Source organism: Diadema setosum, chromosome 3 (assembly GCF_964275005.1).
Source record: "Diadema setosum chromosome 3, eeDiaSeto1, whole genome shotgun sequence".
Taxonomy (NCBI): Eukaryota; Metazoa; Echinodermata; class Echinoidea; order Diadematoida; family Diadematidae; genus Diadema; species Diadema setosum.
This window is the reverse complement of record NC_092687.1, coordinates 10,348,560-10,483,008: the sequence shown is the minus strand read 5'-3', so window position 1 is coordinate 10,483,008 and position 134,449 is coordinate 10,348,560. Positions and strand designations below refer to the sequence as shown.

Below are 134,449 nucleotides of genomic sequence, written 5' to 3'. Positions count from 1 at the left end.
CTCATCATTCATTAATCCACCCATTCATTCATCCATACATTCAATTGACATTCATCCTTTCATTTATTCATTCAATGATCCATTCATTCAATTATTCATTCATTATTTCTTCATTCAGTCATTCATTCATTTATTCGTTCATGGATTTATTTCAGTTGGTATATTGTGCGCTATATATTGCGAGTTCACAGTTTCCAGTGGCGCATCCATGCGGGGCGCCCCCTCACCACCCTTTAAGATAACACTTTCAGTGCCAACGAGTCTAATATGCACAAATTTCACAGACAAACCTATGGATAGGAAATACGTGTGGCACACAGAGGATTTTAATTTTTGCTTGAAAAAAAAAGAAATAAAAAAAATGGGGGGCGCGTGTAACTCCAGGTGCCCCCTTTTACGAAATTCCTGCACCCCACCGTCGTTTCCTACTTAACTTTGCCCGATATACTATAGATGCAGCCGAACTACTATCGATAGGGCATACACAACAATTTTATGGTGGTGATGTTTTCAGTCATAGTTTTTATTGGTCTCACTCTCCTCTTTTCAGCCTCCCACTTTGTAATTGAATAGAGTCTTTTCCGTGTATTTTCCTATGATGTTTCCACAAACTAGGTGGAGCATAAAGTGCAACTTTCGAGAGATGACCATAGTACATGTACCTGTAAAACATCCTTTATATTCGCGGCATGTTTCGCGAATTGGAGCCGACGGCCTTTTTTGTGGCATGAAATTTTCGCGAACTGCCACTGGCATTCAATGCATATAGTGTAGACAAAACTTTCGCGTGCATTTTAATTTCGCGAATCTTTGCGCTCGTGAAATTCGCGAAATTAAAATGCACGCGAACATTCCTCGTTTTACAGTATTATAGGCCTATACTCAAGTAACGCGTGTGACTACTAGTATATTCATTATAGCGGCCCTGTTCAATCTTCTGTAAAACCCACTCCCCAGGATCCACTCATTGTCCTTTGTGCACCTAGAAATTCGTAGCATTCTGCAGAAAAGGGTAGGCCGCTTCTCAGATGCATACAACTTGGGCCAGCCTGATTGGCCTATGAGTCTCATGTCTACACTGCTATGGGACATGGCCAGTGAAATAGACCGGGGGCCCAGAAGATTTATTCAGCTGAAAAGGGTCACACTTTTTAATGGTCTCATCATATAGGGATGTGTCCAAGGGTCAATAAAATGCATTGCTGGCAAGTCACATCCTGTACCGTAAGCCTAGGGACCACAAAAAGGGACCCCGAAAAATGGATTTATTCAGCCGAAGGGGGTCACGGACAAAAATTGGTGGATATTGTTCCTTTGGGTGTACTTATCATGAAAACAGCAATGCCAGCTATTTTATCCTGTACGGGGCCCCAGACAGTAGCCCCAAAGGGCCCCAGAAATATGGTGTTATTCAGCTGAAAAGGGTCACGGCTAATTTCTTTCGCAATGGAAGTAGTTCCCATCAGAGATATCCAAAACACCAATGCCAGCTATTTTATCCTGTACGGGGCCCTAGACAGTAGCCCCAAAGGGCCCCACCCCCCATAGGCCTACGTACAAACACACACAAACATTGATTTTATTCAGTTGAAAAGAGTCACGGCTATTTTTTTTTTTTGCAATTGAAGTAGTTCCCATCAGAGATATTCAAAACACCAATACCAGCTATTTCATCCTGTACGGGGCCCTAGACAGTAGCCCCAAAGGGCCCCACCCCCATAGGCCTAAGTAGAAACACACACAAACATTGATTTTATTCAATTAAAAAGAGTCAGGGCTAATTTCTTTTGCAATGGAAGGAGTACCAATCAGAGATATCCAAAACACCAAAGCCAGCTATTTTATCCTGCACGGGGCCCCAGACAGTAGCCCCAAAGTGCCCCACCCCCTATAAGCCCTACGTACAAACACACACACACACATTGACTTTATTCAGCTGAAAAGAGTAACGGCTAATTTCATTTGCAATGGAAGTAGTACCCATCAGAGACATACAAAACACCAAAGCCAGTTATTTTGTCCTGTACGGGGCCCTAGACAGTAGCCCCAAAGTGACCCCCCCCCCCCCAACACACATACTCACACAATAGTTTCATTCACCTGAAAAAGGGTCACGGCTAATTTCTTTTGCAATGGAATTAGTACCCATCAGAGAAATCCAAAATACCAAAGCCAGTTATTTTATCCTGCATGGGGCCCCAGACAGTAGCCCCAGATAGTACCCCAAATTGCCCCCTTACCCCCTCCCCCTCCCCCCCCCCCCCCACACACACACACATTGATTTTATTCAGCTGAAAAGGGTCACGGCTACTTGCTTTTGCAATCGGAAGTAGTACTCATCAGAGATATCCAAAGCACTAAAGCCACTTATTTCATCCTGTACGGGGCCCCAGACAGTAGCCCCAAAGTGCCCCCTACACACACACACACACACACACACACACACACACACACACACACACACACACACATATATTGGTTTCATTTAGCCGAAAAGGGTCACGGCTAATTTCTTTTGCAATGGAAGTAGTATCCATCGGACATCAAAACACCAAAGTCAGATATCTTATCCTGCACAGGGTCCCGTACAGTAGCTCCAAAGTGTTTTGCTTTATTCTCTTTATTGTTTGCATCTCTTCTTCTTAAATATGCGCTCCTTCGTCTTCATTTTCGCGACAACGACAACGCGTCCTCCTCATCATCATCAGTTTTGCTGTTCTGGCAAACATTTTCCAGCGTATCGGCTACGTTCGATTTTAGAGCGGCGAGTGCGGAAGACGTGCATAATTGAGTCTGGGAAAGCGTAGGAACAGCGTAGCTAAAGCGGAATTGTTACGCTCATCCCGCGGTATTTACACTGTCACTGCTCTCTCCCCGTTTGAGCTACGATTCAAAATAGGTCAATCTTGATGGGGAGATGAGGAAGAAATTTTGAACCAGTTCAAAATTTCTTCCCGATCTGTAAAATTACCAGATCCAACCCCATCACCCAAACGCTGCTGCTACGATGCTCCCGGTCCCCGTACACTTTTGCCGCTCTCTCCCGATCTGACAGATTGAATAGATCGGGATGCAGATCTTGATAGTGGAATTACATGTGGGGACACTTTAGGAACACTCCGTGGGGCCCCGTACAGCTATATAACTGGTTTCGGTGTTTTTGATACCTCCTTGAGTACTACTTCCATTGCAAAAGAAATCATAGCAATTCTTTTCACTTAGAATAAAATAATACGGGAGCACTTTCCAGCTACTGGCTGGGGGCCCCTTAACTGGATGGGTTTGTGTTTTACGTATCTCAGCTGTTAATTCCACTGCCAAGGAAAATAGGCATACATGACTGTTTTCACCTAAAAACAATTAATTCATATGGGGTGGGAATACCTTGGGGCTATACCTGTCAAGGGCCCTGCATCCGGGCCAATATCGCACCTCTTTTAATCGAATTCTTTAATGTTGAATTAAATTTAGCAAAAATTTCGCCTAGATGACATGGTAGTTCAATGTCATATTAATCTCTTCATTCAAATTTATTTTGAAACATTCACATTACCTCTAACCTTATTCTAAATAACACTTTTTCAACTGAAATCCATAAGACAAGTACCATTCCACTATCCGTTCATTCACAAATTCATAATGATATAGTCACGTGATTACATGCTGCGCTCGTTCATTCAAATTGATTTCTGGCCATCTAATTTAACATGTTCTGCAGTCAATTAAACAGATATGTTCATGCTTGGCCTCTTTCCTTATTTTCTTTCGTCGTAGTTATTGTTTTGTAAGCATCATAGCATTTCATGTTTTCGTATTCGTTTAAGAGACTTTGACACCATTTTTCAACGTGCTTTTTGAATCCCAAGAAGTAAGAAGCCACAAATTATCTGGCCGTTACGAGCGCTTTATTACGAGCGGTCGGCCAGTTACAAGAAGTCAAGGTTATGATCCTCAAATGTTTTTTTTTTTTTTTATAATTCTTTCTATGTCTTCTAGAGATATACGTCTGTATATATTGTGCTGTCATGACTATAAAAAATGAAGTTAAGCTGCATTACTGGTACACGTATAGGTCTATAATGACATGTATATGAAAGAGAAGGAGCGTTACCAGTCTGGTTACAGAACAACCAAATCCAGTTATACTAGATATGAAATATGACACTTTTACTGCTTTATAACAGTAATTTATAGATGAAACGAAAACACACATAGAAAGACATGTTAAAAAGATCTGAAACAAAGAAATAGCATGATTTGAATTTGAATGAACACGTTTGGAATTTGACTGTCTTTCGCGAAATTTAATGACTGAAATACACTTTTCGGCAAGTCAAGGCGAATTTGAATGAACGTAGGGTACCAGCCAATTTGAATACCCATTTTACGAATTCGAACCTTCTATCAAAATTAATGAACCAACAAAAGTGCGAAATTGGCTGGGAAACTAACTGGCTTTGATGTTTTGGGTATCTATGATGTAAACTAAGGCCTACTTCGATTGTAAAAGAAAAACAACTATGACTCTTTTCAGCTAAATGATGTCATAATAATAAATGTGGGGGAGGGGCACTTTATGGCTACTGTAACCTGGGCCCAGTACAAGATGAAATGACTGGTTTTCGTAATATGGTCATCTTGGTTGTGCACTATACAGAAGTATGCTTCCTTTGCAAATTTCTTGAGTGTTTTGCTACTGTAACCTATGGACCCCGTATACAGGATAAGATGACTTGCTTTAGTGTTTGTGATATCTCTGTTCAGTAGGCCCTGATATTAACGTTACAAAAGAATTTGTAAGACCATTTTCAGCTGATTCACAGTACATGTATAATGGATGGGACACTGTGGAGCTACTGTCTAGGGCTCTGTGCAGGATGAAATAACTAGCCTTGGTGTGTTGAATATCTCTGATAGGTACTTCTTCCAGTGCAAAAGAAATTACCCGTGTTTGGGGCTATACTGTGCGGGGCCCCATACAGGATAAACTAACTGGCTTTGGTATTTTGGATATCTCTGATGGGTACTACTTCCATTGCAAAAGAAATTAGCCGTGACCCTTTTCAGCTGAATGACACTAGTGTGTGTGTGTGTGTGTGTGTGTGTGTGTGTGTGTGTGTGTGTGTGTGTATGTGGAGAGGGGGGGCACTTTGGGGATACTGTCTGGGGCCCCGTTCAGGATAAAATAACTGGCTTTGATGTTTTGGGTATCTATGATGTAAACTAAGGCCTACTTCGATTGTAAAAGAAAAACAACTATGACTCTTTTCAGCTAAATGATGTCATAATATAAATGTGGGGGAGGGGCACTTTATGGCTACTGTAACCTGGGCCCAGTACAAGATGAAATGACTGGTTTTCGTAATATGGTCATCTTGGTTGTGCACTATACAGAAGTATGCTTCCTTTGCAAATTTCTTGAGTGTTTTGCTACTGTAACCTATGGGACCCCGTATACAGGATAAGATGACTTGCTTTAGTGTTTGTGATATCTCTGTTCAGTAGGCCCTGATATTAACGTTACAAAAGAATTTGTAAGACCATTTTCAGCTGATTCACAGTACATGTATAATGGATGGGACACTGTGGAGCTACTGTCTAGGGCTCTGTGCAGGATGAAATAACTAGCCTTGGTGTGTTGAATATCTCTGATAGGTACTTCTTCCAGTGCAAAAGAAATTACCCGTGTTTGGGGCTATACTGTGCGGGGCCCCATACAGGATAAACTAACTGGCTTTGGTATTTTGGATATCTCTGATGGGTACTACTTCCATTGCAAAAGAAATTAGCCGTGACCCTTTTCAGCTGAATGAAACTAGTGTGTGTGTGTGTGTGTGTGTGTGTGTGTGTGTGTGTGTGTGTGTGTGTGTGTGTGTGTATGTGGAGAGGGGGGGCACTTTGGGGATACTGTCTGGGGCCCCGTTCAGGATAAAATAACTGGCTTTGGTGCTTTGGATATCTCTGATGGGTATACTTCCATTGCAAAAGAAATTAGCCGTGACCCATTTTGGCTGAATGAAACTAATGTGTGTGTGTGTGTGTGTGTGTGTGTGTGTGTGTGTGTGTGTGTGTGTGTGTTGGGGGGTGCACTTCGGGGCTACTGTCTGGGACCCCGTACAGGATAAAATAACTGGCTTTAGTGTTTTGGATATCTCTGATGAGTATGCCTACTACCAATTGCAAATGAAAGTAGCCATGACCCTTTCAGCTGAACAAAATCAATGTGTGTGTGTGGGGGGGGGGGGGGGGGGGGAGGGAGCAATTTGGGGCTACTGACTGGGGCCCCGTGCAGGATAAAATAGCTGGCTTTGGTATTTTGGATATCTCTGATGGGTACTACTTCCATTGCAAAAGAAATTAGCCGTGACTCTTTTCAGCTGAATGAAACTAGTGTGGGTGTGTGTGTCGGGGGGGGGGGGGGAGCTCCTTTGGGGGTACTGTCCGGGGCCCCGTACTGGACAAAAGCTGACTTTGGTGTTTTTGATATCTCTGATGGGTACTCCTTCCATTGCAAATGAAATTAGCCGTGACTCTTCTCAGCTGCACGAATGAAATCAATGTTTGTGTGTGTTTGTACGTATGGCCTATGGGGGGTGGGGCACTTTGGGGCTACTGTCTGGGGCCCCGTACAGGATAAAATAGCTGGTATTGGTGTTTTGAATATCTCTGATGGGAACTACTTCAATTGCAAAAGAAATTAGCCGTGACTCTTTTCAACTGAATAAAATAAATGTTTGTGTGTGTTTGTACGTAGGCCTATGGGGGGTGGGGCCCTTTGGGGCTACTGTCTAGGGCCCCGTACAGGATAAAATAGCTGGCATTGGTGTTTTGGATATCTCTGATGGGAACTACTTCCATTGCAAAAGAAATTAGCCGTGACCCTTTTCAGCTGAATAACACCATATTCTGGGGCCCTTTGGGGCTACTGTCTGGGGCCCCGTACAGGATAAAATAGCTGGCATTGCTGTTTTCATGATAAGTACACCCAAAGGAACAATATCCACCAACTTTTGTCCGTGACTCCCTTCGGCTGAATAAATCCATTTTTCGGGGTCCCTTTTTGTGGTCCCTAGGCTTACGGTACAGGATGTGACTTGCCAGCAATTCATTTTATTGACCCTTGGCCACATCCTTACATGATGAGACCATCAAAAAGTGTGACCCTTTTCAGCTGAATAAATGCTCTGGGCCCCCGGTCTAAAATTATATTCTGACCTTTCTGACCCGGTGTGCCCCCGTGTGGATCCACCACTGTGTTGTGCCCTTAACATGCGAGAGTTGTGTCATCGGCAAATCTGAAATTTGTTTTAACATTTCTTAATTTTACCACGATGCAGCCGGAAAAAAAAAAAAAAAAATCTGGATGGAGCGTTCTGACACAGACCTGATAGTCGACCAACACAAGTCGGATCCATCGGACTGCGATCCGATACACTTATTCGGTGGGTAGCTGTTCGAAGCAACAAAATTAACTTCCGACGAGTGACTGATGACAACAAATCTCTGTGGAATGGAGCCACTAGTATCTGTGTTGGTTTCCATCTCCGGCTGCTGTATATAATTATTAGTAACTTCCAATATGAGCCGCATCAAATTAATTAGCACATGTAGGCCTCGTCATCCCCTGATTTGTGACCTAAGGGGCCATGCATTATACTCTTAGGTCTTTGGGGCTATCATTAAAAAAAGATGATATACTGGAAGATATATGATTATGATAATGATAATTATACCCAAGAACTGCCCAATGTACAAACTATTTCTTTTGGGAAGAAGTCTTTCTCGTGAAATTAATCAGGCATTGTATCGCAATACATGCAGCAACGATGATCGTCTATGAAGGGGAATGATATTACTATAGCAGCCAAGTTGTGAACGAGATTTACCTGTTTTCTGTTGTGATCATAACATGCTAAGCAATACAGCAACGATTTTATAAACATGCTGACTTTGTCTTGCTTAAAAGTAAAATTGAACAACAGTTCCACGCGGTGCCGCGAATATTCTCTTTTTCCTGTTTAGGGACCTATGATAATTGTCAGAGGAATAGCATCTCTCATTGTTATTTGTTCTTTTTTTCGTAATCAACTATATTTTACGATCGTTTACTTCGATTTTTTTTTGGGGGTGATCTTAAAGATGTTATCTTTACATAAATGAATATAACTTGATTACGTTTCATTTCACTTGATTTAATCTATTCATGTCATTTCATTAGTTCATTTTACTTCGCTCCATTTCAATTCATTTCGTGTCCTTTCGTTCCTTCTCATTTCATTTCAACTTATTTCACTTTTCTTTCAATTAAACTGACTTACGATAATTATGATACTCGAGACTAAACTTATCTGTCTTCATATAAAAGACATGGTATCATCCTTCCTATAGCATCTATGTATCGTGCTTCTCTGCATCGATGTCATTTCCAACTGTACCATAATAAGCATCACTGGATCATGTGGCTATACATTCAATGTGTGAGATATGTACGTGTTTCCGATCGAGCCTTGAACAACTGCTTTCGCCTGTCGATCAGGAGACTCGATTCAATTCGTGCTAAAAGAAATAAAAGTTAATGAAAAAAAAAGAAGAAAAGAATGACTAACCAGTTTCAAACCCACAGGAAGAAACGTGTTTTTATGTTCCTGACTTTATAGCTCAGAAGATTGACGCATGCGTATTAACAAGGACCGCCTTCACTTCAGGAACTCTTCCAATCGACAGGATTATTTCGTTATGACGACGGGATGACGATGGAGCTTACTGACGCTCGTATCATGTATAAGAACTGCCTAAGTCTACGTATCAAGGCAAAGTCGCCATATATTAGCTCATAATCTGAACCAGTGTGACAGTACCGGCAATTGTCTGCAGGGTGATCAGAAATTGTGCAAGAGTGGACAAACCAGGTTAATTTTCCCCCACCACCACGGAGACAGAGTGTTAGTACAGGAAATTAACGATTTTCAGACTTTCTTTTTATCATCATCTAGAAATTCATGCAACGTAACGCTTTCACATAGAGATAACTCTCTTTCTTTGGAGTGCGTAAAATCGCTGGTTGCCTAAATTAATTTTGTTAAACATAAAGGCATCAACATGCTTCTCGTTTTAGCCATTCTCGGGAGCCTCGCCACCGCGGGCTCGGTTGGGGCATCTCCGTGCAACATTTTCCTGCTGTCGGCCGACTGCACATCTCGGTCTCTGCGGACCGTTCCCGGGAGTATTCCCTGCGACATTTCCCGAATCGCTCTGAAGATGAACAGCCTTCCCGCCGTGGACGCCGACGACTTCGCGTGCTTTTCCTCGTTGCGACATCTCGATCTTTCCGTAAACGAAATTCGCGTTATTCATCCCGCGGCATTCGCGCACTTAAATTTACTCGCCGTTCTAAATCTATCTGATAACTTTCTTACCGAAGTCCCGTCTCTGGTAAATCTGGATAAACTCCTGGTCTTCGACATTGGTATAAACCTGATCAATGAGTGGAACTTCGACGTTTCTCCGAGCGTGTCAAGGATAATAACACTGACGGTAAAAAGAAACAGTATCAGGGAAGTACCACATATTCCTGTCTTGGTAGAAAATATTAGGCTGTCTTACAACTTGCTTACAACTTTTGCTCCATCTCAGTTCTCTAACATACAAGGAATAGTTCACTTGGACCTGAGCTTCAATAGCCTTGCCGTCGTCTCCGATTTTGGACCGATGACTGCTCTGAAGGTCTTGGACCTGACCAGCAATCGAATCGAGTGGATTCATGGCGACGCATTTGTGGGGCTGTCGAGTCTAGATTGGCTAGATATGAGCCATAATAGACTCCAGAGTGTCAACAGCTTGTGTGTCCTGACAACGGTCAAGGACTTGAACCTAAGTTCCAACAGAATCCAACTCGTGCCCCACGAGTGTTTTAAAAAGTTTGATAACCTCAAGGCTTTGATCTTAAACGATAACCATCTGGTTCATTTTGATTGTCCTTCCGGTATATCATTTATTCCAAGTCTACTTCTCAACGAAAACATGATAAGCAAACTTGTCGTATGCGACAATGTCACATTCAATATATCAGTCGTGAACATTTCAAGAAACCCCATTCGGTCAGTTGAAATCAAAGGGCAAACAATGATCGAGGTAGTGTTAATCTCGACAGGAATTCTTGAAGAAGTGGTCTTTGACTCCAAGAGCAAGCGATCGATGCGCTATTTGGTACTGACACAAAATCGACTAGATAACCTCGATTTTATGCAAAACTTTCCCAAGCTCTCAACACTCTTTGTTAGTTACAACCACATCCACGTCTGGAATAGCACACATTTTGAGAATTGCACTGATATGTCCACAGTTCGCATGAGCCACAACAGACTACAAGAGATTTCCGATTTTGCACTGTTCCCTCAAATGGAGGTACTTGACCTGTCCAATAATTTGATCCGCTATATACGTACAGGTGTATTCAACAATATGCCGAAACTCAATTCTCTAGACTTGTCGGGAAACAAACTTCAGATCATGCCAAACCTCGGTTGTCGAGAACTTCAATCCCTGAATCTGAATCACAACGATTTCCGACATCTGCCATCATCAGCCCCACTGGAGGGATTACCGGAGTTAAGAAGTCTGTCTCTGCAACACTGTCATTTAGTGAGGTTTCCTCCTTGTAGCCTGCCGAAACTGAAATTCCTATTTTTGCAACACAACAATATTCTCAGTTAGATTGGGAAATGTTTTCAGTTTATTTCAGCGACGTCACACACCTAATGCTGACAGATAATAGCTTGACGTCACTCCCAGATCGACTGCCGCCTTCTCTCTCTCATCTTCACGTTGACGGAAACCACCTCACCTCAGTAGGATGTGGCTTCGGCGCAGCGCTCGTGCAGATGAATTTTTCTCGCAACCTTATCACAACGACCAAGAACATGACCGTTGCAACAGCATTGAGAGGTCTCTTTTTGGGAGACAATCTGCTGAGGTATATCACGCCAGCGTTATTTTTACGAGCTCATTCTTTGAACTTTCTCGACCTTTCTGCTAACGTGATATCTAGCCTTTCCAGCAATAGCTTCGAAGGCTTATCAAGCCTTCAGCGACTTTCCCTAAGAAAAAATAGGATAACTTATTTGCCACCCTGTCTATTCTTACCTTGTTCCAAATTAGCGAGCCTGGATATATCTGCAAATTCTTTGATGAACTTATCAACCCAAATATTCTACGGCCTTCCTAATCTTCGTTGGCTAGAACTGTCTGGTACAGATCTAACTCTCCGTCAGTTACAGGCATTCGACCGAAGTCCAGCTCCTGGTTACCTTTTTCTTAACAATTGCTCCGGACTGTATGAGCTCTCTGAAGAAATCCAGCTAAACTTTTCCAACCCTACGAACATTTTAAAATTGGAACTGAAATTCAACAGATTATCGAGTCATTTCCCTTTGATACCTTCTTCCAACCTCCAGATCTTGGGATTGTCCCATAATAGATTCGTTCTCGTACCAGCTCAATTACTAACAGAGCGCGTTTATTCTTGGTTGAAGGTGTTAGATCTGTCAAACAACAGAATCAAGTGGCTTCCCGGAGATATGTTTTCATGCATGGCTACCCAATTTAAGATATCTGTATCTCAGTGACAACAAGCTGCAGGTCCTCACTTCGATGTCTTTGCCATCTTTTAGTCGCCTCGCCACACTCAATGTTCGTCGCAACAATCTCACGAGCATCGACGCAAGTTTGTTGCGTCATGCCTCACGTGCTATGCTTTTCGTCGGAGGGGGAAATCCTTGGATCTGCGACTGTCGTCTTTGGTACTTACAGCTGTGGTTGACCCATCGTTCTGAGCCCGTGTCTTGCTCCTCTCCAACGTCCCTTCTGCATCAGATTCTGTTCCTGGTGCGGCCGGAAAGCCTCAGGTGTCGCCCGGAAATCTGCGCTGACCAAGATGTTACGTTGATAGCCTTCGGCGGTAGCACTTCGCTGTTTCTGTCATGCCCAATGAAGTTCGTCAATCCCACGGCTATCACGTGGTCAATCCCGGGAGGAATAAGCCTTAATATCACCCATAACGCCTCCGAATCGTCAAGCAACGTACACATGGGATCGTTCGGAAGCTTGGTGTTCGATGGCATTGGACTTGGCAATGAGGGGAAGTACGCTTGCCGAGTTCTTGACGAGGGGCAAGTATACGAATACCGTTTCCAGCTGACAGTCCGGTCGACGAGTGCGGCAGAAGAGCAGGGCGCCTCCCTCGGCAGCAACATGACCGATCGGAAGGGTGTCCTGGCTTCACTGTGGCAGAAAAGGCTGCAGTGTGGGACGAAGACCGAAGGTGGTCATCTTCGAACACCCATGCCGGGTTTTGGGAGCAATGACCTAAGCAGCAAGAGTGAAACGTTTTGCTCATCCCGTGTCGAAGTAATTGTTACCTCGTTGATCTGTCTCCTCGTCCTACGCTATCCATAGGAAAACTTATGATTATTGAATTTGTTACCTAATGATAATAATAATAATAACTTCGTTTATGGAACCAGAGATGACAAATTAATTGTAATAGACTCTTATAAAGCTGGTCATTAGATACACATGGCGTGGCGGAATTAGATGATGAATTGGTATATTACCTTACAACAGAATTACAATAGGCCCTATCATAGAACATAACAATAGGTAAAAAAAGACATGCAATATGTCTAAACTTATACATAGGCCCACATGTAAGCAATAATTATTGCCAATGATAAATAAAAAAGGTAGATTTTGAGGTTCATTTTGAAAGCATCGATAGTTAGTGCTTGTAAAAATGTTGGAAGGTTGTTCCAAAGTTTTGGTCCCCTGTATGAAAAATCAATTTTGATCCTAGGTAGGTCTACCTGTAAAATTTGTGATTGAAATGAGCAGAGATTTATAGAGTAATACAGTGGGCAGGGAATCAAAAATTTGGCCATTTGGCCTGCTTAGCATTGGAACGAATGGTACCTAGAAAAAAAAAAATCAACTCCTTTCCAAGTTCTGTATATCAAAAGTCCATATGGGTGGAAATTTCAAACGGAATAATATTCAATCCTGTTGAGGCTATATTTCGTAACATTCCAGATAAAAGTTGCAGTATTCAGTTGACATTATGTATTTATTACAGTGCTGATTTGTTGTTGTCGTTTTAAATTTTAGGATATTACACTTTATTATCCATAGAGAAGATTTTTAGAACCCAAATACAAGTGTTATTTTGTCGACGCAACACATAACCTCCGACCCACTTTATAGAAAGTTTGTTGAACTCGACCAACTAAATATTTTTTTTTTTTTTTTGCCGAGGCGACCAATATTTAAAATATTGGACGGAATGAGGGGGGTTCCCCAAAGGTTTTATAAACTGCACCGTGATTGCTTGAGATATACGAGATTACCCGAAATATTAAGTAAAAACGTCTGTGATTGGTCAATCACGAATTAACTAAAATATAATTTTTTTCTAAAGTTATGTGTTTATTAAAACAAATTTCATGTATTAATCAGTTAAAATTGTACATCAAAATACATATATCACTGTTTATCTTGGAATGAAGTGGATTAATACCATACCCCATGTCAGGATCAAGTACAGTAGGAGACCATACAGCACTCAGAGACAGAAAGGGCAAGTGAAGATATTCTTTGCTAAAATCCTCTGTAGGATAATAATGATAATATTGGATGTCCTATTTTCGGTTAATACAAGGAAATATTGGACTCGCTAAGCAAAATATTTCCTTGTATTAACCTCAAGGCCATCCAATATTATATGAATAACAGTACCTATGGGTTGCCTTGCGTTCTTGATGTTTAGCTTGCTGTATTGGAATAAGCAGCGGAATATAAATTTCGTCCAATTTAAGGACCATTTTGGAATATAGTGCACTACAGCCATAGCAAGCTCGCAACACTGCAAAAAGTTTAGTGTGAAACATCGAGCCGGTGTTAATTTTCCGCTGCTCAATTTTGTTGTTAAAGACCTCCAGGTGTTACTTCAATATATACATTCTTCTCTCTCTCTCTCTCTTTTTAAGGGGGTGTAGTTATTTTTCTTTTTGTTGATTTTTAACTTCAACAAGATGAACAAGAGCTTCACGTTAACTGGATTTTTTTTTTTTTTTTTTTTTTTTTTTTTTAAGAAAAAGGTTGTAAACACATTGACCGCACAGCAACACCAGTTGGTGTGGTCTCTTACTGACGCTGGGAGGATCAAATCAGTATAGGATGTGTGTCATTGTTGAATTGGTTACAGCTCGTTATTCCGAAGGTTCGTTATTCCGAAGGCTCTTCAGTCCGAAGATTCGTTATTCCGAAGGTTCGTTTTTCCAAATTTCATTTTCGGATTAACAAATCTTCGGAATAACGAACCTTCGGAGTAGCGCCACAAGTGTTCGGATTAACGAACCCTCTTTCATTTTCGGATTAACGAACCTCTAGGTATAGGGAATTGTGTGTTTCGGATTAACGAACCTTCGGAATAACGAACCTTCGGAATATCGAACCTTCGGAATAACGAACAGCACCCGTTGAAGGAACATCATCGCAGTTTCAAAAGTATCACCAGCTACAGTGTCACCCCGAAGTGCCAGGTAAACATTTTTCAACACCATCACAACACAATTTATACACCTGTCAGTGTGGTCCTCTTTTGACACTTAATCAGTGTTTGTTTTTTTATGTTTTATTGAAAAATTATACAGAATCACACTATTTACAACAATTAATTTGATTAGAATAACACAATCACTGAACAATGTAGAGGAATTGTAAAAAAAAAAAAAAAAAAAAAATCGAAAAAAATCACAACACTCATAAATTTCAATTCCCAAAGATTCAGCCCTTAGATTCTTCCCGTCTAAGCGGGGGGGGGGGGGGGGGGGGGGGGGGGGTCTTGACCTTGCCCCCCCCCCCCCCACACACACACACACACACACACACACGTTCTGCGGCCCCTGTTCTGTAAAGCATCAAGTCACTTTTCCCCGTTTTTTTTTTTTTTTTTTTTTCATTTCAGCAAAACGTGTGTGATATATTACGTGGCGTTAAGATTAAGAGCTTTATGTGTAGGTTTATTGGTATGGATTATTCGTATACATGTACTAGTATTTCACGTCAACCTCAAGTCTGCTGATGATGACGGACCCCTGTGCTGATTTCTCCTTCGTTCACATAATATCATAAAGAGAGTACGCCTTAACATGTTGCTTTGATTCATACTGTTATTAGCAGCCATGTTGGTGTGAAATTGACATTTTTTATATTGATTTGTATGTTATACTCGCCTTTCTTGCATACTCTGCAGCACTTTGTTTTCATTTGTTATTGTATTTGGTGAAAAAAAAACGCATTAATAAACCAAACCAATCCAACCAAACCAAACTTTCGTAAGTAAAGGAGGTTTAAAATGACAAGTCGACTTCTAGAGAGAGTTATAGGAAAATTGCATGCCTGAATAGCTGTGGACACGAACTTAAAGGACAAGTTACACGTGGACTGAGGGAATGCAACAATATTAGTAGAACACATCAGTGAAAGTTTGGGGAAAATCGGACAATCCGTCCAAAAGTTATGACTTTTTAAAATATCTGCGCAGTCACTGTTGGATGGGAAGACTACTATAAAACAATGTTTGATGTCACATGCGTACAACGATATAAGGAAAATAAAAAGAGAATTTCACAAAACTTTACTTTTGGAATAAAGTGCACACTTGTCACTGATGTACACTTATTGTATGTTAAGGGTAACAATATTCCCCTTGCCTTCTGAAAGAGAGAAGGCGAGTATTCTTTTGTTATGTGAGAAAAGTGAAAATGCAATGTATGTTGAATTTTCTTTATTCTTCCTTTATATCGTTGTATACACATGTGACATTACAAGGTATATAGTAGTCTTTTCATCCAGCCGTGACTGAGCAGAACCTTCAAAAATTCATAACTTTGGAACGGATTGTCCGATTTCCCTCAAACTCTCACTGATGCATGTTCTACTACTATTGCTGCATTCACTCAACCCACATGTCTCTAAAGGTGAAGTTGCCCTTTAACTCTATCGTTACATACACTTCTATACGGCACTCACCGCACCTCACCCCTAAACACGCTATGATCATATAATATAATGGGTTATGGAGAGACGATGAAGTTTTGGTTGAGATGGGGTTTGATATTTTAATTTTTTGCGAGATAATTAGAAAGCACTTATTAAGGTGAAATATTGAATAGCATACAATTCTAATAAAGAAGATTTAAAAGTTCTCTTGAAGAAAATCAGTTTTGAAATGGCCGAGATATCCAAAGCAAAGCAAAACAAAGTAGTCCTATACGATATGGGGGGGGGGGACACACAATATCTTAGGGGTTCTATGTTTTCAATACCTCAGCCATTTCCAAACCAATCTTCACCAAAATAACTTTTGATTCTTCTAGAATTATATGCCCTGTGATATATTTCATGGTTAAAGATTCAAAATATAAATTTATTTTCATTTTTTTCAAATGAACAGAGAAGTTATACATATTGTATAAGCTGAACATAATATCATTTGTAATATGTAGGAAAACTATAAAGAGAATTTCACAAAATTTTATTTTCCGAAAAAAAAGTGAAGATTTCCTCGACTTGTCACTGGCGAATGTTAAGGGTCTTATTATTTTCCCCTACCTTGTGAAAGAGGCAAATCCAGCGATCTCTTATTATGCGAGAAAAGTGAAAATATGTTGAATTTACTTTATTCTTTCTTTTTAAATATCGTTGTACACAATATGTGACATCACAAGCTATAGCAGTCTTCTCATCCAGCAGTGACCGAGCAAAAACTTCAAAAATTCATAACTTTTGAACGGACTGTCCGATTTTCCTCAAACTCTCACTGATGTGTGCTACTAATATTGCTGCATTCACTCAATCCACATTTCTATGAAGGTGGACTTGTCCTTTCATGAGCTCGTTCAACTCGTATCTCTTGGCAGAAAAAGAAAAAAAAAAAGAAAATCCTACGACAGTGGGCGGAACTTTATGCAAAGTTTTATTTCATAGATATAAAGCCCTGAAGCTGAAAAAGTCGTATAAATATAAATGAAAAGAACAAAATATGATATCATTACATTCATCTACGCTCTCATTAGACAGTGATATTGACTATAATCAATACCTATAAAAACAAGGGGAGGTGAAAATGCGTATAACCCCACACTACAGCTGTCCAATTGATTTGCATTATCATAGCGTACTTATCACAAGAGATTAAAAGCAGTCCAAAGACCTTACTCTTGCAATAGACACCTCGACAGCTAACATCCGTCCTCTTTACGAAGCAATCAGCGAGGCGTCACTACAACGTCTGATTAATTAGATGAGGACGATTTCTACCTTCGAATTTTTTTCAATGTTATATCATAATATATACATTATCTATTTTCTTGGTTATTTTCTTCCAAAGGCAGGTGATGTAGGCAGCTAATACATTTCAATTCAATTTAGTTTTTCTTTTTTTTTTTTCTTCAGCAGATCACGACATGATATACGTGTCGCCTTAGGACATAATTATGATAGCTTGGACAATGAGGCCCAAACGACACACCTTATTAATTTGATTCCAAGTATTTTCCCTCTGAAAATCGTTTACAGCCGGAGATTGAATACGACGTCCTATTAGCGAGCTTTATACTGCAGCGCGAACGCTACTTAAAAGACGACGCAAGCTCCCGGGTCAGACAATGGAAACACAGCTGTCTCGCGCATGTGTAGAACACCATTAATTTTGCCTAATTAGCGCTGTCTTTAATAACGTTCGCGTGTATCAGATCTATAAGTTCGCTCTTGTGAAGGTGGCTGGACTCCTGGTGAAGCGCTGGAAACATTTCGACTTCTTTCTCATTGTGAGTAGGCGTTTGTACGTATAATGATACCAAATTGTAAAAAAAAAAAAAAAAAAAAAAAGTGGGGAAGGAAGCTTCACACAATAAAGGTACTGTACAGTTGTACAGTACTGGTTGAGGTGAAGATTCAGGTTTATAACATTCCTAAGTGAGATAATGAGAAACCTCTTTTGAAATATAATCATTATGAAAGAGCATGTAACTTTAAGAAGGTTCAACGTTTATTTGATGAAAATTGGTTTTCAAATGGCTGAGGTATCCAAAAAAGTAATAATAATAAAAGGCGACAGGCCACGCCTTTTATTAGGATCTTTTTGTTTCACCTTGTTTTTGGATATCTCAGTCATTTCAAAACCGATTTTCGTCAAATAAACTTTTGATTCCCCTTAGAATTGCATGCTCTTTGACATCTCATTGAGTGGTTTCTGAATATCTCGCAAAACGTTAAAAGCTAAATCCTTACCTCAACCAGTACTGTACAGTCACTTTAATCTCTGGCAGATTTTCAAGAGCAGGTTCAGCCTAGTATAATGTTGCTCGGTATGAAAGTAGAAAATTAGGTGAGTAGATCAGTGATCATTGAGAAAAGAGAGCCCACGATACAAATGTTTTGAAACCTGTAAATTGTAAAATCTGAGAGGAAATACTGATACATTGGGAACTCTGTATGATAGTGGTATAGGGTAAGCTCCATTATCTTGTTTTGCAAACAAAAACATCCCTAATTTTCGCTTTCCTTGATTGCGAATGGAGCAGCCGCGAGGTCTTTTCGGTGATAATGCTCTTGTTCTTATTTTCTTTGCCGGCTTCATCGCTTCAACGCGTATACAGTAGATCATGAATTCTGCATAGTTGTGTGGATATATATATATATATATATATATATATATATATATATATATATATATATATATATACATACATATATATGTAATACCATCTGGGCTCAGTCAACCAATCACAACCTATGTCTTCTTTGGCGCTTCGTTCATTCTCGACACAGGCGTTCGCAAATGGCGTGAGAGTTTGGTGGAGTTAAAGAAGTCCTCTTCGCATGGAGAAAAGACAGGAACTCATTGTGAAGGATATCATCTTCTGCGAAATCGTGGCGAGGAACCACTGCTCCTTAGAGATAAGTTAAGAGAAGCTGCATACTCGGGGGCGGATTCAGGAATTCCGTAAAGGGGAGGCGCATTTACAAAATCAACATTTTTTTTTTCTTTCTATTTCTTTAATTGTTCTAACGAAAAATACTAGTAGAGTGGGTGCGCGCCCGGTGCGCCCTCTCTGGATCCATCACTGATACTAAAATTTAATGTAAGGTGACGTCACAGGAACGATAGATTACTGGGGCTTCTAATTCTGTTTGTGTTTTGGATGAGGATCTGTGGTGTGATGTTTCTGACAGTGGATGCAATTAATGTGCTTTGTGCTATTTTGAGTGTATAATAAGTGCTCATTGTGCAAGTAAATAATAATAATAAAACAAAACACTCTGCCATTGCTTAGTTGGCTTCTGTGGCTCTCTTTGAACTGCTCAACTGACTGTGAGACTACTGTAGCTGACATTTTGGTAGAGAATTCGCATCGGAAAATTGTGAAAAAGGAGAAGAAGATGAAGAAGAAGAAGAAGATGAAGAAGAAGAAGAAGAAGAAGATGAAGAAGAAGAAGAAGAAGAAGAAGAAGATGATGATGATGATGATGGTGATGAAGAAAAGCGGCTTTCTGCACTAGAGCTCGATCGCCTGTCAAGCGTTCACCGACTGCAGGACCTCACGATTAGACTCATTTCAGTCGCGCCAAATCTATTGTAAGATATAATCCTCAGCCACGAGGCCTTGGCAAACGGCTGCTCGGCAGCAAGATCAAAAAGAGTAAAATAATCACTGATCAAACAACTCAGTTGCCAACTTGTCTTAGTCTCTAAACTTTACAAAATTTTAACATTTTCTCATGAGTCCGAAATCATTTTTCCCATATTTTCACTAATCTATACCTTTCTTTTCTGTTTTCACACAAAGTAGCATAATGCAGGGTTGACTGGGAAACCCGTTATGTCGAGATTTCTTACGAGGATCGAGGTACCGCTTTTAACGAGGTGAATTTGGCGGTCCTTGTTATAACAAACTTGAAACAGAGATAAAACGGTCTCAAAATATACCTTCGCTGATTCTTTATTATTATATTATCATTTTAGCTGGTGTGATGAGTGCGTGTGTGTGTGTGTGTGTGTGTGTGTGCATGCCGCGGTTTGTTTAAAAAGAGGGACGGATATAACGAGGTGAAATCGGCCTTCCCAGCAACTGTCTTAAAACGCGGTTCCCAGAAATCAGGCCTGACTTTTCCTTTAAAGACACTTGTATGTATAATGTATTTATATCGTGCTTCGTGTTTAAAGGGAAATTCCGTCCAGATAATGTTGGTTTGTATGAAGACAGAACAATGTTTCTGTTTTCATACAAACCAACATAATCTCAGGATGGAAATTTCATAAACGCAAAGCACGATAGAAATACATAGGCCTACGAGTGTCGTCAAAGGGAAAGTCCGGTAATCAGAAACATAGATAAGTGAAATTTCGGGGGAAATTTTGACACACATAAAAATCAGGAATTGTTTTAAGTTACATGTATGAACGTAATTCAGACAAATTGACAACTTTGTGTGACATACGAGTGTACATGTTGAGCAGTTTGCTCTCCATTGGGTTTGTACACAAAAAAGTCTTATATAGATTTTTTTCATTTTTCTCGTGAGATCACAAGAAAAGAAAGATCTTTCGTGTACAAAAGTTTCATGTAGATCTACAAAATTTCGTGTACAAAAGTAAAAGATCAATGATATTCTATGTATATTTTGTTTCACTATGTTTGGGGGGAATGCACCCTACAAGCATTGCTTCTTCAGCATTCCTCCCCATCTCCTGCATTTTCTAAACTTCAAAATGTTTTGTGCTTTTTTTCACCCTATCATTTGTTTATCCATAAATATCATTTTTCATATTTTGTAATTATTGTTGGCATATATATCATGTACATGTACTATGTTTTATGTGAGAAAAAAAAATGTATTTACATGTTCTGTTTGATGAAAAAATAAATGAACGAATGATTGAATGAATGAATCTTCAGATCTGTTCATGGCATATAATGGGGTCTAGGGCAATTGCCCCTCTGGGCAATTACCCAGGGCCATTCCCCTGGCCCTAATCCCAATCCTAAACCTAATCCTAACCCTAACCCAAACTCCTAACCCTAATTTCTACTCTAACCTTACTACTAACCAGTATTTAGCCGGGGGTAATTGCCCTTGGGGTGATTGCCCGGATATGATACAATGAACGTACATGTATTATACCGTATGCCCCCTCCCCCCCCCCCCCAAAAAAAAAAAACACCAAAAAACAAAACAAAACAAAACTTACAACGGGACTCTCCGCAATGACATCTTTAAAAAAGGTGAATCAATCTAAATACATACAATTTCAGGGTATGAAACTATAACTCATTGCCCACATCTTAAAGAAAACCCCATTCGCTTTGCTTCAGTGGTCAAAGAGAAATGAGGAATTTTGTAAAGCATGTCAGGAATCTATTCCCTCCAAGTTCGGTCTATTGTGTTTACACATTGATATGCACTTCCAAGAGCAACCACGTGCTAAACCTGGAAGAATCAGATTCATGACATGCTTTACAACTAAAACTATAATCCACATTTCTCTGTGACCGCTTTATAGGTAACCAAACTGAATGGGGTTTTCTGCAAAATAGAGCTAAGATGTTATATTTTAAGACCCTGCAGTAGCATTTAGACGGTGTAATCATATTGGGTGTTATCAATGCGAAAAGTGGATTGTATTTTTTTTTTTGGGGGGGGGGGGGGCGACATACTGTATATCTATTATGCCTACCAAGTTGCCATAGTATTGTCTTACGCTCTTAGCTCTGTCAGTTCATATTTTTTTTTTTTTTGTCCATCTGATTTTCCCCCCCAAAAAATTCACTTATCTCCTTTTCTGATTTTATTTTTGTTTTCATACAAAGCAACAGGATAGATTTTCCGGGCAAATTCATGAAATTCTTCCGTCGAGATGTTTTCATTGCAACTGATTGACAAATTGCCCCACATCGACGTAAATAAGCACTGAATTGATCAGTGTTTTAGTAGTAGCCATGATAAAAAATCATGGGTGTACATACTCGAGCAGGATTCGAACCTACGACCTCCTGATCACCGGACAGGCGTCATCTCCACTAGACCACCGAGCTTTCGCCCGACAGCAAGTGTTGGTTCTAATCTTTATAGCATGCAGCGGGTACTGCGTCGATGTGGGGCAATTTGTCAATCAGTTGCAAAGGATAGAATTTTTCTGTACTAATTTACTCTCTCCATCCAATTCAACCCGAACATTGGAGGAGTGTTTCATTGAAGAAAGATTACGCAGAAATAAAACACAGGAATGAATGCACAGTTAAAACACACTGAAAACCTTTATTGCAGTGTGAAAATACAGTACAACCACCAAACATGAGAACATCATTTTTGGCGCTTGGCAATAAACAAAATCAATTAAGTTAAAAGAAATTCGGCAAGACACCGACCAAACTCCCTTTTTGCGAAGGAGAGTTTTAACAGCTAATCCATATGCATTCAAACAAACGAAAAATGAAAGAGAGAAAAAAATACATGACTATTAAATGTAACAATATAGATTGGTTAAAGAAGGAACTCTAGAAGATACAACTCACACTGAGTAGGTTAATGTACTAATTAAGCACTCTGTTGACTGTTACCAAATTTTCTAACTACACTACAAATGGTCTAGATCTGATGGCGTTTTCTTTGTACGAATTGACAGCGTTCCACCTTGCATAATGCAACAACCCGACGGTCCAGGTTTAATGTGCTGAGCCGACAGTATCAAGTCTCTTTCTGCTCCAGCACACCTGCCATTCTGTGCAATTACACTCTTCTCCAAAAACCATGTGCAGCGGCGACAGGGCGGTACAACCTCCCATATTATCAGTCGACGTCGTCCACGTCACAAAACCCCCTTGAAGTTGAAGAAACATTATTATGTGTACTCTGAATGGATATAGACAAGTGTTAACTCTACTTTAGAAAGTCACGTATAAAGTCGAAGGACTATCTTCGGTCCCTTTCAGATTAGACCAAGGTGAGGTTGACTGTAGGGAAGTGGTCCTCTAGCCGAGTTGTATTTTTCGATTTGCACTGGAAATGACGTCCCAGCAATTTCACGTGGCGAATATTTATTGTTTACCCAGTTGTACTTTACCCAATTATTCTTTACCCAGCTGATGTTAGACTTGAAGTGGCAAGCCACCACAGTACGAATAATAGAGTGGTAAATCAGGAAGATGTGAAAGACACGAAAGATGACATAAGGAGGGAAACTCTCTTTCAGAAAAGCTGAACATCATAACTGCTTTACCTTGATGAAGGAGACAAAGTGACAAGCGTATCGCTCTCATAACTGATGACAACAATGTTACAATAGTTCACTGGTCTGTCATTTTCAATGACGTCAGTGCGCTTGTGAGGTATCAACTTCTGTCTCTTGGTAGGGGAAGCGTTTCTGCTCCAAACTTGACCAACTGGGTGGAATTATGCTACGTTACATGTGTACGTGTATATCCGAGGTACATTGATAACTCATGCTCAGATGCCTTGTCACTTGTCACCTTTGGCCAGAATTGAGATAGAAATATAATTTGTTCTCATTATTTACTCTGACACGATGTGGTTTTTATGGTACTTTGGGAGTACTGCCTTTGAATATCCCCATTACCTGGTTTTACCTGATTATTAAGTATCGATGCTGAATATTAGATACAATGTATAGGTCAAACAGATGTCAGTGGAGAGAGATTTCAATAGCCCTGGCGACCACTGGCAAGAACATGTCAGAGAATACCAAGTGTAGCCCATGTACTAACCAAACCTACACTAACTGCAATCCTTTGCCAAGGTAGTCTGATTTTGAGCCTACTTGCTGTCGCGTTCAAAGGTTCATTTCACTTCATCGTAGTTCTCCTATCTTAAGATTCTCGGTCAAATGCCACAGTTGGGAAGCTGGACGTGTTTGCCAGAGGCAGGTCAGCACACTCTGGAAAGCATACGTTGCTGATCCGAGTCGGATTCAGAACAACCAGACCATGCCTACTGCACTCAACCCTCTCAAAGGGAACAGAAACATTGTTCTGATGCTCACAGAAAATTTGAATCCCAGAGTGTCACTCAACAACCAGGCATAGACATTGCCTGGTGCTGTTCAGCTATTGAAAATCACGACGCACCCTGCTAAAGCCCTGGAGAAACAATTTTTCTTTGTACACCTTTCTTGTCACATTAGCAGCCACACTGTAGTTTATGCATTCAAGCAGTATGGCCGAGTACCTTGCTTGCTACAATTCTAGCCATGTTTACACTGATTGAAATATATACCGTGTTTGCAGCTATTTTGATTTCCTACCATATGCCTCTGTTTCTACAAATCCTAATCTGTTTGTATTTGACTAAGAGTAGATATAGTACCGAACGAATAATAAATTGTTTGCATATATATTGAAAACACATTTGGAATTTCCATACATTGACCAATGCCTCGTCTTTGTACTCTCTTGGTAAGCTTATAACAAATGATGTATGATAACCATGTTTATTTATGTTTTGTACAGTATATACACAATAAAAAGGTCAGTAATGAATTCACACATCACTAGAAGCGCTACCTACATATAGAAAAGGGCGGAGACGCATGAGCTGCGCCTAGTCTAGAATACTGAGACCCTGTTTTGACAATATTCAAATTTACATAACAGAGAGCAATACTACTACACTGTAAGTATGCACTGAATATCAACAATGCATAGAGGGGTTAGGGAATGCTAGGCTACAAATGAGGCTTACAACTCTTTTCTTGTTTGTTTTGATGACATTTTTTCATGGCTACTGGATGAAAGCACGCAAGATAGTCTGGGAGAGAGACTGTTAAGCATCTCCTACCTCATATCCGTAATATGATCATATTATGTGCTCCACATTGCTAAAGAGGACACACGGCAGTGAAAAATCCACACCACAGCGCTGACATTGGAGCTGCGAGAGCTGAAACAAAAATCAAACGGGACATTGTGGGGAGTGATTTTGTACGCAGCCCCTGTCCACTTCAAAGGTAAATTCAGAATCCACTCATTCACACCATCTTGCCTGGGAAAGAAAAGCGTTAATACAATGTAGTGCTCATCTTCCCATCCTTTCCTTAGCCTATATTGCTTTTTTTTTCATGTATTTTTATACGTCACTCCTACTTCAGACCAAAAAATGATAAACTGCAAGTCAATGCAGGTCAATCAAAAAACTGTCATTAAAAAAACAAAAAACCCAAATCTCGCAATATTCTACCGCAGATACTCCCGTCAAGGCATGGAAGGTGACGTTACGAAGCTTTCGCAGATGGCTGCGATATACTTTCCGCAAATCTGGCAGCAACAACTGCGGCCGAGTTTTCCTGCTGCCTTTGTGTGTGAGGCAGACACAGAAAGGGGTAAACCTACCCTCTCCAGGCAGTGTGAACTCGGTCAGAACGGACCAAAAACTCATTTCCTGAAAGAATTCCGCCATCCCTTCTGGTCACTCCCATGAAGGAAGTACAGTATCAAAGTCTCACCCATAATTTGAAATCCTAAACACTGCTTTCGTCCATTCTTGCATGCTATCTTAAAACTGGTACTAAATTTGATGGTATGCTTACATATTAACTTTCACTAGATTAAACAGTAAATAGGAATTAACAAAACTGTTCTTTGTAGTCGTCATTTTTTTTTCTCAATCAGCACCTACATTGCATGCAATCTATACATCATAGTCATAACTACAGTTTACTAAAAAGTAGAGAACCTTTGAACATTTTTTTTTTCTCTATCCTCTCTCTCGGACTATGTACAACTTGGCATACAGGATTAAATCCACAAGAGTACTTTTAAGATGAACTGTACAATTTGCTATACATAGTAATATAATAGTACGAAGTAAATAGATGAATGAACACACAACAGAGAACCAAATCAAACGATCATGTTATTGCTGTTATTTAACATTTAGACAAGAGAGGGCGGTGTTTATGAGCGGCCGGGAAAAGACCGGAAACCAGAGGAAGGCAAACGTAATTCTACCGACGCTGCGACGATCAACAATAGGAGACAATTTTTAAGCAGATTTCAGGGAACAGTATCTATGTGGGCAGAGTCTAAGCTCCTAGTACCAAAAGCCTCAAGATCGAAATATATCAGACCTTTTACTTGGATCATTACATGAGAGCTATTGCAAGGTCATTCCTAACCCATCCTCTCTAGCTTCCCATGTTAGAAGCTCATGCTCATGGGTAAACATGAAACAATTAACTGAAAAACCCCGCAAATTAACAGGCATAAAATCAGATAATTATACTAACAGTGAACATTACAAAATGTAATTTCATCGTCAAACCAGCCTAGAACATAAATAAATTTCTAAGAAAGAGTACCATCAGCTTGAAAGACAGAAAGAGATAAAGAGAGAGAGAGGGAGAGAGAACATAATGAGAAATCTTATACCTATGTACACAATGACACACACTATGATAAATAAGATATATTGTACAGGTATTTACTTAGCTGTGATATCTACTTTGGGTATGCACACTTCCTCAAACCCAGTGGATTCTTATCAAGCAATGAATCGGGCTTCTAATCCGCATTGGTTATGTCCTGGATCTGAATGCTGAATGGTCAGTCAGAGCCCCTTTGCATAATTTGCAATGAAGATAAGCGCTGGATTGAGTAGACTGCACCAAGTGATGAAACAGACACAATTTGGAACCTATGGGACTACAGCAATTGTTCTCCACTGGGCTGGATGCACAGAACCAGACCTCAAATTCCCTCCCTATGGACAGTTAGAGACATAACAGCCCTCAAAACCACTCCAACCTCTTACAAATGTACATTATGTCCCCTTTCTGAACATTACCTCGATGCATTCACCAGATCCAGGACCTTGCTCAGCCTAAGGGCATCAAGGGACTCAACTCCAAAACAAACCCTAGCAAGCATATAGCTCCTTTCTGCATCTGAGTCATCTTTTATTTTTGTTTTATTTTTTACTTTTACAAGGCAACCAATGTGACCTTGTTGTAATCATAGAGACACATTTCTATTTTTTCATATTTCCCCACATCCACCATCACTGCTGATATCCTGAGTGTACTTCACCAACTCAGCATCAAGCTTAGTACCAGAAGGTCATTACTGCCATAAATGTACCACTGAGAAAGTTACTTATTTTTGGCTCCCACCTGGCAGACATTTCCTAGTTTCATTGCACATGAGACTGTGGGAAAACTCAAAGACAAACTTCACACAAAACTCCTCTGACACAAGTTCCGAGGCCAAATATATGTCAAGAAGTGTTTAATAGAATAAACAAACAAACTCAAGCACTGATGGGTTTGAGGCATTATAGGAAAAAGAAAAAGATTTGGCACGTCTACACACATTATCAGGAATTACACACTTTCAAAGCCTCTATAAGAACTGTGAATATCATATCGTACAGTTAAAAATTCACTCGACAGTTAAAATACACCTGCCTCGACTTTGAGTACATTTTGTCTTCCCTAAGTAATATCGGAGATGTTTGCAGTCATTGGTTATACCAAGACTTACAAAACATATCTGAGCTGAATGATCTTCATGCCTGCAGCTTCTGAGACAAAGCGCACAAGGTTGCATAATACACAAACATCTACATGAACACAATGGATATAGGCCACAGACGGCTTTTCCAGTAATTCTTTAATCATCTCAATAATCATTTTTTTTTTTATTTTTCATTTTATTTCCTCACTCCTCACGCACCCCTTCAATCAATTTTCTACACACTTTCAAAGTTTTTTTTTATATTTTTTTTGTATATTATTTCTTTTGATAATACTTTGGGTGTACAGCACGTGTTGGTTAGATGGATTAAGATTCAGGAGGAGGGTTAGGGTAGGGGGAAGAAAGGGGGCGTGGGATTAGACGTCCGTCTGCTTGAAGGGGAAGTGTTCCTGCGCGTTGACGCTGGCAGCGTACTCCCCGTAGACCTCCTTGCCGATGCCGCGGATCTGGGCCTCCACGGTCGGGTACTGCTCCAGGACCATCTTGAGGTCGCGCACGGACAGGGACTGGACGTCCACGTGGGTGCGGGCGCGGAACGACGTCCGCCGCGGCACGTCGTAGATGAGGTTGATGTCGTCAAAGAAGTCGCCGCTCTCCAGAATGGCTGCCACGCGAGACTGACTGTTCACTTCCAGCTCCTCCACCTGAAAAAAAAAAATGAAACAAAACAAAAAATGGAGAAGATTATCATCATTAATTTCTTCTTTATCCTTTTATTTCTCTCTCTCACTTTGCATTATTTGAGTTCATCTCTCCCACGCCAAGTTGACTTTGACATTTCCAAAACACAATGTACGATCAGTCACTATGAAAGTAAGAGAACGTTGTTAGACTACCCTTCTCTAATCTACGTATTTCTTGGATTCTTAGAACACTTTGCTTCCCAATGATCAGTCGGCACATTTCGTTTCCAAAACTCTACCCCACAAATAGTACTATAAGCCAGTAACAACAGTTTTCAGAAAAGAAAACAAAATGCCTTTAACAACAATCTACACTTGTACATGCAGTGACGTATTACACAAATAACGGAATTGATAGAAGTAACAGTATTTTTAATCAGTCAATCAGAGTTAGCAAAAGTAGTATAAATAGAAGTACAATGTAGCAGCAGTAGTAGTAGAAATAGAAGTAGTACTGGCAGTAGTAATTCTTGCTTTAAAGGGGCATTCCAGACAATTTTCATAATTTCACATGATGGAGTACATAAATCAACAGCTCCATGTGTAGATTTGTGGAATTTATTGTGGTCCTTGAGCAGAGAAACATTACTCTGAAAAACCCAAAACAAATTACTCTGAACAAATATGATGATATAGAAGCCTCACATATTTCAGAAATGAAGCACCATTACAATACCGCATGATTAACAAGTTCACCTGTGTAGAACTTATTAAAGCATGCTGTCTTCTTTTTTTTTTCTTCTTCCGTGAGCCCCTACTCACGCATTCTTCTAGTGAGGCTGCTATGTCATCATCCTTTTTCACGGTGATTTGCACCCAGAGTTAGCAATTTATAGTTGTTCATACGTAAAAGTCTGAAAATCATCTGGAGGTCTCCTTTAACTACTATCATCATCATAGTCATCATCATCATCACCATCATCATCAGCAATCATCATCATCATCATCATCATCATCACCTTCTTCATCATCGTCTTCATAATCATCACCATCATCACAATCAGCAGTCATCATAATCATCATCATCACTGCCTTATTCATCAATCATTATCATCATCAATCATCATCTTCAATCACCAACATCATCATCATCATCACCATCATCATCACCATCATCACCATCATCACCATCATCACCATAATCATTATCATCGATTCTTCGCTAAAATGTCCACAAGGTGACTCACCGTTCCCCGAGTAATGAAGTACATCTCGTCCCCCACGTCCCCCTGCCTGACGATGAAGTCGTTTGGCATAAAGAGGACAGGTTTTAACATGAGGGACAGTGCGCGGTGGAACGCCTCCTCTGCTTCCTTGAACAAGGGCACCTTGAGCGCAGCAAAGGTGACAGGAAAAAAAAAAAGACGAAAATAAAAAGAAGAAAACCCATATAGGCTTGCAGATTACTTTTGTCAATCTCTTTTGCCTCTTTTGCAAGTTTTCTGTTTTAATCGAGTTGACTTTTGAAAATTTGCTCAGCTTTTGATGATCAACATCACCCTCTTCATAATGTACATCGTAAGAAGTCCCTTTTAGCCATCTAAGAGCAAGACTATGTTTTCATAATTATATATTTTAATACTTATCATCCATGGGTGGAGCAGGTACCACTTTTGATTTTCTTATATTCTCATTGTCAGGTATATGTTATTTCCAGTGAAGCTGGAGTGAGAACAAACAACTCTTCTGCACTTACAGTACATGTCACCATGGCCTATCTGTTGGACTGAGGCACACTGCTACACCCGAGTGGGCTTGCTAATTTTACAACTAGGTCAAGTTTGGATGGATTACTTAACGGTGACAAAAAGACTTGGCAGGTTATAAAACAAAGTGCTTGGACACAACGAGGGTTAAGTTTAAATACCTTCTTGACGTGACCATGACACACATCCAGTCCAATGTCCGTCTGAAGGCAGAAAGGGGCATCTCGGAACAGAGTGCTTTGGTCAACACCCCTGTAAAGATGGGAAATGGAAAAAAAAAAATATTAACTTTTATCAAAACGGTGCCTACGTCTTTAAACCAGGCAAAAATAGTACTTGTAGTTAATGGTAAGGCTTGGTCTAAACCAGGCTAAAAACAGTGCCAATGGTCAGGGTAAGGCTTGATCTCGCATTAAACCAGGCTAAAAGTTGTGCCAGTGGTTAGCAGTAGGGCTAGCACTCACTTGTTGCGGACCCACAGGTAGTCAAAGTAGCTGATGACTCGGTTGCGGAGCTTGCTGCTCAACCTCATGTCCTTCATTTGGTCCTGGATACAAAGACACACACAAAGAAATCTTTAATGTTTTTCAAGTTTACTTAATTCTCTCTCCATATCCTCTCCAAACTGATTCTTGATTTTGTGGAGGAGGTGGGCATTGGAAGAGGAGGGGGCTGGGCATGTGGAAGCGGTTGGGCATGGGCTGTATCCGGGCAATTACTCCCCAGCTAAATACTGATTAGTGGTGAGGTTAGAGTAAAGATTAGGGTTAGGGTTAGGTTTAGGGTTAGGAGTTTGGTTTAGGGTTAGGATTAGGTTCAGGATTAGGATTAGGATTAGGGCCATGGGAAGGGTCTGGGGTAATTGCCCAGGGGGTAATTGCCCTAGACCCAGCATGGAAAGCTGGCTGTAGGCAGGGAGGTGCGTATGGAATGAGGAGAGGGTGGGGGGGGGGGGGGGGGGGAGGAGTTTGGGCATGAAAGAAGGCGAGTGGTTTGGGCATGGAAGGACGGGAAAAGTTTGGGTATGGAAGGATGGGAGGTTTAGGAAATGTTAAGAGGGGAGAGAGTGGGGATTAATGGATAGGGAAGGAGGGGGGGGGGGGGGAAAGGCTGGGAAAGGAACAGGGAGGGCTTGGGCATGGAAGGAGGGGAGGAGTTTAGGCATGACCAGAGGAGAAGGGTTAAGACATAAAAGAAAGGAGAGTGGTTTGAGGATGGAAAGAAGGGAAGGGTTTGGGCATGAAAGAAGGGGGAGGGAATTGGCATGGAAGGAGGGTAAGAGTTTGGGTATGAAAGGAAGGGGAGGGTTTGGGCATGAAAGGAGGGGCAGGGGCTTGAGCATGAAAGGAGTATAAGAGTTTGGATGTGAAAGGAAGGGGAGGGGTTTGGGTAAGAAAGGAAGGGGAGGGGTTTGGGCATGGAAGGAGGGTAAGAGTTTGGGTATGAAGGGGAGGGGCTTGGGCATGAAAGGAGGGGCAGGGGTTTGGGCATGGAAGGAGGGTATAAGAGTTTGGGCATGGAATGAGGGGGAGGGGTTTGGGCATGTAAGGAGGGGGAGGGGTTTGGGCATGAAAGGAGGAGGAGGAGGAGAAGTTTAGGCATGAATGGAGGAAAGGGGTTTGGGCATAGGAGTTTGGACACGAATAGAGGGGGGAGGGGTTTGGCATGGAGGGGAAGGGAGAACAAGAGTGTCATACCTTGACAGCTGCCAGTCTCTCCTCATAGCTGACACGCCCCGATTCCTCGTTGGCCAGAGTGGAGGCAATGTTTCCGAGCACCCAACCAAAGAGTAGCTTTCCAAACACCATCACCACACTGGCAAAAGCTGCAGGGACATTTCATGGGGGGGAAAGCATGCAGAAAGAAATCACATCATGATTTTATCACAATCATGCCCACAGACCATTAAAGGCATAATTTACCATTTGCAGATGAAAGCATTAGTGCTTTAAAATATTTCTAAAATGTGAGTTAGGGATAGAAACAACCACTGTCAAAATTTGAATCCATATAATCAATGTTAAGTGTTGTTAAATACACAAAATGTGAACAATAGTTATAATAAAAATGTTTCCAGACTAAACCGTATACAGTTACGGTTTACTGAGAAAAACCCTGATATCTCCTTACATTTTAGGTTTTATTGCAAATATTTCATATGGTAGGATGTTTTATGATACAACAGACCTACACATATGCATCAAATGTGATATCTTGAACATTTTTGAAATCACTGCTCCCAAAGGTAAACTGGACCTTTAAGGAAAAAATAAATAACCCCCAAAAACATGAAACTACAGACACTGCCTTTGACAGTTTATCTAACACGCCTTGTTTTCAAAATTTACAGCAAACATCTTCTCAAAGTACATTCTTTCTGAATGACACACTGTCAATACTGAAAAATCACATGTGATTAATATGTGACTTTGGAGCAAAATTCAGAGCAATTCTATGACATAATAGACAAAATTTATACATATTTTTTTTTTTTTTTTTGTCAGTCTTTTGTTCAGAAATATGAAGAATCTGTGGCGCAATGAATGATAGAGCGAAGCCCTTTAGCACCAATACTACAATGGGAGGCTTAAACCTATGGCAAGACATAGTGTTTTTTCCCCTTCTTGAAATGTGCCGCAACGTTGCTTTACCAAGCTCGGGGACGCTGTTGGCATGAATATCTCCGTAGCCTGTAGAGGTGAGAGTCGCGACGGCCCAGTAGATGGTGTCGCAGTAGCGGTGGAAAATGTGCGGCTCTGTCCCGGTGTAATCTGAGGGGCGGAAAGCGATGTTAAAAGTTAGAGCACCATCGCAGTGCATTGCTCCACCGAAAATAGGGAGGGGCATTTCAAGATCTGGTAGCATGGGGATACCATGGTGCAGGAAGGCTGGCCCACCTCAGATAAATTCTGGACTCCCCGTAACAAATTGTTTTCAGCTTTATCACTGATCTGTGTGTATAAAGCATACATGCAGCAGAAAAATGTCGACTGGAGTCGACTGTCCCAGTCGACTGTTACCAATGCGCGTACGCTTCGATACACATATTCGCTGACTAGTGCTAGGTGGTTTTCAAATGTACTCCAGTGGGCAGCGAATAAATTGGGTCACCCATGAATCCCCATGCTACTGGATCTTTAAGACACAATGTCTGAATGTTGTAATTCCAATTTACTCTTATTGTGGTTGTCTGGCACTTGGCAAAGATGTCTGGAAACTAACTGACAATGAGCAGTGACTCCCCAATCACCTTGTAAAATCCTTGTTGATTGTGTCACCATAGCATTCCCGTTGGACTGAGGCACAATACTACACCTAACTGGGCTTGCAAACTTCACAACTAGGTTAAGTTTGGATGGATTACTGAATGCCACGTAATGAATGCTAAATCATCTTCAAATTTTCCATGAGCATTCAGCTACACTTCTTTCACTCAATGTAGACCTGGGGGGCACTTCATGAAGGAACTTGTCAGATAAAATATCTGACAAGTCAATTACATCCGACAAGTTTTGAGAAATTTTTTAGTCTGATTGGCTGATTTCTCTGAACTTGTCGGATATAATTGACTTGTCGGACATTTTATCCGACAAGTTTCTTCATGAAATGCCCCCCAGGGGGGCATCTCATGAGGCGTTTTGTCTGACATATTTGTCGGACAAATTTGCACTCAGCCAATCAGATGTAAGGATTTCAGTAGCTTACAACGTATAACAGTTTGTCATTAAAAAAAAAAAAATCTGACAAAACACTTCATGAAATGCTTCCCCTGGATGTTGGGGACCCCTCCCCCCCCCCCCCCCAAAAAAAAGAAGGGATGTTGATTCTTAGCCGACTGAAGACTAGTCCCGAGTATACTCGGGCAGGTGTTTACGGGAAATGCGTGTTCAAGAAAAGTCAGTATGTACCTCAGCGGGTGAACAAACAAACAAGGCATCTCAGGGAGTTTGATAAGGGGTTAATTACACTGTAGCTACTGGATGGGGCAAGCGACTTACCGGTAGCCCACGACCCCTCTTTGCACTTGCCGAGGGGGCAGGCAATGGTGTACCAGATGCTGGCAAACAGGTGAATGATGATGAGAAGTAGCACAAAGAACTTGGTCAGGCGCACCATCAGGATACTATGGAGACAGAAGAGAGGGAGAGAAAGATAGGTAGACAGTCACAGAAAAACAGAAAGAGACAGAAAGAAAAAACAGACAGAGAGATAAAGTGACAAAAAGACAGATAGAGGTATTCCTTCTTTTATCATTCTCCGATTTTTCTGAAACTTTTACTGAATTGAAGCCTGAAATACATTTTTTCTTCTATCTTGATATAATTTTGCTGTTTGGCACATTTTAATTGTGCAGCACATACGATTCTTTTTTTTTTTATCTTAGAAAATTTGTCAGATGTATGGACTCTACGGTTGTGGAGAAAACCAAAAAGTCTAAAGAGAAATGATAGTGACCATTAGAACAAAAAGTCTTATACAACATACACTATTGTAAGATATTACATCAGCCCTCCAATACAGTCTGAAAATGCACTTTTCATCATGCCCATCCCCCCCCCCCCCCCACAAAAGGAGTTGGAAATGTAAACAGCTTTAAGTTTGACACAGTGATGAATGATCACAATAGCCCACTTGAGCCTTTGGCTGTTGACTTGACTCAACTTGATCCTAATTTTTGCAGTTTACTTTACATCTGCTGCCGGTGTCCCATGTTCTGGGGTAGGCAGCAGGTGGATGGAGTGTCTAATACCCGCTCTCCAAGCAACTTTATGAATAGTGTGCCAATGCGCGTCAAGCTGCATATTTTCATGTCGGCTCAGGGGAGCTAAAAATGAAAGCTCACCACTGGCATATGTGATATCCATCCTACATGCAACTCTATATACTAGGTCAATGCAGGTCAAGTTGCATATTTTTATGGGGGCTCAGGTGAGCTTAAAATGAAAATTCGCCACTAAAATATCTGACACCTGACCTCCACACAACTCTGTTTAGTGGGTCAATGCAGGTCAAACTGCATATTTTTATGGTGGCTCGGGTGAGCTTGAAACGAAAACTCACCTGATGCTGAGAAGTGAAAATGCATCATTATTATATCTAACACCCACCCTCCGTGCAAGTCTATTTAGTGAGACAACGTTGTTACGTTGTTAAGTTAACGAGTTAAGTTGCATGCTATTTTTCATGTCAGCTTATCGGGAGAGCTGGAAGACGAGAACTCACTTGATGTTGAGCTCCCGCTCCCACCGGTCGAAGAACTGGGAGACGCGGACGAGGCGGAGGAGCTGGCGGAAACGGAGGAAGGAGAGCACGGGGAAGCGGATGCTGGGATGGAAGCAGAAGGCCAGCAGCTCTATGGGGATAGTAGGGACGACGTCCTGGAGGAAGCCGCTCCACTTGCGCAGGTACGAGTTGTAGATCTTGCCAAAGTCCTTCTCCAGCGCCCCGTACTCGTCGGCGCAGCTCACGTGGAACTTGATGTAGATCTGCCGGCCAACGAACGGCCGAGCGATTTGTGGGATGATAAGAAGATGTACAGTGGAACCTCATTAAGAAAAGATCGAATGTAGTGAGATACCTGACTGTAACAAGATGATTTTTGAGGTCCCATTCCTTAGATATCATTTTGTTTTTATCCCTTATATAACAAGAAACCTGCTGTAACGAGGTTATTCTGTAGGTCCCATTCCTTAGATATCATTTTGTTTTTATCCCTTATATAACAAGAAACCTGCTGTAATGAGGTTATTTTGTAGGTCCCATTCCTTTATATTGTTTTGTTTTATCCCTGATATAACGAGAAAACCTGCTGTAATGGGAAACTTCAGTGGTCCCAAGAAGTTCGTTAAAACTAGGTTTTGCTGTATTGTATATCGTAATACTGTTCAGCTAACATGGAAATGAAATTCAACTCAACTAGGTACACACCCATGTATTGGTGTGCACTTCAGAGCAATCATTGCATGATTGGTTGCTGTGTACATTTATACCCTGATTGTTTCTTTTGTTGCACATTCTATTGGTACACCGAGAAAGAAGCAATAAAAAGAAAAAATTAACATTCGTTATTTGTAATATATAACATCTCAGAATTTAACCCATTGAGGACGAATCCTGAGTATACTCGGGCTAGTGTCTACGGAAAACGCGTGTTGTAGCAAAATCAGTCCGTTAATGGGTGTCGTCCACGCCAAGACCCACGGTACAGCGTCCAATTTTCAGGGTATAGCAAACGGGAAAACTCTAGTTTGATGAAAAGCCTAAAACACATCGACAGCAAATCATGCAATTCCACTCATAAAGTAAATGTCATGTGACGAGCAATCGACCAATCAGGAAGCAATAATTCCCTTCTAGTGTTGTATGAAGCACAACCATTCCCCTGTACTAAAATGCACTTCCAAGGGGCGGGGACTCACCTCAAAGATGAAGACACACTCACACAGGTAGCTGAAGAGAAGGAAAGGCATGCTCTTTACTTGGTAGAAGGCCTGAAATGGGAGCACAAAAAAAGAAGAAGAAATCAACGTTGAATTCATAAAACTCCCCTTGCTGAGTATGAAACCAGGGCCTTTTGTTGCAGAAAAGAAGCTATCATACAGTCATAAGTCAGAAAATCAAACGTACAGTAAGGGGCCTGACTAATTTATAAAGATTGATCGTAAAATTGATCTTACGATTGATGTAATTCAAAGAATTTTTGCTCAATCTGCTTTCAAATAGTATGTGCTTTAAACCAAGTGATAGCATCTTTATGAAACAGACTTACGATCAAGATGAACTTACACTCAATTTGTCGAGTTACACTCAATAGTTTGAGCTAAAGATTAATCCTAACTCTTTATGAAACAGCCCGTAAGTACGGTATTAGCCAATCAGAATTGAGTATTTAGAAACTTATGTTTGATCTTTGGACTAATGTTTGATCTTAACTTGTATGAAACAGGGCCAAAGCTTAACAACAATCCTCCATGGGGTAAGAGACTGGAGCTGATGAATTTCCCTCCCAAAGAACTGAAATGGAGTTTCTCATCCTCATTTACAGACTGCATTGAGGAAAAATAAAAATGCTTTTACACAACACAGACACACTTGCACATACTGATTTGTGGGGAACTGTGTTGTTTTCTCCTACATGTAATACATTTTATCATCCAAACATTTTCTCTTACACCTGGTCCCAATTTCATAAAACATGTTAAGATGGCAACTCATGCTGGAATGGCAACTTCCAATAGCAAGAGCCAGTCAGGAAGCTGGATTCTTGTCATTACTATGACAATTGCCATTCCAGCAAGAGTTGCCATCATATCAACTTTTTAAGTAATAGGACCCTGGTCTTTTGTACCCCATAAATATGATAGAATAAAGATGCTCATTTTGCCCTTTTGGTGTCTGTAACCTTCAAATAATTCTACTACGTAAGCAACACACTGTATGCACGGTCAGGGGGTCACATGACAGGGTCACCTGATACATGATCGTCCAGGAGGTGGCCACTGCCAGACAGCAGGTCAGCCTTGCCAGGTTGCGGACGATGAGGCTGTCCGGGTTGAGCACGAAGCGGTTGGCGTGGAGCAGAGACTCCAGGTAGTTCTTGTCGCGCCGGATGCAGCAGAAGGGCACCGGGTAGCGGGTCGGCACGTGGGTGACGGAGGAGGTGCTGTCCGGGGCGGAGACCGGGTCCGACTGGGTGTTGGACACTGGGTGGTCATCGGCCGGAGCAGAGATGAGGTACACAGGGGGAGAGAGAGGGTAAAGAAAGAGGGATAGAGGTATGAGAGTAGAGTTTAGCAACATGCTTTGAGATAAATTCATTTTGTGTCCCAAGACTCATAATAAGACTGGGGGCCTGTTTCATAAAGAGTTGCTACTGATCCTATGATCAATTCATTTAGCGTACAAAACTCATTGAATCGAGCGTAAGTTCAATATTGAGCGTAAGCCCTGTTTCTTATGGACACTTACGTTTCTATATTGGGAAATTGGGCGATTTTCAGCATGCATTATACTCTGGGGGGAAATCACTGATCTCTGTGGAAAGATCAGTGGTGGAAATGAGCTGCTTGGCAGAGGTCTGCACTCTTTAGAGTGCTTTTCTACATGTAGTTTCTGTTTTGTTTTGTTTTTGTTTGTTTGTGGGTTTTTTTTTGGGGGGGGGGGGGGGGGGAGTCCCTCAAATCTTAGCAGCTCTCCTGGGATCTTCCCTTGGAAGAATGTCATACATACCATTGTTCCCGCCTTGGTTGCCGCCTTTCCCGCTCCCTTCTCCGGTGCTGGCGTTGTTGTTGGCATTGCCGACGGGCGGCTGGGCCGGACCCGTCGCCCCTCCCCGGGAGGACGGGGGAGACGCCGTAGCGGGAGGGGGTCCCGCGGAGGTAGGCGTGGCCGCCACGGAAGTGCTGGGGCTCTCCGCCTCGCTGCGGCCATTGGTGGCCGTGGCCACGCTGGACTGACCATCCTCCGGCTTGGTCTGACCGCTGGCGTTGTCCGGCTGCGCCGAGGAGGTGGAGGGGACGCTGCTGCCGGCACTCGCCGTAGAGTTCTCCGACTTCTCAATGCTGTTTACACTGCTACCCTTAATGCTGTTGTTATTGCTGTTGTTGGGGGTATTACTCTGTGAGGTGAAATCAACAGTATACAGTATCTCCTACTTCTTGTTTTGATTGATTAAATAGATCTATTCTCCAGTCCAATTCTTATTTATTTCAATGGTATTTATCAAAAAAACAAAAAACAAACAAACAAACAAACAAACAAACAAACAAAAACAAAACACACACTTTGAGCCTGGTAGAAAGAGGTAAGAGGTGGTTATACCAATCTGGGAGACCCCTTCTCTATTTCAGTGACTTTGTTACGACCTTTGATAGAAACGTCACATTCATGTGTCACGACTATACCCTTTGACGTTTTCCCGCAAATGTTGATACATTTGTAACAATTTTTTTCCCCAAAAAATGGACACTTCATTGCATCGGCATGCCAAAGTGAACACACTATCAAAAACTGGACTTTACGAAGGCAAATTTCCTTTGCAGAGTAAATAGAAAAGGGGAAGAGTAGGGGGGTTGGGGCACAGACGGATGGTGGGAGAGGGGCGTGCAGTTCAGAGGGAGTAGGGCAGGGGCTCAATGGGACTTACCGCCTGAAAGTTGGCCTCACTCCTCTTGCGCACAGCGTTGATGCGCTCCTCAGCTACCTTCTGGATCTGGTCCTTGATGGATGGGTAGTGGGTCAGTACCTCGTCTAGATCTTCCTTGGTCAGTACAAACATGTCCACATTGTTCTGGGCCCTGGCAGAGGAACACACACATAAGTGTAATTCAGGTTAACATAGGTTCCATTAACCCGTTGAGGACGAGTCCGGAGTATACTCGGGAAAGCGTCTATGGGAAATGCGCGTTGTAGCAAAATCAGACCGTCCTCAACAGGCTAAAAATAACAAACCATGGTTCTCGTAGGGCCGCAGAACTGTTGATTTCTACTCTACGTGTACAATGTACACGGATGCAAGAGAAATGTGTGATATAATGTTTTGATAACACAATTTCAGTTGGGTAATGATGAAAATATGATTATCAGCCATGTTTGGCAGGAAATATTGTACAATGTCAGAGCCTACACAGCTGTGGTTGCTACATACTGTTATTCATTTGATTACATCAATTACAATATATTGAGCCATTGCAGTATCCATTGCTCGACAAAGGGAATTGCAGGCAGCTTGTTCTGCACGCAACTCAGTACACTACTGCTTGGACACCATTCGATCATCATGTACCAGCAGCGTTCTACCTACCCACTACTGAACAGGAAAGGGTGTTTCAGGAATAAAAGTTATTATTTAACACATTTGCTGTCAAAGCACTACAAATTTAAACAATTCATTCAACACCGTGTATGATACACATTGCATTTTGACACGCCTTTCAACATTTTGCAGCAGAGAAACAAAATCTCCCAATAATACACAGCACATTATTATTAAACCATGGTTCGACACTAACTTTTTTGTTTGGTGGCCCGATGGGGCCACCAAAATCCTAAATTTCAAATTTTTGGTGGCCCGAGAGAAAAATTTGTTGTCCCCCCAAAAAAAAACACGATAAAAAACATTAGAAGTCTTTTTTTTTTAATGAGTCAAATATTTAAGTTTTATGATAGTAAGAACTAGAAGTTGGACATATCTACTCAAAAATAAATCTCAACAAACTTACAACACTCACTCTCAGGCACTCATTCAGTTCTTTTCATCCATCCTTTGAACAAATTTAACTGCTAATTTCCGGCGCAAAAAGTTACAAATTTATTGACATACATTTCAAAAAATTTTGGCGGCCCGTGGCCGGCCACCAAATTTGCCCTTTTTGGAAATTTGGTGGCCCGACTTTCATTTCTGGTGGCCCCGGGCCACCGGGCCACCGTTAGTGTCGAGCCCTGATTAAACCATTGAGGATGAGCTGATTCTGCTTTAACCCATTGAGGACGAGTGCCGAGTATACTCGGGCAAGTTTCTATGGGATATATGCATGTTGCAGAAAAATCAAACCGTCCTCAACAGGTTAACACTCATTTCCCATAGATGCCTGCCTGAGTATTGACCGATTCTGTGACGCGCTATGTGTATTTTTGGCATGGGCAGCGCCATTACTGCGGTGTATCATCCGACCCCCCCTCCTCTCTCCCCACCCCTCTCACGCGCGCAGAATGAAAAACTGATGCATGGTTGTTTTAGCCAATGGGCGTCTCATACTGAGAGCGCGAATGCTTGCTTTGTGCGCGAAGCTTTGTTACAAGTGCGCGATAAATATGTTGCCCGTGGGGTGGGGGAGAGCAGGGGGGGTCGGCTGAGACACCGCAATTTGAGCTCATGGCTGCGCCCAGTGCCATAAAATGTCTGCTGCCCTCAACGAACCCGAATCGGTCAATACTCAGGACTGGTCTTTGACGGGATGACCTCTGACCCTAGAAGTGATGATGGGGGGAATCCCCGAAGTCACTGACCTGATGGACGCCGTACGGGGGCAACTGAAGACCAGACTGATCTCTCCAAAGAATCTGCCGGACTGCATGGTGTCGAACACGATGGCCCCGTCCTCGGAGACGACCTCCACCACGCCGCGGTGAATGAAGAACATCTACATAGACAAAAGGAAGGGAATAGAAGTGTGATATTTCAGGTTCCTTCTTTAATCAAATGGTAATATCTTTGAACATGAATGTATTTACCACAATAAATGACTAGAAATACACTAGGAGAAGGTACATTGTAGTCCTCTACCAAGTAGCTCACTTCAACCAGATTGTGATTTCAACAACAACAAAAGGGACACTGAAGTAAGATATTGCATACTGTATAAAAGCTGTTATTTTCGCGAGGGTTTAATTTTCGCGAATTTTGCGAATCACAGTTGGATCGCGAATTTAACAACACGCGAAAATGTCTCCATGCACTGTGTTAATACAGCGTTAACGTATACACGTCGGCGACGATTCGCGAAAACAACATCGCGCGAAAATGTCTATGACCTCGTAATTCGCAAAAATATCTGTACGCGAAAATAACAGCATATACAGTATGGCTCCAGGTAGGCAACACATACATCAACAATGCCCGGTGTTCAAGTTTTTTATTTCATATAAATTGTTCATTTGTTTCTTTCTTCTTCTGAATTGTGAGTGCTGATAGGGGAGTCTATTTTTCCTGTATTGATAGGGAAATGACCATCTTTTCATGTGCATTCTAGAAAAAAAAATCATTAACAATAATAACACAATAATCAAAATAACTCGAAATAAGTCATGTTTAGCCAAAGATATCACTCAGCAAATGAATAAGATAACTGGAGGGGCAAGAGAAATTTGCAAAAGGTACTCACTTCTTTGCCGAAGTCGTGCTTGCGTACGATGTACTCCCTGTTGAGGTAGTAGACCGGTTTGATGCACATGGCTAACATCTTTTGGAAACCTATCTCCGTGTTCTGGAACAGAGGTACCTGAAGAATCGCACATATATGAATGCAGTCAATATGTATCAGCAACACCACATGTGAATTAACATAAAATCCATTCAGGCGAAGGTTTAGTAATTTCATTTGAGGTGTCGCATACAATTGTACACTGTATACACTACATACCGTTATAGGTGGTATACTCTGCAGGGGTTCTATTTTCGTGAACTTTGTGAGTTGAATGATACTTGTGAAATTAACAACTTTTTAAAAACTGCCTCCTGTAACGCAAGTGAGCCGTTCAATGACATCCAACAGGGGAAACCAATAACTTTTCTTCCGAAAAGGGAAAAGACTTATTTCTCATAGCGTCACTACATGGCTCTCGATCACAAATTTCAAATATTCATTGCATTGTTTCCCCCTTAACAGCCGGTAGTTTTGTGCAATACCTTGTTGATCATCCCCTGATAGAGATTCAGGGTGACGTCAGCTTTGAGGGACAGCGGTAAGCCATCGAAGAGCGAGTCCGGCTCGACTCCCTTGGTGCGTAGCCACATGTAGTTGTAGTAGATGTCGACGTGCTGGGCCAGCATCTTCTCCACGTTTTGGTCCTGGGTGGTGTGAGATCAGAGACAGGGAAATCCCCAGTGGGAGGAGCTTATTGCATAGAAGCCACGCCTTCAAAATATACTACATGAGGGGTGTAGGGCAATTACAACCTGGGCAATTACCCCACACCCTTCCCCTGGCCCTTCCCCTGACCCTAACTTTAATCCTAATCCTGAACCTAATCCTAACCCTAACCCAAACTCTAACCCTAAACGTAACCCTAATCTTAATCTTTATTCTAACCTTATTACTAACTAGTATCTAGACATTGCCTCCTTTAAAACACATGGTATGTTTAAAGTGGAAACGTGGTTCTCGTGTAACTGCAGAACCGTCAATTTTTGCTTGAATACAATACATACCCTACAACTGTAATATATAAGAAATGTGTGAAAGAACACTATTAAGAAAAAAAAAGAAAGAAATACCAAGAAAGGGTAACGAAGAAAAATTTGAAATATTACCCCAAAAAATGTTCAGAGGGAGTTCTCGATCTTGGAAACCCTGAAGTGTGCATATGAAAAAGTTTTGGAATAAAAATGCTCAGGCCCATGGCTGAATTATTGTAAAGGTAATCTGTGTGTCACTTTGTGTAATGTGGTTCGCTAAGAAAGATACAGTGCATAAAACAGTTAGTCTATCACTGTCTATCTGCTCGTTTGGTTGTCCCATCTACGTAGTACGGGAAGCAGGCTAATGCCATGTCAATATAAATCTAGTTTTGCTTTCTAAAGCGTAATCAGGGTCGTGTTTCATAAAGCTGTTCGAAATGTTATGCATGACTTTACGAACGACTCTAATATGGCATGCCACGTCGGTTCCCTAATCACTGTTAATTTCAATAGCTAAAGCTGAAATTTGCAGATGACGATTCTCACATTTTAACATAGTTTTTAGTTGCAAGTGTATTTTTGCCCCAATGTAGATGAAATATTGGCATACAATCATACTTTGTTAAAACATAAGGAAAGAAAAATGGGCGCGCATATTGGCACTTCATATTCCAGTCATGCGTAAAGTCACGCGTAACTTCATAAACAGCTTTATGAAACAGGGCCCTGGGGGGTGTTTCATAAAGCTTACGAGCGACTGGTGAAGAGTTCTTGTGTGCTACACATATCAGAATTTCCATAATTCGGCATAAGAACTGATCACCATTCGCTCGTAAGTCGTTCGTAACTTTACAAACAGCTTTATGAAAGAGGGCCCTGGGCTGTTTGGAGATTAAAGCCAGTTTCCTCACCTTGAGATAGCGTTTGATGGCGGTCAGCTTCTCCTGGTAACGTGCTCTCTGGGCGTCTGCGTTGGCCAAGCTGGCTGCCACGCTAGCAATGATGTAGCCGAAAAAGACGATACCAACGATCATGGAGAAGAGAGCCAGGATCATCTGGGGACAGATGAGAAGGAGGAGTGTCAGGTGGCACAAATTTTTCTGCCTTAATTCTGTTTAAGACGAGTCCCGAGTATTGACCGATTCGGGTTCGTTGAGGGCAGCAGACATTTTATGGCACTGGGCGCAACCATGAGCTCAAATTGCGGTGTCTCAGCCGACCCCCCCTGCTCTCCCCCCACCCCAAACCTCCTTTAATATCCCTGTTGTGTTATCATGAACTTCCTGTTGGACTGAGGCACACTGCTACACCTGAGTGAGCTTGCGAACTTCAGAATCAGGTAAAGTTTGGATGGATTACTAAATGTGGATGACAAAGCTTGGCGAGTTAAGCTAAATACCACGGCATAAAAAAAGTGAAAACAAAGCTACCATATGCCTGGAGAACTGTCGATATTTGCTCCAAAGTGTAAACATATGCATACGAAACATTTTGAATAATGCTCTCATGATAGGATTTGATGACGAAAATGCTAAATATAAGCCAGAAAATCTCTCAGCAAGTGCTACAATCTCAGAGCTTACCCAATTGTGGCTGCTACATATGACATTTCATATTCAAATACATCGATTACAATATATCAGACCATAGTCGTATCCATTACGTGCATCTGCACTTTCTTGCGCCTGAAATTTTTCTGCTGCTATCTTTTATACATAAATCAATTTTCAGGGTGTAGTTCTCAGTTAGGATTATTAAGATCATTTGAACTAAAGCTGAGTCTGTATAATGACCTTACCTCAGAGATGTTGTTTGCATGAATGTCACCATATCCCACTGAGGCACCGGTAGCTGAAGCCCAGTAGAGGCTGGTCAGATACTGAGCGGCGATGGAGAGCTCGTCTATAGAGGGGGCAAGACACAATCAGTGAGACCTGTTAGCTGATGCAAACCCAGCAAGTTTTTCTTTCTTTTGGGCAACGCTATTGTCCACAAGGGGAAAGTTTTTAGTAATACACTCGGAGAGCTTGGACCTCACAGTACACACGTTTGCACAAGTTTGAAGAGGTCCGTCGAGTTTTAGAAAGGATGATTATTTAGAGCTTTGTATTGTATAACATGGTTAACAGCCTGCACAAGGCAAGTTTCTTTGCATTTGTAAGCAAAGCCTAAAAAGTGTTCTTCTTGAAAAGAAATGTTTGTGAAATATTAATCCAGCTAGAGAAGCAATAATGCACACGATAGTGTTTTTTTTTCTTTTTATGTGCTTGTGAGATTCTGATGAAGAAAAGGTAAAACTAATGCACACTAGGCCTACACCTACTAAGATTTATATTGCATCTTTAATAGGTAAATGTAGGACCCATATGCATATTAGATTACATGCCCTAAATTCATGTATCGGTTTCATTGAAAGTGCTAAAATGAAATCAAACTGAAAGTGACACTGAGTTAGATGAATCAATTCATAGATGCATGAGGCACCTTCTTTTCTTTTGTGTACAGGGCATGTAAACTGACATTTTAGTAGAGAAATTATTGCAATATAGGACAATGAAATGCTAATGTGTTAGTGTATATGACTGATTTATTTATTCAAAATCCAATAATAATATAAGATCCGTATTGTAAATATACACGGTAGGGTCCGACATGCATATTGAAATCACAAGGTCTACGCACGCATACTGCTTATCACCAGTCTTTGTATCAGGCATGGAAAGGTATGGGGGGAAAAAGATTGACGACAGTGCTCTCTACGGCGGGGCACGACAAAAAAGATGCCCAACGACGCCGACTCACAGAAATTGGTGTCGTTGGACGACGTCCAGGAGTCGTTCCAGCAGCGGTGGTAGTTGGTCTTGATGCGGTAGTTGATGACGTCGGAGGGAACGGGGAAGCTGAAGACGGGAGGGCAGGCGTTCATGTACCACAGGCACGCCAGCATGTGGATGAAGAGAACCATGTAGAAGAAGAACTTCATCATCCTGACGGCGGGGAGAAACGGGGAAGGAGAAAATTGGCAGAGAAGGGTGGAGATGAGAATGACGATGAGATTAACAATGGGGACAATTATTACTTATTATGTCAGCAACAGGAACAACGCAAATGTCGTTGATGATAATGACAATTTGTAATCATTGTTACGATGATGATGATAATGATAATGGTGATACTGACAATGATACAATGTAGAAAGTGATGATGATATTGCATATGATGACAATGATGATAGTGTAATAATAATAATGTCTTATTTATCCAGGGTAGCCTCTTCAGTGTTGCCACTGCTCTACCAGAGAGCCCTGCCATTAGTATCACCCCAGCACTGCCAGGTACCTGTTTATACACCTGGATTGACATACCTGACAATGACAGATATTGCTAGCCCTTTCAGAGTCATGTGCTGCTTAGATTGATGGCATGGAGTACTTTTGAAGTATGAGTTCAATAACGGTGACATAGTCTTGTTATAATCAGGTAACCTCTCTTGTACAATCATAATATTGCACTACCCTTGGGTCTTATGAAAATCATCATACCAACACTGTATGTATCAGTGTACACACCCAGGTCAATAAGAGACACAGTGGGAAACTTACATGTACAACAGGCCAGACTTGATAGCAACACTCACCTGATATTCCCTGTCAGGTTCTGTACGTCTGACTCCAGGTAATTGAAGGCAAGTGGCTGTTGGCACGACAACAAAGTGTTCTTCAATTTTTGTTTTTGTCATTTTTTTTTCTTGGGGGGGGGGGGCACACTAATGTAAAACGTCTACACTCTATGATAATAAAAAAAGAACATCTGAGCTAACAAATTATGAGAGATAACATTATTGAACTTGAACTTTATTCTGCCATTCTTACACATAACTGGAAAATGCACTCTGTAAATAGTTCAAAGCAATATAAGTGCTTCTTCAAGTTTAGTAAATGTTTCATAATAGTCAACAAGGCCATTTAATGAACATCACTATATTAAAATAACCTTCATAAAAATGTTTCAGGGAACTCCAATGGGAATGAGTTTTTAGAATTATACCCACATAACTTGTCTCCTGCATAATCAAATTATCCTAACAAAAAAAAAAAAAGAAGAAAAAAACTCTGCATGTTACTGTCTGGGAAATTGTATTATCTGACACGAGAAAGACCTGTAGCAAAAATAGAGATTTATTGCATTTCTTTTCCTGTTCTAAAAAAGGGCAATTAATGCATCTTCCAGTTGCTTTTAAACAACAGTTTATCTTTGTTTGTTTATATACAGTATAGGCCATACAACAGTATATCTCGTGAACATACAGTACCATTTCACAAATGCAACATCCAATACAATCTGTGACGAAATGAGAAACATATTTTTCCCTTTCAGGGGATGGCTAGTAACTGATGAGTGGGAATCAGTAGGAATGCTGGGAGATAATTGATCCATTTCTTGTGGGATTCATTAAAGAGTACATTATGTATCTACATATCTATTGTTGAGTGAAAATTATTTGCTTCAGAATGGTCTCATATCCAAGTAATGTGCAGTTTAATGTCCCGTCACTGTACAGGCATGCTAACCTGGAAACATTAAACTGCACGTTACTTGAATATGAGACCATTCTGAAGCGAATCATTTTCACACAACAATAGATATATAATGTACTCTTAAATGAATCCCACAAGGATTGGAACAATCATCCCTCAGCATTCCCACTGATTCCCACTGATCAGTTACTAGCCATCCCCTTTAAACCCCTTGCGTGCTTGAGCACCAACTGGCACAGATAACCCCAGAGCATTGTGCAGACATTCAAAAGTCTGTGGTACAGAGAGAGTTATCACAATCATCGGCTGACCAGCTAAATGTGATAAAAATAGACATAGAGTCAGTTGAGAATGATAAGGGCGTTAAGTGACCACAAAACCCATAGGCCCGAATTCACGAAGGTGGTACAAATGAAACCACCATGGAGCGCAAAGTGTCGCATGGAATATTTCGTTAAGAAATCAGTCATTTCGTCGATGAAATGATTATTTTGTAACGAAAATGACAACATTTTGTAACTAAATGAACATTTCGTCCACGAAATGATAATTTCGTTAACGAAACGGTCATTTTGTCGACGAAATGACCAATTTCGTAAAGAAATATTCCGTGCGACACTTGGCGCTCCATGGTTTTTGTCCATGGTTTAAACCATGGTTTCTTTTGTACCACCTTCGTGAATTCGGGCCATAGTGTTCGAGACAACTTAAAGCCCTTCTCATTCTCAACAGACGATATAGTCATACAAAGCATATGCTCTATGGTACTTACCACTCTGTAGAGCTGCAAGAGCCTGTTGAATCTAACTAGCGCGTACAAATGGATTGCCTCCTCTGAAACAGAGCAAAAAAAAAGAAAGAATATAAGTATTAAATCATATTCAAGTTCATTACAAGATTTGAGATATGAAACATTTAGACACTTGAACTTGAAAAACAGGGCTATAAGACTATGCTAACCTGAGAAGTCCCCGATGACAGCGTATGCAATCAGCTCCGTCGGGAAACAGGCAAGTACGTCGATCAGAAAATTTGTTCTGAGGGTTAGAAAGAATCAATTTAGAATAAGGGATGTGGGCAAGTAGTAATAAATAAAGACAATGATGATGATGGTAATGACAAGAAAAATATATAATTACAAACTACTACTACTACTACTACTATTACTACTACTACAGTTGAACCTCTCGTATCCGGACAAGTCGGGACCGGGGCTCATCCGGATAAGGGATTTGGCCGGATACGGGAGACTCAATGCTTTATACATGTATATATACATACACATGTACTGATGTAGCCCATTGTAGTATCACATGTAGTAATGTGTATACTGCAACCTTTTCATTGTTACACTCAGTAAGAGACCCCAAAATAGAGGTTCGTGTTTGCAAGAATGAAATCATTTTCTTTTATAAATTCTTGGAATGATTTATCTAAATAATTATTAAGAAATGTATCAAGTAGATCTTGAAAATAAACCGTACTCGGCAAAGTCGACTGTAGGTCGCCATTGTTAGACTGAGTTGGGAATCCCCCTTTCCTCCCGTAATTATTTTGAAAAAATCACGGCGAGATTGCGTCCGTATAATAAGAGAGATCCGGATAAAGGGAGGCCGGATAAGAGAGGTTCAACTGTACTACTACAACTGTAACTAGTATTTTAAAACAATCTTGAGGTGATCGCCAAAGGAAAGGGACAGCTGTCAAACCTACCTCAAGTAGTGCTTTGCTGTGGATACAGGATGAGTTACCAGCACATTGCTGTCATTGTAGAATGCTGTGTGGAATTTCAGGTACCTGGTGAATGAAAAGGAAAGAAAGATGATAAAAATAGGGTTATCAAAACATAAAATTGTTTTGAATCATGAGATTTTGTTTTGTTTTGTTTTGTTTTTGTTTTTGTTTTTGTTTTGTTTTGTTATTTTTTTACTTTCACTGAATCCTCATATACCTTTCCGGAAATGTCAGCTTTATACTTGTAGATTGGAGGACAGCAAAAGAGAGGTAGAAAGATGGCCGCCAATCTAACACCCACCTCATTTTCATGTTAGGTGTGTCAGGCATTTTGAATTCCGTTATGCAGTGGACTCCCATTAAACAAAGCCCTCGGGACCGGCAGTTTTCATTTGTTACATTGAAATTACGTTATAACTGAACAAATAAACAATTAAAATATAATAGAGTGGACAATGTTGCTGCCTGAATTTTTGCTTCGTTGTAACTGGAATTTCTTTATAACCGTGTTCGTTACAACGGGAGTGCACTGTATTCATAAAAGGAGTCTGAGGTTTGGAAGCTCACATGTCTACGAAGCAGATGAAATCCAGCAGGTAGTTGATGACCCACAGGCCGATGTTCATATGAAGGAAAGCAGCTTGGAGAGTGACCACGTAGGCAGCCAGGAGGGCCACGGCAACTCGGATGGCCTCCCAGCGCTTGAAGCACGTTCCGCTCGGGATGAACGCTCGGCTGGACGGGGGAGAGAGAGAGAGACACGATCAGTGAGGGAAGGGATAGCAAAAATTATATAAGATTGCTAAATCAAAATGCTTAATACATTTTGCGAGTTATGTCATGGGAGACATAATGGACATTTAACCTGTTGAGGACGGGCTGATTTTGCTACAACATGCATTTCCCACAGACCCTTGCCCGAGTATACTCGGGACTCGTCCTCAACGGGTTAAGCAGGCACGGTGGAGCACCCCAATTTGCATCTCATTATCGCCCCGTTCTATTTGAATTTCCAACGGGCATCCACGGCTGCCCGAAACTGTGTGCATGAAAAAGTCAAATCTTTACTTCTCCTTGTGCCGCTATGCGTGCCACTAGTAAACGCAAACTTCCCACACTATGTAAGTTTTTAAAAACCTTCCTTTTGATGAAAAAATTATGAAATTTGCTGCACTAGAACTTGAGATATTAAAGCGTTTTGAAAATCACCTCTCACAAAACATGCTCTCTGTTTTTTTCCGACTGGACTATGGCCGGGCTCCAATGTGTCCGAAATTGGCAACATAAATTTATCAGGCCTCAATCCATATATGGTGAAAGTTTTCGCTTGGTTCCACCTGTACTTTTTGAGAAATCAACATGTTTCTACAGGGTTTGGAATAGAAAATTGTAGTAAGCGAAACAATTGAAAATGACGTCATTTCTTTTCCCGTAATATTGGGCATGCGTGGTACGTGAGATTCAGGATTTCGTGCTCATTGTTGGTTTGCATACTATGTGACGCAGTCAATTTTGCTGAGTGTCGCACGGGACTGCTGAGCTGCTGCCGTGCACGCTGCATGCAGCAAAGCGTTGTGTGTGCTGTGACATGCAACGCTACAGTCACGCGATTATATATACATGGGACCGACCTGTACACTTTGCGTTCGTGTCATTTTTGACATCACCTTCTGTTTTTTTCCGACACAACCATGGCTGGGAATATTACGGTATGACATTTAAAATGCAAGCAGATAAATAAATTTCGGTGTACTTTGTTCGAATGGCGCTTTGGTTCCACAATCACACTTCGTGAATTTTAGGATGATTTTCGAGGCATATTTTTGGTAATTTTGCTCGCCAGGTTTTCGCTAAAATTTCACATTTTATCATTGTCAAATCCTTTAATATGTTATATGTGCATATTCGGACATGTTTTCAAATTCAAACTAACTCAATTTTAATCCGAAAATAGGTTTCCTTAAATTGTTATTAGCTTGAGAAGTTGTTTACTTTTTCTCAACTACGCGAGTACATGTTGTTTACTTTATGCAAATGAGGCTCGGCTGCCGATGGATTTCTGCGAGATAATTAGGGTGCTCCACCGCGCCTGTAAGTGTTTTCAAACTGGAAACACATAAATCCATTGCATGAAAGTATGACTCACATCATTTCCTACGTCATATGAATTTTATGACTAAAAGTGTGGTTATCTAGATAAGTGTACATGTGGTGAAGAGAAATGAAATTCATCAAACTCTTTTTGCCAGAACACTCGAAAAGAAACATGTGCTTATAGTTACACATTAACATGTCACAATTACATGCGGCACCTACATATAATTGTGACAGGGTAAAGTGTAACTATGATAGCAAAGTTTTTAGTTTTTATTTTTTGCATGAATTATAACTACCATAGAGGTGCTTAAAAACTCAATTTTTGTCTTCTGCAGTATACCCCCTCTGCATACCCATGATAATTATCTGAGTCTATGTATGAAGCTGACTGATGCTGGAGGGGTAACAAATTATGAAAAAAGTATCAATGCATGGATCACAGTTAGAGTGATGTCCTCATGTTTGTAGTACACTGCTCAGTATATCCTTTCAACTTATCTAAACCCATCGAGGATGGGTTAATTTTGCGACAACACGCATTTCGGATAGAAGCCTGCCCGAGTATACTCGAGACTCGTCTTCAGCGGGTTAAAAGAACAAGAGTAGCGGAGATACAATGTAATTATCTTAAAGTCAAGAAGTAGAATCATGTTATCGTTTTGAGGACACCATACCTCATGAGGAGCTTGGCAAAGACGCGGCTGATGAAGCTGATCTCCTGGAACGGCTCTGTGAAATCCTCGCTCTTCCTGCAGGGTGGGTTGGGGTGGAGGGGGCGATAGAGAGAATACAATCACACATTACATCAAATAAAGAGATTTTTCTCCTCTCCACCACTAGAGGGTGTCTGACATTTCATGGGGGCTGCCATTACCCACTTAGTAATGGTGGACTTTTTGCATAGTGAAGTAACATTTTTACAGCACGTATTTGAAGTTTTACGCGAGTACGCACTTCTACGTAGATTTGGCTGCTCCTCAGGTGCTCATTTGCTAGCGTGTTAGCATGAGGGGTGAGCCTACTGCCTCGTCGTCTTCCAGTGCTCCCCGTGCGCTCACAAAACAATAGTACAGGGCATATGCATACTCCGCACTCTAGTACTTACTGGGGAAAAGCTCTTTGAATCAAATTCATCTCTTCATTGTGTATGTGTGTGTGCGTGTGTGAATAAATAATGAACATTGCTACACCGACATCATGTGTGAATCCTCATACTAAGGAAGTGAAATGCTGTGTATTTAATATTCTAAAGTAATAGGGGTATCATCTTTTCTAGGTATGCGAATGCAACAATCATACACACACACACACACACACAAACAGACAGACAGACAGACAGACAGATGGGGACGAGACTCACTTGTCAAAGACCTTGATGGAGATGTCGACAGGTCTGAGGGAGGTTGCCGCGGGATACATCTCAATCTCTTCTTGACCATGAGTTTCCGCCTCCAGCACGGTGCCTGGAACTACAGAGTTAAAGACAACAAGACAAAAAAGACATACTAACAAACTGACGTATTAAAGTAAAGGTGGTATGCAAAGCAGACTCCTTCCAAGGAATCGGCATCTCTTTGGTTGGATTACATAGATCACCAGGCCAAACCACTCAGATAAATTCTACGAAAAATTTAAAGTTTATTTGATGAAAATCAGTTCTGAAATAACTGAGATATCCAGACACAAAGAGATCCTAGCAAAAGGTGGGACCCTAGGACCAATTTGTTTTACCTTTTTTTTTTTGGGGGGGGGGAATATCTCTGCCATTCAAAACCAATTTTCCTCGGAGAAATTGTTAATTCCTCTAAGAATTGCATGATCTTTCATATTTCATGCAAGTGGTTTGCAATTATATATGCATCTAGTAAAAAGATAAAACCTGAATTCCCATCTCAAGAAAAACTATACCACCCTGTAACTCTCCGTCCTGTATGCCCGACTGTCCCGAATCGAAAAGTCCCTAATGTCACTGGTAGTTTGCAGACATTGTCTGGCGGGAAACTCACTCAGCGGCTCGGCATGGGCCGGTCTGGAAGCATCCCGAAGCTCACGGAGGTGACCCTGGTTTGTGGCTGCATCCGAAAATTGTCTGACCATGCCAAAGAGGAGAGAGAGTCATCAATTTTGACAAATATCATTCAAAACTGAAAGAGTTCCTGGCTGTTTTGGCATAGTCCAGATTATGTTTATCCTATTACATGGTGACTGACAATCACAGTAGCTACCACAGCAATGGTGAATACCCATTTAAAGTTTTATCAAACAATTAGTTCTGATCAGTGTATAAAGTATGATATTGCACTGTACGCAAAACTTATTTTGTCCTGGGCAAGCTTTTCCCTTGTTTGTCTTTGCTTGTTTTTTTTTTATGTTGTCAGGGCTTGAAATTAACGGTGGACCAGTGGCCCAGGACCACAGAAAATTTATGTCAGGCCATTCATTTTTTCTTATGGTTGCCCGATTGAGTAGAAAATCATTTCCTTGTACAATTGTATTTCGAGCCACTACATAACATATTTCCCCTTCGAGCTACACGTACCAAAATCTCAAATTCAGAGACGTTAGTGGCCCTAATGGGCCATCAGAGAAAAAAGTTAGTGTCGAGGCCTGGTTGTTGGTGTGTTTTTTTTCTTCCCCTTTTTTTTTTCAGAGATTCTGAGAGTGAGTGATGTCACTGGAACAGTGAAAAGGGGCCTCCGCTGTAAGATAATGATAAAATCCACATTCTGCATATTCTAACAAACAGCATCAGGACCATACTCACTTCTCTATCAGAGGGAAATGTTGCAAAACTTCGTCGAGATCCACTCGCTTCAGCATCAGTAACTCGCAGTACGATGCTGCACGCACTGTGGCCGTGCGGTAGTCCCCAAAGATAAGCCCCACTTCGCCGAAGTACTGGCCGGGCCCAATATTGCTCATTACGTGTTTGCCATCTTTGGACAAAACCTGAAAAAAAAAAAAAAAAAAAAAAAAAAAACATGAGTGGTTAAAAAAAAAATCAATACACGGTGAACATTTTCAAAACAAGGGTGAAAAAAAGTCAAAACAAGGGTGAAAAGGTCAGAACAAGGGTGGAAAAAAGAAAAAAAAAATGAATGATCACATGACATGCATGTGCCTTTGGCTCAGGATAGCTACAAAATAGAATGAATTTGCCGGTGTGACAGCTTTCATCTCAAATTTGAATTGGAGGTGTTCCTAGCAGGGAGGAAAACTGACAATAATGGCAGCCCAAGAGGTTCCGCGCATAACTTGAACAAAATCTGAACAACTGTTTACGATCAGTTCACCTAGTTTGGTGACTGAAAGTCGAATAAGAGCTGTTTCTGATGAGGGATTTGTGTCACAATCTTCTCTGAGTTAGTTTCCCATCGAGACTGCAGAATTTCTTTTCCTACACTAGTTTTTTCGTGATAGGACATTTTTTTTTTGTCCTTACTAGGAAGGACAAACTATCATCCTATCATCAAGGGTTAAAATTTCTATAATCTTGTTCTATGGATAGAGGCAGCAGATGCAAGTTCAGAAGAGAACAGAGGATGCTATTCACAAATTTAAGAACATGCAACATGCATCAACTTTGATCCTGACATAAATGTGACATACATACGTACATTTCGCTTGTCATCTCTTTGCTCCACAATCCCTGAATTTTATAACCACTTGCGAAAAAGTCAGGAAGTTTTGATTTGCAAAATAGTAGACGAGCTAAGTACTTAATGTATACAGATCCTTTGAGCCACAGCGACTCCCTAGCAAGGGGGGGGGGGGGGGAAGGAAGAAGAACATGCCCTTACCTCACAGGTTCCTCTACGAATGAAGTACATCTCGCGACCCATGTCCCCCTGGTAGACAATCACATCGCCAGGCATGAAGATGTAGACGTGCAGCTTCAGCGCCAGCATCCGAAGGAAGTTGCAGTCGCACTCCTTGAACAGCGGTACCTTGGATAAGGGGAATGGGAGGAAATAGCCTTTGAGGACGAGCCTATTTTGCTATAATAACCCCCTGTGTGCCCAGGCATACAGCTTAACTTTACCAAGCTTTTTCTTCAGCATTCAATAATCCAATAATTTTAAGTGCATGAGATGGGACTCTCTCATACACAGCCATTTTATGTCCTATCTTAGGGTACTGAGCATTTTGCCTCTTACTACTACAGCTCTAGGGGATGGTATGATTACACAAAACATTGCTCAGCTAGAGACTCAGGAATTGAACCCAGGTTTATTGATTGGGGGGCAGACACGCAATGAACTCAGCTTTTTAAATCACCCACTTTAGTCTGCATGAACGTGCAGCTACATCAGATACAGGTCTACTGCCAACATTCCCACACCCAAATCAGGGAGATTCCACACAGCAATCAGGGAGATATCTGTGCGTTACATGCATGTTCAATGGGCGAAAATAATTCCCAAATCAGGGAGATCTTGATATTCTCTTATTCAGACATGAACAGATTTTGACACTTTTTCAGGGAAACTCCTGCAGAATCAGGGAGACTTGGCATCTCTGCTTGAGATTTTCTCACCTTGCTGAGAGTCTCCTCCACGTCTTGGTAGGCAATGTCTTGCTGGAGCTGGATTGGCATGTCATGCATAATCCGCTCACCTCCTGGTATCGTCTCATTTCTACGACCAGGGAATAATGAAGGAGAAACAATCATCAATGGACCATTGGTATCTCAACAAGGCACACAGACAAAATATACGCGGAATCAAATGCGGGGGGCCTACAAAAAGGTCATATTTCTACCAGAGGGAAAAACAGGAGAGAACACGATTAATGAACGATTGGAATCTCCTATGAGTGGCAAAGTTAAAACATAGTATTACATAAATAGTATAACGTGCTGCAGACACTGTCTCATTTTTATCAATGGAAATAAGAAACTGGAGCAATATCATAATCATCATTGAACCAGAGAAATCTCCAACAATATTTTCAGTGTACGAATCTTCTGCAAAGGCAAATCACTTTTTTGTGTGATTTAAAAAAAAAAAAAAAAATGTCACACACACACACACACACACACACACACAAAAAAATACAGGAATCCTCTTAAGTGAAAGTGTAGGTGTTTAGATATAGGAATGCAAACAAAATGAGCGCAGCAATTGCTCACTCCTCCTTCATTCCTGGGAGGACGAGGCGTACCTGTGTCTTCTGAAGACGAGACTGAGGTAGTTGATGACTCTTTGCTGGAGTTCGGTGTCCAGGTTGTGCCGCTTCATGAACTCCTGCACGGCAAACAGCTTCTCCTGGAAGCCAACGCTGTGGCAGAAATGTCAACAAAAAAAGAAAAAGGATGAAAAGAGCAGAGTTGGGTGAGATAACACAGAATTCTCTTAACCTATCAATTACTAGAAACCACAACAGCAGTAGCACCAGTACCATTGCATTACCAGTCCACCGATGAAAATATTACACGCAATATCAACCTATTGGGGATGGAGTGATTTTGCCAGAAAACACACTTCCTACAGACACCAGCCCAAATATACTCCGGACCAGTCTTTACAACAAGTTAAAGGGACTGTACAGTACTGGTTGAGGTGGGGATTCATGTTTTGAACATTCCTAAGTGAGATAATGAAAAGCCTCTTATGAAATATGAAAGAGCATGTAATTTTAAGGAGGATTCAACGTTTATTTGATGAAAATTGGTTTTCATATGGCTGAGATATCAAAAAAAAAGTGCTAATAGTAAAAGGCGACATGCCACAACTTTATTAGGATCTCTTTGTTTCACCTTGTTTTGGGATATCTCAGCCATTTCAAACCCGATTTTCATCGAATAAACTTTTGATACCCCTTAGAACTGCATGCTCTTTGACATCTCATAGAGTGGTTTCTGAATATCTCGCAAAGCGTTAAAAGCTAAATCCTCACCTTGACCAGAACTGTACACACCCTTTAAAGGGGCTTATGAGACAATTTTCATAATTTCACATCGAATACTGCATATAAAATCAACAGCTTCATGTATGTAGATTTGTGGAATTTATTGTGGTCCTTGAGCAGCGAAACCAACACTCTGAAAAATTTTAAACAAATTACACTGAACAGTGTTGATGACATACGGGCCTCACACATTTCAGGAATGAAGCAGTATAGTGGAGCGGCATAGCTTGAAAAATTAGAGGAATTGTGCATTTTATGATAAAAGCACCAAATTTCGCACACATGTTGACAATGACATTTGAAATAAATTGAGATATTGGGCCATCGTAAATAGCGCCCTCAGCGGCCATGGCAGTCATTTTTAAAAATGGCTGCCATAAATGCCATTTTTCGTAAAAATTTACAAATTTCAGAATAAAAAATCGATAAGATTTTGCAAACGAGTGGGAAATAACATTTAAAATAGATTTAAATATTGGGCCACAGCAAATTGCGCCCTCTACGGCCATGGCAGCCATTTTCAAAATGGCCGCCATAAATGCCATTTTTCGCAAAAAAATTAAAAATTTCAGAAGGGAAAACCAGTAAGATTTTGCAAACGAGTGGAAAATAACATTCAAAATAAGTTCAGATATTTGGCCATCGTAAATAGCGCCCTCAACGGCCATAGCAGCCATTTTTTCAAAATGGCCGCCATAAATGCCATTTTTAAAAAAAAATTACAAATTTCAGAAGGGAAAATCAATAAGATTTTGCAAATGTGTCGGAAATAGCATTCAAAATGAATTCAGATATTGGGCCATCGCAAATTGCGCCCTCAACGGCCATGACAGGGATTTTTGAAATGGCCGCCATAAATGCCAGTTTTCGTAAAATTTTAAAAATTTCAGAAGGGAAAATCAATAAGATTTTGCAAACGAGTGGGAAATAACATTCAGAATAAATTTAGATATTGGGCCATGGCAAATTGCGCCCTCAATGGCCATGGCAGCCATTTTTTTTCAAAATGGCCATCATAAATGCCAGTTTTCGTAAAATGTAAAAATTTCAGAAGGGAAAATCAATAGGATTTTGCAAACGAGTGGAATGAAACATTTAAAATGAATTTAGATATTGGGCAAATTGTGCCCCCTAATGGTCATGGCAGCCATTTCTTCAAAATGGTCGCCATAAATGCAATTTTTTTTCCTCTGAATATACTAATTCCACAAGAAAAGTCAATAAGATCTTGTACTCAATTTAAAAATTTCGTTTGAAATATATCTTGCGCCTATGTATTACATTATTGTAAATAGCGCCTTCAATGGCAATTGCAGCCATTTTTCAAAATGGCCACCATGGATTCCATTATTTCTTATTTCCTGATTTCACAAAAGGAAAAGTCAATAAGATTTTGCACACAATTTGAAAATCATGTTTGAAATAAATATTTGTATTAGATTATTATAATAAATATTTGTATTAGATAATTATAATACTGCCCTCAACGGCCATTACCGCCATATTCCAAAATGGCTGCCATTGTCGTAATCATTTTTGTTTTAAAAAATGGTAATTTCAGAAAAAAAGTCAACAAATGTGTACATAAATTGAAAATCATATTTAAAATCAAACAATATAATATCTAGGTTGCATTAACTGTAGAAATTGTTCCTTCGCAAATTTTCAAGAAGAAAAAATTGCTAATAACGGTAATTGCAGCCATTTTCCAAAATGGCTGTCATAGTTGTCATTTTTCTTTTATGAAGATGTCCTAATGCCGGAAGAAGACAATAAACATTTTTTTTGCGCAAGTTGACAATTACACCAATGATGAATGCATATTTTAGGTGGCAAACATGAAAAATTTCCGAAAAAGAGTAATATAAATATCCAGGGATAATGGTGCCATGTATCAACTTTGACAGTTACACCATATCATTGAATATATGGGACTATATGACGTGTATCTATTCTAAAATGTAACTTCCTAAACATTCTTAAGACATTCTTAATGGCCTTTCATTTTATGAAAAAAGTTAATTTACTTTATGCTATGCTTCCATAAAAACACATACATTTGATATCCATGGGTGGTATTCTGAGGTCGTAATTAAGTCTGTAATTAACTTCGTGATTAAGTCGTGAAGTTAATAGGCCCTTAATCATGGGCAAAATCGGTATTCTGAGGACGTAATTAAGGTATGATTAAGTCCCCTGTAATTATCTTAGGTCCCTCCCATCTAATTGTTATTCCATCCAATCAGAAGCGTTGTTAGAAGCCAAAATGATGATTACACGCGCAAATATGCCCTCAATGCGCGCTCCTGCACGCCCCCTGTAATTACAACCCAAGAGCTCCGTGCGCACACTCCGGTTGATTACAACCCCTCACTAGTCTAGCAGCCAGAAAGGGTCCCCGTGCACCCCCCCCCCCCCCTAAAACAAAATTCTACGATATGTTCGAAGATCGTCAGAACCTGTATTTTCCGAATCCGGTTGTCGCCAGCGGAAAAAAAGGTTGCGCGCTCGTCTTATTTGCATATTTCTAAGATGGCCGCCGCCCGTTGCTAGGAGACGGATTATTTTTGAATAACTTTAGTTAGGAATAACAAATTACCATAAAAATGGTATCATTTTGAAGAGAATTAAATTTCTTACAAGCTGATACCCCATTTGATGGGATAAATAGTTGTTGTCATGAAATATTAAGGAAGGAATTATTTTTTTTTTAGCATTTTTCTAAAAAGATACGGAATTTGGTTATAATGTTCTTTTCCATACATCTAATATGCATTTACAAATAACATTTGAAATTTCCTAAAATTATCCCCCAAACATAGCTATTATCATGTGAAAACGGCTTTCCAATACACCAGTTCCTTTAAAAGTTACACGACATTAAAGGGGATAAGGTTCAATAGGTTTTACAGCAATATTTAAGGGTTATAATGTCTCCGCGCGCAATTGCGTAGGTTCTGTATGTGGGGTTTGTTGTAGATCACTGCTATCTATTGATCAAATCTCATCGAAATCGGCGAAGAAAGAAAGAAAAATTACACTTTCTATTCCTTACATGAAATAAAAATGTTTTTTTTTTCTATTCTGTGTTACCAAACTCAATCCATTCAGCTTCCATATGAACAGTTTCTTGTCTTTTTGGATTCCCTCCAAAATCACAACTTATCTGATATTAAAAAGTTAAAGAAAAAAATTTGACGTGACAGTTTCCTCTTATTGGAAGATTAAAGTGAAAAAAAAAAAGAAGAATCTTATGCTAAAAGCCCTAAGAAATAAAGAACTTGTTAAATGGCCTTTCAGAGCTTAAAATGAAACATGGCTATCTTATTTTTTCATAACAAAATGAAGGGAAGTATCTGTGTAGTTCATGTCGGCCCATACTGGGTTACTATTCTTCAGAAATGGTCCCCGTGCACCCCCCCCCCAAAAAAAAAGAAAAATCTACGATGTGTTCGAAGATCGTCAGAACCTGTATTTTGCGAATCTGCTTGTCGCCAGCGGAAAAAAAGGGTTGCGCGTGCGTCTAATTTGCATACTTCTAAGATGGCCGCCGCCCGTTGCTAGGATACGGATTATTTTTGAATAATTTTAGTTAAGAATATCAAATTACCATAAAAATTGTATCATATTAAAGAGAATTAGATTTCCTACAATACCCCGTTTTATGTAATAAATAGTTGTTGTTATGAAATACTAAGGAAGGAAGGATTTTTTTTAATACATTTTTCCCAAGAAATACAGATTTCAGTAATGTTTTTTCCATACATTTAATTTCTGTTTACAAATAACATCGGAATTTTCCTTAAGTTAAACCCCATAAATAAGTACTATTCTGTGAAAGCGGCTATTAAATACACCAATTTCTTAAAAAGTTACACGACATTAAAGGGAAAAGGTTCAATACGGTTATACAGAAATTTAAGGGTAATGTCGACTTCCGCACTTGCTAACGCGTGTAATACTATAATAATCATTGCAAGTATGAGACCCTATCACTTCTTACATCCAAATTATTGATTAAATATCATTAAATCTTGTAGAATATGAAAACAAATTAAATTTTTTATTCGCTATCACCTTTGATCTACTCAGCTTCACTTTTAGTTTACGTCTTTTTTCAACAAATAGAATGAAGGCATTACGAGAGGTGTAATTTCATGACGGCCGAAACGGGCTTACCTGGATAGGGGTTTCCAACATATCGATATTAATCAAACTTCTCTTCATCAACTCTCATTCTTCTGATCATCTTCACACACATACTCACACCTCCAGTATCGCACACAGGCATTCATGCAGGGGAAATGAGCTCAGTCATGAATTTCGGGAATTTATTCAATACGCCATTAATGCATTCATGGAACATCAAACTCGAATGCTTTATTTAGATGTCGAAATAAGAGTTACATGTATACCGCACAAGCGAAATATTTCTCACCATGCTCTAGCATGAAATCAATTTATCTTTTTAAGATAAGATCGCACGTACGTGTTCTCATTCTTTGGTGGTTCGCCTGATGGTTTTTAAACATATTGCTCATACGTGTATTATTGCCAAGAAACTAATAGATAGATTACAAATACCAAGGAATGGCATTGATAAAAACGAATAGTTGCAAGTCAAATCCAGTCGCTTTCAAATTCTGTGGGTTTTTTTTTTATAGAAAATGATTTCATGGGTTGATTTAAATGCAATACAACGTAAACTTGGTTGTTAAATCCGTTAGGAGTGACTAATAATCAATATTATACAAAAATGAGAGAGAGAGAGAAAAAAAAAATGTTATGGTTAAGTAGACCTTAATGCATGGATCTATAAAACATGAGGGAAATGTCTGAGGGAACATTAACTATGCATGCGTGTATGTATGTATGTGTGCATGTATATACTATAACTATGTATATATAATATATCTATATCTATATATAAATATATATATATATATATATATATATATATATATATATCACGTTTATATTTATGCAGGTTTGTATACTTTTGTGTTGTGTGTGTTTGTGTTCAAGGATGTATGTGTATGACTAATGTGTTAAACATTAGACATATTCAGAGTGTAAATGTTTAACCACAACGAATACAATATTTTCATGTTTTCCACAGAAATTAGTTGCTAAAATGATTTGAAGTGTATCTGCTATAGGCGCATCTGACGTGCAATCCACTTTTAGAGCGCATGTAAGTTCCGCTGGAATAACATTTTAACTCATGCATGAATTAAATACACCATCCAATGTTTTCAGATATCCATGCCCTACTCGTCCGCCGGTCCTTTTTAGATAGAGTAACTATAAATGTGCATTATCGATACCCAAAAGATTATTGACATGGCAGTTAAACACTTTCACTAGGTTGCCATTGTCGCGAGTCTCGATATGCTAATACATGTATACTATCTACCACAAATCGATTCTTAGTCTACGAGTGACCGTGGTGATCTTATCATGGCTTATCACATCTTGAGGTCTATGGTGGTAATCGTGTTGATCGTAGAAGAATTATTGGACTGTTCGAAAAATTACTACGATCAACACAATGTCTTTGACTGACATCAAGATTTGATTATCTGATGATCAGCACGATTAGTCCCCGAGTAAGACCACGATTTCGGGCGAATCGAGAAAGTGGACCCAGCTTAGTGAATTCCACGAGAGTGGTAACTTACCATAAGGATAATCAACACGACAGTTTCAATACCGTACATATCAATATTTACATATCTTCAAAGATTACTTCACCTATGTAATCTAGATTCTTTTGTATGCCTCCGCCAAGAAGTGGTGCCGGAGGCATTATGTTTTCGGGTTGTCCGTCCTTCCGTCCGTCCTTCTCTCCGTCCGTAATGAATTTTGCGGACAGCGTAACAAAAAAAAAAAAAAAAAAAAAAAAAAAAAACCTGACATTTGGCATGTATGTGTATTGGGGGTGAAATTCTGCCTATCAACTTTTGGGTGCACATGCTCAAGGTCAAAAGTCAAAAGGTCGAGGTCAAATGCTTAAAATTTCACTATTTCCCTCATATCTCTGCAATGCCTAAAGATATTTTCTTGAAACTTAGTGTATACAGGTATTATCTAATTAAAATTCACTGGTAAAAGTTTGGGGTGATAAGGTTAAGGTCAAATGTGAAAAGGTCAAGTGAAAATGTTAAAATTTTACTTTTTTTCTCTGTATCTTGGATATTGTTCAAGGTATCTTCATGGAACATAGTATATATTATGCATGTACTGACTGGAAGTGATTATCTAGGGAATTTGGGGTTCATGGGGTCAAAGGTCAAGGGCAACACTTCAAAATTTTACTATTTCCCTCATATTTATGCAATGCCAGCAGGACTTTTTTTTAAACTTGGTGTATGCATGTATAACCCAAAATAGAGATTCTCTGGCAATTTCTTTTCTTTTTTTTTGGCCAAAAAGGTCAAAGATCAAAGATCAAGAGAAAGTGCTGAACTTGCTTCTTCCTCCATGTCTCGGAAGTGGCTCATGGCATCTTGAAACTTAGTACATTTTTATGCATGTTCTACCTGACAGTGATTCTCTTATGAATTTTAGGGTCAAAGGCCAGATGAAAATGGTAACAATTTTCTACACAATACAAAAATTGCACTTTTTCTCCATACCTTGAAAATTACTTAATGCATAAACTTATGAAAGGGCCAAAGTCAAGTTAAAGTCCTAAAATTCCCAAATACATGCTCTCCTATTCATCCAATTAGACCTAGGTCAAGGAAGGTGACCATTTTGAATTTTGAATGGAAACAATGTCATTATCGTTTTCAAATTCCCAGTAACAGGGCATTTAATCTTGTTGCTTTCGCGTGGCCTTTCTTTCTATAATATACAAGAAGTAAATTTGTTATTGCTTTCAGCAATAACAAATTTGGGCCCGTTTATCTATATCATGACGAACCTCCGGAATAACGAACCTTTGGGGGAAAAAAATGAACCTTCGGAATAATAAACTGTGACCAATATTGTTATATTGTACAAGCTTTAACGCCGACATCTATTAACCTACTATATTACTACTTTCACTCTTTGAAAGGAAACACGCCAACAACCAACGACACAACAGGAATGGAAACAATGTCATTATCGTTTTCAAATTCCCAGTAACAGGGCATTTAATCTTGTTACTTTCGCGTGGCCTTTCTTTCTATAATATACAAGAAGTAAATTTGTTATTGCTTTCAGCAATAACTAATTTGGGCCCGTTTATCTATATCATGACGAACCTCCGGAATAACGAACCTTTGGGGAAAAAAAATGAACCTTCGGAATAATAAACTTTGACCAATATTGTTATATTGTACAAGCTTTAACGCCGACATCTATTAACCTACTACTACTTTCACTCTTTGAAAGGAAACACGCCAACAACCAACGACACAACAGGAATGGAAACAATGTCATTATTGTTTTCAAATTCCCAGTAACAGAGCATTAATCTTGTTACTTTCGCGTGGCCATTCTTTCTATAATATACAAGAAGTAAATTTGTTATTGCTTTCAGCCGGCAGCATAGCTTTTGATGGTTTGTGATATCATTAGAATTAAAACATTGAGCTCTCCATAGCTGACAATTGTAAAGTAGTAGCCCGCCAAAGTTGGATTACCTTTTTTTGATACGCACTGTATAACCTGGAAAAAAAAAAACAGATTTATTGGGTTTTTATCAATTGTACATTATAGCCACTCATATAATGATGTATTGTTTGAGTTAGTCTTCGTACACCACTTAATTACCAACTGCTAATAATAGTCGTAATCTTCGTTGTAATATTAAACTAGAAATGTCGCTATGACGACTGGTATGCCTCCGCCATAATGCATGATTCTCCTAAATGGTCTATAGTACATGTGGACAATGTGTGATTACATTTTCACAAAATTGGCAAAATATTATAATGGCATGTTTGTCACAAATGTGTTGAATGGTCACCTTCCTTGACCTAGGTTTAATTGGATGAATAGGAGAGCATGTATTTCACTTGATCTTTGACCTTTGACCTATCGTAGATTTTTTTTTTTTTGGGGGGGGGGGGGGGGAGGGTGCACGGGGACCATTTCTGAAGAATTTATGATGTAACCCAGTATGGGCCGACATGAACTACACAGATACTTCCCTTCATTTTGTTATGAAAAAATAAGATAGCCATGTTTCATTTTAAACTCTGAAAGGCCATTTAACAAGTTTTTTTTATTTCTTAGGGCTTTTAGCATAAGATTCTTCTTTTTTTTCACTTTAATCTTCCAATAAGAGGAAACTGTCACGTAAATGTTTTTTTTTCTTTAACTTTTTAATATCAGATAAGTTGTGATTAATTTCACGTTCTTGGAGGGAATCCAAAAAGACAAGAAACTGTTCATATGGGAAGCTGAATGGATTGAGTTTGGTAACACAGAATAGAAAAAAACATTTTTATTTCATATAAGGAATAGAAAGTGTAATTTTTCTTTCTTTCTTCGCCGATTTCGATGAGATTTGATCAATAGATAGCAGTGATCTACAACAAACCCCACATACAGAACCTACGCAATTGCGCGCGGAGACATTATAACCCTTAGATATTGCTGTAAAACCTATTGAACCATATCCCCTTTAATGTCGTGTAACTTTTAAAGGAATTGATGTATTGGAAAGCCGTTTTCACATGATAATAGCTATGTTTGGGGGATAATTATGGGAAAATTCAAATGTTATTTGTAAATGCATATTAAATGTATGGAAAAGAACATTATAACCAAATTCCGGATCTTTTTAGAAAAATGCTAAAAAACATAATTCCTTCCTTAATATTTCATGACAACATCTATTTATCCCATCAAATGGGATATCAGCTTGTAGGAAATTTAATTCTCTTCAAAATGATACCATTTTTATGGTAATTTGTTATTCCTAACTAAAGTTATTCAAAAATAATCCGTCTCCTAGCAACGGGCGGCGCCCATCTTAGAAATATGCAAATTAGACGCGCGCGCAACCTTTTTTTCCACTGGCGACAACCGGATTCGGAAAATACAGGTTCTGACGATCTTCGAACATATCGTAGAATTTTGTTTTAGGGTGGGTGCACGGGGACCCTTTCTGGCTGCTAGACTACACCTACACACGCGAAGATCTCAACCTCTTTGCTCACATAAAATGACAAAATTCCTCGAAGATCGGCTATGTTTCTTTTTTTTCTCTGAATTCTACGGATACCATGATAACAAGATTCAACCGCTCCTCGGTTACCGAAGACGGTAAGCATCGTTGTGGCAGAGAAAACACGATGTAATGCGTGATATCGGAGCAGTTAATGACACTCTTTGGTATCATTAAGTTTTCCATTAACTTTCATACTTAATTACACCCTCAGAATACCGATTCGTAATTAACTCTGTGATTAAGTCCTCTCAGAGGTGCACGCGCATTGATACGCGCAAACGCGTAGGTCCTTCCCGCCAAAACGCTTGTTGCTATGGTAGTTAATATATCCCCTACTTAATCATGCTCTCAGAATACCAATTCGGTGATTAAGTGCTAATCAGACACTTAATTAGCTCTCAGAATACGGCCCACAGGCGAAATACTGCAATTAGAACTAAACTGAAAACATGAATTTAGAACTAACCCATGAATGAAACTTTTTTTTTTTTTATTTAGATTTCTTTGAACACCAGATTGCATTAGATATAATTGCTCTTTAGCAGTGTGTGGAAGCCATTTTGACAAAGAGCTGCCATAGCCGTTGGGGATGATGTTTAAATGGTGGCTCAATATCTTCATTTCAAATTCAAATTCAAATTCAAACTTGAATTTATTTGAATTTATGGCGGCCATTTTGAAAAATGGCTGCCATGACCGTTGAGGGCGCAATTTCCGATGGCCCAATATCGAGATTTATTCTAAATGTCATTTCCCATTTATAACCAAAATTTCATTGACTTTTCCTTTTGAAATTAGCATTTTTCTTAATGAAAAAGTGGCATTTATGGTGCCCATTAAAAAAAAAAAATGGCTGCCATAGCCATTGAGGGCGCAATTTTCAATTGCCAAATATCTGGATTTATTTTGGATGTAATTTCACGCTTGTTTGCACTAAAAAGAAAAAAATTGGCTTTCCCTTCTGAAATTTGCATTTTTTAACAAAAAATGGCATTTATGGCGGCCATTTTGAAAAAAATGGCTACCATGGCCGTTGAGGGCGCAATTTCCGATGGCCCAATATCTAGATGTATTTTGAATGTAATTAACATTTATAGGCAAAATCTTATTAACTTTTCCCTTCTGAAATTTGCAAAATCATCGAAGAAGTAGCACATTAGACAGCCATTTTAAAAAATGGCTGTCATGCACGTTGAGGGCGCAGTTAACAATGGCAAAATATCTAAATTCATGTTGAATGTAATTTCCCACTTGTTTGCAAAATCTTACTGGCTTTCCCTTCTGAAGTCAGCAAATGTTTTGAAAAAATGACATTTATGGCGGCCATTGTGAAAAATGGCTGCCATGGGCGTTGAGGGCGCTATTTCCGATGGCTCGATATCTAGATTTATTTTGAATGTAATTTCCCATTTGTAACCAAACTCTTGTTTACTTTTCTCTCCTAAAATTAGCAAATTTTACGAAAACATGGCATTTATGGCAGCCATTTTGAAAAATGGCTGCCATGGACGTTGAGGGCGCTATTTACGATGGCCAAATATCTAGATTTAATCTGAACGTGATTGTCAACCTGTGTACGAAATTTGGTGCTTTTATCACAAAATGCACAATTGTTCGGCTATGCCGCTCCACTAGTATAAATTCCACTACAATACCACTTGCTTGCGAGTTCACCTGTGTAGAATCTACGCATGCCTTTTTCTTTTATTGTGGTTCCTTGAGCCCCAACTCATGCTTTCTTATGGAGAGGCTGCCATTTCATCATCCTGGTTCATTGCACTTTGCTACAAATTTTGAAAACATTCTTATTCCTCATCCCAATCACTATAAATTCTTAAACTCTGTAGAAGTTTGAGGTCTACTCAGTACAACTAATTTATAGTTGTTTAATAATGTACAAGTCTGAAAATCATCCCGAGGTATCCTTTAATGGGCCAAATGTGGATTGAAATGGTTTCTAAATTCAAATTTCTGTCAAAAATAACTTGTAATATGTATTTCACGAAAAAAAAAGGAATACATAAAATCAATGTAATATAAAAACTATTCCGATTCAGACCACGAACCAAAATCTGTTGAAGTACAGGTACAAAAAGTGAGGCATAACATTTTTTTACCTAACGCTACATGTAGATGTACATACCAGGTTTAATTCTTCTGTGACTTTATACCCACGAATCGTTGAATGTTTAGCTCTCAGACTTTGCCTTCGAAACAATCATTTCCAGTATTTTTATCACTGCAATCACACCCATGATTTTACATAGACAGAAAGATCTGTCTGTCCGGAGGAGTCTTTTATTTATTTATTTATAATTTATTTATTATTATTATTATTTTTTTTTTGACGTTATCGCTCTCCTCCGTATAGGAGGGGATCCGTGAAGCCAGACGCAGTCTCCGCGGAACATATCCCCAACGACCAGATACAGACCGATCTTTCGGTCGACCATTTACACTGCCAATCCAATTTTAAAGGTGTGCCTCATACTCAAAGTTGCTTGCGTCAAGGATAAACTGTACCATATAGACCCTATTTATATATGGCACCGAGTAAAGTTTGTGACGGGTCAAGTTTGTGACGGGTTCATATCCGCCCGCTGGTTTCGCCACCAACGCGACGCTTCGCAGTCTATACCTACCGGGGAGCGTCGGCGTTGGCCAAAGTTGCGGCGATGGAGGAGAGGCAGTAGCCGTAGAGCAGGAGCCCCACCAGCATCGCGCCCAGAGCGATGGCGCGGCCGACGGTCGTGTGGGCGCTGATGTCCCCGTAGCCCGTGGATGTCATGGTGGCCGCTGCCCAGTAGAGCGAGATGATGTACTCGTGCCACGGTACCGGCTTCTCCATCTGGTCCGACATGCTGTCTGCCGACGACGTCGTCGATGTACCCTGGTCGCTGATGAGCGAGCGAAGGACATGTTGACAGGAGGGGAAGATGGGGGAAACACGCGTAGAGGGGAAAACAAATTAGAGGTCCACTTTCGCCGTAACTGTGCGATTCACTTCCAGGTACGCACTGAATTAAGATAACACAACATTGATATCGCCCTCTACGTTACCTTAAAGAAATTTCCACTCCGATTCCGCAAGCGGTAAAAGAACTTGGTCCATCAATAAGTTACAGTATACACTTTTAGGTGATTTGGTATACAGTTGCCAGTTTACATTCAGCATGCTCGTCCACAGAGTGGGGATTTTTTTTTTCTCAATTCAACCAAAGTAAAATGAAATCAAAATGGATGATGATAATGATAATCAATGCACAGAATTCGTGGAGAGGGAATTTAAACAAAAACTCTGATGATTTTGCTTCATCGCAGATAGGGAGAAAGAGAGAGAGAAAAAAAAAAGATGTTTGAGCAGGTAGTGATGTCTGAAAGTAAAAGCCAGAAAGAATTCGTGTTGAAGCAAAGCAGTGCATTACGGGTTTTAGTATTAAATGACGTGTGAGTGTGTCAAATACTACACTGTCTTGTGTATTCAAACGTTGGCAATAATCTATTTTAAAACCCTAGTTTATCCATCCACTGTTTAAGCGGATGAATAAAAGTAACATTTAAACACGGTACCTTATCAGACCGCTTTTAATATTGAAGGTGGAAGTCTATCCCGACATTGGAATGGCAAAACCAAAGTAACTAGTAATATGATACTAATTAGTACAACAAAAATAACAAGATGGGACAAACAATTTACAAGACCACTACGACACCAACATACACAACATCTTCAATATTTAAAGATACAACATCTTCAATATTTAAAGATACATAGTGAATATGGATTTCTAGACAGACCACAATATTATGATATGAATTATGACAATAGATATTCTAAAGAATATACAACTGTACTTTTCCTCTAAAGAGTATATCATACAAATATAATATGTTTTCTCTGGACACCTGCTATAATAATATGGAGGTATGGATATACATATCTATAGATATATACGACGGAACCTATCGTCACACACGGGAATTTATAAGAGAGGGAAATTGTTCAAAATCCCGGGGAGTTATTTCATATACCATGTATACGCAGAATCAATGGGTTTGGAATTTGATATTGAGGATGACATGCCAAAATTTTGAAAGCCTAACTTGTTCCACTTCGAGATCGATCGAGGATTTAGAAGTGTAATGATATCTGTATCCACGGCGTTGATAGAATACCTTACCCCTTTACATTTAAAATCCTGAATCCACAAAAAGTGAATTGTCAATTTTAATCGTCCATTATGTCAGGAAAGGGGGGGGGAGGGTAATGTCATTTTCTTCCTCTTCTTTACTTTCTTTCCGGAATACTCTAATATTATTACTCTCATTTTTTTCCTTTGTAAGTAGGAGTTATTCTTTTGAATCTTGAAGGTTGTTTGTGTTAGTCCCTTATATCTAACGCTGAATAAATCGGTATACATTTTACCCATGCGTAATGTAAGTACGCATAAAAACGTGTTTTTGTTTTTGATTTTGTTTTTACTTTTTGCCAAATATATACAACGAATACAACATGTAAATCATTTTAAATGTCACAAAGGTCGGTCATTTAAATCTGCTTTAATATATAGCCGAACTAACGGGGAGAACGGAAATAATGATATACGAACACATACGACGATTGTACTTACCATTGACTATCATTCAAACAGAATACAATTACCTATTCAACAGAGTCTGAATGAATTTTCATGGGAAGACTATTAAAAGCGCAAGTCATCGCAACAGAAACACTATCTAGTTAGTGGAGCGGCTAGGGAAAAAGACTACGAAGCTCGCCGAATCACGTTCATTACACGTTTCTGTAAGAGCATGTAAAGTGTAATATCACATGAGTCCAATGCACGACTTTCAAAAAACTATTAGAAACTGCTACCTCTGAGCAATTGCCGCCAATGCATTCTATCTACAATTATGTATGAAGCTTGAGCTAAAAAAATAAAAAAAACATTCAACAACGACAAAAAATGTGATCCCTATGTTTTAGACACGAAGACAAGATGCCATTTCAATCCATCGAGCCTGAATGAAAAATGCATTAATCTATTATTACAATCAAACAAAACTTTCGACAGCTAATCAATGACAGCAAACGATCCAACGTGATGTACTGCCGCGTAAAAGTGTGAATAGCTGTGCATGAGATGAAATATCGACACAATACACGAAACTAATTCAGTGGGACTACAGGATACCGCTCGTATCGGCTTGTCAACGGCTGTAAACCGTTCTTTGCTGTAATTGGCAGTTTGTACGTACTACGTCAGAGCAGTAAGGTGCAATAGTCCGACAGATGTGCACTACATTGTGTTACAAGAGCGAAAATACTACCCGTGCGTAATGGAGAAAATGACATGAAATGCAAAATGTCCGAAACGCTTTGTATCTTTCGTAAACAGATATTGTTACACTGTATATTGACTGCCCTTGAGTAGGGGGCATACATAACGAAATATTGCCCTCGTCAGGACGCAATGGCGCTCATCTTTAATTTGCATGTGCAATGTGATCCAACCGGTGGTATTATACACTCTGATTTGCATTTCATGACCAGTCAATATCTATTTATATTTCCCCTGCAAGAATAAGACAAACAGCCGACAGCATTCACGGTGGTTCAGTAAATTCTGAAGCCTCCCCTTCGCTTCTCTTAAAGAAACATTTTATCGCCTTCTTGCATTGACATGCCATTTCGTAATTCACTATACCATTTAATCGTTATTTTGCACGCGTCATGAAGTACAGAATCACCACAGACTTTATAGTAAAGGGTGGTATAGATTAGGTTGAGATGAAGCTTCAGTTTTTTAACTCTTTTTGTGTGAGATAATGCGAAATGTTTCAAAACAATATGAAAGAGCATGAAATTCTGAGAGGGAATCTTTGTTTGTTTGTTTGTTTGTTTTTTCTAAGAAAATTGGCTTTTAAATGGCGGTGATATCCAAAACAGAAGGATCATAGAAGGTGGGACCCACTTTTTGTTAGGATCGTTTTGTTTTACTTTGTTTTTCGATATCTCGACCATTCCAAAACCAATTTCCATCAAATAAACTTTGAATTCCTCTTGGAATCACATTCTCCTTTTTAGTGGACCTCTCAGTTCTCTTTTCTTTTCTCTCCTCAAAATATAACTTTGTATTTTCCCGTATGTATACATGATTCATCTCTATTAGTTTGTTGTATATCGTTAATCCTTCGCACTTTGTACTGTATACATGCTTATGATGGATTTTCTGATTTACCTCGTGTTATGTTTTGTTGGAAAGAAAATGAGAATGAAATAAATGAATTGAATTGAATTGAATTGAACATTCCTTTAAGTGATTTCTAAGTACATGTATCTCGCAAAGAGTTAAAAGCTGAATCTTCACCTCGACCAATACTATCCCAGCCATTTATTTAGAGAACTACTCATATGCGCGTTGCGATCAATGTGATTATCCCAGATAAGATTATCCGAGGTAGCCTATTTATACGTTTATCCAATTAGCAGACGGCAGGCTATGGCAAAGATTGATTCAAAGTGTCCGTTTAAAGCTCCCACACGAGGTGTTAATCGGAGAAAGAGAGGATAATGGAAAATGCACTATCACTTCATGTCCGCAGCCTTTAATTTCCATGCATGGAAGATGCAATCGATCAAAACTCGAGGCCAGATGAATTCAACACGATGCTATGAACAAGCACTCAGTTTCTCGTCAAAGTAGCGTGTTGGTGACACGAAGCCTCTACACACCTGCGCACGAGCGCGCACGCACACACATGCGAGCGCGCACACACACATACACATCCACTTTTTCCACAACAGCGGATCACAGTAAAACTCTTCAACTCACTGCCTATCAGGTGTACGACACGATCCCCGCGTATTGTTATTGCTTAAAAACATCAAAATATCCTGTCAAATGAAAAAATGCCGCCATTTTTAATGCCAATTACAAAGCTAAAAATTCAATACTTGTAAGGTAGTTGATGTATGTGTGCGGAATGTGATTTTTTATGTTTCCGCCGGTTGACACGTAAAAATACAAGGATAGTTACAACACGATACGTTTTTTTTTTTTTTTTTTTTTTTTTTTAACTGCTTAGGCCTACCCGTCTAAGTTTGTCTCAGCGCTTGTAATCAACATAAAGATAAAGTTGCCCCGCCATGAAAAAAAAAAGACATGTTGATACGTCGATGCCTATATAAGATTTGATTGATGTAGATGTGAGCGTGTATCTGAGTGTGTACGTGCGAGATGTTTTACAATGGTTGTTTCTATCCCTAACTCATATTTTTGAAGTATTTTAAAGCACTAATGCTGGGTTTTTGTTTCATCTTTAAATGGTAAATTATGCCTTTAACCTCGTCTCGACTAAGTCCTCTTTCTAAAATATCATCTTCTTCTCATTTTTCTCCTACTCTTCTTAAGTGTATGAAAATGTATTTTGCATTTTTGTTGGTAATTTAAGCGGATCAAAGTGGGGCCTTCCTACATGTACTATAGGCCTACACCTCCCAGTTTCTCAGAATGTCATACTACAAAAATATCAATAATAATTTCTTCGTCGTTACCTAAGTTTGAATCAAAAGTTGGTCAAGCCAATGAGAACAGAGGTCGAAAGAGAAATTTTGCAGTCTAAATACCCCGCCTCACACACAAAAAAACAACAACAAACAAACAACCAAACAAAACCAGACTTATAAAATGGGAAAATCACATAATAAAAAAACAAACAAACATGAATTTGAAACCCCGTCAGATATATTACTCTTTTCGATATTGATGATTTGACAAGTGGTTTAGGTCGCTGATATGCGAGAGCTAATTCGGCTTGCTGCTTTTGTTTACTTGTTTGTTTGTTGTTTACTCTTGTTAACAAAGATCGCATCAACGTATACTTTACAACGAGTGGCAAAAAAAAAAGAAGCAGAAAAGAAGTATTGGAATGTTGTGTTCTACTCATGAGTACCTAGTCATCACTAACGGAGGATGAACGTAGCTTACATTGGATACATCTTTAGTAGATGTTAACGTGTTTTGACGGTAGAGGTCCCCGCACGCAGCCCGATAAGACTGCTACAAAGTTTTATAAAACGACAGTTAGATAAGAAGTTTGTGTATAATGAAGACTCCAATATTCCATGGCGGATCTACGGAAGGGGGTTACCCCCCCCCCCCCCCCCCACACACACACACCTCATTGAGATCTTTTTTTGTGTGTGTTTTGTTTTTGGGATTTAACACCCTTCCCCCCTTTTTTTCCCCCTCGGCTTGCTTGCTTGCCAGCTGACTTTGGGGGATCAGCGGCAGCAAAAAATGACTTTTTTTTTTTTTTTTTTTTTTTTTTTGCTGCTTTTCATGATCCTTTGTCATTGGTCAACTCCCCCTCCCCCCTTTAGCAATAAGTTAGATCCGCTCCTGTATTATTATTTTAATATCTTAATATATCTTAATTCTATATATTCTATATATACTATATATATTCTATATCTTAATTATCTTAGTTATTATTATTAATTCTGTCTCATTTTCCTTGAAAGTGAATGAAAGTACATTCGTTGAAACGAATTCGTTTGAATGAATCAATGAAATCAATTGAAAAATAAACTTTTGATATGGTTACATCGGTTTGTTATATTGTCTGTTATTGTTGTTGTTTTGTTCTAGCCACTCTGCTCCGTTTGAAGCCAGGAGACATATTTCATATACTACGCTCAAAAGAAAACCTACGTCGCCATTTTAATCATTAATTTCTTGATTTTGATTTTGCTTCACTGCAGTTCCCTTTCTTGTACAACGTCTTCGGATCAAGCGATGTTTCCAAATTAAGTTTAATATTACACAAAAATTAGCAAAAAAAAAAAAAAACCAGATGTGACCACACACACATACACACGCGTACATGATAACACACGCACACATTATATGATACATACATATGCACGATCACACATGTGCACACACGCACACACACACACACAAGCACAAAAACACATACATGTGCACTGCATAGTTACACACTCACGCACTGCATCCGCGGTCTATATACAAGCAATGCAAATTGTGTAGCTGGAAAACAAACAAACAAACAAACACACAAGACGAACAAACACAGAATGCATATTCTATTCACACCTACAACCCTAAGAAATAACCAAAGATTTGTGGGGATCTCTGTAGTGTCATCGGTGATCCATTACAATTGGAATGACTTTTGACACCGGTTTCAAACCACTGAAGCATATCAAAAACACGAAGAAGAAACTATGTTTTGATTTTACCTTTTTTTTTCTAACTTGATTCGACCCGAAACGTTCTCGACGGAATCTATGCGACGCATTTGCTGACAGATAAAAAGACTATGTCTCATTTTTTTTTCCCTTTAGATCGCATATAAGATACTTTTCCCTGAAAAACAAAGCAAACAACTAGACACACACAGTTTCCTACTCTCTGGTTTAGATAATAGATTCAACAAAGAACTATATTTAAAGCCTGTACATGTCATGGAACATGACTGCTCGACTACCAATCGGAGGATCCTTGGCCAGGACGTTTTTACACGCAATGTCCCTCTTGACCAAGGTATATAAATAGGTACCTGGCAACGCTATAGGGTATTTAATAATTGCAGGACCATCTGGTAGATCAGTGTTAATACTGGAGAGGTGACCCTTGTAAAGAAGATCTTATTATGACTTTATTATCATATCATGACTACCATACTTCTCGTTCACCAAGAAACGAAGTTAGCATTACTGGTAGCGCTCTTTATTATTCTGGTGGTCGTAATTCCTGCGAGGAAAATTCAAGAGAAAAAGAAGAAGGCGAAAGGCGTTCTTACAAGCCTCGGTGCTTATCAAGCTCGTGAAATCAGCTGGAATGCAGATGATTAGAACAGCTACATTACTCACACGTCCACTACGAAAGGCAAGAGCATGCTCCACGGGTTGAGCGGGGCAGTCACAAAGATAATCAAGACGAGGCATAGATAACACAGCCCAATCCAAAGAAAGAAATGTTTGAAAGCTGATACGATTCAAGCGTCATGCGGTGAAAAAAAAAAGAGAAATAAAATAAATAAAAAAGAACTCGCCTCAAATTCGATCGATATTTTGCGCTTTCATCTCACAAAACGAAAGTTTGCTTGAATGGTGCAAATACCGAGTCAGTCCGTCGAATACAAGTTACGCGTTTAACGTGCTCCGTTCTCTGACATACACGACGTCCTCCGAAATTGTCATCATTCGGTAAAGAAAGGCTCTCGATAACTTTGGAAACAGATACAGTGTACTTCTGGCCGACTAATCTGTTTCTTTTAATTACAACAATGTTACAATATTGTTTAATCGGAGCAAGGGTGTTGTGAAAAATGATACTTTGTATTATGATTTTTTTTTTTTGAAGTGAAAAGCATTTTTTTTTTCGTTCGATATTTCATTTTAGCAACGATCAAATTGAGGCAAGCGTGAGTTTTTGAAATCAGCTGAAGATGCTATGGCTTGAACTAAAGAAAAAAAAGCGTCTAAAATAGAGTAAAAAAGAAAAGAAAATTAAAGAAAAGTGACTAGATAATAATGAATATAGTGTTCGAGAAAGACAAAGAGAAAAGATCAACCATTCTTTGATGCTAACCTTGAAGATCCTTTACTGATAAATATAAAATTTGCATCCTCCAATTTGCTCATGTCCACATGGCAGCTGGAATAGGTCGGATACCGAATAGTGGGGTATAGGAAGAGTTCGGAGGGGGGAAGGAGGAGGAGGAGGAGGGTAGGAGGGAAGGGGTTGGAGAAGGATACAGAAGTTTGGTAGAAAAGACACGTTAAGTGCAAGAAAGATTCATCATAGCGTGTAAAGGACGAGGATAAGACACGTCCAAGGGGTGGAAAAAAGTGTTCGTCACGCAGCACAGAGAGAAGTGTGGTGTCCATTTCGTTAGTTAGTGGGGTAACACAAAGACGGAGTGGGGAAGGGGTGTTGGTAGAAGTCGTTCGTCGGGGAAGCGGTGTAAAGAAGACAATTGGGAGAGAAAGCGAGGAGAAACGGTTGTATTAAATCGGTTAACATGGCAGGATTTCATTTCATTTTCAAACACACACACAATGTTACATTTGTTACGTACGATGTTAATTGTGGTGAATACATTCACGCGATACATTGATTATACGCAAGGGGTGGGAGTGGGGGTAAGCGGATGGGTGCGAACTCCGCTTGGCTAGAGAACAGGTGGTGGTGATGGTGGTGGTGGTAGGGGTGGGGATAATGTGCTCATACAGACACAGCGTGGTGAGGGGGGTGGAAGGATGTGACCGGTTTGGGTTTGAGGGGTGGCAAGCGCATGGTTGCGGGCGTATGGGCGTGAATTGGAAAGCTTCCTTTTTTTTGCGTGTGTGTTTTATAAAGAGTTTGAAATAAGGAAACAATGGGGGGAAAAACCTAGTTCATGTAGCAGCATGAACAGAGCACATCTAGATGGCACCTAGAGGGTCCCGTTGGATCCCATAGAATGGTGAATACAAGAGCGTTGAAGGGTGGTAGCCCCAATTTCTCGGACTCTCCTGAGGTACTGAATTCAATTCCTATACATCTTTGTCATTGGACGACGTTTTGCATCAGAAAATACGGATGTTTAAGGTTGAAAGTAACCTCTCGGCGCCCCTTAGAAAGAAACAGAAAGTTGGAGACATATGGCCAGGAATAGCATTTCCTGTCACTGGGGGCGCCATCCAGTGAGTATCATTGAAATACGATGGGCGGGCTTTACAGCACACGTTCTCATTCAAGCGAACTCTAGGACTGGAAGTCTTTAATAAAGGCCGCCGCACACTATACGACTCACGACTATACAACTGACAGACTTTGGATCCGAAATAAATCGCAATAGCCTGAGAATAAACACGCTTGTTTATTTCAGATCCAAAGTCAGTCAGTGGTGTAGTCGTGATTCGATTAGTGTGCGGCGGGCTTTAAACTTTCTGCTTTCGACCTCCAGTATTAAAGGGCTACCACCTTTTCATACATGACGGTGATTCTGAATGTGTAACTAGATAAACCTCAGTCTACCAGAGACATGTATAATATCTACTCTAAAAGTCCAATGCTACGAAAATGCTTCAGTCTACCCGATGGTGGAAAGCAAACGTGTGTACTATAAATCTGACTAATGAAATCAAACGAAATTACCACTCCAGAGCATAAATAACTAGTGATGTAGGGAAGAAGTGTGCATATATGATAAAAGAGATAATTGTATGTTTCGATACAAAATGTTGAGATAGCAACTGAAAACAAAGATTGTAGAAAAATTGAAAAGACGAATACTATAATCTACATGTTGCTGAAAGTTTAAGATGATCAATATTGTGTCAGATAAGGTTTTGACGCCAACTTAGGAAATGAAAAACAAACATAACGTTTGTAGAGAGAAAATAAGTAAATTCCAGATAAGATGTTGATAGCTGATGGCATGATAAATTACGTAACGAAATAAGATATGCGAATGAATGGATGAATAGGTGGAAAATGTCAAAAAAAAATCAAGATAAAAACCCAAATGTTAACGTGTACGAACTCCCAAGTAATAATAATTCAAATGATTGAAACAAGGGAGCGCTTAAAACAGAATATTGCAACATTGATCACTGCGTTTTGAAAACAAAAAATCTACATATGCTTTTAAAATTGCTTGTCAAAATGCTTGTGAAAATAAATATGAATTCGAATAATTATTCTATCCCAGATATCCGTAAACAGAGTTTGCTCTATGAGTGATTTAAGGGGAAAACCTTCCAAATGATATATTTGTATTTTTGAAGAAAAAAAAATCACACCGATTTAGTGAGAAAAAAGACATCTTATGTCATTTTTGATTGAACAAAAACGTCACACGTGCGATTAAATCCTATCCCTTTATCCAATTTCACACCAAAAGAACTGTTTGTTTGTTGTTGTTTTTTTTTACTTGTCCAAGTGTAGCATGAGTACTTAATCTGTTAATCATAAACTCATGAACGAATTTCGATCTCAAAATGTTCTTAATTTTTTCAATAAGCATTGAATGATGTCAAGAGACTCAACACTTTTGAAGCAGACATAATATACACAACGCCAACAAGGGAGCACTGACAGCAAACACGTGTACGACCACCGTTTCCGGTGTTGGTGTTTAACATTAAATGCACTGTGGGACGGGTATCACAAGTCTACAGAACTCCAATGGAGGAGAGAAAAAGAAAACAACAACACGTGTTCATGGGAGAGCGAAAGAATGACTACGTGTATACACAGGTGTCATAAAACACAGAACACGGAAGCCGAGAGCACGACTTTCTTCACGACATTACGACACTACACATGAGTTCTCGGGGTTGCAACAGAGCGCGCACGATGACCACGACTACGGTGACGATGGCGATGACGATTTGAATGACGTGATCATGAGGAACATGATAGCGAACATGGAGACGTAGGAACACCAAATGGCCAAGAACTACGGGTACAAAATGTGATTGAACACAAAAGAACGAAAACTCGACCTGCCTAAACGACATGATTCTCATATCTCTACAATGGTGATGTAGGCTAATAATGGACACTAGAAAGATGTCAAAAGATGAATTTCTTTCTTTAAGTATGAAGAAAAAATATCATGGTAGGAAATAAATCGATGGAGACAATTGATTTATAAAAGATCCAAATATTTTCTCTCTCTGCCCGGCTTGTAAAGCATAATATTATGCTCTCTTTATGTGTGTGTATATGTGTGTGTGGCCAGACTCCATTAATGTGTATTCATTTACTTTCGTTACATCACATGATTTTTAAACTTCGTAAATACCCAATGTGGACACGTTTTCTTGACAACGTTCTGTATGTATTTTTTTTTCCAACAGATTTTCATACCTACGAAGAAAGATGGACCATGATTTTAACGTATTGTAAATGATATGTCAGTCAAACGTGAAAATGTACAAACAAAGTGATACACATGGGATCTAAATTTCAGCGTTGTGCTGATCACAACATATAAATGTGTTTGTGAACCATGCCTTATCTTCTTCTTCTTCATAAATGAGGCTAAACAATTTTACGAAGTTAAAGCGTGGGATTTACAAAAGACAAAAAGAAAGAGAGAGAGAGAGAGAAAGAAATCTAACAGGAGAAATTGCGGAACTAAGTAGGTAAGACAAGACGGGATGGAGTAGAAATGTAGAAATGACTCTTGCACATGTAGTAACATTCAAAGCGTTACTTGAGCCACGAATTCACACTGAAAGCAATTGAATGACATGGCGTGGGGGATGTGAATGACGCCAAAAACAACACGAAATGGAATAAACTTCAATTCAAAAAGGACATTGGCGTAGATAAAATGGATCACACAGTATACATGTAGTCATAAGAAAATAATTATAAATTCTGAATTATTTCGTTACAAGTGAAGGTGAAACGATTTCGTATTGTCTTAATATCCACACTCAATTTTGATGAATAACTTCGATGGAAACATAAAAAAAAGACACCCCATTAACGAGTATTGATGTGAAGTTATAATTGAGAGATTAACAGGAGAAAAAGAGAACTCAAATAGAAATTGATATCATGCAAGAGATTGAATAATTTCACACGTGTCAAGGTTAAAAAGGCTTACATTTCCCACCGTACATTTGGTTGAAATTTGTCCGAATAGTTTTATTGGCGAAATAAAAGCGATAGATGATGAGTTGTACAATTTATTTCGACTAGTGAAAATAAAAAAAGTTGTGTCTTTTGCAGTTGCACTGTGCATAATACAGTTATTATAAAGAAAGTACGACAATTCTTAACTGCCTAGGCAAGCAAAAAAAGGAAAGATAAGTTATCGACATGGCACCTACTCTAAATTGCTAAAATTCTGATGCTACAACAAATGCACAAAAATACGGTTCGCATGTTTGTAGAAAAAAAAAAAAACTGCGTAAAACCTGTAAGGGAATAAAACGAGTTATTCACCGAGACATGAATTTTGACAGAATTTGATTCTTCAAAGGTGTTACATAATAAGTAACTCCTTGCTTAAACATAATTAAAGATAGTGTAACATAGCTTCGTCTTTTATCGCTTGTATGAAGCCCAATGGATGTAACATATACAAAAAACACTCATAGAGCGGTTGTTGAAAGAATAATCGAAAGCTAATTTGCTTTGTAAATTCAAATGTGAGTAATCATTTACTTTGTGCGCATTGATTCAACGCTCCAAGTAACGTAGCTTCTTTTTTTTTTTCTTTTTTTTACGCGAGATTATTCTTCACACTGGTCATAGTCATGAAAAAATATTTCATATTCAATCGATTTTCTAAGCTTTCCAGAAACTTTGAAATGATAATGTACATGATTTCATGAACAATCAGATAAATACAATTCATTAAAAAAAAAGGATGGGGGGAAATTTATTCTCATACACGATGTCTCTCTCACAAGACTAGAAAGTAATAAAAATAATCACTCATGCGAAAGCGAAAGAAAACATGACGTTTTCATATCTGATACATTAATTGCTGCAACAAAAGACATGTTGGAGTGTATTTTGATATTTTACAAAATGCAATATTGTTGAAACAACTGGCACTTCCCTTTAGTTAAAGCAAAGACAGAAAGAGAGAGAAAGAGAGAGAGAGAGAGAGAGAGTAGGCGAGAAGAGAGAGATAACATAAAGAGATATAACGAGAGATATATTTTGTAGAGAGGAGATAAAGACAGCAGACAGACAGAGACAGAAAGATATACGAAAAACTTTTAACGTAGATGTCTCAGCAAAAACGCTCCTCTGGTTTTTAGCTACTGAATTGTTATTGGTTATACTGCTATATTCAGTTATTAGCTCCTATGGGTTATAACTACTGAAAGAACAGGAATGAACACTACCACAAAAAAAAAAGGGGGGGGGGACAAACCGAGGAATTCGCCCCCAAACTTACTTGCCGCTGGGACACGCTACCAGGTACCACAAACACGCACTCCAGTGCGATAGAAGGGCGATGTAGATGACGAACTTGAAGATGCGAATGGTGCCGATGTTGACGTCGAGATTCTGCTCGAGGTTCTTGAAGTAGTTCGGGACCTTCACACATTTCACACATCCATTAAAAAAACGGATTGATGCATATCAACTTCATCACTTTTGAGAGTCGTTATTTTAAGTGCTCCAGATTTATAGAATGCCGTAGAAAGATAATTTGATGCTGATGTAGGCCAGTACCTACCATTCCATGGTGAATTGAAATGTATGATTTTATGACACTATGAGCATATTGCATTGACCTTCACTAATTTGGCAGGACTATGAGAGAAAACGAATCCCAACGTAACAGCACATCTATTATTCTGTCAACGAACATTCCGAGTCAGACTGATACAAATCGTGAAAGCCCTTGAACTTTGCATTTGATACAGAAACAGAAATATACAGGCAGACAGAACAGAAACCACGATGGATCGCCTCATATTGAATCAGCTTACTGTAAGCAAGACGAAATATCAAACAGGCACAGAATATTTTTCAGGTAGTTCTATATTCAGTGTTAAATAGCACAGTATAACACCAACAGTTTGTAATGCGACTGAACAACGTACAATACGTGCATGATATGACATGGATTTCTAGTTTCTTTGATACAAGTTGATTGTTTGTCTTCCATTGTGCACGTTGTGAAAAAAAAATACATACAACAGATAATGAATGTCTTACCCGCCAGCATTTGATGAGTCGGTTGAGGGCCAGAAGGTAGAGTGCGTGCGTGCGCTCTGGCCCGCCCTCGTTAAGCAGGCAGAAGAGATCGAGCGGGAGGATGGCGAGCACGTCCGACACGAAGCCCCAGCTGCGCACGTAATGGTCCCGGATGTAGTGGAAGTCCTTGAACGTGCCTGCAGCCGATTCCAGTCGGATCAGGGTCAAAATATTAATTCAAATCAAATCACGTCAGGTGAATGTGTGATAGGGGCAGTGTAGAGTTACTCGAAATAAAGATATTGAAACAGGAACAAAACAAAGAAATATTTCTAAAAGGAAAGAAAGAAAAATGATAAGGATGAAACAAACAAGGAAAGGTTGAACTGGAGATAACTGGGCAAGAACGGAAACGAACAAATCACATCCTATCAATCACTGCGCATCATTAATCATGTTTGGACGCAGAAGCTTTCTAAACCTCTATTGCCAGTGTCCCAGAAGAGACTGACACTCAAAGGTGAAAATATACAGAGAAAGAGAAAGAGAGCAAGGCAGATGGATAGGGAGAGAGAGGGATGGAAAATATAGATAGACAGATAGAAAGATAGATAGATAGATAGATAGATAGATAGATAAGTAGATAGATAGATAGACAAACAGATGTATAGATAACTTAGATAGATAGACAAGTAGATAGATAGGTAAACAGATGTATAGATAACTTATGCTACAAAGGTAGATAGATAGGTAGGCAGATATATGTAAATATATTGTAGATAGATGCAAGCATAGAGAGAGAGAGAAAGAGAGAGAGAGAGAGAGCAAGACATGTAGAATAATAATAGAGATATAGCATGAGAGCTAAAGTCAGATACAAAGAAAGGTTAAGATAGACAAGATGACAAAGAGGTAGGGGAAAAATAGATGAACAGCTATCTACATTGAAGCTACATAGATGGATAATAGATTTATGACTGAGAGAGAGAAAAAGAGAGAAAGGGGGGGGGAGAGGGAGAGGAAACATGAGTTTCACACACTGGTGGAGGGTTTGAAATGTGTCGGCTCTCACCGTTGGGTGTGGTGACAGCAGTGCGGAGGCGGACGATGATGTCGATGACGAGGATGAAGTCCATGAGGTACATCAGAGTGAGTAGGACGAGGTTCTCCTTCGCGTTTTCGTCGTTCTTGTTCTGGTTCGCTGCAGGACACGACACCACAAGATTTGTTTATAATGATGATGATGATGATGATGACGATTATCGTTATTATTATCATCATTATTATCACCATTATTATTATCATCATCACGATTATCATCATCATCACCATTATCATTTAAGGTATACTAGGAGCTTTGTCGACTAGGGTCTAGGGCAATTACCCCCTGGGCAATTACCCCGGACCCTTCCCCTCACCCTAACCCTATCCCAATCCTGAATCCTAACCCTAACCGAAACTCTAACCCTCACACCCTAACCCTAATCTTTAATCTAACTTATCACTAACCAGCATTTAGCTGGGGTAATTAATTGCCCTCGGTGGGTAATTGTCCAGATACGTCAACTAGCAATCAATACTTCCCCTAATCTTTAGAACCAACCTTTAGTTGAACCATGTGACTCCTAATGGCGGTAGTTGTAATTTACAACGCTTCTTATTAATTTTGTTATCAAGAATAATTATGGTTTGTACAGCACATGACAAGTGTTAAACAATTAATTAATTCTCTACGCACTTTGCACATGGCATAGAAGACAGAGACGTATGTAACAACACTAAAGTAACTGCTATTGGCATTCGGTTAATTGAAAAGAATTGAACAAATACACGCATACATACACAAACCAAAGAATAGGCACAAGCATACACACAGACATTAAAAAATGCATAATGCACATACACACAAACGCAAACACACACGCACACACACACGCACGCACGCACGCACAGACAAACCAACCAACGAACAAACAAACGACAGGCGAACGTTCATACCGATAAAGCTGGCGCAGTATGGGTATAAGAAAGCGATGATGAGAGTGACTAGTAATACCACCCGCTCCCACAGACGTGCGAAGCGAGAGTTGGGCAGGACCACAGTATCCGTAATCAGCGACTGAATGTCATCCCACAAGATCCGTAGGTGGCGCCCTGTCCTCTGTTAGACCGATTAAGACGAGAGAACATTGGGTGGGGGAGGGGGATAAATGGAGAAAAGTTGGAGAAATTAAAGTTTTTAGCTGGTTAAGTTGAGTGCAATTCCATAAATCTTGAGACATATTGTGGGCTAGACAAAGAAAGATACAGTATTATAAGTAGGTATACACTATAGGTAGGTAAGAAGACATATTATATCTATATTATAGATAATAGATGAAGCAAGTATGAAGCAAAAGAGCTTAAGTTTATTCACAACTTTGTAGCAAGATTACGTCGAAAATAGTGAGTTGAGAAGCCAACAAGTTGCGATTATGAAAAAAAAAAAACACACCAAATATTTACGTTTTGCCATAAATGGAATAATGGGGAAAACACGAATTTAATGTGGGTCTTTTATTCATTTTACTTTTTTCGCCACATGATAGTTATTGACAACAACGTAATGCTTACCAATGTCAGTCATTGAAAACAGAATGAGACGACGACTGTCCCACTTTCAACCAACATCATTCACTGTTTAGGGAGTATTTGTGTTTTAGGAGAATGTTAGATCCATGCACACATTAGAAAATACTTAAAAACAGCAGCGCCATACGAACAAGCACATTCATTGATCTGCTCAAATATGACACACAGACAATATCAATTTCACAAGTGCAAAAGACTGATTTTTTTTTTCCTTTTTTAGCGGCAACGCCGCAGCAACAGGAAACTAACAGAATTATGGCAAACTTCTTTCTTTCCTTCGCTGTTTCACTTCCTGCTACAGCTCTTCAGGAAGAAAAAAAAAAGAAACCATTAAATGGACTAAACAAATATTTGCATTCATTTTTCATAAAATAATGAACTGGTGAGAATTGTCGTGCTAGTACTAGATCCGAGCATTTTGAAACTGGTGGACTATTTCAAAGAAATATTGTTTTACTTACAGATAACCTTACTAGGTGTCTTTTAAAAAAAAATGCACTCTGCAGAAATTTTCTTGCAAACTAATATTGCCACTGGCTGTAAGATTTGTGTCAATGAAAATGACGGAAAAATACGAAAAGGACCAGAATAAGACCGTGGTGGTGTTTCTCCAAATTGTTCTTAGGCTAAGAACGACTTTGAGAACGACTAGTGATCAGTTCTTGTGCTAAATTTAATATTGAAATTCTGATAAGTATAGCACATCAGAACGTGTTCCAATCGTTCTTAAAGTCGTTCGTAACCTCACGAAGGACTTGGTGAAACACCACCCGGGTCATACAAACACAAGCAGAAGCAAGCAATCAAACATTGCACCAAACACAAATTCTGACTGTACTTTCCTTGTGCTCACAGACTCAAGCAAATTTCAACAGAGTTAAGATCGAAGGCGGTGTGGTTGCATAGATCTAAAGGCCTGACAACTAGAAAGGTGATAGCGAGTGCCGGAAGGGTTAATACAGTTTTCCTACCATGCACTGTGAATAACAAGTGTATGTCATCTTTCTTGGTCGAAATAGAGAGTGATTATTCAGGCGAAAGAGGCAAGTGCAACTGAAAACTTTGTGACACGGTTTCTAAACTACAGGCCAGCACAGGAAAAGACAAGAAGCGAAAAGAGTAGAAAACGTTGCACACATTTTGACACGTATGATGCGGTTTGTAAAGTGCAGGTGCGACAGAAAATGACAAAGAATTTGACACTCTATGTACGACTGGAAAGCGACTACCACAGAAAGCATAGATCTAGAGAAAAAATAGGATGGATCTTAGCAATCCTGGAGCGGTCTGTCTTACCGACGGTGTCATCCGGGCTGGACTGTGCTGATTATGGCAACGTAATAACGAAGAAATGAAGGACCAGGTTAAAAAGAACATCAAAAACATTTAATCTCAAACAATGGCGTGAGGCCCCTCACCTGAGAACGCTGAAAAGTTCTTGCGGCTGAATAAAAGACGATAACTATGACCAATACACACAGTTATGTGGGAACTGAAGCACTGATTAATAAGAAAAGGACTAAGTCCATGACATTCGTTCTTGTTCCCCGACTTTGCTGTGAGGTTTTTTGCTGAGAAATAAGCTATGGAAATATCAATATTTTGGAAATAAAGGGCGCCCTCCGTGTTCATCTTTAGTGCACTCTCAAATTGAAGAAAAATGCTCTTTAATGCATGTTTTTTTTTTTTTAATCTCTTTATTGCAACTGATCAACAAATTGTCCTTCATCGACGTAATAAACAACAAAATTCAGTGTGTGAGCAATAGCCATGAAAAAAAAGAAAGAAATACAGCCATACATATTCGGATGTGATTACATGTTACCGATTTCATGCGTGTTGATATTCGAGTGTTTATGTTGCATGTAATTTTGTAAGTTAACCGTTTACACCCATTTATTTTTTTCTTTTTTAGGTAAATCTTTCTCGTGCTCTCCTATGCATCCGCTGTAGCTTTTTGAAATATGCATCTAATAAAAACACCGGTCTTTAAAGGCATTAACTAATATTGAAATTTGCCCCTGTAAGTTTGTGATGCGCACAACCAAAAAGTAGTCGATAGGATTTCTAGCGCTTAAAACCAGCCTCACCATTTCAATTTTGCATCTATTCAAGCGCACTTTTTTTTTTGGGGGGGGGGGGGGGAGCTCGAATCAAAATCTACGAAATTAACATGAAGACATTATGAAGTTACGTGTTTTTGAGAATTTAACAGATTCTCACAATCTTGAGAAGAAAAAAAAAATCAAAATTTATTGCTCAAATGACTTATATTACATCGCATGTGATTGTAGTAAATTAGTTCATGCTTTGATTTCATCTTGTTGTTGTTGTTATTGTTGTTTTAAGATCAGACTAAGGTTCTACAACCAGGCATCAGATCACCTCATCATGACTTTTGAAACTCAACGGTGGTTTAATTTTAGTCACTTTCTCGAACCAGTGTTAGATTACCTTTGAACACAGTAGAGCAATATCGCACAACTTCTACACGATGGAGTTAAACTCTCCGTTCAGGTTAAGCACACTAACTATTCAAAGTGATGCATCGGTTACCAACTGACGACAATGTTAGAATCTGGACTTATTTTATGTGCTTTCCTACGAACGAATGTACCCTAACTATACAGCACCGTGTATCTACATGTACGTTTCATTTTTCTTTTTTTTTTTCTTTTTGTTTTGTTTTGACGTGAATAAGGAAAGTGAGCAGGCAGATATGTTCGTGTTGTTAGTAAATGTTATCTTCCATGTTGAAGCCATGCATGATTTGTTAGAGAATTACAGCTAAAAAAAAACCACACGTTCATACATATTCTAAACATTTTCCATTATTTTAAAGGAGTAGCCGTGCAATGTAATGTACTCCTACATGACTATAATATTTATGAATTTAAGAGGCATTCTGCTACGCGCAAAGAAAAAGAAACGTTTTTTTTTTTTTTTTTTTTTTGGCGGGTTTGAACACGGAACGTCTTTCTAATTGGCTGACCGAAGAGGGCGTGGCTCGTGATGATGCATTTCATTGGCTGGCTGACTGACTGACTGACGTAATAGTCGGTAGAGACTGTCCAAGCAGCCCGTTAGCTTTGGCAGTGTATATACCACTTCTCTCTCTACGGGTAAGAAAATGAACAGTACGTATTTCTCGCACAGCACAGATATCATCAGTCACGGGTTCTAATGATGTTTAGAAATGTAAGAATGGTATCAATGGCATGTAATGTTAGACAAGCGTGTTAGTTGGCATGCAGAATTTTTCAAAACCATGCAGAGTTAATAGACCTCGCTTGTTCGATGTTATAAAGAGGGCATATCAAATTTGCAGAACTGGCGTTATGAAAATTAGCAACAAATGGAGCAAAATGTTTCTTCCTCGTAATATAATTAGAACCTTTCATGGTATTCTAATCTTTACACTGGCGTATCTCCGATCATACTTGACAGGTAATTTCAGCATGTATCGCTAATGAACTATATATTTAAAATTCTGTAGCTAAAGACTAAACGTAGAGACGTCCCTAAAAGAGCAAGAATTTACTAAACAAATGGCACATAAACATAGCTCAGCATAACTTACTATAGAGAACATGGAATATTGAAATCAATAAAGCCGCAGAAATAGTGACATTTAGTATTGCAGACACGACAGATCAATGTTGTCCCTTTCAACTTCGTGTCTACGCTGTAAACGACAAACTGACTATATCGGATACTACTAGCACTGAACATTTCCTGAAAAATAAAACAGAGCCAATGACTTTTAACATTTACGTTTGACTTTCATTTAAACATGTCAATTTAGGCAGTCTATATTGAGACTGACACGCACATCTAATAGAGCTTGTTAGTAACACCCTAGCTACCACTTTCAAAAACTAGTTTTCAAAGAATTACATGTCTTCATGTCAAACATTTTGCTTTGTGTGTTAACCGGGTGTTCTATTATCATAGTATCCTTACAAACCATGTCAAATGTCAGCTTAAATATTTTCTTTTTTATATGTGCTACAGATTGTACTTCACACGTTAATTACGTGGGGATAGAGTTTTGATATTAACACGATCTGTCTCATCCTCCTCTTTTCCCTTACCTTCTATCTTTCCTACCTTCTCCATATTTTCTTCACCCTTTGTCCTCACTATTTCTTTCACTTTTGATTTTCTTCGATTTCCTCTCCAAATATTACCTTATCCACCTATCCATCCACCTTTTCTTTTTTTTTCAGACCCATTTCTGATCACCCTTGTTCCTCATTTTCTACTTCTAGTTCCTCTTCTTCTTCTTCTTTTTTGTTTCCTCTATCTTCTAATATTATTCCTTCTATTTTTTCTCATTTTACTTCTACTTCTCATTCTTTTACTCCTCCTTTATCTCCTGCTTCTTCATTTTTTTCTCTTTCTTCCCCTTCTTGGGCTTCTTGAAGATAAACTTCTTCCATTTTGTTTACATTCAGTACTGGTGATTACTTTTGAATGGCGTAATATTTTAGTTCAATTCAGATTAAAGGGTGACGATACTTCTATTTCGTCTTATGAGGACATGTTCGAAGAAAGGCTTGCCTAGGCTCAAGACGAACCACCAGGGCTCCATTTCATAAAAGGTGTTAGGATGGCCAGTCTTGCTAGAATGGCAACATCCCGTAGCAACAGCTAATCAGGAAACTGGATTCTCGTCGTTACCATGACAATTGTCATTCCAGCACGAGTTGCTACCATAGTAACGTTTTATGAAATGGTGCCTGGGACACATTAAATATCATCGAGTGTAAAAGTGTGTCTAATAATCTTCTTCAGCAATACAGAATTCCACAAGCCCCCCTCCCCCCACGTCGCCTAGACTAGAATAGGGTGTGGTGGTTGGATGGGCGTGGCACTTACCATGACAACAGAACCACGGTGCACGGATACCCATTCCGATTCCATCTCCTCCATGTCAAAGGCCTCGAAGGAGTTGAGCGGGTAGCCCGAGTCGTGTCCTGTGGGATGGTAGAGCATCACGGGGTACAAAGAAATGCTCCGCGACTTGTTTTGAAGTAATGCTACCAACCCGGTAATAAATGTGTGAGATTTTTCTCCAGTGCGTTCTGGCACTACTGATGCCACAACTTGTAATAGCATTACCAGCATCAAGGCTTACCGTACTTCCAACAATTAGCTCGATATTGAGTTACTGGTGTCTTATTGGGGAGCTCAATCTCCTCTTACATTATTGTGTCAATTTCAAATTATTTTCATTTTCAGTGAAATGGTAACAATAAAATCATGAGGTCACTATTTTACCCTATATTTGGAACGATGCTTATAAATCTACCAACTTCTGATTAAATTAACTTTTATTTCATAAAAATGAATTGTCCGCTGTTATTTACGCTAAAATCTTAGAAGTGATGATTGTAATAATATTATCATTAAAGCAATATTTAAACAAATTAAAAATTTGAGACTCTGGACTATAAAGATACAAATAGTAATCAAACCTCATGTCCACGGATGTATTGGCGGGCAGGAATTTTGAAACAGAAGCCTCGTAATTTTTTTTTAATCTTTCTTTTCTATTTCTTTTTCCATCCCTTCTCTTTTATTCATTTTGTGCTTGGCACTTCAAAGACTTACTGCTTTGGTGAGTGGCGTGTCGTGATAAGCTCTTAGAGGCGGGGATAATACCCTCGCCAGCCCGTACCCGCTCCTCCAGGAGGCCGGCGGCGTCGCAGCGCTGTTCCGCTATCTGTTGCAGCTTCTTGGCGACTATGTGGGACCAAAGCGAAAGGAAAAGAACCAAAAAATATAAAAAAAAATGAAATAAAGATGCGACACAGATTAGGTTAAAGATACGGAGATAAAAAAGAAAGAAATGAAAAATATAAGGGTTCATATATTATGCAAAGTCAACAATATAAATTCATTTTTTTTTCATATACCATACCCAACGAAAACTGTCAATTCATTTCATTTTATTGGTATTCAATGACAAAATCAAGACACTACAATGAATTCTCGTGTCTGCCATTTTTATGATTAAAATCGTAACTGACAATCTTTAACATATCGGCAATTGCGGTTGCTGTTTGACCGATTTTTAAACTTAAACTTCAACATGAAAGTATCATGTTAATATAAAATAGGTATCAACTTTCACACGAACTACCAGCGTGTCAATTTGTGCGTCTCTATTGATGACAATGAAACAAAACTTGAACATGGACCAGGATTTGTGACCTTTAACCTCTGTCTGTGTTCTGTTACAAAAAAAAAAAAAAGGAAACGAAGAAAACAAAACAACGTCATTGTGAACTTTGACCTTACCTTCGGGATAGTGATGGAGCACATTCTGGAGGTCTGCTCTATCGAGAACCATGAGGTCGCAGTGGGCCGCGGCCCGGATGGTGTTCGTCCGAGGCATGCTGAAGATAAGGCTCACCTTAGCAGGGGGGATATCGGAGAGAAAGGACACCAACTTGGTAATTCAACAAAGAGCGTTATTTTCAATTAGTTGTTCAATAATTCACGGAAATCGTTTTGAATTGAATATTACAGAGGAAACCTACGTTTCTATACTGATTATAGTGAAATTGATATAAGATTCGACAAATACACGCTGTGGGGTGTTAAAGGGGCCCTGAAATCCAAATGCACGTTGATTTGTGTAGATTTATGATTGCCTTAACATCACTTTTGCGGTGAAACGAATATCTAGAGACATTCCATATATTTTTAACGATTTTTTTCTTCTATTTGTCTTCAGATTACTTGGGAACGCCCACAAAAAAACAAAAAAAAAAATCCTTCCAAACCAATCAATGTTGATATTCTTGAGATGACCTCATCTGTCAATCATTGCTAAAAGTACTGAAATGTTTAACAAAAGACATTGGAGTGCACCTTCCCCTCGACTCAGCATATTAAACTTGCATGTTCCCTCGCCATGTTTTTGTTAGTCACATTATTCTCAGTATGACAGAAACATGCAAGTTATGCTGAGTCGAGGGGAAGGTGCATTCCAATGTCTTTTGTTAAACATTTCAGTACTTCAGCAATGATTGACAGATGAGGTCATATGAGGAATATTGGTTTGGAAGGATTTTTTGTGGGCGCTCCCAAGTAATTTGAAGAAAAATAGAAGAAAAAATCGTTAAAAATATATTAAATGTTTCTAGATATTTGTTTTACCGCAAAAGTGATGTTAAGGGTATCATAAATCAACACTAACCAACATGCATTTGGATTTCAGGGCCCCTTTAAAGGCGACTTGATTACACGCAGTTCAAAAACGAATTGAGGAGATACACGGACTTTTACGAGCAGTTTGGATTGCAAAACGGGCTAACAGGCTTTTACACATTTCAAAGCGAGTCAATCCTCATACAGAGCAAGGTAAAAACCTTTTAAGTAACACCTCACTTGTGACATAACAAGGAATATTCTTGAAAATATGATAAAACAAAGAAACAAAACCTTATAATAATCTCTTTTTTGAAATATCTAGAAACTAGAATAAAGTGATCTTAATAAAGGTGGGTCCCAACTTTCATTAGAAACGCTCTTCTTTGGATATCTCAGGCAATTCAGAACTGATTTTCGTCAAATAAACTTTGAATTCTTCTTACAATTATGCTCTTCCATACTTCATTAGAGGTTGAAATCTCATTATTCAAAAAAAAAAAAAAAGCATCATCAAAAAACCCTGGAAACATTAAGCCTATGTCAACCGAAACTATACCATCCCTTTATATGAAGGTCTTCTAACAACATGTGCGCGAACGCAAGCACACGAATAAACAAATGGTGCACACACACACACACACACACACAAGCATTCAATTATAGACAGCTACGTGCATGTACACACGAGCATTCACATAAACGTCTGGCCTACTTATTCTCTCCCACACACATACACACATAGACAAATACACACACCGTATAATAGTACCTAGTAAACACGTAGACCTACCTCTCCGAACAGCTTGCCGTGGTTCAGGCGGGCGATTGGAGTTGCGTCATCGTCAGCTGATAAAACCTGAGCGAGGGAAGGGGGAATAGGAGAGCGGAAACGGGCGCCCATTTGAGACACTGCGAAAGGCATTAAGCCGCCACTAATGTGCCTATAATGACTGTTAGGATGTATCGTATTACACGAAGATGATGCGAGCTGACATTGAGTCAGAATGGCAGGGGTACATTAGAGAACGCATTATGCCTGTCAGCGCCACAAATAGTCTTTTTTTTTTCTTCCTCATCTTTCCCTGCCATTCTTCGTTCTCAATTTCTTGTGTACTTTCCTCTCTTTTCTCCTAAGCTTTGTTAGTTTGTAATATCAAATTCTGTTGCCCCTGAGCGGTGTTCCCGATAAAACGATTCTAGCTGTTCGGATGAGCACTGTATTCTATTTTAGGTGACATGGCATTTGCTTCAATGCGACAGTTGCTCCGATCTTATTTTGTCCAAGGAATTTATAAGGTTAGGGTTGGGAGTCGTGATAGGGTTTTAGGTTTACTTTGATGTGAGGATTAGGATCAGGGTTAGGGTTATGTTTGTGGAGAGAATTTATGTTTGGCTTAGTATGTAGATATTTCTTGACAGCAATTGTCGCATGAGCAAAAGTAATGTCATGATGGAACCGCTACAGAATTGTGACGCTTAATTGTGACACCGTACAACGACACACAAACAAAATAAGATGAAACATAAGTTTTATTTTTTTTTTATTTCATCCTTTACAAGAGCAACTCATAAATCTTGGACCATGTAACTCTATCCCCAACTTTGCTCAACGTATCCTCCATGCCGTTCTTTCATATTTCCTAAGAGGTTTCTCATTATCTCACAAAAAAGTTTGAAACCTGGGCCCCGTTTTATCAAAAGATGAAATCGACTTTAAATTTCCTTGACACACAGGCTGCCATAAACTTATAATAGAAATCAGCTTTAATCAATCTTAATTCTTCATTAAACAGGGCCCAGAAGCTCTATCTCACACAAAACTATATCATTCCTTTAATGCTACAGTAGGTACTGGAATCTTGTAAAGATATTTCGGAAAATAATTATTTTGTACATGCTTACCTCGATTTCTCCCCGTTGTATAAAGTACATGTCGTGACAAATCTCGTTCCGGCCCGCAATGGTCTGGCGTGGTAGATAGAGGGAGGGCTTGATCTCCAGAGAGAGCATGCGCAGAAAGCCGTCGCTCAGGCCCTGGAACATTGGAGCCTGCCGCCAACGGCGGGACGGGAATTCGAGAGAGAATTTGTTTTAGTTCGGACTGATAAAGACACAATGTATGATATCATGGCACAACCGAATATAATACATAATAATACTGTAGTAGTCAAACTTGGTTATAAAATGGGCTTTAGAATCTCTGCAATCTGATTGGTCAATAGTCATGCTTTGATTTTTACTTATCCACACTGAGCAATGCGTCCGGTAAAATTCGAAAGCAAGGCCAATTTCGTGGATCAGTGAGAATTGCATGCTGTCGTTTAACTTTGGAACAGTCTAAAACCCACTCGCTGCTCTCGTGGGTTTAAACAATTCCAAAGTTAAACTTGTGCATCCAATTCTCACCGATCCACTCTGTCCTGTGCATCATTAAGTGTACTGACTCATCTGCGTGATCAGATTCAGATTGATGAAAACACATATCTGCACTCCAAACTTGGTCAACTTGATGCTGCCACTATCAAGATAATATTTCAAGAACAATTTCAGCCAGACTATTACAGAATAATCCTTGTCTTATTTCTTGTGTTTTTTTTTTTCTCCATTAAAAAGGTCTATCACATCACTACTGACTTTGAAGGGGTAAGGACAGTATGGTAAATCTGGTCAGTCACAGAGTTTACCTTGTATAACATGAAGCTTTTTATGATTATTTTCAACCTCAGGAAGCACTTACCCTTGACCAAGCCATCCACCCCCCCCCCCCCCCCCCACACACACACAAACACGCACATACTAAAACACATTCGGCGGCCCCTGTAAAATGATTGAAAACAAACAAGACTTGCCATACATGCATACACACACATACGTGTGCACACGCACACACACACGCATACACACACAAACACACACACACAAACACACACACACACACACACACACACAAACACGCACATACTAAAACACACTCGGCGGCCCCTGTAAAATGACTCAAAACAAACAGAACTTGCCATACATGCATACACACACATACGTGTGCAAACACACACACACAAGCACAGCCAAGTACGTAGTGAAGATGCAGGTTAAACGACATCCGACGGTATTACGATCTTCAGTATATCTTGGTGGAGTAGAAATTAGAATTTCTTTCTCTCTCCGTCACCATACCCCAGCTCCAACCCCCTCCATCTCTTTCTCTCTCGCTCTTTCTCTCCGTCTAATCTAAGGGCATCACACCAGCAACATTGTGCATGCAGCAGAAAATTACCCTCCGATTCTCCGATTGGGGTGGAGAACGGTACGTAAGCTGTAAGGTAGGGGCGGGATGGAAGAGAGTGCGACTATTAGGTTAGAGGGTGAAGAGGAGGCAAATGACTGCGGGCAGCAGGTGGACACACGCGGCAAGACTTCGCGGCTATTTGTGATTGGCATTCCGCTCGGATAAACAGCGTTACACTGGCACAATTACCGGCGCGAGGCGATCGCGTGGCGCGCTTATTGTCACAGTGGAAAATACGGGAGGTGTGCGACGCGTACGTGTTATCGTACTCTTCAAAAATAGGGCCTGCCTCGTTGCGCTCGGGGGAAAATGGCGCCTCTTCGAAACAGCAACAACAAACGCTGTGAATCCGTCGTAATCTACAGAGCAAGTCTACCATGTGCGATAGGAATGGGACTTTATGACATTGATCCCGACGGATATGATCCACATAAACGCTTGCTTGGCCAACTATATCATTAGAAAATGAGAGTATAAAATAATGACGTCATAAATCGCGCCTGGCGATTCAAGTGAGCTGAATGATTCGCTATCGACTAAGGTATCCAGCAATGTTTTTCAGTGTGTTTTTGGCCTGGCGGATGCCTGTATCAACTGGCGAAAGAGCATTCACATTTCTTGCGACGACAGAGGGAGCTGGGGGAGGCTTACATCATCAGCGATCGCCAACGGGAAATGACGTCCATGGTAGAACAGAGAGAGTGGGTGATGTCTGTATTATCAACGTGCCACCAAGGACCATACGTCTACAGTAGATATGAAGTGGTTGAACAACCTGCAAACCTTCTATTCTTAAAACGGACTTAGGAAAGTGTGTATAGAATGCTATGTGGGTTTTATGTGTTAACTGACACTGCAAAAATACAAGAGGTGAAATTAGTGCGTAAAAAAAAAGAAAAAATCAATCCGAAAGAATGAGAAGTGCTGGAAGGCGACTTGAAACATCGCAGTAGCATAGGGGTGGAAAACACATGATCGCTAACACCTATGATTCAACAGTCATTGCATAACATACACACATGCATAGATACACACAGTCCCCTCCACAATATTAAATGAGTTAACTGCATTTAAAAATGTACTGTATACTATTACACATTAATTTTGTAACGACAAATATACTGAAGTAAAAGATATCAATACTATAGGAGTAATAGTGTTGCATCTCGATTCAGGATAGAGTGCACAGATTATTTGAAGAATTTAAATCACGCTCGCAGGAATTAGTCGTTGCGTGTTGGACAAGCCTCACAATATTTCCTGTAGTTGTGAAGAGCAAAATTCGATGAGGTATGTCTGTGTGAAAAACATGTGAGCTAAAAGTAAGGCTTCATGAATATTGAAGAGGTTTGTTTGCTTATTTGTTTGTTCATTTCCTTGTGAAAAGATAGCTGGATAGCCCATATTCAGCTGCCCTAAGCTGGTCTTCCATGGGGTCCAGTTGGATGTGAGGTGGGGTCAATCGAGTTTGGTAAAGTTTAGTGCCTACCTTGTCTAGGATGTACTTGTTTCCGCTCAGCGAGACCTCGGCGTGGAAGGTGAGGGGCAGGGCGTTGATCAAACTCTCGTCCGTTACCCCCTTCTTCCTAACCCAGAGGTACTCGTAGTACCCTATCACCTGCTTCTGGAGGTCCTCGGGAACCGTTTGGTCTTTCTGCAAGGGGGAAAGGGGTGTGGTGGGTGGGGCAAGAAGAGGAACAGATTGAGGCGATAGGGAACAGAAGAGGGGCAGGGATGGTGAGGGAATTGAGTAGGAAAGTGAAAGGAAGGGGAGAGGAGGGAGGAGAGTGAAGTTGAGTGAGGTTGCGGCAGATACTTTCGACACAAAATTTCATTCTCATTCAACCATTCACTTGAATAACAATAAGAACAACAATTACATGTATACTTGGACTTTATATACTCCTGAACTCTTATTATTATCAAAACAAAGCACACATATTCTCAATCTCCTTCCCAATCCGTATATTCTCACCAGTGTGTCTTTGATGACGTTGAACCGGTGCGTGTAGCGCGCCCTCTGTGCGTCGAAGTTGGTCAGCATGGAGGCCATGCCGCCCAGGATCATGCCAAAGAAGACGACGATTCCAAGCAGCATGGAGAAGATTGAGAACCACTTCTCCAGCTCGTTAGCGGCACTGATGTCTCCATACCTGCAGCACGTGACGACGGAGCGCGGTCATTATAGATTATATTTAACGTGCGTTGTAAGACAGATATTGCCCTTTTAGAGGTATCATAACACTCGAAAAGCTCGCGCGGGAGTTACATTTATAGTCTCATGAGGTATTAAAAGTCTTCACATTTTGACACTTCCTCTAGTCTTCGAGAACTTTGGCTTTTCGCACAAATCTGATCTTTCCTGCAAATATTGACTGCTTTGAAATCTGTCGTTTGTTTGTTTGTTTTTTATTACTTTTTTTTCTACATGAAATCCATATATTTTTTTTTTCTTTTGAGGTATTTTAGAATGCATCCGTGGTATTCATGACATGGTTCTTTCTTTCCAGCTTCTCACCTTTTCTTTGTTGTATTTTATTCATTTGGGTTTTTTTTTCTTTAATCGCCAGAGAGGCCTTTCCCTAAAACGACAGACAGAGGAAGGACAATTTTGCTGTCACAACAGAATCACTACACTGCCACCAGCGGCGATCGCAGCTATTGATTTAACCAACTGCAATCTTCCGAATTTATAAACGAACTTTCTCCAAACTTTGCTCTCTGCCGATTATATCTCAACATAATATCTTGTCTGCATAGATCCTCTTGTATAGAGGCTCACGGATCTCATTACGAATTGCTTCTTGAAAAGGAAATACATTGTAACGATCATATGACCTTGATCCATGACCTCTGACCTTAGGCACAAAAAACTTACCCAATGCAAGTCACGTCGGGGAACGGAAAGCCGATTTAATCGCATCATGCCCAGCCGGATGGAATTCCTTCGGAGCCCTCCAGCACTATAACGTAAACTGTGCTGCATCTAGTAATGGCACCGGTGCCTTTGAACACTTATCCATGAAATAAACCATAAATATGACACACTTTCGAGGAGGCATAAACCTTCAGCCTGTGTTGAGAAGTTTATATGCAATGCACTCACCCGGTAGATGTTGCAGTGGCCACAGACCAGTAAAGGGCGATGACATAGAAATCCCCGGGTTTGTCCGACTCTGTGTCGTTGCCAACTAGACAGTAAAAATGGGACAGAAATAAAAATGTTTAGCTTTTTATGGGTCCCTTGTCTGCATTTTTTTTTAAATCTAATGATAATCATACCCCCCCCCCCCATACACACAAAAGGGGGGGGGGAGGGGAAGAGATTTGGGGGGACAGAAATACATGCAGACGTCTAGACCGCATGTAGTATCATGGGAAGTTTTGGTTCCACAACACACGATCATTATCAGTAAACTTCCTTTTCAAATTCATTGGAATAGACTCCCACAAAACATTCGTAATCTGTCCTCTCTAAAGCCCCTTTTACACTTTCACGGATTGTTTCACGGATGACCACGGATCGTCATCCGTGTGTTCCGGCATGCAAAATATCGATTTTCCTCTCAATGCCGGTGTGAATACGATCCCAACTGGGTGTCTACAAGGACAAGTTAGTACGGAGGTTACACGGACAAGTACGGTGCCTTCACGGACAGACATGGAACGAACGCGGACCACAGCGGAAACGATACGGAGCTAACACGAATAACAAGGAAGAGCACGGATGCAACTGGGTCCCTTCGCGGTCTTTACACGGATGTCCCTAAACAAAATGTTGACAGATGACATTTACTTTTGCTTTTGATACTTTACCATTATCGGACAAGATGCCTCCAGAGCTAATAACAAGCACACCAGAAAATCTACAGCAGCCTACATACGCCTGGGCTTGTCGACATCAGGCAAATCTCTTCTTGCACACTCTCATTTTGCGGGAACATCATGACATAAACAAAGGAAAACAAAACAAGACATATCAAAACACACACACACACACACACAAACATCAAGGAAATGTGTGTGGGTCACTGAAGATTCTCAGGCTACAAATATTCAAACAGTATGAGGGGTTGATGGCTGTACTGATAGGAGAAGATGTGAGCAAATTTCATTGATTTTATGAGCTTGTATTGGCAAATACACGAATTTCTCATCCCGGATGGAACCGATGCTAATACGGACGTCCCGATGTCTTCACGGACTGTCCCGGAATGAGTACGGAGGCAACACGGAATAGCCGGTGCCTACAAGGAAGGAATACGGAAGCAACACGGAATAGACGGTGCCGACAAGGAAGAGTTCGTATTGATGTCCATCCGTGATGTCCGGGATGAAAAATTAAGTAAGCTTAATTTTTCCCGCGGACATGCTGGGTGGTCAAGGATAATGCCGGATGACTTCACGGAGTCAACACGGTCATGCCGGAAACAATACGGATGATCAAGGATCGACGATCCGTGGTCATCCGTGATGCGATCCGTGAAAGTGTAAAAGGGGCTTAAGTGAGTTTAAGAGCTCACTTAAAACCTGGTTATTTAAACATTTTTTTTTTGTAAACATTTCCTTTATTCCTTTTCTCATACCTCTTTTTCACTGGTATTTTCTTTCTGCCTCTCTTTCTTGCGCCATGAGTATCTATTCATGATGAATACCGGCGCATTACAAGTGTTCATATTATTATTATTATTATTATTATTATCATTATTATTATTATTATTATCATTATTATTATTATTATTATCATTATTATTATTATTATTATTGTTATTATTATCATTGTAATCACTGTCAATACTCATACTCCTTAACAACGGCGCGAATTACAATGTATGTGGCAGGAACAACATTTTTCTGAAAAAAAAAAATGTATTCAAATTACAAACGCTCAAACGTTCAGTACCTGGAAAAGACTAAAAACAATCCAAACAGTACAATAAATATTAATACATCAATGCTACAAAATATCACACACGTGAAATAACAGATGATAATTAATTAAACGAGTGATAATCACGAGTAAGTCTGCACCTTATTGCAAAGATAAAAAGAATGATGATTATGATGAAAGCTAAACACCTGATAATTTTTAGTAATCACATCTTTTCCTCGTTTTTCATCACGCTCAAAATGGAAGTCAGAAAGATCCACCACTTGATAAAAGAAAGAAGCGATTTTATGTGTATATAGAAAGTAAAACGTATTGTCTGCGATTCTGTCAACACACCCCATCAGATAATGACATATCAACATAGTCATAATGACTCAGGCATGCTGACTCTTGAACATCTGCACCAAGTCCCCCTCCCCTCCCTTTTTTTTTTCTTTTTTTTTTTTTGGCTCAGATGCACAACAAGAACGGTGCGTCAGCTTTTAATCATCATCAAATCGGAACGAGGCCAGCGCGAGCTGTCCGTTTTCGCCCGTAAAACCTCGCGCTTCGGGGAAATCCGCTGCCCGTCCCTGCCGACGCATGGGCTCTCCAAATCAAATGCCACACTGCAAGAAAATAATTATAGGGGTGTCAGGTATGAAACAACGAGCTGATGTTAAAATAAGTACTTGGTTAAAAAAAAGAAAAGTTGCAAACACACTTTACACCACAGTAACACCAATTAGTGTTTTCTCCTATTGACACTGGACGAGTGTTATACCGTTTACATTAACACCAGCAATATCAAATCAACACCATGTAGTGTCATAGTTGAATTAACAGCAGCGCAGTGTCAAAAATATCACCAGCTACAGTGTCAAATTAACACCATAAAGTGCCAGGTGAACACTTTTTGACACTATCATAACATACTGTCTATCACACCGGTCGATGTGGTCCTTTATTGACACTTGATCGGTGTTCGATTTGACACCCACGGTGTTGAATCTAACACCGATCTTTTTGCAGTGCATGTTATGCGGGGGCGCTCTTCACCAAAAGGCACATTTTTCTCGCACAGTATCCATCTTTCCAGATGTGACAAAGTGCCACGGAGTGATAATATCCACCCCTTCAATGTTATACACGTACAAACACAGACACACATACACACACACACTCATAATGCACGCGCGTACGAACATACACATTTCCCTCTTCAACGTTGTCACTTTCCTTCATGTTTTTTTTTTCACCCCTAGTGACGTCATGTCCGTAGTCATGGTAACGTCCCTGAAGCGAAAAGTGTAATCACCACTTTCGCCTGTTTGAAATACATTGAAGGAAATATTAGGTATGAATGGTTACTTTTCCTCGCATTTTTTTTTTCTCTCCCAATCCCTCTTTGTCAGGTGCAGGAATTATGAGAAGATTTTTCCCTTTTGGTTTCACTTCTTTCTACGAAAATCGAATAGGAATTCAAGCGTGTGGGCTGTGTTAAGTGACTTTGATTGCATATAAAAAAAAAAGAAGAAGTTGTAATTCAAATGCACAACAGACACATCAGTACACACACATGCGCACACATCAGACACAGGTTTATTGTAGTTTGGAATTTTCTTTTGTTTTCTGTTGTTTTTTCTTTTCTTTTTTTTATCTTCAGCAGCTACACAGTGAAGATCGATGTTACTGAGGTAATGGGAGACACGTACGGGAGACACGTACAAACACACTAACACACACATACAGACACGAATGGAATAATCAAATACACGTGCGCACATTGGATCATGTTTTGTTTTTCATTGGGATATTTTGAGCGCAGGTGTTTGTCTGTAAAAGAACCGAAGTAAAAGGTGAATTTGTTGAACAATAACTTTCCAAGGGGGAAAAAAAAAGCCAACATTATGTTTTTCCGTCTCACCGAAATCAATATCAAAAGACAAGAATAGATCTGCCTATCTTCTTCTTCTTCTTCTTCTTCTTCTTCTTCTTCTTCTTCTTCTTCTTCTTTTCCTCTCTCTCTCTCTCTCTCTCCCTCTGTATCATCGGGTATACAAATGCAAAACCTGAAGACAGTATATATGCGAGGATAAGCTGTGACCATTTTTTATTTCTTGGAAATTCTTCTTCTCTTGTGTACTACGCGACTGGCATTATTTCTTTCACGTTGCGCCAATGAGACTAATAGCCCGGTAAATGTCAGAAGTCATCGGGAAACCCACGGCTCGGAGTGCGCGAGTTCCTCCAATAATAATATTCTTCTTCGTGTGTATGATGAATACCTGTCGAGTCGGATAAGAAGCAGGTCGGTTAAATTTGTACACACAACGGTTCTCCTACGTATTTTGTTCCTTTGTTTGTTTTCCTGCTTCTTTCATATCCTCTATGTATTGGACTTAATGAACGGTGGGGAAGGAAAAAGATGAACGCAAATCGACGTGGAGCATGGCTTTACAGTCTGTTTGCATTATTTTACTTCTTTTTACATGCTTTATCTTTGCAATCTAAGCTTCAAAGCGGAAATGTGCATAATCAATCGGCTTCTATTCACGTTCGGCTTGTTGTGTTATTTGATCGGTATTGTTTATTTCTATCGTTTTAGTTTTTCCCCTTTTTGTGACTTCGTTATAAACGTTTCTTCAAAAAAAAAAGAACTTGCTCAAGTTCGTTCATTCTATTTTGGATTCTCCTTCAATGTGATTTTCAATCAATTAAGTTTGCATATTTTGTTCTGTTGGGGTTATTCCTATAACAGGTCCTTCCAAATATGTTTGCCTACTGTACTCATTATCACTGTACAACCCACAACAACACATGCAATGATAATTGCTCATTACTCTGCCTAAAATACTATATACGTTGTTATTCCTGGCGATGTCTATTCACGACCATTTAATTACTGTACGCAGCCTTAAAAAGGGCAGAGACGCACAGCCAAACAACCTGCTCTTCATAATAGTCATTCTTGCATAATAGGTTTGTTTTTTCCAACGTGCAAAAATAAGTAGGTATTAGCAGTAACGTTCTGTTTCTTTCTCTCCTTTTTTTTGGGGGGGGGGGACGGGGTGTGTGTGTGTGTGTGTGTGTGTGTGAGAGTTTATAGAGAAGGTGCTTGCAGATGTTATGGGATTTTACAAATCATATCGAAAATCAAGTTATTTTCGTCGTGTATAATCATCCCGAAATATGACTGACATTATTCAAAATAGATCAAAATTCAGAGACAAGGTTCGGCTTCACAATACAGTTGTTAGCAGCAGGTTGTCGTTGGTTGTTAGTGTGTCCCTAGCACCCCTTATCGTGCACAGCTTGTTCAAACTCTTGTTTCAAACGTTACTTTGATATACATTGTAAATTCATTTTGCGTGGGTGAGGCAGAGGTCGCATTTATAGACTGAACTTTTCAGTGGGGTTGGTGGTGTTGTTTTTTTCCTGTTCTTTTATTTTTTTGTCCCATGACAATTGCCTCCGTCTTTATCCAGCCTTCACCTAATCAAACACCTCTTACGAAGCACAGTTCATTCTATCCCACTTTTCCCCTTTATAATATATTGTCATCGCTTGTTACTGCCTATAAAGTATAATGAAAACCGAAAATACGCAAGTCTTTTGCTGATTCACTTGGGAATTTCACAGGTTATTTTTGTCATACATCACTACACAAGGGAATGATTATCATCTTCCTAAAAATAGAACTATAATTGGCAACATAAATTTTATGTTTACGGGTCCTATAAAGCTTTGGAATTCCTTCGACCATTCAATGAAACAAGCTCAATGTCAATTTCATATCATTTCATTTCACACACATCACACACACAGACCCATGGACCTTAACCCCACCCACACGTACGCACACTTGCATGTGTATGTTCGCACGCACACATACACATCGTGCATGCCTACACACAGCCATCACGTATAACGAGGGAAATCTTACCGAAGCCGAACTTCCTTGCCCAGCTGTTTTTCAGACAGTTCAGTTCGTAGCCTCCGTCCGGTCCGTGCCAGCCGGAGCAGGCGAAGTAGAACCAGCCGCAGGCCGTCAGGTGGATTACCATGGCGGCTAAAACGGTGTACTTTAGGGTCCGCAGTAGAGCCGTGTTCGAACCCAGCTTGGATTCCCGGTTTTCTGCGGGAGGGATGGAAAAAAAAATAATGTGGTCAAGTGAAGCAGCAAATACTATAATGGGTCATAAACTGAGTTCGCTGTCCCACATGTTTATGGTTAACGTGGATGCCTTGGACAGCGACGGTGTGTAGGTTATTATAAGATCAGAGGACAGCAGCGAACGGATTGCCTTGTTCTGATAATTGTTGAAAATTAATTATTTCTCTATACATATTTCTGCAAATTTGCTCTTTCACCAAGTGTCTGAATGTAAGCCTATCACGATATATACACAGTATATACATAATTATATATATATATATATGTATGTATATATATATATATATATATATATATATATATATATATATATATATATATATATATATATATTAGCTCGTTAGCCCTTAAGACAATTACATCGACCGGCCCTTCTTTCTGGAATGGGTTAGATTCGGTTCGGTTGCACTCAAGTTCTTTAAGCTCCTTTAAGAAAAATCTCAAAGCCAATTTTCTAAAATCCTATGTGTAATTATTTTGCCGTAATCACTTGAATTTTTTTTTTTTTTTTTTTTTTTTTTTGCATATACTCGAATGTTGCCTCGCTCGGATGACTTCATTAGTTTGATCAACTTGCTACTTTTCTTAGCATTTATACCATAAGTTAATCATAAACATTATATACTATACCTTGTACATCCCGTAAACATTGTAATATTCTCGATATTTTGAATTTTGCATGTTACGTCACTTCTGCCATTGATATACTGTACTAAAACCTACGTTATATTTTTGGAGCCCACATCCTACAAGCTTTGCTTTTTAGTGGGTTCCTCATATTACACGCCAATTATTATGTCCTTATACATGTGTGCATTATTGGTTCAAACTGACCATTTTGTGAAAAACATTTCTGCTTCAAATCAAATGGAATATGAAATTTGTATGAAATGTGGAATATGGAACATGAATAATATATATATATATATATATATATATATATATATATATATATATATATATATATATATGTATATATATATTCAACATCCTCTTTGTGCTATTTTTGTGGGGTTTTTTTTCACTCTCGATGTCTTGTCAGCGCTCTCCATCTCGGACTAGTTTTCCTTTCATTTTTGCACTTATACATGTCACTTTTACCTTCTGCTTTAACTTTGCATCACATTTTTGTGGATTCTGCCTCTTATTCCCGCTTTCCGTTTACTTAAAACTCTTCAATCTTCTCTTCCTCTTGCGGTCCTTCTCTCCCCTTTCTGTCTTCCTCTCCCCCTCCCCCCCCCCCCCCCCCCTCAATCCATGTTTCAAGTCAAATCAAAGCAATTTAATGATATACTCTCTCTCTTTAAATTCTTGGATTTCATATCAAATCAAAGCAACAAAAACAGTCTCTCTCTCTCTCTCTCTCTCTCTCCTCTTTTTTTAACAGTCCCCGTTGCCTTGTCAAGTCAGAAGGATGTGTCGACCTCGGATTAATGTCACTTCTGTTTCAGCTGGGCCACAAGTGCTCTACAAGCACAGGATGTATAATCAATTTTCTCGCCTCCAGTCCGCCACTCGCTTCCACGGGGCCGGATACCCGGGCGGTGCGTCTTGATAGATGGGAGGACACTCGTTAGCCGCGGCGATTCTACCACCACTAATAGTCTCCTCTCAAGACGCACAGAGATACAAACAATAACAACACTTTGATGGAACCATCAAGTTACCGCTTTTATCTGTTGCATTACAGTCCAGAGTCCCCCCCCCCCCTTATATTTTCTTAGCTATTTTCAATCATTTGATGTCAACCATGAGAAGTTACGAACTAAATGAACACTAAAATCCACGTCGTAGATGTATTTAAAACGAAAGTGACGGTTTGAACTTATTCCATCGATAATAATCAAAACAAGCGTTACTTCGCACATGACCGTGTCAACGTATTTCATGGTTGTATGGATGTTGGCGTACTCGATAAGTCACGCACGTTGGGGCAGTCGAAACTCGCACAGTCCGTGGACTAGATTTAGACTGTGGACAACATTTGAAGTGCGGAATATAAGACACGATATACAAATAATACATTTTACCTCCCAGTTTATTTGTGAATATCTACAATCTTATTATGATGTCCATGATAATCTCGGATACATCATTAGATAGGTTCAAGTCATCAACATATTATCAACGACTTCTGTCCCATTGACCGTGTAACATTAAGAAAGTGCATTCACCTTTAATATCAGGACTCATGATTAGTCTCCCTTTCTATGATTGCACAACATCATTTTTTTTTTTTGAGCGCGAGGGCGTGACAGCGTACATAATAATGACAGTTATATTTATTCATCCTAATCTCCATCTAGACGTTTGAGACAACACCTACACCCTCTCCCTCCCCTCCCCCCCCCCTCCTCCTCCTCCTCCTCCTCCTCCTCCTCCTCTTCCTCCTCTTTCTGCTCCAAACTCATCTCATAGACCGCCCGTCTTTCGGCGGGACTCCTGCTGGTAGTCTGTATACACGAGTCTAGGAGTCGCCCCCGCGAGGAATTTGTAATGATGACTTCTCTCGCTGGGTGGTAAGATGCGGAAAGAGGCCCAGACGTCACGAACCTCCCTCTGTCCCACCTTCTCCATCTATGTCTGTCTGTCTGTTTGTCTCTCTCCCTCTCACACACACCAGTAATATATCTGCCTTCCTCTGTCCGTCTGTCTGTCCCCTTCCCTCTTGCGTTCTCTATTACGTCGCTAATTCCTTCATAATAATCTCTATCCCTTTCTCTATTCATGCCATGTCTAGCCTTCCCATTCTCTCCTGTAAAAGTCGATGTTTACGCGCGATTATTTTTTTTTTTCGCGCTAAGCGGCTCAAAAATATATTCGCGGGTTCTTGAATTCGCGCTGGGCAAAATTGCCGACCTATTCAAAACGTGCAGAGAAAATTGTGTCCCTAATAATTTTCGCGGGTTTTAGAATATATTGGCGCTAGCCAATTGGTAGCGCGGAAAGCTCAACAACTGTCTTCGTTTAATACCTGTATCTTGGTATGGATTGCCTTGTATCTTACTTTGTCCGTCTATCGCTCTGTCTGCCACTCTATCTCTCTCTCTCTCTCTCTTCCAGTTTATTTCATTAGTTTATTTCAAAAGCAAAAAAAAAAAGTAACTACAAACATAGAGAACATAATTATTTCATTAGGATACATGGGTTAACAAAAAAGAACTAATAGTCTTATAACACATTCACCCCAGAAGTGCAAAGGACATAAAACACTAACATAAAAGTAACATTTACAATTCAGTAAATCAGTAAGAGGATGAAGACAAGCTCATATAAGATGAAATTTCATTTACGCGTTAGAAACATTTATGAAATGAGATATATTATAAAGGGTGGTTTCCATAGAATCCATGGCACCTTGAAAAAAAATTGTTTCTTTCAACGTTACGTTCGATCAAAAGGAAGGTGATGAAGTGTGTGTATGTATGTCTGTGTGTTTGTGTTTGAGTGTATTCACCTCACACTATTTCCTCTTTGTTTCATTCTTGTGCCAAGTACAACCATGTACATGTTTTCACAAATCACTATAAAAAGTTAGTATTTTCTTTGTTGTGAATGTTTCGTTCATTGTGCAGAAGAATTCTGTCATAAATCATTATGAATGAAATTCAGCATCCAATGTCATTAGTGCAAATAACATCAGCCATGAAATTCAGGTAGGCTAATTTCGGCACCTCACTTGCCAAAAATTCAAAATGATGTTTTCTCCCGACGCGGATCCTTAGGCGATGCGATTTTCGGATGAATGCATTCAGCAGGCTCCAGGATGCATGGCTACACAATGGGTTTTTCTGTCCGTCCCGGGCATTTTGACACATGCACAAGATACAGTAAGGCAGAATATTATTCATGCCCTGCCGATGGCGGCGCTTTTGTTCATTGCTATGCATGCAGGAATAACCCGCCCCCACTTACGCGCCCTTCTACTTCACTTGATCACGTACACGAGACGGCATTGAGCCCCGTAATAGCGGCAATCGCAAACAATGGCTGTAGATTAGCTTCAGATCTACCGTAGATATACTGTATAGGGGCGAATGTAATTGGCTGGATGCTGGATGCTGGATACCAACGAACTCTCGCCAGACTTTGCTCGGGTTAAAGGTCATACTTGTACTTCGTAATGCATTTTTAACAACCAAGGTCGAACTGTGAAAGATGAGATAATTCAGAAAGAGTTTGAATATAATGGCTGTTTGGAAAGACAGTACATGCTTGAGAAAGGAACATCCTAAAATATGAGGAAAAAAAAATTAGACGATAAAAGAAGTTTTTGTGCTTCTTTTTTATGAGGAGCAGCAGATCATTGTCCTTCTGATTTCTATGATTAGATTTGATTATCTTTAACGTGTGTTGAGTCACACTCAAATTATTGCACGTGCTTTGAGGTGTGAGGTATGACGTCATTTTCATTTCTGTGTCACTACATCCGGAATGCCGTCAACGTTTTCCGGTCTGAGCTGTACAAAGCACCGTATCAAAGGAAAGAGGACGAAATTGATCGCGATGACTGCATTAAGTGACTGTGTGTGCGTATGTGTGTGTGAGAGTGTCGTATTGCATTGAATGTGTTTGTGTGTGTGGGTGTGTGGGTGTTGACTGCATTGAGTGAGTGTGATTGTAAATGCAGTGTGTAAATGTGGGAATGTGATGTCGACTGATTTGCATGGCTGTGTGTGTGTGTTTTCTTGTTGGTGTGAGTGCGTAAATATTCCACACTGTCTCCACACTGTATAGTTACTTCAAACAGAGCTCACACACGTGTGTGTTTAATGTTGGCACACTATTCCCAGTACTAATGACGTTCTCCTCAAATCGTGAATTATCTATGTACATTAATACTGCAAAACACAATCAATACAATTATTCTATCATTATGAAATAGGATAATTACCAGAATTCATCTTCAAACACATGATTAGTGAGTTCAACAAACACTGTAAAACGGTCGCTGTAAAAGTCGCGCGATTATTGGAGCAAGTAAGAATGTGTCGTCATCAGATTTGGGTCGCGATTTGTTCACTGTAACTTCAAAGCGACATAAAACAAAACTATCAAAGAGAAAGACAGGGAGAGAAGGAAAGAGAGAGAGAGAGAGATGGAAATGGGGGGGGGGATGCATACGAAACAGGAGATTCAGGGCTCATACGAGTCCTTAAAAAGTGCATATTCAAAATTCAATGTTCATTAATTTTGCATGTGGCAGTGCCCCGTTTTTGTTTTTGTTTTTCAAACTTTCCATAATAATATCTGTCTGCACCTCGCTCCTTTGCTACACATAGAACGCTATTATCACATTGGATACTAAAGTAGTCACTATGTTTGGTTAAGAAGGATGTGCCATCACTGCGGTGACTGCCTAAAGTACACCTACTTTTTTGACTTTCTTTTGTTCTTGGGCGATGTGATAAAATTTTCTCTTTGTTTGGTTTTTTGTTGAAGTTTAACACCACTTTCGGTTTCACACTAATTTACTTGTACAAAATTTACTCCACAAGTCATACAATAATTCATTGTTATACGAGTACCATCTCGAAAAGCAATATCAGTGCATGTCACGTGATGTCAATTCAACCAATCACAAAGTAGGACAGATAAACTCTGCTCTATTCACACCTTCTATTGTGGAGCACAAAAATGTTAATTCTTCCAGTTAGGTATAACGCGCGTGCACAAGCATTCGCGATTTGAAAACCCCACTATCGACTATCGATAGAGAGGGTTGGGGAAAACCTGCCCTCGCGCGTTGAACTGTAGCCCACATTAAATAGCACTCACACTCGCAGTCACGGCAATGGACTGTGCCAGACGCTCCGATCGATTATGATAATCGCGAACAATCAGATCGATATCTGGCCAGGCCCGTGCAGGGGTAATTACGGATGGCTTCGAACTGGCAATAGCGGAGCTAATACTCCCGCGCATGGGACAGAGTCGGCGATTTTAAAGCAGCTTTAACAGAGCGGAAAACTACCTGTTTGATTACTAAACCATTTTCCCCTGCTTTTTCGAAAACGTGAGGGAGAAGGTGGGGGTCACGCAATAGGCGGCAAAGAAGTGAACCTTTTTGGAGTGAGATAGGAATGGAGGGCTCTGCCATTATTGCTATCCCTGAATTTCTAGTGTGTGATATCCCCTTGATGAAAGCCTCCTGTCACGATTCGAACTCTGCAGCTCTTTAATAAGAGTCGTGAACCAGTGTTCCCATATCACATCAAACTGATGCTATACGCCTTTACATATTATGCCATATCATAATCATACGCCATCAACGCTTGGGTGAGATATAATATTATTATTATTTTTTTTTTTTACATCACACCACTGGCCGGCGTGTTTTTTTTTTTTTAGACGGCACAGATTGGGGACCCTAACCCTAACCCTAGCCCTAAACCTAACCCTAACCCTATAAATCCTAAACCCTAACCCTAACCCAATGTGTTTCCCATAGGTTTAATACGCGCCATGCCCCAATCTGTGCCGTCTATAAAAAAAAAAAAAAAAAAAAAAAAAAAAAAAAAAAAAAAAAAAAAAAAAACGCCTCCCCCACAAAAAAAAAAAAAATGAAAAGGACGCGTTTTTTCTGATACCCGAACAAATTGATTTCCACAACTTCGCGTGAAGCAACTTTCCAGATTCTCAAAATCCCTCGAACTTGCAATATTAAGGGACGGTTGACATTCGGTGAAAAAAAAATGTGACCGACAACACGCTCCGCGTAGGACCCCCCCCCCCCCCCCACCTCATCATCGTCGTTTATGTCTAGACGAGCTCCATTGCTCAATCGACATCACAAGCCTAGATAAAGGTCAAGCGTCCGTGTTAGTGAACTCCAATTTGTTTATCAAAGCAAAAGATCAGCCCACCCATATCATCCCGATCTCAACGCAATCGGCGCCAAACCCCAAAGGGCTGAAAAGGAGGGGAGGGGGTGGGATGGTGATCGCGAACCACAATCGAACGTCTACTGATGACGAATGGAGAGGAACAGGATGACATTTTCGGGGTTCTTACATATTATGTTACACTCATGTATCTATATATAAATACAGATATATTTTTATCTATTTATCTCTCTCTCTCTCTCTCTCTCTGCCTGTATATAACATGATTATTATCACAAGTATTATCATAAGAAGTATTATTATTATTATTATTATTATTATTATTATATGTATTTATATAGCAATATATCATATATTTCAGTATTTATGTAGGAATATATTTGGCATATATAATCATATGTATAATATAGTATGTGTTAGGAATATATTATATTCCTATGATGTATATGTGTTGTGTGTGTATGTGTGTGTGTGTGTGTGTGTGTGTGGGTGCAAAATGGGTGTGTGCTGAAATGTATATTAGTGACAGAAATTCGAAGCGTCATGGATATATCACTTCAAAACAGAAACTAGACAGAAAACACAATTATGTAGGAACGATGGCGGAGAGGGTATAGAGAAGACACTGGAGAAAACAATGTGATGGAAAAGGGGAATCACAGTGATTGACATTCTGTGATTGAAGACAGGATTGACACAGTGTACAGTGACACAGTGTGCAGTGACACAGTGTACAGTGACACAGTGTACAGTGACACAGTGTACAGTGCACAGTGTACAGTGACACAGTGTACAGTGACACAGTGTAAAGGGCACACCTGTGTAATAGTAGTAGCAGTGTGATTGAAAAACATGATTACAACAGTCTGGTGAATGAAGTGTCAATATAGGAAGCTCTGTGTGGAAAAGATGGCGTACACCATTTCACTGCGTTACGAGTGTACAGATCCTATGTTGTGATGCTGTTGATACTACAGATAATATGAAGTTCATTATTTTATCTTAACTATGTACAATTAAAATCAATGTGAAAAATGTGCAATATAAATGGGCGTATCATTTCACCGCGACGTAGAAGTGTACAGATCCGGTCGTGTGATTCCGTTGGTTCTAGCTGGTGAAGTTTTGAATGTATAATCACCACTCTGATCATAATCAATGTGAGATTATACTTATTGTGGTATAAATAATACAAGTATCGCCATTAACATGATTAATACAGGAAATTATACATTGCCCTTTGTATAGTATTGCGCAGAAATGGAGCAAGACTAATTCAATCATTCCTTTCTGCTTGATTTATCATGTTCAATTTTCATCTCAATTTTTATTGCTCTTGATAGATCGGGGTTTGCGTGTCTGCTCTTTCGCCATCATTCATCGTCAGTATCATGGTGACGTCATCTCACGTTTATACTACCACACTGCCATCATGTACGATAGTATTCTTGAAGATGAATGGTATTTTACTTTTCAATTAGTGAACTACTTAGGAATATAACTTATACGATCCAAGCCTTGAGCGCCAATGTCTTCCGTAGAATCTTGTAACTGCATTCCATCCTCCCATCTCGTGGGGTTTGCCCTTGAGGCAGAGGATGAACGTTCTAATAACATCGCTCGTTGTCAATGTTTGCACGATTCTCGACTCGCCATGTGTGCTACGACCATAAAAACAGCTCAACTCGAGTATAATGACGCAGGGTGAGGTAATTACCACCACATAGTCACTTACGACCATCACGCGTTGCACGGGCGAAGTCAAATTCCCATAACCCAGTTCAACCTCTTCTCCATCCCGTATTGCCTATGCTATATACACGAAATGCCACCACTTGATGTAATTATTTACAGTGCAAAGCGGGCAAATATTCATTGTTAAGTGCATGAAGGGATACATAACCTTGATGCAGAACAGGCCGGGAGTTTGTTTTGTTTTTTGTTTTGTTTTTTTATCTTTTTGAATGTTTCACGTGTCGTCACAAAGCATAGAATTTCAAGCTCGCCTCTCAGGCATCAAACTTCATTGACTCGCACGCAAACACACACATATCACCACCTATTACCTTGTTCTAAAATGGCCAACAAACAAAAGAAACGATATCTTATACCCTTTACACAACATGGCAATTTTGCCTTTTTGATGACAATCTCCGTCAAAGACACTGCATTAAATGTTGCCTCAATCAAACAAGAACTGATGTTCAAAGTGATGACTGGAAAAAAAAATGTTCCACATCGACGTAAATAAGTGCTGAATTGATCAGTGCTTTAGCAGTGGTCATGACCAAAACAGTCATTGGCTTGCATACTCGAGCAGGATTCGAACCTGCGACATCCTGACCACCGGACAGACGTCTTATCCACTAGACATCCTGCTCGAATATGTATGCCCATAATTTCTTTTGTCATGGTTATTACTTAAAGCCCGTTCTTATTTACATCGATATAAAGGCACTCTGTCAATCAGTTGCAAGAAATAATGTGTACAGCAAATGCTGACTGAGCTTCAAAATGGTATATATTCAAAGGAATGAAAGGGCATTCTGAATGGTCTAAAGGTTTTGTTGTTGCTCACTGATGTGCTTGCAGTCATTGTTGGGATAATATCCCTGCCCCACTCCCTCCCATCCCACCACCCCCCCCCCCTTCAGTAGATAGGGAGATGGATGTAGGAGGGGTGAGGAAGATGATGAACTGGGAGGAGGAGTAAGAGGAAGAGGCGGAGGGGAGAAGGGGGTGGAAGTATGGGGTTGAAGTCACTGCAAGAAATGTTAAATCGCAAGAGGGGGCAATTGAGACTGAAGACGGAGTGGGAACTGTGCGTCGAGATGGATCATCCAGGAGGTATAATGAGGGAAGAGGAGCACACGAGGAAGCGAAGATTGAGAGAGGGCTTATTTCAGTTCTCTCATCGTGACGAACAATGCGCAAACACAGGCTGAAGTAGCGCACCGACTAATTGATAACCAACCGGCAATCACTTCAAGAAAAAAGTTGGGGGTGGATTCACAAATCGCCCGCGTCCGTATCCGCGTATATTATGACCCTCCAGAATTTACCAGGCCTCTTTCGAATTGAAAGCCACGTGTGAGATGAATCAAACGTGAAAATCCAACATCAGTTCCCGCATTGTATTCCTCTAAGTTGTCAGGGGACCTAGTTACGCTCGTCCGATACTTTCATCAGAGGGGTTGGCACTGATCCTGCGTACAAAGGGGCACTGCTTCACTGTGAATTGGTTTCATGATGACGTCATTTCACATTATCGATCCCTCCCATCAATCTTCAGATTGCCACATTCCCATATTCCTGAAAACAGTCTGAAATGATCATTTTACCGAGTTGACGGGAGCTAGCATCTTCTCGTTTCATTTATCAATGCATCGACATAAATATTCTCGTATGTCTCTTTTTGTTTATGATATTGTGTCGTATTATCTTTAAAAATTTGCAAATGACGCGAAAAAAAGATCAAAGGCTACGTCACATTGTGCGAAGACCATGAGATCCACATTATAAGCTGCCTTTATAGGATCATAAGATTTACTGAGAGCTTTCCACATGTCCCAAACACTCGAGGTATCTCAATACGTATGCTGTATTCATCATAGTCTCTCTGAAGAATCATGTTGGGTGCAGTGTGGAGTGAGGCGAAGAAGGAGAATGTCGCAGCCTCACCATGGCAAAGTTTCCTTCATCAGAGTGAAATCAGACGGCTAAGGCACGCTTTTTCCATGGTTGAATAGCTGTGATGGCGACCCGGATGCCACTCGTTCAGTGAGCACGTATACTAGGGGACGGTGCACCCGCCATCTTCGTCTTCAGACATGTCGCGAATCTACTGGCGTGGAGTGTATGGCATTACGTGATCGAAAGCGACCACACACACGACTGAAGGACACAAACAGGAAAAAGAGACATAAATGGAAAGCCTAAAATAGATAGATAAATAGATAGATAGATAGATAGATAGATAGATAGATAGATAGATAGAGTGATGGATAGAAAGATAGATAGAGATTGAGAGAGAGAGTTAGAGAGAGAAATAGATAAAGAAAGAGATAGAGAGATAGATGGACAGGAGATACATATATATATAATATATATAGAGAGAGAGATAAATAGAGAGGTATAGAGAGATAGATAGATGTATATTTAGAGAAATATAGAGGTAGATAAAGAGATAGATAGAGAGATAGAGGTAGATAGAGAGAACAATAGATGGAAAGGAGATAGAGAGACAGATAGAGAGGTAGAGATGTAAATAGAGAGATAAAGAGAGAGAGAGAGAGAGAGAGAGAGAGATAGCATTTTTGCCCTTTGGCCCTCTCTTCATGACTATATGGGGGGGGGGGGAGAGAAATCACAATGGACAAGTTAACAGCGTAGTAAGCGAAGGTACATAAAGAGTGGTAGATCCCCAACCCCCCGTGCCGGTGATCATTATCAAAGCTAGTTGATGGTTAATGCATTGTCACCCTTTGCCCTCCGGAGATGGCGGAGTGAAGTTTGTTTAAACATCTCCAGTAACCATTGCAGAGGAGATAGAGTCTTGGTGAGGTCGAATACACACGCGTTTAACCCGCTCATGCTGTCGACATCATCATTCAGGTGATCAGCACGGGCGTTCGCCCCTGTTTCGCTACCGTGACATCTCATTATGCTGCTTACAGGTACATGGCATCGGTGGGTTCAGTCCGTATAAACATTTAAGGGAAAGCGCCACCAACCAAAAGCAAAAACAAAACAAAACAAAACAAAAGACAAGTGGGGACTAGTTACATTTTCTCTCACACTCGCTGCAAAGGTATAAAAGCCTAAAAATGAAAGTCATATTTTTGAAGCTTAATATGACCAATAGACTACAACAATAATCTTATTTACACACACTCACACACAAAACAGCAAAGCAAATGCAAAGCGATGTCTCGCCCGCACATCGAAACTTGCGTGTGGTTTGCTAACGTCACAAAAGTTATTGAGAATGCACACCAATAATGTGAGTATAATATTTCTAGCGTAAGATTGACATGTTGACCTTTGACACTGTCAGATCTGACCCAATATACAAAATTAGACTTTAGGTAATGTAGGCCTACTAAGGATAGTGAGAATAGTCATACATGTAGCTCAAGCTGTGGAAAGTTATTGAGTGTAAGACTACACCCCTTATATTGTTAATACTGTATAGTGTTTTTCAATGTAAGCTTATTGACCTTTTGACCTTTGACAAGTCGGACTTCCCTAATTTTGGAACTTGAAGAGCATCTTAATGATGCACATGTGCGGTCAGTTTCGTGTAGTTCAAAGCTCTGGAAAATTGAGAGTACATACACAATATGGAGAGCATACTCCTACAGTGGTTATCGGAGAAAGTTAATTGACCTTTTGACCTTTGACATTTTTGAACTTCACTAATACTCGAACCTAACCGGCATCTTTAGGTGATGTACCTATCACATGAAGTTTGCGTTTAGAGTTCATATCTCTGGAAAGTTACAGAGAAAGTTACGTTTCAATACTACGGGTGCAGTGCTTATCAAGCAACATCCATCTCCATTGACCTTGTTGAACTTCATCAATATTCGAATATTCGACCTCGGACGGCATCCCTTCATGTTCCTTGGTGTAAATTTGGTGGTCATAACTTAAGGCTATGGAAAGTCATTTGGAGTAGACACCGCATTACTATGAATACAATGCTTCTCAGGTAAAGCTCATTGACCTTTTGACCCTTCACCTTGCTGAACTTCACCAATCATACTTGACTGACAGCTTTAGGTGATACATACCTGTGATGCAAGTTTCGTGATCATAGCTCATAGCTCATAGCTCATAGTTGTGAAAAGTTAGAGAGAGTACACCTAATTCATTGACATCGCGGATTTAACGACGACGGAATAGTGACGTCTATGGGTCGCTTCCGTTTCGCAGGGGAGACAAAAATTCATCCTTCGCAATTTTCAGTCCCGTGTACTTTCATCCATGGCAGTTTCCTTTTATCTCAATAATACTTTGAATGTCTCAGTGAAGCATATACTTGGGATGGGATTCTTTGTTCAGTTATAAATGGATTAATAAGAAATTAAATACGTTTTGATAACTAAAAAGTACGGGGAAGTTTCATCATGACTGATACATTTTGGATCATATTTTTGTTGCTGTCTTTAGAATTCGTGTGATCAATATTGAATCTAGTCTGTTCTCAATGAACGGAACTGTCCCCAGTATGGTATCATTCACTCATGAGTATGGATGCAGACCCGGGACGTTCCTGGAAAAGCGTATGCCAATCACCAGGTACCCTTACATGTATTCCGCGAAGCGCCAGTAAGCGTGTACCGGTATGAGGTGCTGAAAGAATGTCAGGTTCTGTTTCTGATAAAAGCGAGGTAGGCGAGCTTACCATTCGCCAAGAGACAGAGTGCGAAATCAAATATCCACATTATGATTGTTTCCACGCGCGCGATGTTAATGCGTCCAAAGCATTGGTCACGGAATACCCAATTCAAGTTGTGGAGTGTATCCGCACCCCTGCTCCACCGTACCTCAATCCCATACTCACACATTTCCACTTTCTAGAATAGCGCGTGAGAAAGTGGTTAGTTGTATACACACACACCACATAAAATAATACACACACCGCACACACACACACACATCATGTGTAGCGAGAGGACAAGAAATACGGAGGCAGACTGGACAAATATTTGAGAATCCAAATTGGACGGCTGAAGAGGGATCAGCTCCGAGCGACCTGCCAACGCTGAATCAGGGTTACCATGGGAACGGATTTTCGACTGTGACGTCCCGAAAAGTGAAAGTGAGATCATCCCTCCCTCACTCCATTTCTCCCCCTCATTCTCTGGCACTTTCTTTTATATTCCTGTGCTTCTTTTCCTTAGAGGGCTTATTCTCGAATGCGTTTCATGTAAGAACAAGTATTTCAGATGACCTTTTTGAAGACGTCCATATTCTTTTTTTATTAGGCAGCTCTGTCTGGTCTTTTAAATGTTTGGTTTTGCTCACTTTAAGAACAAGGACTCCATTTGTTAACTTACTGCTTTGAGAAGAGAATGCAAGTATTTTCAGTCATATCATGTCAAATACAAAAAAAAAAACTTTAAACAGGCCCATTTGAGAAGAGTTTGAACATTGAAATGGTTCATGACGACTTTCGCGACGTTGACGTACTCAATACCGCGAATATGGGGTCACGTTTATTTGCAAGTAACCTGTGGTGAAGCCTGGAAGTTGTTAAAGTATTTCCATCTCCCCTTCTCTTATGCTGATGACAAAAGTGATGGCTATGATAACAATTACAGAGATAACAACAATATCAACAAAAATGGTATAGACCTACGTGCAAATTCTGGAGTCCAGTGAATATAGGGATGTTTTGAAGAAAATTTGCAAAACTAAGATCTGTCACCAAGTTACAGCAACATCACGAGGTGTTCATGATATAAAAAAGCGCCGTTGAACAAAACTTTTTTTTTTTCTATCACGAATAGAAAAATGAGAAATGTCGCTCTGGTGAAGAGTATGCCTGTGCTACAGTGTATGTTGCATTATTCTCCCAATACAATGCAATAGGTCTTTAGTATACATCCTGACAATGTAAGGCTTTGCAGTTTTACATGACTGGCAAGAAACTGAAATGACAGGTTAAAGAGTTTCATGGCACATCTGCAAATGCATCGAGTGGTTATAAACATGCTTTTTGAACTAAGTTTCATTTGGACGCCACAAATTGTTTCACATAGTGATCACTTTGGAATTCTAGCAAGTTCCATGATGCACATGGTGTGCACTGTTAAGGTATTTTTCTCTTTTTTTTCATGTTTTTTTTTATATTTGACCTCATGACCAAAATAGAGGTCATTTTTAACAGAAAAGCCTTTACCGATCAAACACGTGATTTATCTCCAAAAGCTGGAGCAATTTTACACATTCGGCGGAATTGGCAAAATTGTTCGCATTTAGTCTTCACCTTTTACACTTCACACATAACCTTTTCGCACTACTTTATCTTTGATCTTATGTCAACAAAAAATGAATATTTGAACTTTGGTAAAATACATACGTGTGCATCCTAAGTTTCAGAGTGATAATTTCAGCGATTGTAGAGAGATGTAGAAACAAGTGAAATGCCAGTATTTACTTGACCTCATCATGACTAAGGCTAAAAGTAATCATTATCTGGTATGATATATGCATTATAGATAGATATATTTACGAATTGACCAATTTATTGAACAATACTTTCAGCTATAAGTTAAGAATACGAACAAAAATGAAATTTTAGCATTTTCATTTGACCTTTGACATCAAAGTACAAAATGTCCCCTACAAAATCAATGCGCGGTAAAGAATGTACACGAAGTTTAATCAACCCGTTCCATATACTGAATTCTGAAATTCCTAGAAACTTAATACACAGGCCACTAGGTTCCCGTTTTGAACAGGTTAAGATAGGCATCGAGAAAATAGTGAAATTTCAGCATCAAATAGTGTAGTTTATAGGGTCTTAATCTGACCTTTGACTCCCTATCCCCTAACTCATCAGTAAAATCGCTTCCAGAAATACATGTCGACTAAGTTCCAAAAGATACATTGAGCTAATTCAAAGATGCTTATGAGAAAAAAAGTTAAATTTTAACATTTCCACTCGACCCTTGACCCCTTGGCCATAAACAATCCCTACAGATATTTCTTTTTATGTTGTTTTTTTTTTCTCGCGAGGAAAAAAAAAAATCTTAAGCTCTCTGTTCTTGGTAAAAGAATTATATACGCTTTTGCGCGTCCACCTCAGCTGTGTGCAAAAAAGATTGAGACAATTGAAAATTATCGTTAAATTTTGTGTATGAAAAAGAAATGGAGAGCTGCAAAACACGTCACACAGAGTTGTCTGATACTCCAGTGTATAATTTGTTGCAATTCCCGACTTTTTTATATGTCCAAATTTTCACTGATTTGCCTCCCTGATTTTTCTGTTTTCATTATAAAGCAACATAGCATCATGATAAATTCCACTTCAGTATTTCCTTAGGATTGACTGCATCACCATTATGTGGAACAATATAGCGTTAGATATTAAGCTCAAATTAACGACACATATAGGAACAGGTGAAAATGAAAACACTCCCCTTCTTCAATTTGATGTATGTACTATTCGCTGCCTATAGCCATGTTTCATACCAATGAAACGTAACCATACCCCATAAATGGGCAATTCCAGCAGGCATAAAACACAATGTCGTATTCTACTCAAACGCACACACACACACAGACACATATACAAGTACACGAAGAAAGCTATAGGAGCTCTCGCAGAGAAAATCAGACTGTGCATAAAATACTTTACAAGCGAGAAATGAAATTACGAACATAACCCACCAGTATAGGCCCCAATTTTTCTCTCTCTCTCTTCTTTCTTTCTTTAAAACAACAACATAGGCCCCTTCCAAATCCAAGCTTTTGTTTCCTCTTTTTTTTCTTCTTCTTTTTTTTTGGGGGGGGGGGGGAGGGGGGTTGTGGGGAATGAGTAGGGGCATTCTCCTTTCTCCTGCATGTTGCTATATTTACAACGGACTAGAGTGAGGGGTTTCATTTCGAGGCAAAAAGGAAATAGAAGCAATACCTCGGACAGGTGGCGCACTCAATCTCGCCAACCATCCTTCATCCGATTACGGCGCCAAGAATGCAATCTCTACAATGAGTCGGGATAAGCTCCCTGACAGCGAGATATAGAAGAAAGCGAGAAAGAGGGAGAGGGAATGAGACGGGACGAGGAAAGGACAGCGTCAAGTACTTTTTTTTTCCCGCGTATTCATCTCTCTTTATTTCTCTCCCTCTCCCTCTCTTTTTATTCTATGTCTATAGATATAAGTGAATCATGAATATAATAATGTACATGCAATCTTATACATATCAAATAGCAATGTTTGAATTATACTTACGTTGAATTACACGGGAATATTATAATCAGGGACACTCATCTACGGATATAAATGAATTATGTTTATTAACATCCAACTCTATATATTATGTATCAAATAAGAATGTTTTATCTACAAAATTCCATCCGTATTATATGATATGTAATTAGTTTACATTATTTTATATATTGTACAAAACTCATATATGATGTTAACATTGTTATACATATTCTTTCGCTGCATTCTTCTTTCTCTTTCTCTCATTTTTTTTACTTCCTTTTGTTTTCGACTTTCATCTCTCCCTCTCTCTTATCTCCTTTTCTTTCAGTCCTCATCCTCAGACGCGTCCCCTTCTTATATTTCCCTCGATTTCCATGAAAGTTTGCACTCCACTCGAAACAAGAAACATTCCATGTTCGGAGTCGTCGACGAGCATTGATCTTCGATTTCCTTCGAGTGTCCGGCATTAATATTAATAGGTCTCATAGCCGGACCACAAACCGTTTGACGCGACGGTGAGGGGCTCGGGTACATGGCGCTCCTCAGTGGATGGGGGCAACTCTCCGACATGGTTCGCTGCGGCTCTGGAGTGGGTCTTGCCGACTAGCTCTCGTGTTAAAGGAGGTGCCAACATCTGACGTGTCGTCGTCGCGAGGTGGCGGCGCTTGTCATTATTTCTGTGCATGTTGATCATAATCATGACTATCATGATAATATTATAGTAGGCATGACAACTGGGCAATATTGCTGAATATTGCACGTCAAGAATGTCGCACAGAATAAGATTGGCGTGACTAGAATAGCTTGGTAAAGCAGCTCACTAGCTCACTGCTATGGCTGGCTGATGTTGTTAACTATAGGTGATACAGTGCGAAGCTATATACTGTTCTATGCGCTCTCCTAACACCACCATTACTTGGTCGGGAGTGCTCATGTTCATACCCCCGTCATCACCTTCGAGACTGTATCGAGCACCTGTCGATACCCGCGGAGCAGATGTGATCGGCTCTAGTCTACCACTTCCAGACCAGCTTTCACAAAAGACCGAGCATATTGAAAGAAGAAGAATGCATTCCAACGCCTTAAGGCCACCGCACACTATACGGCTTTCGGTCGCACGATTGACCGACTTTGGATCTGAAAAAAAAGCGTGTTTATTCTCAGGCCATTGTGATTTATTTCGGATCCAAAGTCGGTCAGTCGTACGACCGAATGTTGTATAGTGTGCGGTGCCCTTTATGCATCAAAAAACAATAATTTCTCTGTAAAGGATACTTTTAATCTCTGATCGTCATAGCACTATGCATACCATTCGTGCATGATCTACACCTTTTGTTTGTGATGGGTATATCTTGACGAGTTGATCTGCGTCGCTGAACGCTTCAAAAAAAAAAAAGCAAATTCGTTTAATTGTTGTTCAATGCCTGGAGGGAAGACTAGAATAGAGGACGCCTGCTCACAGGAGCACTCTCCTTGTCAAGGCACTGGGACGAGTGTGTATAAATATCGTTTTGTGTGAAATGCTATACTGCGAGTCCCTTACGGGAACAGCGTTTAAAATGCAAATGCCAGCGAGTGGGCGAATAACCCAGTGCTGAAGCCAGCGAGCTCGCGTTTACGCTCATCAGTGTGGGCCTGACATCAAACTTATATTTCTTTTTTAAGATTTGCATGTTTACAGGATTCTTCATTAAATTATATCGGTGTCTCCCTCATAGACCACCCAGTAAGTTGCGTACACAGTGGTGCGATACACAATATGCGCATAAATTATTAAGTTCAGAAATTTTCAATATTTTTTTTTATTTGTTTGAGGGATATGAATATAACAATAATTTTATGATGAATATCATTCAAAATTTTCGAGCAACTAGTGAAGTTATAGGAAATCTTATACAATGACCGGAATAACATTACTTTGCTGCTTTTTTTTTTTATTATCATTTTAGTCGTCGCAACCACCCAAAAATTCTTGTGGGGCTGTGCACAGGGCACACACTTCAGAGTTTACACCTTATAAAATGCATTTTCGGGAAAAGAATGGAAGGGAGAGGTAAACAGTGAAAGAGCACATATTGAATTAAGTAGGATTTTAGTACAACGAAGAGATTAGACAGCTACACAAACATAAACAATATTGACACAAAATGATCATGTCGTTTCAGGTCTTCATGTGAATATCCGTAGATCATTAATTAGTCATGTATTATCTCACATCTACCACAGACTCGTTTCGAAAACATGACAACATCGATTCGCTCTATTAAACATTTAGCAAATGAGAATTCCGTAATGGCCTATCAATGTTCCTTTTATGGAAGGTTCAGCAATACTCATTTCGACAACCTTATGAATTATATTAAATAGGTCATTACCTGTTTAGTCTTGTCTATTGTTGACTATGTTTATTAGAAAGCCTATTAAGGCATTACCAAAAGAATGGTGTGTCACCGAAATAATTTTGATATACTTTTGTTGACCTTCGACCCATTCAAATTACGTAATTATACATTCCTTACGAAAAAAATGGTAGAGAAAACAATGGAAAAAAAGCGGACTGTGGTTTCGGGTGTACGGAGTAGTAGAACGGGCGATTTTAGGCGGTTCAGTTACTCATAGGTTGAGACACTCTATATACAGCAAAAGCCTTTTTTGGCTGGATGTTTTCAATGACTCATCCCACTATAAAATTTGAAACGAGAAATCAGAATAGCATCTATCAAATGTCAGTTCAGCAACGGATGAAGCAAATAGCGTTTGTTTCCCATCAATGGTATTATTAGGGCCTATTTATTCTTTTACGACCATCTTAAAGCAAATTAGCGAACCCCTTTAAAACACACGACGAATGAAAATTCATGTTAAAGTACAAATTCGAAGCGATTTCATTTCAATCTAACGTCAGTTCGGGCCCATCGCTCTTCGAAACGACTTCATTTTGGCGCCCGTTTCGTTTCGAACCAATTTCTTCTCGAATCCTTCCATGAGATGATAGAAGGTGGGGAATGAGATTTCGGGGGATCGCTGTTTGGGGCACTGAAATGCACTCTCTACGAGCAGAAAGACCTAGGGAAGAACCCTTTTAAGTCCGATCTACTTATATTTAGGCATCTTCCCTCTACCCCTTCCCCCTCTCCGAACCTCCATCCCTGTCCTCCGTTTCTTCTTCTTCTTCCTCCTCCTCCTCTTTCTCTGTCCTTCCATCCATCCTTCTTTCCTTCCTTCCTCCTCCCTTGTCGTCTTAAGACGCGCTCTTGCATCCAGCAAAGCCGCGCTGGGCCATAATTATGCCGTCGGAATGCATCATGTGCAGCCAGGCGCGCATTTTGTGCCTGAGCGAGCCCGGGGAAAAGGGAACAGGGAGGGGTATAAGGAGGAGAAAGGAGAGGAGATGCCTCGCAACACATGGCGGAGGGAAGCCCGCTGATGTTACCATCTCTCGGTCCCTCCTTATTCGCATCCTAATCTCCCCTCACGTCTACCACGACATGTTCTCCCCCTCCGATGCACAAAACTACCCACGAGGGAGCCAACCTTTATATATATTTTGTAGGGGGAGAATGATGTCGACGAGGAATTCACCGAGCCGGAGCATTACACGGGACGCACGGCATGATAAACGGTCTGTATGCTCCCAGAGCGGTTCATACGTCTTCATGATAGCATCAAATAACTATATCGAGAGCGCTGCCTTATAGGACTATGCACCTGATTCATCGATCATTTAATGTATGTCATAATCTGGATTCGAAAATATTCCGCCATTTTTTGCCCATACAATTTACAGCAGTCGGGAATTGGGAAAGCACTTCACACTTAACCCATCAAGTTCCTCGACGACTTATGCCGTGGAAATGATTATCTTTTTATCGTCAAGTTGGCAATCTTGAGAAATACTAAATATCAAACAATAACATAACATCATTTATTCAATCATGTTTAATAATGACAATAATAAATAATATATAATTGATAGTTAAGTAACTACTAGACTTCATCAAACCCTGTAGAGCTGCACGCTTTCTGAAATAAATTGCCAAAATGAGAGAGAGAGAGAGAGAGAGAGAGAGAACATAATGCCAATATTACAACATTGTGTAGGCGATTCGAGAATGACTTTTGAATAATTCATTGAATAATAGTATTGTCTTTTAGATATTTTGTAAATCAGATTGTGTTTGTGTGTGTCTGTGTGTGTGAACAAAAAGGGGCTTAAAAATGAAAAAAAAAAAAACCCACAAAACCACCGAAATGAGGTCAGCAGAACTCAATGTGTCTTCAATCGAAGGTAAGGTATTGAGAGTGATGACGTCACGTACAATACAGGATGACATCCGACATCTTGTTTCACTGCATAGTCTTTTCGACATCCCGCGCAAGCAAATTCAATGCGTTTAAATAGAAAGGCGGGAGGTGATACGATACGCACCATTCTTGTCAAAGAAAGTATTAATTCCTCGCGTACAGTATTTCCAAATAATAATAATAATGATAATGAAGGAAGTGCCGTGCACATACTCAAACACACGTGCACAAGGTCATCATCATACACATCATAATACTTACACACAATCTCTTCAAAGGTACGGAGGGACACTTGAACAACTTTATACTAATACTGTGAGAAAACAGCATTTCTACATAGGATAAGGGACAGTTTATAAAGATTAATTTCTGGAACAAGCTCATGAAATAAATGGTCATTAGCCCTGTTCGGTAAATCATGGGTCGATCATTGTTTTTTAAATGTATTATTATACGTCTTGATATATCTTACAAAATGCTTCGAGCGAATGATTTTGTGGGATAAATCGTCTGGTGCCATTTGCTTGCACGCTAATGATCATATGAAAGTTTAATATACTTTTCAGCCACGTTCACCATCAACTACGAGTAGGACAGCAGATCATCAGTCAATAATTCTGTCCCGCATGACTAATCCTGGCATGGAATTTATGTGTCAAATGGCTACAAAATGGTACGGGATTAATTCACTTACCTTTTCAGAAGAACATGGGATTTGACGTGAAGCGACGATTACGACCAGGACAGACCGAGAACGAGAACAGAGAGAAAAGCACAATTTATAGCACAGAGATACAGAAAACCAAACACAATTTTTGCAATGTATGTCATTCATCCAAAACTTTGAGAGAAAGAGACTTACATGGATAGAAAATGACAAAACAATAATAACTGTGCACGACATCGCTAAAAATGCATAACTGTGATAATAGCAATATCGACAATAACCATGAAAGCATTGATAACAATAACGAATATATTAAAATCTACTACTACTATCACCATATTAGTACTACGACTATACTACTACTGCCACTACTTCTACCATTAGATTATAATAATGGAAATGATTACTAATCATAGTGATAATGATAATAAAGATAACTGTATTCATCTTTATTTGTCAGCCTTTATTATTTCAGTCTTATCTCAACAGTACACAGGGTAGCCTCATCAGTAGGCAGGTAGCAGCAATAACAATACATGTTCATGTATTATCTTTTACTAAGTTACCATCTACTATAGATCACACAAGATATTCACGATCTATAATGGCATAATTTGTTTAGATCAAAGAGACATGATAATAATATGGACGTTGAAAGTTCGCCTGCAAAGCTCTTCCAAGATATCACAGTGTGGAACGTGAAGGGTGAAAATGCCAAGGCACTGTAAAGGAATTATTGCACTTAAATGCAAAGGATGATTATTATCCGATATGCACGCGTGGGAGACGGGGTGGGGGAGGTGCATGATGGGATGCGACGCCTCGTCATGAGAGAATGCGCTGAAGCATAGTAATTTATTGTTGGAGCTGGTAGAAGGCGAGAGAGGAGTTAAGAGATTGTGGCTATAAGGATAGTCACACACACACACACACACACACACACACAGAAATTGCAATTCAAGGGCACTGTAGTACTCATTCCAACATTGATGACTATTAATCAGCAGTATAACACGAATACGACATTTTGTCTGTTACAATTACAACATTATGTCGAATTATTATACAAACATATATAATAGAAAAGAGAAGTTGCATTTCATTCGTTTTACTATATTCTGGGCGTCTCTGCTTATAACATAATGAGACAAAAACATTATTATACAAACCCAATTGACTAGATCCCTTTGTACTGAGATATTTATATCAAAGTTGTTTATACATTCTTGACCCAGTGTGGGTGTATATTTTTTGTTGTTTTGTTTTGTTTAGGGGATTGTTTTGTTCTTGTTTGTTTGTTTGTTTTGTTGTTCTTGTTGCTTGTTGTTGCTTCATGTGGTAGAATTATTTTGGTCATGTATACCATTCTGCAGTTTAATCGTAAGAATATCTTAAGCCTCTGAATTAAGTCACCCTATAATTGACAACAAAATTTAAAAGATTCGATTTGATGTTTTGTCTCAAAAAAGCAAACTAGTGTATTTTTCCCGACTATATACAAGCCACATCTTTAATAACAATGCCATGTTCTGATCTTTCTCCAATGTCAGTGAAATTCAGAGGTGCAAATGCAATGATGGGGTAGTAATTATTTCTGGAACAAAACTCCCTGGCAAGGAATCAATGCCTTTAGGAGTATCATTAGGTGGGAGGGGGCGGGGATGATTGCGAGTGTAAAAAAAAAAAAGATCGGTGGACAAAGACAAATCTTTTCACATCAGTTCCTCCGCCCCACTACAACACAGCCAGCCCGCCTTACAACCAAAGGACATGGCTGCTCATCCCTCATTATATCCCTTCGCGTTGGGGCCGACGCGTGACCTATGGGTGGAAAATTCAATTTCAGATCGCACACGACTCCCACGGTCACTTTATTGCCATCGCCGCCGAAATGAGACGGCTTGCCGGGCTCGGCGCGGCCCCGCTATGCGGAGGAATTCGCGTCCCCCTGAGAGTTGGTGCATTAGACGGAAGGCCGGGGTATAGCATTACATATACACAGAACTCGTGCGTTTCGTGGCGGGTGGCTTGCAGTATACTGTGGTAGCTCGAATGACGTACATACAAGTAATGGCGCACTAAACGCACGATGGGAGCTCGCCACGCACTGAAGATATGGAAGGAGAATACCGGTGGTGTACTACTAGCTGTACTGGAGTAAAATTCACGGTGCAAATTTTGCTTGGGATTGTGGAACAGAACGCTGTAACGCATGCTTATGGAAACAGTACCCCAAGTGTGTATACCTCCTTCTCTCTACATTAAATGTACGATAATATTCTCAAGAATTTTGATAACTTAAGGTGTATGAACATTTCTGCGTAAACTCGCATACGTAACCTACACGGAGAGCATCTAAGATTAGGTCTTTGCCGTTCTAACATGTCTAACAGATATAAAAATTCAAAAGGAAGGTTTTAGTGACACATTTTAGAATCCACTGCTGTAGAAAGAAGTGATAAAAACCCAAACATCTATGTCCTCTACTTGGGAGGTATACACTCTAGTAACTCCGTAGCCTCTTTCTTAAGAAAAGTGTATTAATCAAGGCCGGCGGAACGGGGGGGGGGGGGGGGGAGGCTCCTTTTTTTTTTTTGCACCATACATAGGAATACATAGGGTGTCATCACTTTGCCCCTCCCCCCCCCCCCCACGCACACACACACACACGCTTTGTTGTTTTACCCTGGAAGTGCGGAAACCTTAAAGCGTGAGCGCGGTAAGGCCTTTGTTTTTTGCGCTGGAGACCTTTTTTCTTTCTTTCTTTCTTTCTGATTGTAATAGCTGAAGAACCCGGAAGTGGCACCAGAACTAATGTGCCTCCCCCCCCCCCACACACACACACACTTTTGAAAACGTGGCAGATGCTCTAGAGCAGAGAACACAGATGGAAAACAATATATAGAGATGACGTGAGAATAGAGGTAAAGGAAACATTTGGCATAAAAATACTTGTGTAACGAATTCTTGTGTGATATCCAAGTTACCACAGAAGACAGATCTCCCTCTATTTTTATCTCTATCTATATATCTGTATCTTTATCACTATCTATATAAGATTTTTATTTATCTTTCTATCTATACATCTATCTTTATCTCTATATATATTTATGAATCTATCCCTCTATCTTGCCATCTATAGATATATAATACCTATCTATCTATTTATTGTATTTATCTATATATATATATCTTTCTTTCACAGCAGTATCCCAACTTCCCATATTGCAATGATGAGGATCTTTTCTCCCAAGCAGGTCATTTACACGGGCAAGTGTGATTTGCTATCGCAATTTTCCTCAGCACCTTTCTTATGTCACTATGTCTGATGGATATCATCAATTAATTAATTCATTAGAGCGTATATGAACCGTGGAATGACTGTGGTTTGAGTTGGATGGGTTATAGGCCCTACAATATTCAAAATGTCTTCGTTGAGAGGAAAAATTTACCCCTCGCCTCCCAGACACTGCTATTTATCTATTCATCAATAAATAATAAATGAATTATTCATTTTTTATTCAGCTATTTTTATATTTATGCATTGATCATCCATTTATCTTTCTATTCATTCATCTTTTTAGTTTGCATGAGACCTGGCTATAAAGATATTGATACCAAATGAATCAGTTTCGCAAAGGACATCTCGTTGCATTTGAACATTTCGTGGTCAAATACATAGGTATCTAAAAGAGAGAGAAAAAAAAAACAAGAGTACCCATGCTGAAATAAATGCAGTTTCACGTGGTGAAGCTGTACGAGGCTATACTTACGTATAATATGTATGGAAATGCAATTCACTATCTGCACGTATAAGCCATGCAGTGTATGAAAAAAAAATGTTATAAAGGAAAAGGATACTTATATTGATTTTGGGTTGACGGCCGTATAGATGGCCTGCACAGTCATATGAAAACGGACCACCGGATAACCAATTCGGCCTTGGCATAATAATGGCTGCCTGCTCATCCATTGCATCTCGTAGAAGTGCGCGCTTTTAAAGGTCCACGTATAGACTTCGTCAGCTATCTCGATGCGTGATGCTTTTCGCATACTTTAAGACTTGGTGAATTGTCGCTGTTTTTATTGTATTGATAGGACCCAATTTATACAAAGCTCCTCTTAATGGAATGTCTAAAGTAATATCGTGTAACATACATCAAACAATATGAAAATAGAATAGTTAATGTTTGTGCACAAGCCTTTATAATCGCATCATCGAGACAAAAGTTGGGGGCGGAATTATTGCATAGGCCTGTTTTACTTCCATTGTGCACTCATGTCAAAATGTGGCCCTTTTTTTAAAGATTTCTCATTTGGAAATAAGAAGTGTAATATGTTTCGAACTGAATTATCTGATCTCTGGTCGCTAGAAGTAACTTTCTGTAATAAAGAAAAAAAAAACATGTGAGAAACGAAAATACTTATGACTATCAAGGTTTCCTGTTGAAGTTGTTCATGGTTGCCCGTTGCGACTGCATTTATTAATCATTCAAGGATTTTGAACTCTTACATACAATACAGGCCACCCGCAATACAGTAGATGAGAAGGTCATCGTTTATGTAATCTTAAAGGGCTACAGAAAGGTCATGATCACTAACAGAATAAGCGCCTTCATCACATAATAGCCATTAATTTTGTTCGATTACTCTAGTATCACTTCTCCCTCAACGAGAAAAGTACGCATTAAAGGTCCACCTGTCGATGCCCTATACGTGATTTGACGTCACGCCAAGTCGCTGTTATGTACCTATAATGTAATCACTTGATTACACTACACACGTTGCTATTGGTTGGTTACGTTAACCGACATGTAAAAACACATGCCTTGCTAACTGTGCACTGCACTCTGTTTATGCAATTTTTGTGGCCCAACTGTTTTCCATACGCCTCATGCTCAACCCTTCCCTCGGTGATCGTCTGGTGCGGCTGGTGAGAATACTATACCTCTAAGAACGTGGCGTCTGCTCTATTCAATTATCTCGGAGTACCCTGGCTGCGCTGTTATGATATATACATGTATCCTGTTGATAAGTGTATGTTGATGCTGAAGGTTGACTAGCATGGGTGTATGTAGCCAGGCGACACGGATACGACCCTCCTCCTGGTTCCCCACCGCCGCAGCAAACAGCTGATGGCTTGTCTGTGGCAGCTAATCAAACCCATGACAGTACCACGGGTAATACATTGTACATCACAGTGGCTGGCTGGGCATCTTCCGTATAACTGTCTTACGGGAAATCATGAATGATACCGTTTGATACATGTGCATACAACAGTCTCACGCCGGTTCTTTTACTAGCTCCGAAACATTCCACTCACTGCATCTTATATAGGGCTACCCATACTGGCGGTTTTAATCCCATGAATGTTTATCGTCACAAACAGATAGAAAAACGTGACAGTTGATCGGATGTTTTTGTTTTTATCATATTGCTAATATCATGAGAAAAAAATAAAGCGCACAAAAATTGCAGTCTTTAAGAACAAACGATCCTCAGCATATTACCGCATCGGTTGTGTGCGCGTGTGTTTTTGAACAAGTTTATCTCTCACAGAGGACAAAGACAACTGATTAAGCAGGGGAACAGAAAGCCTCGATATACCAACAAATAGACACCAAACTTGGAAAACCGGTAACGTGTTTCGGAGGAGGGATGTCAAAGAGCGTTGACACAAGGGGGAGGGGAAGAAACAGTTTGCTTTTTTTTTTTCAAATTTTATGAAAGCACTTCGTTGTGAAACATTGACGTATTTGTTTGCTACTTTTTATGACACTTCTTCACCCTCTCACTGGGGTATCACTTTTACAATACTATCGGTACCGTAATACATGATGTAGCTACTTGACTGTAATACACTTTGTACTGCAAGGGTTCAGTGAGAAAGCGAAGCTGCCTGCGAAGATAGCTCCGCGTGGAAGGAAAGAGCCAATGAACGGGGCCACCAGTTAATGCGTGCTCAGCATGGTCTATGTACAACCTCGCTAGCTCACTGACACAGGCAACATAATTACAATGGCAGTCATGGCAGTTGGTTAAAGCTTTATCGCAATGGGTCTATTCCAAGTGATGAAGCACATTCGTGGCTTTCCCCCTGTCTGCTTTCATACACACATTGAAATACTCACACACACACATACACACACACGATATACATAATGCATGACATCTACACACACACGCACAGACATATACACAAACTATACCTATATCTGTCTACCTATATCTATTTATCCAGCTAACTCGATATCATTCTATCTACATTTTTATTATCTTTTCAAGTCGGATCTATATTGATGCATAGGACTGTGATTTTTCCAGTTAGCGCAATAACAACAAGTGATTTAATCTGTTCGACTGGACTTCATATTTGCGAATACCAAGAAGTGCAGTCTTGATTATGTATCGTAAGCATCATGTAAAGCCAAGTACCTCTTTGGTTTGACGATCTTGATTGCACAGTTCCTTTTCGGCAGATATCGGCAAAAAATAAACGCCAACACAAACTACAATATGATGGGACTACAGAAGTCACACAGATCTTCTTTCTTTCTTTCTTTCTTCTCCTTTTTCTACTTATTTTACGAATTACAATAGATGAGAAACATATTTTCAAAATACAAAGGTGTTTAAGTGATTCCTCTGCTGAGATAGATCTAAAAAATTGTGTCATTTACATCCGACAATATTATAATATTTCATTCTTGCACTGAAACAAGGATTCGAAATGCATAAAGTCCGTTCCGTCTTCCCAGAAAAATCAGTTCACATAATGCGAACTGAGAGTGTACAAACATGAAGTTTGTATAGTTTGTACGCATCCCCGTATTATGAAGAAGACTACCATCAACGTACTCAAGCAACCCTGTCTTATCACGTCAGCCAAATGATGGGGCACCTTGGGCAGGTGGTGAGGACAATAAGCTGTAATTGCACGCTGTGTTAACACCAGAAGGGTTTACCACGTACACAAGCTTGCACGTACAACATCAGTAGGAATGTAATTGCAGTCTCTTGACCGTGCAAAGTTAGAGACAGGGACCGTATAACTGCGTCCCAATGAAAAAGACGGTGGGAAGAAAAAGAAGAAGAAGAAGCAATTGAAGAGAAAGAAGAGGAAGAGGAGGAAGAAGAATGATGAGGAGGAGGAGAAGGAAGAGCAGAAGAAGGAAAAGGAGAAGGAGGAATACTTTCACTTGACAGAGGATGTGGTACTGTTTTACCTTGTTCTTGATTTGGGGTTATCCCTGAAATATGCCAGCAGATATCAAAAAAAAAAAAAATACTATGAGCACTATGTCAGTTAATGATTAGACTTCTTCCGTTCATGTTCATCATTACTTAACGAACCTTCCGAGGGCTTACAAAACACACACACAGGCATAACACACACACACACACACACACACACACGCCCTCACACGCACGCACACAAATATGTCGCCATTGAAGCATGTACAGTATGTGTTTGTTACGTTTCTGAATGTGTTTGTAAATCTTCGTCTGTATGTGTGTGTATGTT

At 39.8% G+C, this 134,449-nt stretch overlaps 1 protein-coding gene across 1 annotated transcript; it reads right to left on the bottom strand.

Annotated features, from left to right (window-relative positions):
- Positions 1–22,355: 22,355 nt before the first annotated feature.
- LOC140246537 (uncharacterized) lies at positions 22,356–125,160 on the bottom strand. Its single transcript, XM_072325880.1, has 46 exons — positions 125,075–125,160; positions 122,454–122,629; positions 104,933–105,124; positions 99,223–99,307; positions 98,092–98,269; positions 97,606–97,770; positions 94,733–94,879; positions 93,621–93,686; positions 91,973–92,087; positions 91,283–91,414; positions 90,548–90,645; positions 85,034–85,196; positions 84,108–84,236; positions 83,057–83,232; positions 82,287–82,429; positions 68,981–69,235; positions 56,423–56,539; positions 55,797–55,896; positions 55,060–55,206; positions 54,024–54,208; positions 53,266–53,348; positions 52,620–52,728; positions 51,934–52,008; positions 49,730–49,897; positions 49,142–49,225; positions 48,389–48,465; positions 48,201–48,262; positions 46,528–46,583; positions 45,693–45,877; positions 44,689–44,792; positions 43,802–43,945; positions 42,399–42,560; positions 41,875–41,991; positions 41,000–41,133; positions 39,138–39,288; positions 38,222–38,609; positions 37,463–37,695; positions 36,412–36,483; positions 35,216–35,478; positions 33,991–34,115; positions 32,644–32,763; positions 31,690–31,817; positions 30,457–30,539; positions 30,154–30,244; positions 29,474–29,614; positions 22,356–28,247 (listed from the first exon to the last, which is right to left on the bottom strand). Exons 1-46 carry the CDS (start codon positions 125,158–125,160, stop codon positions 27,960–27,962), a joined length of 6,498 nt encoding a protein of 2,165 aa, XP_072181981.1. The 3' UTR covers positions 22,356–27,959.
- Positions 125,161–134,449: the final 9,289 nt, after the last annotated feature.

Excerpts from the sequence above, each read along its gene's own strand:
- LOC140246537 (XM_072325880.1), bottom strand. The coding sequence starts at position 125,160 with ATGGATGGAAGGACAGAGAAAGAGGAGGAGGAGGAAGAAGAAGAAGAA. Across the intron at positions 45,878-46,527 it reads AACCTGACAGGGAATATCAG|GATGATGAAGTTCTTCTTCT; the intron begins GTGAGTGTTGCT and ends CCCCGCCGTCAG. Across the intron at positions 30,245-30,456 it reads TACCTGTGGGTCCGCAACAA|GGGTGTTGACCAAAGCACTC; the intron begins GTGAGTGCTAGC and ends CCATCTTTACAG.